Genomic DNA, 144,179 nt, shown 5'->3' on the forward strand with positions numbered 1-144,179 from the left:
TTCACCATGTTAGCCAGGATGGTCTCAATCTCCTGACCTCATGATCCGCCCACCTTGGCCTCCCAAAGTGCTGGGATTACAGGTGTGAGCCACCACGCCTGGCTGAGAATAGAATTTTTAATACCAGAAAAATACTTACTACTTTTCTTGTAATTATTGCTTCTAATAATTTTTAAATATGCACATATTTCACTTTACATTAATCATTAAAACAAAAACATTCCTCACATAAGAGACAAAAAATGGACAGTTAGAGGAAAATTACCCTACTCCATTTCTTCCATCTTCAGAACTTAACTCCCACATTCTGGATCATGTTTTTGCATTTAAAAGCAACTACTATTAACTACATAAATCATTCTGTTTAGGGTGTGGAATATAAAAACTTACCTGTACTCAATACTGAGATAAAGAAAAGGTTTGTGTTTCCTAAAAACATAATTTAATAACTTTTATTTAGGAGCAATGTAACCTGTTGCATTTTCATGTGTAACAATATGGACAGAAAACAGGAAAATACGGGGTAGAAGAGGGCGGTTCCCTGGCAAAGGCCCTACTCTCAAGCTTAGAAACCCACGGCCCTAACTGGGAACAGACATTCCTGTTTTCACACCCAAAAAGTTGCCTTTTGGCTCACCATACCCCCCTATCCTGTACCCATATAAACCTCAGGCCCCAGGCTCCAGCAGCAGATAAGCAGAAAAACAAAAATGGCAGAACGGCGCAGTAGAGTGGGAGAGAAGAGAAGGTGTGTCTGAATGTTGAGTTTGGCTGGAGGTGATGGGAGAGATCAGCTCGTGGATGGCTAAACTCCAGGGGAAGATCATCTTCCCACTCCATCCCCCTTCCAGTTTCCCACCCAGGCCACTGAAAGCCACATCCACCACTCAATAAAACCCCCACATTCACCCTTCAAGTGCATGTGTGACCTGATTCTTTCTGGACTCCAAACAAGAGCTTGTGTGGCAAGGGGGCACTGAGAGGCTCACTTAAGCCATCCTCGGACAGCAGAGCTAAAAGAGCACCATAACATTGGGACTTCAGGAGTCACAGGCACCCACCCCTAGATGCTGCCATGGGGCTGGAGCCCAAAAGTTCTCACCCCACTTCCTGCACCTGCCCATGTGTGTGCTCCCTGCCCAATAAGGGTTTTGAGCTTGCAGTGGCCTGAATACAGAGTCACACCCCTGTTGCATGTCCTGTGAGGGGTGTCAGGGAACATTGTTGTTTCAATAAGGTTTGTTCAAAACCTATAGCATTCCTTAGAGTTTTTAAATTATCTTAACACTTCTTTGGCCCTTCTTGCCCTGTTTCTAAAGGTGTGTCCTGTGTCCCATGTTTGTCTTTTATTGTAAATCACACCAAATCCTTTTTGGATACAGACACTGTCTGAGTAATAAATGAATGCAAAGGTATGTATTAACTTTTACATATCTATATTGTACTTTGTATTCTTTGTCTTAATCTACATTTAATCTTTTATTGTACAAAAGTAATTAATGATTCCAAAATTTAAAGATGTTTATTTTTTTAGAACCTTTTCTAATGAAGATTAAGCACGTAAAATTTCCTGTACAAAAATAAAACCACAGTCATGCCTACCTGCTGCAAGCTATGTTTTCACTTGACTCCACAGGTTAATACTTTTGATTTTAAAATGACTTACCTTCCTTGTAGTGCTATGAGAGACTTGCATTAGCTATTTATGTATGTATTAACTATTATAAAAGCTTGGAATAGAATGTCACTTATCAAGTAGCTAAACTTGGCAAGAGACTTTAAATTCTAGAAAGACTGCCTTCTAATGGAGGACAGAAGTCGGCTGAGGAAGAGTGTTTGTGTAACAAAAGGGAGTTCCAATTTCAAAAAAGGAAAAAACCATTTTGAAGTTATAGGAAAAAAAAGCAAGGTTGTATATGAAAAGGTACACGTTTAGGAACTACACCAATATTTGATTAATAGATGATAGGAAGGTTAAAGTTTTTAACATGACATGCTCCAAATCTTTAAAATACTGTGAACAAATAGATGAAATAAAAGAAACTTTCACACAAGTTGGAAATGCTTTCTTTGGTAGTTGTGGACTAGATTTTTAGGTAAATTCCAACATAGTACCCTGCAAAGCAAACACAAAGAAGAGAATAAAAGCAAGTATCTCTCTCTCTCTCTCTCTCTCTCTCTCTCACACACACACACACACACACACACAATGTGACTGTGACTTTGTGGCCTAGATTTCAAGGAAAAATACCAGAAATTCATTAAGATGTTGCTATCGTCAAAAAATAGCAGAGGAATCAATCTCTGCACTATCCATGTTTCACCAATTGGCCATGTGAGGGAGAGCTCCCATATACACTGATACATTATCTTTGTCCTTGTAATTGATGCCCAATAGTTTTCAACTCATCAAATGCAGTCCTGATGGAAGGGACATTTATTTATCTCCATGTAAGATGATCATCACTTAGAATCCCTAGCTGATCTCAAATTTCCTAACAGCTTAAATCACAATAGTGAAAAAACAAAACAAAAACAAAAACATAGCACTACTAATTAATTTCCCAACTGCCAAAAGAAGATAGCATCTCACATACCTGAGAGCACTTGTGAGTGCCTGCGCCCGCTTAGTGCGTTTAGATACTCTTTCCAAGTACCAGAGAAGACAGGTCATTATGCCCAGATTTTTACTAGCTGACTAGGTCCCTTTTTCCTGGAATGGGTAGGGTTGACACTATCCAGAGATTCTGAGGGGCCAAGAAAGGAAGATGTATTTATATTTCTCATACAATAATGTTCTAGAACTTTAATGCAACTCATTATAGCCTTCACAGAGTCTGCATTTCCTAATGAAAAGCATTACAGGAGGTGTTTTTTCTTACATTAACATTCGTTTCACAATAAATTCTTCAAAGCATGAAATAATAATTTAAAGCAACTATGTCATGGCAGAGTCCTAATCCTGTATTCGAAGTCTGTATAGGTCTCTAAAATTCTTATCACCTAAAAACCTCCAAAGGACATAGTGAAACTAGGTCTCTGAGCTTCCAGACGCATTTAAAGGGGAAATAACACCAGACAAAATACAAAGTAAAATAATAAGTAAAACACATTATCATGAATAACTATGTGGTAATAAAGCAGATAACAAGAATACATTTTTGTAAACATATAAAATCCCAAACTGGCACAATAAAAAATAGAATACTTACACAAAAAACCACAACAGAAATAGAAAGTAAAATTATCAGAGAATTACACATTGAAAGTTACTTATGCTGAGTAATTATAAGCAATAAGTTTCTCCCTGTATGTGTATCAACATGCAAAAATACAGTTCTCTATATGACAAAAGAAAGTTGCAGTACTATTTAACATGATGCTAACATATATGTGTGTGTATATATACACACACACATATGCATGCTCACATGTTCTTAGAAAGAACAATCTTAAAAATTATATACCATATTGTTAAAAGTGGTTTCTTCCTGGGTACTAATTGGAGCAGGAATTAGTTCAAGTTTATAGACCCTACATTTGTTTTAAATTCTTAATTTTATTAATAAAAAAAGTCTAGATAAAAACAAAACTTGATGAAATATAACATCAAATTTAAAACAACACTGAAAATAATCAAATGAGTTTAGCCTTTCCAGATCCCAAGGAAAGCTTCTAGAAAGTATAGAAGAAAACTGTCTGGATTCAGAGTCACACGTAGTGAAAAATTCATGCTTTATTATCTAAAATAGGACTGCATAGTCAGCTGGGAAGTGGGCAGGAAAAATATTTTCGCCCTTTTCTGTTACCTCCAAGTAGCTAAGGCACAGGATCTACACCAATTTGAAATCTGGGCAGCCAGTACCCTAACGGGTGAAGATGGCTTTTTTAAGTAGACAGAGTATACTATAGTCAGCTTCTTCTAGTCTATCAACATCCATCTTTCTATAATCATTTAGAAACAATTCCTGACTTAAAGCATGAGCAGGGGTAAAAAGAAATGAGGAATGATATATTGTACGTTGGCATGTATAGTTCCCTCAAATACAGCAGTATAATTGAAGGTCGCCACAGAAAAAGTCTCTAAGTAGTGTGTTTCTCATTGCTACATCTAGATAAAGAATAATGTACTGTCTCATATTTTTCTAAGATATGCATTCTAAGAACAATATAGGGACAGTATGAGTCAATCCAGTAGTGTCTTAAAAAATGGATGCTGCAGAAAGTGGAAATTGAGATTGAGTCTGTACACGAACCTCTTTCTTAAATTTGTGTAATTTAAAATCTGACGGGAAGATTCTATCAGTGTTTACAGAAAGGGGCAGGAATCAAATTGGGGCACAATGAACTACCATTTAGTTGTTGCTCCAGAAATAAAAATTCTCCTAACTCTGGGTTCCTGATTAGCACAGAGTGCATACATCACTCTAGATAAACACTAGGTGTTGATGGAATAATTCTTGCTAAAAACTGAAAAGTTTTTAAAAAAGACAAGGACAAAACCCCACAATAAACCAAAAGAAATCATGATAATGTGGATGTTTATTTAAAAAAAAAAATAAAAAGAGTCATGGCCTATCATCATGAAGATTCATAGGAAGAGTTTTCCTTTGTTAACGTGGAGATCTTGCAGGCTCACAGTGTGAACCTATGGCACCTTTGGACCTCTACTCTTCTAGACTGAGTGCTTTCTGAAGGCAGAAGAAATGTTTATCTCACCTTTGTATCCTGAGCACATCATCAACACAGAAACACACCTGTTCAACTGTAGGGTTTTAAAATATTTTTCCTGAAAATGTTTTGAACCGAGTCTATATTCCTGAAAATAAAATCAGTCTTTCTCATTGTATCAAACAAGCTGATTAGTCGATGATGGGGGACATTGGTAGTTAGGTATACAGATGTGTTAATATACTCAGGAACTAGAATTTAGAGTTATTATGAGCAAAGAAAATCAGTTATCCAATCCTTTTTTGACAATAAGATGTTAAAAGTATTTTGAAAGTATAGAAAAACACACTGATTCCTCTTATAATCTATTTCCAATGTTATTTCAGATATTTAAGTCAAAGACTCATTGCAGAAAACTGTTAGCTTCTGTTCCAGAATCCCTGAGTAAAGGTTAAGAGTACAGGCTCTGAATAGAGATTATGTGAATTAAGGCACAGACTCTAGCATTTAAAAACTGTGTGAACTTAGCTTATCAATCAAGCCTCAGATTTCTTATCAGAAAAATGGGTTGCTGTGAGGATCAAATACATGTTTAGTGCTTAGCACAGTACCTGGGATGTAGACAGCCCTAAACATCTGCTGTATTGTCACACCTGCTTTGATTCTTTGCCTCGTATCATTTTTTGGCTCAACTTAGGGCAAATAAATGAAACAGTTGAAATGTGTGCACTTATTTATTCTTCACTAATATTAAACCAGGTAATTTATTTCTGTCTTTGGCAAATAACAAATACAAATCTATACACATATTAAATGTTTGTATAAAATTGAATATTCATGATTTTAACTTTGACAAACACTGTCAGGTAAAAATCAAATTATTTTACTAAGTTAACATCTCATTCAATCAGTTGTAAGTTGTAATACTGGCATATTTTACAGGAGACTATTAGAAAAGGATCATATTAAGTCACTAACATTATAAATCTGACCACTTTATTAGGTTGAGGTGAAATAGAGAAATATCTACCATCCTGGAGAGAAACAAGCAATCAAATCATGTATTACATGTTTAAAGAACTGAATTTATCATAAAATCATCAGTATCGGCACCCTAACAAAGCAACTTTGCCATTTCTACTTAAAGTACACTGTAGCTTGATCAGACAAACACTTATCTCAACAGTACTTGTTAAAGCAGGTCTGTTTGTGCAAAAGCAAAACAGAAAGCAAAATAAAATCTATAGCCATTATTTACCTTGCACCCAGTAAAAGTCAAGAGATTTAAAGAAAGGACATTTTCTAATCCCATACCCATGCTAAAATCATCAACATTGCTGATACAAAACTCAGGGCAGGAAAAGAAGCTCAAACCGGGATGGTGAGTGGCAACATTTTATGTATGCTAAATTGGATGGCAATATTAGATTACATCTTCTGCAACTGTGGTGTCAAAAATCTGATAGCAAATTTGATTGTCCGTTCCATTTGTGACATTGTATGACTTGATGAAGCATTCCAACCACGGATATGCATCTACAAAAACAAAAACAAAAAAAGGTATTTAACCATTAAAACAAAATAAATAACTCTGAAATAGGTACCTAAGCTTACCACTGAGCTAGAAAAATTAACATTTATTTTGGCTTGAAAAGTAAGTAAATGTCCCTTCCAAATTTAACATTATTCTCTCTCCAAAATACATACTAGATTCATGTTGTTGTTTTGGAGCAATTGTGACTAATCTGAATTTTTTGTCACAAACAGGTAACAGTGATTACACCTTGGGTTTCAAAATGGTTAGTATATATTTTAAAAATCTAAAATAGTGGTTAAAATGGGTCTACCAGGCCCATGCTTTTGGATATAAAGATTTACTTCTAGAAATCTATCCAAAAGAATCCAAACAGCTAACACAAATTAAAACTGACAACAAATAAAGGTATTCAAGTTAAACTTTGTTACAGATCAACACAAATTTCTATCATTATGTAACTATTATAAGATGCAAAGATTGACCAGGAAGAGTAAAGCCTGATTTAAAATAATATATAAAAATTAAACCAGCTGCTAAATCTGCAGCTGGTAAAATTTCCCACAATAAAAAATTGTGAGAAAAATCAAATTGTCTTAATATAACTTAGATCTGCAAGTTTCAACATAAGCACAAATATGGTCACAGAAGGAAAATTCAGTAGCAGTAGGTATAAGCAGTACAATTTGAAATGAGGAGGATCTAGTTTATTAATCAAATGTTTATTCAGAAAACAAAGCTCATAAAAAAATTGGTAAAACAAAAGCTTGTAAAATGTGAAACTAGTTAACACTAAATAAAAAAATTCATCCATGAATTAAATTGGATAATTGGAGTTTGTTACAGAAAATGTTTACTGCCAACAATTTATCACTTTTGGTCTAATTTCAACTAAAATGCTTGTAGCATGACAATGTCAAATGTGCTTGTGATCAAAGCTACCCCCCTTTCCTATATTTTAAAATATTTTTAAAATCTTTTGACTGCAAGAATTTTGATTTATAACTATTTTATCCTTGCCACTCTCTTCATCAAAGGTTGATCATACAGTAATCAGTCACTACTTCGTAATTCATTTGAAGCAAAGCTTTCAGACTTCTAAAAGTCCACAGAGTACATATATGCTAGCGCTATCTCAAGTAAAAGACGTGTGGGACTGTTAAAATATTCTTGCCTACCAACTTTTATTCCTGGAGGACAAAACATATCCATGATCATATCCATACTTTTCTGAAGGTCATCATCCATTAGAACTTCTGATGCTGGGATCTGGAAGAATTTGTCCTTAAAAATGTTTCATGAGAGGAAAAAAAAAAGGAAATAATCATTTTAATGTTATTATTAACACGTATTTCAATATTGTCCAATTAAAAGATAATCTAGACAGCTTCCCTCTATCAAGACTGTAGAATTCATAAACTAGAATGCTGGTCTCAACTCCAAAATCTTATTTGCTACTTTAATCTTAAAATAGCTTTGAGATATACATAATCAAGTAAATTGCTCTGATTTAATAATGATGATGTTAATAATGATTTTAAAACAAAGAGGCTAACTATTCTCTTTATGTATAGAAAAAACATCTTGTGTTAAGCTTAAATGAATATAACATATAGTATATGTATTATATAGTTATTTAATTTTTCTCTCCCCTATCAGGTTATAAGTTTCAAGAAGGAAGGAATTTTGCTTACTTTGTTCACTGCTGTCTCTCCATCACATAGGATAGTACCTAGTACACAGCAGGAGCTCATTAAATATTTAATGAAAGGTTTAATGAACTGTGTAGGTGGGAGAAAAATTCTCCTCTCAACTATACCTCAGCTCTTTTCCAATCCATGTAGTAAACATTTTAACTTTACCCTAAGAGAGGTCTGGGCTTTGACCTTAGCTTGTGGAACATAATCTCTAAGCCCTTTCCATGTCACACTTGATAGAAGCATTTTTGCCTGGTAGCCTTGGGTCACTATGAAGAGTTTAATAGTATGATGTAGACTGGGAAGTTTGGAGCATGTGGTATCACGTTGATCTCGAGAGGGGCTGAAGACTGTGATCAGCCATATGGGCAGTCAACCATACCTACATGACAGAGTCCCACTAAAATCTTTTAGCAGAGCTTCCCTATCTGGCAATGTATTATGTATATTGCTACACACTGTTGCAGGTAAAGTAACAGTCCACAACTCTATGGGGAGAGGACAACCATGACAACCATAAGCTCCATGTCTGGAACTTTCCTGGACTCTGTCCTGTACATTTCTTTCATTATCTCATTTTAATGTACATCTGTTAGCTGTAATAATCTGTAACTGTCAGTATAATAGTTTTCAGTGAGTTCTAGGAGTCTTGTGAATTATCAAATCTAAGAGTGGCCTTGGGGACTTCCAATTGCAATTATTGTCAGAAATGAGGAAGATTTTTGTAGACTGCCTCAAAACTTTATACAGTAATATCTATCTTCCCTGTCAAAGTAACTTCATTTCCTCTAATATGAAATGTGGAGGTTTAAAAAGTATGATCAAGGCCGGGCGTGGAGGCTCACGCCTGTAATCCCAGCACTTTGGGAGGCCAAGGCGGGTGGATCGCAAGGTCAGGAGTTCAAGACCAGCCTGGCCAAGAGGGTGAAATCCTGTCTCTACTAAAAATACAAAAATTAGCCAGGCATGGTGGCGCATACCTGTAGTCCCAGCCATAGGAGGCTGAGGCAGAGAACTCCTTGAACCCGGGAGGCGGAGGTTGCAGTGAGCCGAGATCATGCCACTGCACTCCAGCCTGGGTGACAGAGCAAGACTCCATCTCAAAAAACAAACAAACAGAAGTACGACAAAATGTTGATTACAAATAATGCTTCCATAGTGTAGCCGTATCTCTGCATTTTGGCTGTGGTATAGGAAATGACTCTTTAAATCCCTGTTCCTTAATTTTCCACTATTCAACTGTTAAGATTTAGTGTCAAATAAAAAAAAGAGATACATACACAGATGATTCAAAATTTATGTGCTCATATTTTACTTATATTTTTAAGTTGCCTTAAGTCCTTTTAGGAATAAAGCAGGTATGAATACACGCATTCAATTTTTTAAATATTATGTTTTAATTAAAAATATCTTTACTACCTCTGATACTTACAGAATCCATGAGATAGGCTTCTAGTACTCCTGTTCCATCATCAAGTGTAAATGTCATAACAAACACATATTGGAGGGGTACAATACCCAGTACTAGTGAAGGAAAAAAAGATCAAACCATATGAGTCTGCTATTCCTTATTATCAAGGTAAAGTTAAAATTGTTTTATGATAGTATAGACCTGTAAATTTTATTTACTAAAATAACTCAAGATACAAAGAAAAACTTGGCATTATCTCCAGGTAGACAGTGTCAGAATTGAATTGGAGGACACCCAGCTGGCATGTGCTGAGGGACTGCCTGCTTGGTGTGTGGGTGAAAACCCCTATGCGTTTTGGTCACATAAGTCTCCTGTGCTGATTGCTGTGGTGTCAGAGCAGAGGACAAACAGTTTGTGTTTTTAACTCCACAGATACTCAACCTATAATTAAGCTCATTTAGCAGATTCATTTTGGAACATTTCACTATACCTACATAGGGAGAATATCTTATGATAAGCAATTTAATCTTTTTCGATTAAATATTAATGTATATTTAAAATGAGTTGACACCCTCACACCTGTACTCCCAGCACTTTGGGAGGCTGAGGTGGATGGATCACCTGACAGGAGTTCAAGATCAGCCTGGTCAACATGACGAAACCCTGTCTCTACATAGCGAGGCACAGTAACATACACCTGTAATCCCAGCTCCTCTGCAGGATGAGGCATGAGAAATGCTTGAACCTGGGAGGCGGAAGTTGCAGTGAGCGGAGATTGTACCACTGCATTCCAGCTTGGGCGACAGACTAAGACTGTGTCTCAAAATAAATAAATAAAATAAATAAATAAATAAAACAGTTGATAGCCTCCATAGAAACCACAAAAAGTGATTCATGAAATGTAACTCATTGCATGTTAGTTTTATGAAAGATAAAATTAAAATACAGAATGTTCTAAAAAATAGCATGCAGTTAAATACCGTTTTAGCATGCCTCTCTCCATTATAAGCTAGGGGAATAATCTGTAATTTTAAAAAAGAAAAAAGGGATATCATCTGGTTGAATGGACAAGAATGTCAGAATCTGAGATTTAATAATTTGGTAAGATGAGGAAGAAATAAGAAATTAGAGATACTGGGTAACATGAAAATTCACAGGTTAAGATAAACATCTTCTGGTTTGGAAATGAAGATACTCAATTTATAGAATGTTTTATTAGCTTCTATCTGTGGAACCCATATTTAAATAGTAGGACTAATTAAGAGGGCAAGTAAGAATAAATTAGGACATACAGACATGAACTAGGGCATACAAAAGACATTACTACAGGGGAACTGATTTTTAGGCTTCAAAAGGTCTCAACAGATTAAAACTGTGAACTAAAACTAAGAAAGATGAACTTAGTAACTACTCCCAGGAACCATAAAAACAAAAATATTACATTAAGAATAGAATGAAGAGACCAAGTTCAAGAAGCTCATGTGACAGGAAAAAAAAAATTACAATAAGAATAGAATGAGGAGACCAAGTTCAAGAAGTTAATATGACAAGAACCCAGGATTTCAACGTACCACAAATAAAACATGAGATAGCTGTATTAAAAAGGAAAGAAAACAAAACCAAGTGTACAAGTAAATAGCTATACAATGACATTTCAGGCTAGTAGAAGTGGAGTGTCCAATTTTAGGTAAAAAATAATTTCACTCTGTTCTGAACTGGTCAAATAACATCTGCAGCACAATGTCCAGCTCTGAATGCCAAATTCTGAGAAGAGCACTAGTAAAGTGGAATGCTTACTAAGGAGGAAAAACAAAATAGTAAGGCACGGGGGAAAGTACAAACAAATGTGATGGTGCCTGCTTGAATAAATACAGACTAAAGAAAGGCTTGGCAGATATCTTTAATTTTACAAAGTCTGTTTATCTTACAGAAGAAGGAATAGGTATATAAAGAAGGAATAGGTATACTTTCAGGTATACTGAAATATAAACAGGTGGAATAACCTTATATACAACCAGTTAAAATTGCAGGGCATGGAAATTTAGCTAACCTTCTGCCACAGAAGAAGGAATCCACGATGTTTTATCGACCAACGAATTTAGATTTTGTATGGATCTCAAACTAGAACACTGCTTACATCTGAAATTTATAAAAGAAAGAACCATAAATATTTAAAAACAATTTAGCTTGTTTAATTGTTATAACTTTTTACTGCTCAAACGTGTAGTTTTAAAATATAAATTATTAAACAGAAGAATACTGCATCCCCTATATTGTAATGTGCTTGCTTGTTTCACAAGAGTATTATGAAGGAGTAAGCTTGTTACATAAAGGCAATAAAAAAAGGCAGTATAAGATTCAGAATAAACAACTCTAAATTGAGAACAGGGTGCTGGGTTCCAGGTCCAAATCATTAATTAATTTTGCTCTCAATTTCCTTATTTGTTAAAATGAAAAGTTGAAGAAAATGATCATCTCTAAGAATTCTCTGATTCTATGAGCAATTTTTTTTTTTTTTTTTTAAGATAAGGTCTCAGTCTGTCACCCAGGCACTGCCACCTCTGCCTCCTGGGCTCAAGTGAGTCTCCCACCTCAGCCTTCCAAGTAGCTAGAACCACAGCTGCACACCACTATGACTGGGTAATTTTTGTAATTTTGTAGAGACATATCTTGCCACAATGCCTAGGCTGGTCTTGAACTTCTGAGCTCAAGCCATCTGCCTGCCTTGGCCTCCCAAAGTACTGGGATTACAGGCGTGAGCCACCATGCCCGGCCTCCGTCAGTAATATCTTAATAAATTCAAAGTGTTAATAAATATAGCAAATAGAGAAAAATTACTAAACAGTCAGAACATGCAAGATTCTAGATAATGAATATTTTCAGTAAGCACATATCCAGAGCTCTGTAGTTTATGATGCCTAATTCCATAGTTAACTTTTGAAATGTATGTAAGTCTAAGACTACACAATAAACTAAAGTTGTGCATTGTGTAGTACAGGTATTTTGCTTTACTTGAATACCAATGTATTTTAAATATGAGTAATTTATTTTTTATTATGCATCATCATAATATTTATGAGATGTTAAGAAAATATACTTGAAAAGATATACTTGAATAAAAATAAAAGTTTAAAAGGTACATGCACATTTGTTCTCATTTGCACTTTGAGGAAAACAAGAGGGTAATCATATTGCATCTTATCCCCTTCTACTCATGAAACAAATAGATGTTTCTTTTCTAACAAAAGATGTTAATTTAATGAAAGAATATTATTGCCTAAGAAAAAGACTATGATATTGATTAGCATTAGACATTATTAAAGTAAGTATAGTATAAAAATTAAAAATTAAGGATATTAAGTCAAAATTAAATACAGAACTACTTCCAAAGCAGCGAAAGGGGAAACAGAAAAAATTAGAAACATAAACTAAATATATCTATAACTTAAGAATATATTTAAACTCAACTATTAAAACTAAAATTTAGCCATAAGCTTTTATGTATGAGTGACATACAAAACAGAATGCCAGAAACTTGAAAGCAAAGGGATGATAGTAAGCTATAAAGCAATTACCAAACAAAAATTTTAAAAAACCTATAAAACACAAGAAACTGTAAAGTTAAAAAGGCATGGAATACATTCAAAGTATGGATGAAACTGACAAAAGATTAGTATCTCTAACATGGAAAGAAACCTTACAATCAATTACATGTATGTGTGCTCACACATGAACCAAAAAAGAAATCAGTAACCACACAGAAAAACAGGCAAAAGATGTGAACATGGAATTCACAGAGTAGGAAAGCTACGTAGTTGATAAACACGGGGGCTGCTTAAACACACTAGACATCTAGGAAATACAAACGAAAACATCATGGATACCATCTGATGCTCACTGGAAAGTTACAAGTTAGACTAATACCAAGTATCAGACAGAAATAGACTAATACCAAGTGTTGGAGTGAACTTGGTAGAAACTAAAATTTTATTAATCACTGATGGGACCATACATTGTTAAAACCATGGGAAGAACAACTTGGTATTTTTCCCATAAAGCAAAACTTACAATCCAGTAATTCTAATTCCAGGTAAACACCTTAGGAGTAACTTTCAAACATTTTTTTAAGGACTCACAGTAAGAAATTCATTTAATATCGTATCTTAGTAATACATACATACACATACAATTGAAATGAAAGTTTAGGGAACAACAATGACCCTTACTCTGTAAAATGTTCTCTATTATCCATTCCCTCTCATTCTATTTCTTACTACAACCACATCATATAATTAAAAAAAAAAAACTGGTTATGACCCACTGAACTCATTTTATGACAAGAGAAATACACAAGAAAACATATAATGTGACTTCAGCACAGTCTGTAAATGAAACAAAAAACACATATCCATTAATAGGAAAATAGGCTAATAAATTCTGATACTTCATAACATACTCCATAGACGTTAAATAATCTAAATCTACATGCGTCAATAGGGGTAAATCTTGAAAATAATAATGAATCAAAAAAAGCAAGCTTCAAAAGGCTTGGCATAGTATGAAACAGTTTATATAAATTTAAAAAATGAAAAATATACCACACTGCTTAAGAATTCACACATATAATGAAGGCATAAAAACACTGATGAGTAGGATTTCATACAATTTTGGAAAAGTAGCTACCTCTGAGAAAAAAAGAGTTAGCGAAGGGATTGATATGGGGTTATACTACTTCTCTGTAACATTTAATTTCTTAAAAATAAAAGTTTGGAGGCCAAGGCAGGTGGACTGCTTGAACTCCAGAGTTCAAGACCAGCCTGGGCAACATGGCAAAACCCCGTCTCTACAAAAAATACAAAAATTAGCCAGGTGTGGTGGTGTGCACCTGTAGCCCCAGCTACTTGGGAGGCTGAGGTGGGAGGGTTGCTTGGGTCCAGGATGTCAAGGTTACAATGAGCTGAAATCATGCCACTGCAGCCTGGGTGTCTGAGTGACACTCTGTCTCAAAAAAAAAAAAGAAAAGAAAAGAAAAAGGGTCTGAAATAATGTTAAAACGTTAAGATTTGTTAAATCTAAATGGTGGATACATAATTGTTGTGATGTTACTTTTTATATTTTTCTATAAGTTAAAATTATTTCATAACCCAAAAATAAAAATAAGAATCAATTAAAAGATATACTGGTTTTTTATGATGAAACTCAAGTAATAAAAAATGTAAAAATGTCTTAAAATCTGGAGTGTGAACAACATTTGCCTTAGTTTTGAAGCAACTAGTAAAAAAGTCGACAGCCTTGGTTGGGTGCAGTGGCTCACGCCTGTAATCCCAGCACTTTGGGAAGCCGAGGTGGGCGGATCACCTAAGGTCAGGAGGTCAAGACCAGCTTGGCCAACATGGTGAAACCTCGTTTCTAATAAAAATACAAAAAAATCAGCTGGGTGTTAGTGGTGCGTGCCTGTAGTCCCAGCTACTCGGGGGGCTGAGACACGAGAATCGCTTGAACCTGGGAGGCAGAGGTTGCAGTGAGTCGAGATCATGCCACTGCACTGCAGCCTGGGCAATAGAGCAAAACTCCATCTCAAAAGAAAGAAAAAAAAAAATGGAAGGGGCCTTAAGGTGTAGGGAGACCTCCTGAAACTATTGCTACGGAATAAAAGATGAAATGCTCCTGATTACTATAAATACAAAATTGCATGCAGGATTGTGTAAAGACAATGCCAGGGGTTGGACTGCCAGAATCAGCCAACAGCGCCTGATGTGCTTCCCCCTGCAGAGAGCCTATGAATGAACGTGCAGTCAGGGAGGTTTCACATCACCAAGATTCCTATCCCAGAAAAGCAGATATTCATAGCTCTGGGAGTGGAATGCGACCCTTGTGGGGAGCCTATAATCGGACGCATGGCGGGGGTGCCTGTCCATATGGATAAGATAGGGCTATAAATGCCCTCATCTTGCTGCGGCGCTTCTAGGCCTCTTTAGGGTTCATACTCCCTTCTGAGAATTTCTGGTCTAACCAGTTGTCTAACTTCACGTCCTGTTTCTATGACTTGTTTGTAACCACCTTTTGCTGCAACTGTTACCGCTGTTCCTGTTTTAAGGCTCTGTTAGAAATTACTGATGTACACACTATGTTGTAAATTCTTATCTCTATATACTGTACTTCTATTACAGATGTTAAAGAATTACTTCATCCCCATGTGACCATCTCACCTCATAATCAAACAACCCTAAATCCCTCACTAACCTACCCCTGCCCTCACTAAACTTAATAATAAATACTGGCATATTGCATTGTTGGCACCGTGGGACCAGAAGGTGGTGACCCCCCCTGGACCCAGCTTTCACTATCTCGTGTGCGTCTATTATTTCTCCACCTGCCGATCCGCCTGGGAACAAAGAGAGAGCCCCGTTGCATTGTGGGCTGCTGGCCAGATCCCGCAATATTAGGGTAATTTTGTTGAGACTTTTAGTGAAAGAAGAAGTAGTATTTCAGAGTTTAAAATGAATATTTCCTTTCCTGGTTTAGACTCGTCATGGTGCCCTGTACTAGGAAGGCAAAATAGAGAGAAAGGAGAAAGAACAAAAGCTAGTGAGTGAGGATCTGCATGCAAAAAGATAAAGCTCAGTGATTTATTATACAAGAAAAACAGAATTTTATGAGTTTTAATATTTTAATTAATTGGTTTAATTAAAAATCACTTTATTTTCAAAAAAGACAGACTCTCAGATCATAAGACTAATGAGAGAAGGAATTAGACACTGAGTATATCAGAGTAAAAACAGCAACAACACAGAAATTAAGTCAGTGGCATACAGTTTCGCTTTATGGCTAAAATTGTATGATATGTTGGAAGAACATAGGGCAATGCCTAATAGTGACTTTACCACACAATTAGGGAGGCATCATGCTTACAGTATAATATTTTTCAGCCAGTATATAATTTTTCAATCAAGATTTGCACATTATGACAATGACTAATGATTGCTACAAATTTAGAAGTCGGAAAGAAAAGAGGATGATAAAATATATGCTATAATCCAAGGTTTCTCAAATTAGAATATGTCCGGGGTCATTGTTTCATCAAGCAGTAGAGGAGATTTTATCCCTATCCCCTCCTTCTAAATGTAGAAATCTGTTTATAGCTCGAATGAATTCTTTTATATTCCAATTATCAGTGGCAGCAAATTTGTGATTTAGTGGCTCAGAAATTCTGAAATTCAATCACTTAATTTTTACCAGGTTTGCAGCTCTGAATTTTTCTCTGTAACTGGTATCTAAATCCTCACTGTTAAAGAAAACAAGTGAGTACCAGCCTCTGGCTGAGGAATTAAAAAGACGGCAGCCTTATGCCTCACACATTGTGTGTACGCTCACTATATATGCTTATCGAAACAACAGATACATGCCAGAAAAACCTATACATATAAGTTGATATACTGTAAGTTTCTGTTGAATAGTCACCAATGAAATAAAAGAATAAAAATTACTCTTAAACAGTTTTTAATTCCAAAAATTTTCTCAGTTGAAAACACTACCACACATCTACAACGATCTGATCTTTGACAAACCTGAAAAAAACAAGCAGTGGGGAAAGGATTCCCTATTTAATAAATGGTGTTTGGAAAACTGGCTAGCCATATGCAGAAAACTGAATCTGGACCCCTTCCTCACACCTTATACAAAAATCAATTCAAGATGGATTAAAGACTTAAATGTAAGATCTAAAACCATAAAATCCTAGAAGAAAACCTGGGCAATACCATTCAGGACATAGGCATGGGCAAAGACTTCATGTCTAAAACACCAAAAGCAATGGCAACAAAAGCCAAAATAGACAAATGGGACCTAATTAAACTAAAGAGCTCCTGAATGGCAAAAGAAACTATCATCAGAGTAAACAGGCAACCTATAGAATGCGAGGAAATTTTTGCAATCCATCTGACAAAGGGCTAATATCTAGAATCTACAAAGAACTTAGACAAATTTACAAGAAAAAAACAAATGACCCCATCAAAAAGTGGGCAAAGGATATGAATAGACACTTCTTAAAAGGAGACATTTACGCAGTCAACAAATATACGAAAAAAAGCTCATCATCACTGGTCATTAGAGAAATGCAAATGAAAACCACAATGAGATACCATCTCACGCCAGCTAGAATAGCAATCATTAAAAAGTCAGGAAACAACAGATGCTGGAGAAAATGTGGAGAAACAGGAATGCTTTTACACTGTTGGTGGGAGTGTAAATTAGTTCAATCATTGTGGAAAACAGTGTGGCGACTCCTCAAGGATCTAGAACTAGAAATACCATTTGATCCAGCAATCCCATTACTGGGTATATACCCAAAGGATTATAAATCATTCTACTATAAAGACACAAGCACACGTATGTTTACTGCAGCACTATTCACAATAGCAAACACTTGTAACTAACCCAAATGTCCATCAGTGATAGACTGGATTAAGAAAATGTGGCACATATACACCATGAAATACTATGCAGCCAAAAAAAGGATGAGTTCATGTCCTTGCCGGGCATATGGATGAAGCCGGAAACCATCATTCTCAGCAAACTAACACAAGAACAGAAAACCAAACACCGCATATTCTCACTCATAAGTGGGAGTTTAACAGTGAGAACACATGGAGACAGGGAGGGGAACATCACACATCAGGGCCTGTCACGGGGTGGGAGGCTAGGGGAAGGACAGCATTAGGAGAAATGCCTAATGTAGGTGACGGGTTGATGGGTGCAGCAAACTACCATGGCACGTATATATCTATGTAACAAATCTGCATGTTCTGTACATGACCCCAGAACTTAAAAGTATAATAAACAAAACAAAACAAAACAAAAAACATACCCATAGTGATGTATTGTTCCTTGTATAAGAAATGGTGCTGAAAGGTCCAAAAGTTCCAGGTCTTCGTGGCCAGATCTCACAGGAATTACACTATTAAACTTGTTCGAGAGTTTGCAAATTTCACTGAGTGTACCTCCTGTTAAGAGAATAAATAAATCCTTCAAGTAGTGCAAATAAAATGTAGACAAATGTACAGTCCTATTAAACAACATGTGAGGTATAATAAAAGACTAAAGGAATCGACAGAAAAAGACAATAAATGTATGTGAAAAATATTAATTTGTAAATGTACAATCCTATATATTGATTAAAAAAATCAATGCACAAAAATGCTGAGACTCGGGTAAAATATAAAGCTTGTGAAATTTTAACTAATTTCTTAAATTTAAACAAATTGCTCTTTATGCCAGGAACACGTTGGTTCAAATAACCAAAAGAGGGAATATAAGCTAAAAGCCAGGTTATGATCAGATTCTCACTAATTTGCTATATACTAATTAATATCTGGGCAAATTTAGAGTTTAAATCTCAATTTTCCGGTCAATATTTCATTTAAATATAGATATGAGTGGTTCATGTAATATGAATTCACATATAAAATTTGTTCATTTTTCCTGGGAATATTATCACACTTAATTCTATGACAAAGGAAGCATTCAAATGACCAAGCTGGCGGAGAAGTATTGCCTGGTGGCATGCCATTATTAGAAGGCAGTGTCCTTTTTACTTAGCTTATAATGCTTCCTCTCTCCAGGCAAAATGAATAGGATTTAAAAAAATACCTCTGTGTATTTCCTAAAATTTGGGTAGAATTTGTAATGTCAACATTCAATTATAAAGGAGAAGCACTTCTGGCATAGCACAGTGAGGACATCCAAAGACACCTGACTGTAACAGCAGTTAAGAATATCGGCAAAAACTGTAAAACCTTTTTTAGAACTCTGGAAATTACCAGAGGCCTTCAACAATCCAAGGAGTGTTTGCTCCAGAAAAAGGGCTGAATTTTGGCAAGAATGGTTGAGCTCTGTGGCATTTTAACTTGCCCTGTTCCCATCCTCCTTCCCCCAAGCTCTTTGTTACTGGAAGCCACAGTTCTGCTATGTCATATTGCAGTTAGATAGAAACCCTCATTATGCATGCTTAAAAACTCCAAACAATATTCCCTAAGCATGCTACTTAAAAGTTTCACAGTCCAAAAGTTAGTCTATCTTCTGGAGACGGATATCTAGCCCTGCTAAAGAAACTCCTGCCTACTGTTCAAAACTGCAATAGGTGACCATTCACCTATTCTCATAGTTCTTATAGAGAAAGAGAGCTCTTCTCTCTGAGTTCCTCCCCAAAAATACTATTTCAAAGAATCTGGTGAGAGCTCATCTAGTCATTCACACTGTCTATTCACACGAGTTTGGCTCTGGCAAATAAGCTGGACAACCTTGGTCAAGTTACTTAAACTCTAGTATAACGCTTTTCCCATTTGTAAAACTGAGAATAATGTTACTCTGTAAGATCATTATAAAGATTAAATGAGTTAATATTTGTAAAGCACTTAAAGCCATGAGTGACTATTATTATCAATATTTTAGTGATTTCCTCTTAATATAAAGTCCATGAAAGGAAATACTTTGTTGTGTTTGCTACATTACCACTAATGCCTAAATCAGTGTCTGGCACACAGTAGGCATTCAATAAACATGTGCTAAACAAATGAATGAGTTCAAAGAAAGACATTTGCATGTATATACGTGCATACTAGGTTTCTCAAGGTTTGTATCTGGAGACATCCTAACTGAGAGCAATTTATTTGCAATCAGTAGAAATATTTAACATGGACTATGGAGACAGAAAGGCCTAAGTGTGAATTTTTTTCTGACATTTACTAGGTCTTTAACTTTGAGTACTTCACCTTTTTCTCTTGGTCTCAGTTTCCTCACCTGTTTAAAAAGGGGATACATCTAGCTTACAGAAGATTGTTATGAGAGTTAAAGATAAAATACTAAAGTAGGCAGTACAGTGCCTGACACATAGTCTATTCAGTAAGTTATAGGTAATAATAAATATTATAATAAAATGATTTGGTGACATTAGAGTTCCATACAAATTATGTTTCAGAGTATGCAGTTTAAAATACAATGTTAATAATAAATATTGTAAACAATTCTATACCCACAAGTTTGACACCTTAGATAAAATGGTTCCATTTCTTGAAAGACATAATCTATCAAAATTCACACAAGGAGAAATATATCATCTGAATAGGTCTATGTCTATAGAGAAATTAAATCAATAATAATCATCTTGAAGAAAGTCACCAGGCTCAGATTGTTGCAATAGATAAGTCTCCCCAAACACGGAAATGATACCAATTCTCTACTATGTATTCTGGAAAATGGAAGTAGAGGGGATGTTTCCTAATTCTTATGAGGCCAGCAATATTCTAATACATAACCAAATACATTACAAGAACGAAAAGCTATAGATCAACTTCTCTTATGAAAATACATACAAAAATACTCAAAAAGTATTTAAAAATTGAATCAAAAAAGAAAATAATTATTCACCATGACCAAATGAAATTCATTTTAGGTATGCAAGGCTGGTTAAACACCTCAAATCAATTAATGTAATTTATCACATTAAAAGGTTAAAGAAGAAAAATTGTATGATCATATTAATAGATGCAATAGAAAAGCACTTGATAAAATTCAACATCATTAATAACAAAAATTCTCAACAAACTAGGAATATTGGGGAGCTTCTTCAACTTGACAAAGAACATTGATAAAACAGCTACAGCTAAAATCACATTTAATGGTGACACTTTCCACCTAAGACTGAGATAAAAGCAAGAACATTCCCTCTCATTGCTCCTATTCAATATTGCACTGGAAGCCCTATCTAATGCAGTGAGAAAAGGAAACAGAAGGTATACACACTAGGAAGGAAGAGATAAACTGTCTTTGTTTACAGGAAATCACAACAAAAAAATTCCTGAAATAATAAGCAATTATTAACGGTAGAGGATACAACGTTAATCTAAAAAAAAAATCAATTGCTTGACTATACATAAGCAATAAATAATCGGAGTTTGAATTTAACATTAAATAATTAGCACCAAAAAAGAAAATACTGAGGTATAAAGCTAACAAAATGTGATCTATATATTGTTGGATTTACAAGATTTATCTGAGTAAAACTATAAAGCCCTAGTTAAAGAGATCTAAGGAGATCTACATAGATAGTCCAGGTTCATTGTCAATAATATCAAGATGTTAGTTCTCCCTCTCCAGCTTGACTTATAGATTTATGGCAATCTTTTTTTTTTTGAGATGAAGTTTCGCTCTTGTTGCCCAGGCTGGAGTGCAACGGCGCGATCTCGGCTCACCGCAACCTCCGCCTCCCGGATTCAAGCTATTCTACTGCCTCAGCCTCCTGAGTACTTGGGATTACAGGTATGAGCCACCATGCTGGACTAATTTTGTATTTTTAGTAGAGATGGGGTTTCTCCATGTTGGTCAGGCTGGTCTCGAACTCCCAACCTCAGGTGATCTGCCTGCCTTGGCCTCCCAAAGTGCTAGGATTACTGGAGTGAGCCACCGCGCCCAGATGGCAATCTTAACAAAAATTCCAGCAAGTTATTTTTTGATATTGAAAAACTGCTTATAAAGTTTATATGGAAATGCAAAAGATTTACAATAGCCAACACAATACGGAAGACAAAGTTGCAGGACCAACACTACACAATTTCAAGAATTACTGTATAGCTTTAGAAATAACAATGGTGTGATACTGGGAAAATAACAGATAGCTAGATTAAAACAGAACAGAGAACACAGAAACAAATTCACAAAAATAAACTGGTTTGACAAAGAAGCAAAGGTAATTCAATGGCGAAGGAACAGTCTTTTTAACAAATGATACTGGAAAACTGGACATCTGCATGCAAAAAAAAATCTGGACACAGATCTTACATCTTTTACAGAAATTAACTGATACTGTTTTGTATGAGACTCTAATGGTGGGTACATGGTATTCTGCATTTGTCAAAGCATAAATAACTGTAAAGCAAAACGAGTGAACCCTAATGTAAACTAGGGTCACAATAAAATAGAGTCAACTGCATTAACTTGGCATGAATATCAGTGAATGCTACTGTAGGTGCTTAAAGTCTAAGAATGACTTTGTATTTATATCATTTTCTTTGGTTCATCTCTAAGTCCAAGTCAGTTTTTGATTTTGTTACTTCCTAATCAGAATAGTGCCATACTTCAGTAAGATCCTAGTCCTTGGCTCAGGTTATACTTAGAAACATAAAATAAAAATAGCTCACATTTCTTATATTCCTTTTACATTTCAAAGTGCTTCTACATACATCCTCATTTTTTTAAAAAAAAAAAAAAGCCTTTTTTAAAAAGAAGTTTTAGGTTCACAGCAAAATTAAGCAAAAGGTACAGAGTTTCCCTATGTCTCCTAGTCTCTTCCCCATTATCGACATCTTGCACCAGAGTGGTAAATTTAGTCAATCAAGAAACCTATTTTAACAAACCACTATCACTCAAAGTCCACACTTTACATTAGTAACAAACCATTATCACTCAAAGTCCACTCTTTACATTACTAACAAACCATTATCACTCAAAGGCCACAGTTTACATTAGTAACAAACCATTATCACTCAAAGTCCACAGTTTACATTCCTAACAAACCCATTATCACTCAAAGTCTAGTCTATATTAGGATTCACTCTCCATGTTGTACATTCTAGGTTTTGTTTTTAAGACTTCATTTTTTTTTTTAAGAAGCAGTTTCAGGTTCACAGCAAAATTAAGAGGAAGGTATAGAGATTTTCCATATCCCCTGCTACCATACACGCTAGCCTCCTCCAGTATCAACATCCTCCACCAGAGTGGTACATTTGTTAAAAATGAACCTATACTGACACATAATCACTCAAAGTCTATAATTTACACAGAATTCCCTCATTTATTAAAAACAAAGCTAAATATTACTCTAATGCAAATTAAAGAAGGTATTTTTCTTCTATTACAAAAGGTTACAAGGGAAGGAAAGCCTTAAGAAAAATAATGAAAAGGTTACAAGGGAAGAAAAGCCTTAAGAAAAACTCTAAACTTGCCATGAGAAAAAATTTACAGTACATATTTTAGATAAATATTAGATAAAAATTAGATGAAAATGAAAAAACAAACATGATAAATTTCATTTAAAACTTGTCAAGTTATCTTTACTTGTTTCAATGGTCTCTTCTTTGATTTTGATACAATAGATGACTTTCACCCTATTTCTATGAAACAACAGTGACATCCAGAGGCCAAGAAAACAGCGACGGTACATAAGCAATCAGCCTTTTATTATTACTTAACTAGACAGTCATGTTAGCATTGACAAAATAAAATGCAATCCAACAATATAGTTAAATGTTAACACTTGAGTCTGAAGTATAATTTCAAATGTAATTAAGATAAATTTATGTACGTGTGCATATATATATTTGAATCCAGTTAACATATATATTCAATTTTGTAAAATTTAAATACTATTTTTACTTTATATGTTCTGGGTTGTCTGTAAAATATATTAAACAATAATTAGGAAAAATATGGAAAAGGAGTATTCTAACAAAACAGTGACTTAAACATCTTACCTTCTATCAAAAGTAGACATTCATTTGAAAGTGGGAGAATACCATTATTTTTCACAAAATGAACTGCTACTTTTCGTCCTTTTTGATTTTTAGTGGTCCAGATTTTTGAATCGTATAATGCTGTATTTTGAAGCTTGACATCTGGGGTTTTAGTTGCACCATCCTGCAAAATTATATCCAAATCACCCTCACGTGGAACTTCTTGCCTAAAATTATTGACAATGAAATGACAAAAATCAATTTTGGTATAAGCTTGAAGATTTCAATTTAACAAGTAATCAAATTAAAAAGTATCATTCTTATATGCAGATGAGTCAGTTACTTTTTCTTAAATGATCTAAATTATGGAGACAATTCACTTTGCAGAACAAATAACTTTTTTCAATAGATAAATATTTGATATTTTGTGGGTAAGTATATCCCAATCATAATTACATTAATTACCAGTGATTTCCATGCCTGGTTTTGTGATACAAAGCCACTTATAATTATTTCTAGTATCAATTTTTTTCTTCTCCGTAAGGAATGCTAAATTTCCCAGTAGGAGAAAAAAAATACAGTGGCCCCCTGTCTTCACTCCAGTTAAATATCCACTTACCATACTTAGGGAAAAGGGCACTTCTAAACTAATAATATTTCCAATTCTATTTAATAATTAATAATTTTGAGAAGTCATATGGTTAAGTATCATGTAGCAGAAATGGCATCATTTGGAATCAAAAAGTGTATGGTTTTATTCTGGTTCTGTTGTCAATTAACTGTGTAACTTTAGATAGTTTTTGTTAATTTCTGAGATAATGTCCTTATTTGTTTAAAAAATGATCGCAGAGAGTGGTTTTATTTTACAAAGCTGTATGATTTTACAAAATTCAATAAACCAAAATTTGATAATACTTGAAGAATTATCTAAAATCCTTATATATACATTTTAATCCCAACCACCACTTCAAGCTCAAATGGGTAAAAACTGTTCCCTTACATTTTATTTAAAGAGATTTTAAAATAAAAAATTTCCTCAAACAGCATTATACTCAAATTTTTGAGGGGAAAATATATGTATATTAATGAACACTGATACTCACAATTTATAAGCACACAAATACATGGCGATGTACATATATATATACACATTGTAGCACATTTTAGTGAAAACTCAATTTATGGCATCCAAATGCATACAGCCATCAATTATCTACATTTTCCAAAACATCATCTTAGATAATCAGAGGAAAAATAAGCAAATTGCAAAAAGATGAGGAGCTTTTAAAAATGATTTTCAGAATATGTCTCAAGCTGATTACGTAGTAAAAGGATTACAAAACAGTTATATACATTTATTACATATTTATATAATCAGTGATGTTCAGAGTAAAGGCACTGAGAAATTCTCAATTACTACAGAAAATTTAAATTACATTTATTATATTCTAGTTATTAAGTAGGACAGAAGTTTACCAACAAGGCTCTCTGTATCACTTAATTAGATATTTCAAGTAATCACAACTCTTTCCAAAAATTTCAGTTAATAAAGGTTTATATTTAAGAAGATACTTTTGTGACAAATGAGTCTGCCCAAATATATTAATTATTTATTATTTCTCATTTGCCTTTATCAGAGTGACTAAGCTGAATTTTAGATCTGAAAATAGCAACCACTTTTATTACTATCAGAATAATTTATTCTCTAAGAATTTAGCATTTTACCTAAAAAATTTACCACTCTTGCAAAATATATTAACAATTTACTTATTCCTAAGACACAAAATTATACATATGTGCACATATATACACAAATAATATGAAAGCACATTTGTTTTATTATGGAAAATACTCACAGTAAATGACATTTAGGGCAATGAAGTTTAACAGACTGAAATAGTCTTCTGGGCTTATATGACCTCAATTTTGCTCGGATGCGATATTGTTGAGGAGCTTTTTGTTTCAAAATGGCACACAGTGGTGTCCGCTCCAAATATTGATGATCTGTAAGTACTGTAAAGAATTTTTATATATTAAAACAGAATAGCAAGAATCATATTTATGACATGCATCCTTCTGAACCAAATATATACTATAAAATTTAATTAATTTTAGATCTATTAAGTGTCACTCCATGAAAGCAAGGGTTATGTCTTTATTCCCTAATGTATATCCAGGGCCCACTAGCATACTGCCAGGCACACAGTAGGCACTCAACAAATGTGTACTAAATAAACGCTGGATAATTTGGGGGAAGAAATAACTTAATTGCCTAGTAAGCATTCAAAAAAGTATTTTTATATGGGACTAATGGAAATCTGGCTAACAGAAAAAAAGCAAGGTTTATTTAGCTAAGAAAATAACATGCTAGGCAACCGTTTAAGTTCTAATTGGTGTCTGCCACTAAAGAATGTAACAAAACACACTTGCTGAATATTATTTGCAGGCTCTTGGATGTTTCAAATTAGTTACGGAACTATCATTTATAAAATCAGATTAAGAATAGGAAAGGACATTAAGGGTGATATAACTGTCATGGGAGTGGTGTAGTAGTGGAGAAGAGAAGAGGAAGTTTGGGGAGTTGGAAGGAGAGAGTGGAGCAGGAGGGAGAGGAAAAGGAAGAGGAAGTTGAATCAAACTGGAAAAAAAAGTCAGACAAAAGCGTTAGGAGCAATTGCCTGGGAAATAGGTACAAGAGGTCTCCTCAGCTACTTGTGGAAAGATGGCCTGGGTGATCAGTTTCTACTGGAAAAAAGTATAAAATTGCTGGTGACCCTTAGCTTAAGGCAACAACAGCTTGCTATACATTCTAGCTGAATACTTTCATGTGTTATAGAAAATGAAAATGATGTACAAATCTTATTAACCTCAATGGCAAAGACAATTCCTTTCAGCTTTAATTCAGTGAAATTCTTGTTGAATTAGTTTTCCTTCAAGGATCAAACGGCCAAGAGTTTACAGTGGAACATTTTGTTGGGTGGAGATTTTTTTTTTTTTTTTTTTTTTTTTGGAGATGGAGTTTCGCTCTTGTTGCCCAGGCTGGAGTGCAATGGTGTGATCTCTGCTCACCACAACCTCTATCTCCCGGGTTCAAGTGAGTCTCCTGCCTCAGCCTCCTAAGAACTGGGATTACAGGCATGTGCCACCACACCCAGCTAATTTTTGCACTTCAAGTAGAGACAGGGTTTCTCCATGCTGGTCAGGTTGGCTTCGAACTCCCGTCCTCGGGTGATCTGCACGCCTCAGCCTCCCAAAGTGCTAGGATTACAGGCATGAGCCACCACGCCCGGCTGGCGATTGTTTTAAAAAGACCATTGGCAGACCTGATCAATTTAGTGTAAATTGCTACACAGTGATAAGAGCAATTGCTTCAAACTCATATTTTAACCTAAAGTTTTTAACTTTTCATTTTAAAATGCTTTCAAACTTAAGGAAAATTGTAAAAACAATACAAAGACCTTCTGTATAATCTTCACCAAGATTCACCAATTGTTAACATTTTTGCACATTTATCGTTGTCACCGTGTCTGTCTTTACCTGTCTCTCAACACGTAAATATTATTGAATCATTTGAGAATAACTACCAGACATTATGCCTCCTTTTCTCTAAATCCTCCAGTATGTATTTGAAAAGAAGACATTTTATTGACATAATTACAGGTAATTTTCAACATTAGAACATTTAACTGATTTATTACTATAATCAAATTAACAAACATTACTCAAATTTCTACAATTGTCCTCAAAATGTTCATCGTAGCATTTATTTTGTTTTCAAGTCTAAGATTCAATTCTGGACCATGTATTACATTTCATTCTCATGTCTCTTTAGACTTCTTTAATGTAAAATAAATCCTCAGTTTTTCTTTATCTTTCACGACACTGATATATTTGCACAGCTATTTACTCTGTAGAATAAACACCAAATTGTGTGTGTCTGGTTCTTCTTCAGGCTCAGGTTTAGCTTATGCATTTTTGGCTGGCATAATGCATACATGATACTGTGTGCTTCTCAGTGCATCACATCAAGGGGCATACAAAGTGAGTGTTTCTATTACTGTAGACCTAAACTTTATTCACCTGGTAAAGGTGGTGTCCAATCACTTCTCCACTAAAAACTTACCGCTTCCCCCTTGCATTTAACAAGAATATACAAGTAAATATCTTATTTTTCATCATATATCTTGATAGTTTAGAATCCACAGATTCATAACTAACTGAACAATGACTATCATGGTTACAAAATGGTGACTTTTTTTTTTTTAATTTCATCATTCCTTTCATATTTGTTATTTTACTTTAAGAAAGATATTTCCACTTAACCCCATATATTTTATTTTTCCTTTAGCATCATCAACATGGGCTCATGCATTCCTGCTTTACTCAATTAGTATTAATCTTATTTGTTTTGATGCTCAAATGTTCCCAGATTAGACATGTTCTATCCTAAGCCATTTGACGAGTTTCATCATTAACTGAGAACCTCCTTACTTTCTAGTACTACAAGGTTACTCCATACTAATTTTGTAATTCCCCTGTTCTAGTTCTGAAATCTGTTGTTTCACCAAGGAGCTCTGATTCCTTTAGAGAAAAATATTATTTATAAACCACGATCTGTGCACTAGGTTTGCTTATGGCAACTGGAGTGCTGCTGCCTCTATGACTTTTCATGGAGAGAGAGATAGGGTATATATGAACACACATTCATACTGACACACACACACACACACACACACCCCTATAATATAAATGAAAGTGTGTGTATGTATGTGAATATATATGTATCATACATACACACAGCTACATCTATTTCTGTATTTACCTAGGAAAACATGAGTACATGATGGCACCTCCAATTACAATACAACATTAAAAGCATTCATCAATCCTTTTCCCATTTGTATTTGTATCTTCTTCCTCCAATTTGAGAAATTAAAATTTAATAAATTTGTGCTTAAAACTATTTTTCTGAAAATTGTTAATTAGCTGATGTAACAAAAGGAGGGTACTTGATAGACACACTATCATTACTAACATTAAATTAAAATTTTGAGGCATATTGCAAGGAGCTCCTTTATGGTACACTGTTTAATGCATCATGTGACAGGATAACTCTTCGTGTAACAGTTTAAAGATACGTGTCTTTACATTGCATATTTTAAGTCATGTAACTCTAACAGAGATACATGACTTAAAATACATCAGGTATTTAATGCTTAAAATATATATCTGTTTTAAACGTTAAGTCTGTTAGAGATATATGACTTAAAATATGCAATGTAAAGACTCGTATCTTTATGGGTTCCGTTTTGTGCCAATGGCACATGGTAGAAGAAGAAAGTTAAATATGGACATATTTTAGCTTTAAAGGATATGTGTTCTACTATTAGAAAGAAATGGATTAGTTGGTAAGTGTAGAGGCAGACTTTATTACACTCATTACTGTGCCCATATCAAAAATGATACATGGTCTTACTTGTAGCAGATAGCTGTTGACATCTTTCTACCTCATACAATGATACTGATCCAGAGCCTATAAAAAGGAAAAGGCAAAAGAATTAAGCCCATTACAACTTCAACGTAGAACTGAAAACAGTGGAGCATTGCTGAGAGAAACTGAAGACAATACAAATGAATGGTGAGATATGTCACATTCATGATTTAAAAGGCTCAATATTAAGTTATCAATTCTCTCCAAATGAATCTGCAGATTCAGTATAATCCTTTCAAAACAGCAGAGACTGGGGTGGGCACAGTGGCTCACGCCTATAATCCCAACACTTCAGGAGACTGAGGTGGGTGGATCACTTGAGGTCAGGCATTAGAGACCAGCCTGGTCAACATGGTGAAATCCCTTCTCTACTATAAATACAGAAACTAGCCAAGTGTGGTGCAGATGCCTGTAATCCCAGCTACTCAGGAGGCTGAGGCACGAGAATCGCCTGAACCCAGGAGGCGAAGGATGCAGTGAGCTCAGATTGTGTCATTGCACTCCAGCCTGGGCAAGAGAACGAGACTCTGCCTCAAAACAACAACAACAAACAAACAAACAGCAGAGGCTTTACTGCAGAACTTGCAAAGCAGATGCTATCACTTATGTGGAAGTGCAGAAAATCTAGAATATTAAATAACATTTTATAAAGTAAGAATAAAGTTGGAGAACAATGTACATAACTTCAAGACTTACTATAAACTTACAGTAATTTAAGACAACATAGAACTGGCATGAGGATTGAAAAATAGATCAACTGAATTAAATTAAATAGAGAACCTGGAAATAAACCCACATTTACATTGTATTTTGATTTTTTACTAAAGCAGCAAAGCAATGCAAGGAGAATGCAAAAGGTGATGCAATAATTGAAAATTTAGTATGAGGAAAATGCATACTTCACACTATACTAGTAAGCATTGAATGGGAAGACTAGACATAAGCCCACATTTATACTCGCTTGACTTCTGACAAAGACATTGAAGTCATCTAACAGGAAAAAGGAAACAAATGATGCCATAACAACTAGAAATTCCTATCTAAAGAAAAAATGTCTACCACGTATCATGTGGCATTAAAAAGGAAACAAACTAGTGATATATGCAACAATGTGATTAAATCTCAAAAACATATAGTATGTAAAAAAGGATACATATGATTCAATTTTTTCAAAGTTCTAGAACTGCAAATCTAGAGGGATTTAGGTTACACGTTTATGTATTAGTCAAAACTCATGGAGTGGTTCATAAAATGGAAAGTTGTCCATTTCACTGCTAATTTTACCTCAAAAACAAAAAACTCTAAATAACTACTCAACTCTAGCTAATTATGTTCATGCCACGGTGTTTAGAAAATGTACTTATGTCTGCAACTTACTTTGAAATGTGTAAAAAATGTAAATTAATGAATGAAAAGGCATATAAGCCAGGAGCGGTGGCTCACACCTGTAATCCCAGCACTTTGGGAGGCTGAGGCGGGTGGATTACCTAAAGTCAGGAGTTCGAGACCAGCCTGGCCAACATGGTGAAACCTTGTCTCTACTAAAAATACAAAAATTAGCTGGGCATGGTGACAGGCACCTGTAATCCCAGCTACTTGGGAGGCTGAGGCAGGAGAAGCTTGAACTCAGGAGGCAGAGGCTGCAGTGAGCTGAGATCGTGCCACTGACCTCCAGCATGGAGGACGAAGCAAGATTCCACCTCAAAAGAAAAAAAAAAAAGAGGCATATAGAAATAAATGCACATGTGATGGAGCAAACAAAGTAAAATAGTTATTGGAGAGTCTAGCTGGTGGGTATTTGAGTATTCATTGTACAACTGTTTTAACTCTACCATGTACGAAAGTCTTTATTACGTTGAAAAAATACAGTGTAGAGGAAATAAAAGGGGAGATGGATAAAATAGTAAACTTATGAAATTTAATAGAATAACCAAATGAACATCAAAAATAGGACTTTAACAAGAAAGCAAAAGTAGTAGTCATAGCATTTAGGTTACAAAATGCTTTCTAAAAAGAAGAATTTAAGACTTTTAAAATCTGTATTTTGTAATCACTTTAGCTTACATTCTATTATACATAACAGTATATTATGTTTTTATAATTTATTTTATAAAGCATTACACACAAACATATCCTCAGTATTGCTAATAAGTGGTATAAAAATCCAAGTCAAGAGGACTTGAATGAACATCTCAAGCTGGCATTGGTGTAATTTCAATAAATCTAATTCAGTAATTAGTATTAGCCATTACAACACGAGATGGAAACAATGGCAGAAACCATAAAAGTAGTCAAATAAGAAAATGTGTAAAACATACATGGTTGCCCCACAAACTGACAAAAATATAATTCAACAGAAAATCAGATAAAGGGTAAGAGCAAATAATCTGAGGAAGAGGGAATTAAAAACGTTCGTAAACATATAATAAGATTTTCAAGTTTCCAAGTAGTCAGGAAAATTAAGTAAGAAAATGCGTTTCACCTGCTGAACTGTCAAAAATTACATATAATGTTAAATTCCAATACTGTGAAGGTGTGAGGAAAGTACATTCTTCTATACTGCTATTTGGATATAAATTCCTATGACCTTTGGTAAATAATCGGGCAGCATCTATTAAAAGACATGCATACCCTTAGATATATCAACCTCACTTTTAGGAGTTGATTGTGGAGAAGTGCAAACATGGAAGCACATATATTCAAGGATGTTTATTAAAGTATTATTTATAACAGCAAAAAACTGGTAAAGATCTCAACGTCTATTAAATGAAAAATGAAAAAAGTGTAACATTATTACTATGCAACTATAATGAATTTGAGTCATATGAATTAGCCCAGAAAAAAAGATCTATAATATATTGTTGAAGAAAGCAACTATTTATTATAGTGTGATTTCATTTTGGTAAAAATTTAAGAAAAAGAGAAGAGTCATATTGTTTATGTATAGGTATATATGTTTGTATAAAGATGAAGTGATTGAAGGAATCACACTAAACTGTTAAATCTTACCTCAGGGAGTAGGGAATAAAGGCATAGTGAAAGCTATTCAACTAGATATTACAACACCTATTACAGTGTACTTTAAAAATAATGAAAGAATAATTCTAAAAGGAAAAAGAGATTGTAAAAAGTATAATTACAAATTATATTGTCTCCAAGTGATTGTCATTTGAACTAAATCGGTTTCCTCATGGTAGTTCAAGTAATCATACACTAGGCCACAATGTTATCACGAAGGTGTTGGCATTTTAAAATAAGTAGAGTTTTAAAACAGAGAGAATGAAGAAAATAAATGCAAAGTACATACCAAAAAATCAAAAAGCCTGCATTTGAATTTGTCTTGCTTTATCATCAGTTAACAGCTAAGTAACCGTGGACAAATTATATGATATCCATCCATCGAAGCCTCAGTTTCCCATTGTTAAAAGGAGACAGAATAATTCATCTCATAGGAGTGCTGTTAGAATTAAATAATAATGCGGCCAGGTGCGGTGGCCCACGCCTGTAATCCCAGCACTTTGGGAGGCCAAGGCAGGTGGATCACGAGGTCGAGACCATCCTGTCTAACATGGTGAAACCCCGTCTCTACTAAAAATTAAAAAAAAAAATTTAGCTGGGTGCGGTGGTGGGTGCCTGTAGTCCCAGCTTCTACTCGGGAGGCTGAGGCAGGAGAAGGGCGTGAACCCAGGAGGCGGAGCTTGCAGTGAGCCGAGATTGCGCCACCTCACTCCAGCCTGGGTGACACAGCAAAACTCCATCTCAAAAAACACACAAATAAACAAACAAAAGAATTAAATAATAATGCCTGCAGGCACTTACATGCCTACCAAGAAATGCATGTTAATTTTCATGCTTATCATTATTGGGATGGAAAGAGAATAAATCTCATAAAACAATTTTTTGGATCACAGCAAGGTAGGAGTTAGGTAGAAAATAAAACAAAAACAACAACAAAAAAACAAAACAAAAACAAAGAAAAGTGACCTAGATTCCAGGTCCCAAAATGCAGATGTAGAAATTCAGACAGGCCAGGTGTGGTGGCTAACACCTGTAATTCCAGAATTTTGGTAGGCTAAGGCAGGAGGATTGCTTGAGACCAGGAGACCAGGAGGTTGAGACAAGCCTGGAACAATATATAGTGAGATCCTGTTTCTACGAAAAATAAAAAAATTAAAAGAGTAAAAAAAGCCAGGCGTGTTGGCATGTGCAGGACTACAAGTCCTTGCTACTCAGGAGGCTGAGGCAGGAGGATATCGCTTGAGCCCAGGAGTTTGAAGCTGCAGTGAGCTATGATCCTGCCACTGCATTCCAGCCTGGTCGCCAGAGCAAGACAATGTCTCTTAAACAAACAAAAACCCAGAAATTAAGACAAAGTGGTAAAAGAAAAAACAATGCACACTGAAAGCTTTCAAGTTCAGATTTGACTAGTCATCTATTCAAGTAGACAATATTAGAAGGACATATTCCACTGTTTGTTAATATTTTGTATTTAGATACCTGCTTAATTCAATAAAGACTAGAAACTATATATACATCTAACATATGTATGAGCAAAAAGTATTTGGGCCATGTGAAATAAGTGGCAAAAACAATCTTTGTTCCCTTTAAAAACTGACAAGCAAAATAGTTGTCTATGAAATCAATACAGATTTTCTTGTGAATACAAACACGTTATGTATATATCATAATCAAGTAATCACCACCACCCAATTTGAAAATGTAATTACATAATTTAGGAAGAAACCATGTTTACTTTTTGGCATAGGATACAGATAAAGATTTTAGTATGTTCCTTTACTACATGAAATTTTTAATAAGAGAGACAAAGAGAAGACATTAAAAATAATTATGTTGATAAAGCTATTTTATTTAGCAAGAACTAAACTGTCAATATTAAAGGTTGTCCTTACTTGGAAAGCTGTCATCAGGTTCTGATTGACAGATAACATCTGAATGTTGATTGGCTGTCAAATTTGCAGATTCTAAATCCCTATAATTGAAAGAATACAATTTCAAATTGCATAAAACAAAGTCAATATAGTAAATTTAGCTGTACCCATAAAATCCAGAAATTCATTGATATTGTATATAAAATTCTGTGTGTATAAACATTCTTCAGTAAAGGATCTGTTGCTTTCATCAAATTTTCTGAGGGTTCAAATTAAAAAGCTGAGTTTAGAAAGATACAAGTGAAACAGGGCAATGACGAAATAATACAAACAAAAATAAACTAGGAATTTAATGGATGGCATTCTGGGTCAGAACAATCTAACTCTAGATTCAAGAAGCTAAATACTATGTTGCTATATATGGCAATGATATTAAAATCAGTGAAACTGATATAAAAGTAATAAAACAGAAGCTAATTTAAAGTCACACTGATTTCAATGAATTAAAATTTAGACAAAATTTATTTAAATTTACTGAACAGTATGTTTTCTCTTTGAAGATATGAAGACTTTTTAAATTTCTAGAATATTGACCAAAATGCTTCTGCACACAGTACTCGCTAGGAATACCTTGGGAAAAAGAGATCTAAATATATAGCAGGTTTAAGATACTATTTACTTTCTGGCACATGTAAAAGTTTTAAAAATGTTTTTAAAAGGTTTAAAAGAGAGTGATACACCAAAACATGTGTTACCTATTTAATCAGTGGCACTTCAGAAATATATTTTTTTCATGAAAGAATTAAATATTTTTGGAATCTTAGATATGTATCAAATTTTCTAAACTTTAGCTAAGGTCTAGTTTCCACTGTATGTTGCTGTACTTGCAGAGTGTGGTAAATGATAGAAAAGAAGCAAGAGTGTAAAAGCCAGATTCTAACAGTTGGAAAACTTCAACTATAACCTTGGCTCTGCTACTACTTAGCTATATGAGCCTGTAATCATTTGATTTCTTTCATTCGGCTCATCTGTTTAAAAACATGGCGAATGGCACAAAAGGCTAGGGAACCTATCAGAAACCCCAGGAACAATATTATCTTAGAAATCGGCTTAATCAATACCTTATTTACATTTTCTAAAAATTAAAAGCTTACTTTTTCAGTTGATCCACATCAGAGTTAGTTTCTGGCAAGACCCTGATTCCCCGACCATAACTGGTACCTCCATGAAGATGAAACTCTAAACTTAACATTGTCTGATTCTCTGAATTCATTGATTGAAGTTTGGTATGAAGGCTATAGATTCTAAGAAAGCTTCCAACCTAAAAATAGATAATTTGTTATTTGGAAAGCGAGGAAAATAAAACTTTAATAACCAATATGGGGCAATGAGGGCACTGACCAATCAGGAAATATACTAAAGTATCTGCAAAGTATGCTATACGAGTATGGCTGAGTAACAGCTGCATGGAAACTGTATCAAAACTAAATATATGGACATGTGCATGCCTAAGCACGTATGCACACACATACATATACACACACATTCAACTGTAAGAGATATTTTCATTTCAGACATATTAAAATGTGAAAAAAAACTGTGTCTTAGCATCAATAAAATACAATGGTTAAGAAACCCATTACCTAAATGGAATTCAAGCCCTCTATTTGACTGAAGTTTCTGAAAATGCTTTGCTTTAACCAGTTTAAGGCTTAATTAAATATGATCCCTAAGATACTGTCATTATGAGAATACTAAGAAGAAATTTTAAATGTGGTACTATCAAAAAATAATAAACATCTTCCATCTTACAAGTTCTATGGAAAAAAACTTTTGCATTTGTGCCTGCACCACCACAGTGTGAAACAGTCTGTGAGTTCAAATATGAGTTATCAGAGTTTTGAAATAAATGTTCTATAGTTAATCTCAGATGTTTTGCTAAACTTAGTCTACAAATATCTTTAATTATAGACCACTGAGATTTTTCTTTTAATGGAGATGTCAAATGAGAGAGATGCAGAATGCTATTCAAATATATTGACACCTACCTAAAAGAAGCTATATAACCTAAATCACATTTATATTTATGAAGAAAGATTTAGAAGCAAAAGGAGTTACAAACAAGGAAATTTAATTCATTTGTATAAAAATAGCACTCCTGACTATTGGGTGACTACAGGGATACCACTTTTTTTGACCCCACAAGTTCAGGATTGAATAACAGACATCTTAAATAACAAAAAAAAAGCAATATAGGTTAAATATTCTTTATCTGAAATACTTGAGACCAGAAGTGTTTCAGATTTCAGATGTTTACAGATTTTGGAATATCTGCATATACATAATGAGATATCTTAGGGATGAGACCCAAGTCTAAATATGAAATTCATTTATGTTTCACATATATGTCATACACATAACCTGAAGGTAATTTTCGATAACATTTTCAATTATTTTGTGCATGACACAAAGTTTTTGTACACTGAATAACTGGAAAGCAAAGGTGTCACTATCTTATACTGGCACTCAAAAAGGTTTGCATTTAGAATTCTGGACTTTTAGATCATGGAGGCTCAATCCTATAAAGGGAAACATTTAAAAAAAAAAAAAAAGATGAGCAGCAAATCAGGTTTCCAATTCTGCTTATTGTAGCTTCTCTTAATTTTATTTCCCCTCTTTACTCTTTATTTCTGATGGAGGATATCAGCAAAGGAGGTAAGGAGAAAACCCACTCTCCCAGGTGCTACTCTTTCATTCCTAAGGATCTTTTTTCCCATCCAATCATGGGTTTTATGAGGAGCAGATAAGATACAAGCCTCTTCTTTGACCTCTTTCGCTGACATCTGTATCACAGCCAGGGAGTAGTATAAAGAAACTTAAAGAAGAAAAGCACAAAAAGAAAAAACTAATTTTCTTCATAGTCTTCAAAGTGAGATATTGGAAAAAACATAAAAATTTCTAGTTTTATCTCATTCTTTTTGACTTATTTTGTGATTCTTTTAAAATATGTGTGTGTATATATGTATATATAAATATATTAGTATAGCACATGTATGTATGATCTACAAAGGATTTGAAAGAAGGCCTAAACATATGGAGAAAGACATTCATATACAAAAAACTTTTGATACTACAAAAATGATAATTTCCTCCAAATTAAATATTAAATTCTATGCAATTCAATCTAAATTCCCAGAAGGTTTCGTGGAATCTGAAAAGCTAATCCAAAAACATATACAAAAGAGACTAGTCAAATCAATTTTAAAGAATATGAGAGGGGGGCTTTACCCTATCAAAAAATACATAAAGAAAAAGGATAATAAACATAGGTGTACATACAAACCTACATATGGAGACATAGAGAGGGAGCTGGGGAGCAAAAAAAAAAAAAACAAGAGCAGGCAGGGGCTCAAAGGTTTGATGCGTAGAGTTTTATTTCCTAAAACTTAAAAGTGTCTGAAATAAATGTGGCAAAACATTTAAAAATAAGGTGAACACATGGGTGTTTATTATACTATCTTGTCTACTAGAGTATTTTTTAATATAACAAAATTTTGAGGCCAAGATACAAGTTACTCACATAAAGATAAGTTGTTATTATCAAAAATTCCTTATGGAGGCAGCATTGTATTTTTTTAAAAGCTTGACTAAAAATACTACGAAATGTGCCAGATGCTCTATTATAAAAAACAAGTATTGGTTAATCTCGTCAGTATTAAGATTCCAAAAATACAAATGAAACATCAACCAAAAAATTATAAAAATATAGTTTAAAAAATGATGATAGATGTCTATTTAAATACAGAAACACTTAAAAAAAAAAAAAAAAAGCAAAGTAAATATGGCTAGTAAGAAAAGACTATCCCTTTAGAAATAATCAACCGATTCCTCACAAACTGTCAAGAATTTCTCTTCAGGTTTATTATTTTTAATTCCCTGAATGTCTCAAAATAGCCAATCAAATCACAGTTGTTGAACTACTGAAGGCCAAAACATAATTATGACCACGTATATTTTATAATTAACAATTGTCTCTGGTTAAGAGTAGGGATTTAGAAAGTAAAGCTTTAGTTTCTAGACAAAATATTTGAAATCTCAGTTTACGTGACTGGATCTGTGTAAAATGTTTAAGGGAATGACATAACAAAAAGTGAGATTCAGAAAATAGTTAAGGGCAATTCAGGCTCTAAAATGTATTGCTTGTAGATGTTGACTGTATTATATCCTATAATTGCATTATACTGTCCTCTTTATTAAAATAAAAACACATTTTTTCCTCCTCCTATACAACAAAAGTCTTTCGCACTGGTTCCAGGTATTTTTATATAAAAATGTAATTTTAAACAGTTGTCTTGAAAGTACCAAGAAGAATTCATTTATATCAATGTCAAGTGAGTGAAGAGTTCCTAAATCAAGAAGAAATGTTACAGAGGTTGTCAGAAAACAAATAAATGTGATGTCAATGTGTATTAAATAAAAATCTAAAGTTATATTATGTACACAGAGAAAAATCATTTTCATTTTTATACTGCATTGCAGACAAGTAATATAATGCCATGATATCTTTACAGAAAACACAGTGCCATATATTTTCTTAATTATGTGTGCTCATATCACCCTCTAGTGGGTAAAATAAAGCAGACCATAAAAAAGGAAAAAAGAATCTGGAAAAAAAATCCACAGCATTCACAGATACATTCATTCAGCAGCAGCTCTTACTTACTTCATCCTCACTACGGGGAAAGCACTGTGATAGGTGCTGCTCAGGACTAAAACAAGAAAAGCAGGAAAAGCAGAAACAGAAAGACCTATGTTGGAAGACCTATGTCTGGAAGCGGTATAGGGAAAGAGAAGAGAATTAAATGGCAAAGGAAGGTATGTAGAGTGTGGAACTAAGGTGAATCTAAAATGTAAATTCATTTTGTTTATGAAAGAACTATATGAAAAAACCTCCAGAACTGAACTTATCATTATATTTAATTTTGAAATAAACTAATCAATGTAGATAATATCTTTCAGGGAAATAACGTCAAAAATATATCCTCAACAGTCAGTGTTTTCTGATATGTCACAGAGGTATGTGCATGCATATATACACACTTACAGATGATAAAATACAGTCACTATTTTCCTGGATCCTAGATTTAATCTAATTTATTGATTTGAGTTGGGTAAACTTGTTTTGTTGTTGTTGTTGTTGTTGTTTATTTTTTCTGTAACCTAGAACAGTGTTGATGGTGAACTTATTTGTAATACAATGTAGAATGGATATATTTGCTACTCCATGGCCACTCATTTATAAAGGAAATTGGGAACTGAAATTCAGATCTTCACTCTTCTTTTAACTTCTTATTAGTAGACTAGAAGATATTTGTGATGTAGATCCCTTCCATTTAATGCTTTAAAGGATTAGCTCTGCAAAGAGACATTGTGGATTCAAACGCTGGCTTCATCCAGATAGGGACAGGAGGCAGGGAAATTTTAGGTAGAAGAGGGCAGATCCCCAGCAAGGACCCTGCTCTCAAGCTGAAAAGCCTGATACCATGGCCCAAAGTGAGAACTTACATCCCTATTTTCCTGCTCAAATGTTGTCTTTTCCAAAACTACCCATGGCCCACCCCACCTGCCATCCTGTGCCCATAAAAACCCCAGGCTCAGCCAGCAGAGGGAAGAGAGGCAGCTGGCCATCAGAGACTATGGCGGGATGTCAGAGAGAAGCAGCCTGACTTCAGAGGGACAGCCTGATGGTGTAACCTGGGAGAAGAATCTGGCCCTAGAGGGCTAGACTTCAGGGTAAGACTACCTTCCTGCTCCATCCCCTTTTCACCTCCCCTTTCCACTGAGCCACTTTCATCAGTAATAAAATCCCCTGCATTTACCATCTTCAATTTATTCTTGAGACCTCATTCCTCCCGTATGCTAGACAAGAGCTCAGGTGCCGCAAGTGTGGTGCGAAAGGCAGTCACAGTTACCCTCCACTGAGTCATTAACACGTAAGCTGTCCATGGACAGCAGAGCTAAAACAGTACTGTAACACTTCCTCTGCGGCTTCAGGGGTCACCAGCACCCTCTCAGATGCTGCTGTAGGGCCAGTACAGAGTTTGCCTCTGCTCGTGCCCAAAAGCCCTTGCCCTGGCTCCTGCACCTGCTCACCTGCATGCTCCCATTCCTGTGGTCTCAGTGAGTGGAGCTCTCCCCTGCCAGCACTGAAGTGGCTGACTAGTTCCAACACCCATGCACTCCAGTTCCCGCCCATGAAGGGGTAAGGGAAATACCCTGCTTCAATCCAACTAGCTGTGGAATCTTGAACCACTGATTCAACCTTTGAGTGCCTCTTTTCACATTTGTAGAATGAGATGACTATCATCACCTATCTTATCAGAGAGTACCAAATGCATACGAAATGCCTAGCAAAGGTTACTCTTATTACTGTATTATTATTTATCATACCATTCTTTACTACAAAAAGTACTTTCAAATAAAAGATATAATAGAGAAAAAAAATTTCCTACAATTTTTAATAGTTAAGTACTGCCATATCTAAACTGTGCACCTTAATGTATTTCAAAAGAAAGCATGCAAATTCTATACATTACACACTATACACACATACCCAATTTATAATATACATTAGAGGTAATTGAACAATTTGTTAAACTAATGAACAAAAAGTTATCAGCTACATTCTATCAAACCAGTTTATCAAGCTTAGTCTTTAAGTTAGCAACATTTTATATAGCATTTGTCATTCTAAAGCAGTATTATCTCACATGACAAAATTTTTCTGTACTATTTTCACAGTAAAATTATGTATACCTTTAAGATATTTAAGAAAGATTATTTTAAAAATTCCTCTAACGCATTAAATTTATCTTTTAATAATTTATTGTAACATATATTTTACAACTTAAAAATCAAAGAAATAAATATAATTTCTAGACTGTACCACCTATACATGTAACCATATATAAAAAATTTACATAAGCAAAAATCACTATGATTTATAAAAACATAAAATATTTTCCTACTCAACATCACCTTCAGAGATCTTGCCACATGAACATGGTTATCGTAGACTAAAATGTCTATTGTCAGATTTTGTAGCCGATGGATGTGACTTAAATCACCTTCAAGAACAAGGTCTTGTATTAAGACTCTCCAAGATGGAAATGGTGTCCTGGTGCCATCCCATACCTGCCATAAGAGAGTAGTTTTATGATCCTTTAGAAAAAATGCTTGTGCTAAAAAGTTTTTTCCTGGTAATAGTACTTAAAAGTAATTAAACATATGCCTCTGAATATTGGCACTATTTTAAATATGACATTATTTTCTGATTGTAAAAGAACTACATATGAAATATGGGTAATGTGGAAAATGTAGAAGAATGTAAAGAAGAAAAAGAGTCACACTGCCATAAGCCCAGACTAAATATTCCTGAGTCAAGTGTTTTTATACAATAAAAACAAACCAAAATGGTCTTGAAAAACACTCATATGTATTAAAACATTTTTGCAAATACAACTAGTAAAATTACGAATGTTCTAAAAATTATAAAAATAATACATTTCTTTGACATTAATCAAATTATTTCTATGAGATTCAGTCTCATTCTTAAATTAGTTGTAAAGCATTATTCTGATGTTTCCATACAAAGAAGTAAATGTTGTAAATTTGAATAATTTCCTTTATATGATGATTTTCTGGTTCACATTATGCTTTTTGTTCTCCAAACCATATTACAGATGAGACATACAAACTACCTACCAGCTCTGGCTATAAATGATGCCTGGTTATTTATTTAAAAAAAAAATAAAAATAAAAAAAAATAAAACAAAACACAAAAGATAAGGCTGCACCAATACTGTAGATATTAAAACAAATAGAATATATACACTTAGAGAAAATTCAATTTGAGAATACTGCTCAGAAAAATAATTTATATAATATTAACAGAATAGAGAAAAATGTGGAATGATGCCAGATGAACAAATTTATTGAATTATATTTAATGCAAATGATTGGTGAACCATGGCTACTGAAAAATTAAAATGAATGCACTGTGGTTAGTAAAAAAGCTACCAACATTAATATTGTGCCCAGGTTGAGATGGAAAATGATTATACTATTTCATATGTAACCAGACGTTATTTAGAGTAATGTCTAGCTCCTCTGTTTTTAAAAAATAAAATTTAAAAATTATTTCTGATACGTAAGAAAATCAATGTATGGAAAAAAAATCACTCATAATTCTATTTCCCAGAGACGAAAACAGTAAAATGTTGCTTTATAGGCCTCCCAATATATTTTTCTATGTACATATACATTTTTAGTGTGTAAATGAAACTACAGTATCACTAAATAGACTATCACGAAATTCTATCTCAACAAGTACATGTCTATAATATCATTTTATGGTTACAAAGTATTTTATGGTGACATTTACAATGTTATTTTATGGTCATCCTACATAAATAGTGTACACAATTTTCTATTGTTAGTATTGGGGCTTTTTCTAATTTTTCTACTGTATTCTCATTTTTTATACTGTAAGAAAGATAAATATATCCTTTTAAGTGTACCTTTATAAATATTTTAAATTATTTCCTTAAGATAATGAAAATAAAATTGCTGAGTTGAACGGTACAAAAAGACTTTTGAGGTTTACTTTTAAATTGTCATAAGAAAGGCTTTTACTAATTCTTTTCTTTTTTTAAATTATACTTTAAGTTTTGGGATACATGTGCAGAATGTGCAGGTTTGTTACATAGGTATACACGTGCCATAAGGGCTTGCTGCACCCATCAACCCATCATCTACATTAGGTATTTCTCCTAATGCTATCTCTCCCCTAGCCCCCTAACCCCCAACAGGCCCTGGTGTGTGATGTTCCCCTCCCTATCTCCATGTGTTCTCATTGTTCAACTCCCAGTTATGAGTGAGAACATGCAGTGTTTGGTTTTCCATTTTTGTGTTAGTTGGCTGAGAATGATGGTTTCTAGCTTCACCCATGTCCTTGCAAAGGATGCGAACTGATTCTTTTTTTGGCTGCATAGTATTTCATGGTGTATATGTGACACATTTTCTTAATCCAGTCTATCATTCATGGGCATTTGGGTTGGTTCCAAGTCTTTGCTACTGTGAATAGTGCTGCAATAAACATACAATGTGCATGTGTCTTTATAGCAGAATGATTTATAATCATTTGGGTATATACCCAGTAATGGGATTGCACTGTCAAATGGTATTTCTGGTTCTAGATCCTTGAGGAACTGCCACACTATCTTCCACAATGGTTGAACTAATTTACACTCCCACCAACAGTGTAAAAGTGTTCCCATTTCTCCACATCCTCTCCAGCACCTGTTGTTTCCTGACTTTTTTAATGATTGCCATTCTAACTGGTGTGAGGTAGTATCTCATTGTGATTCTGATTTGCATTTCTGTAATGACCAGTGATTATGAACTTTTTTTCATATGTCTGTTAGCCGCACAAAGGTCTTCTTTTGAGGAGTGTCTGTTCGTATTCTTCGCCCACATTTTAATGGAGTTGTTTTTTTCTTGTAAATTAGTTTAAGTTCCTTGTAGATTCTGGATATTAGCCCTTTGAAAGATGGACAGATTGCAAAAATGTTCTCCCATTCTGTAGGTTGCCTGTTCACTCTGATGATAGTTTCTTTTGCTGTGCAGAAGCTCTTTAACTTAACTAGATCCATTTGTCAATTTTGGCTTTTGTTGTCATTGCTTTTGGTGTTTTAGTCATGAAGTCTTTGCCCATGCCTATGTCTTGAATGTATTGCCTAGGTTTTCTTCTAGGGTTTTTATGGTTTTAGGGCTTATGTTTAAGTCTTTAACCCATCGTGAGTTAATTTTTGTATAAGGTGTAAGGAAGGGGTCCAGTTTCAGTTTTCTGCATATGGCTAACCAGTTTTCCCAACACCACTTTATTAAATAGGGAATCCTTTCCCCATTGCTTGTTTTTGTCAGGTTTGTCAAAGATCAGATGATTGCAGATGTGTGGCGTTATTTCTGAGGCCTCTGTTGTGTTCCATTGGTCTATATATCTGTTTTGGTAGTAGTACAATGCTTTTTCGGTTACTGTAGCCTTGTAGTATAGGTTGAAGCCAGGCAGCGTGATGCCTCTAGCTTTATTCTTTTTGCTTAGGATTGTCTTGGGTATATGGGCTCTTGGGCTCTTTATTAACTTTTCAGTGTTATATTTTAAACTAACACTTACATGACAGTTGTTTTCACTTGTCCAAAAAAGTTATCTATTACAATGGGATGCAGGTATATGTTTTGTTTCTGTAGAGAGAAAATGTAGACTCAACTATTTCAGCTAAAATTTGGCACATTTTATCTTAGAATTTAAGAATTTTCTAAAAACATAGTCAAAAGATAGAATATTCCTCACTGCATAGTAGTAGATTCCTTGTCATAGTAAGTGTTCAGTTGTTAGCAAATGCTCATTTGTTAAGAACGTCACATTTGCCAGAGAGTATGACTGGCTGACCTAAGATTCATTCTAACTTTGTTTGATTTTTATATTACTTTTGTTTCAGCTTTATCATATTTGACTTATTTAACTTTCTGTATGGCATATATTTACAACTTTCTCATAGTATTCCATGTGTATATGAATGTGCTATTTTCAACTGCTAGAACTTTATATTTTATTCAATGATTGCTAACTTCTCTGTTCTTTAATATGGGCAAGGTATAAATGATAATGCTAAACCCCAAGACTTGTCCAAGTGCCACTGCACTCCATTTCCTGCCCTATTATTCCAAAGAGAGTATCGAGAAATAACCATAGGAGCAGGCCTGAAGAGGCATTTGTTTAAATGTATCCTCCATAGGATGTCCAGGCAAGAAAAACAGACATTCACCTTCTCCAGAAGTTATTCTCTAAACTGGGATAGGTGTAAACAGAGATTTGATGGGTCTTAAGTTATTTTTTTATCTTGCTGATTTAAAAGCAAAACACAGTAATATAAAATGCTTCAAAACTATCCACGGTGTGACTATGAAGTAGGCAGTGAAAGATATAAGAAGAGAACCCAACATCAAGGGGACAAAAAAGTAAATAAATGAGAGGGAAGGTGACCTTGAGAGGGAAACAGAAATATTCATGTATGGGACTACAAACTATGAAATAATAGAAAACAAGTCTACATATTATTACTACTAAAATAAAAAAATGCATAAGTCATACTATATTTAACATGTAGATTTGATAACACTAGAAGGAAAGTGTAAAACAGGAAGGAAAGAAAAATTTTAGAGAGGTACAAGAGTAGAGCTGCATGAATATCAAAGCTCATCAAAAATAGTTAAAATCTAAGTTCCTAATATAATACACTGTATGCATATTTGTCTCATCAGAAAGCTGAAACATAAGCTCTTTACAGACATTTAAGTGTTGCTAACTTATAATTTCCAGTATTAAAAAATATGTACCTTTAGAAGAAATGATGCTCCGTCCACTTCTGCTTTGCCCAAGAGCTGACAAGTCAGGTCAAAATACTGCATTGGCTGCACATCACACAATTTTAGTAATGTCCAAGACGGTGACATATGAGTAGATGCCCAAACACGTAAAGTTTCTACCATTTTGTGGTCCTCAGTAGTGAAGTTAAAATACTTGCTTGAAGTGCGAGGTATGATAGGGGCTCCCAAAGTTCCCTCAAACGTCAAAGATGCAAAGCCAGAGCTGGTGATACCCTGAGTCTCCTTTTTATATACTTGAATCTAAGAAAGTAGGGCAAAGTAGAAAAGAGATACAAATAAAATAGCTTACTGATGCAGAATCTATGAACTGAAGAAATTGGAAAGATTATCAATTTTGCCAGCAGAATTAAGAGAGGGCATTTTTTAAAAACTATTTTTATTTAATTAGCATATGAAATTCTACTCTCACGTGCTGGTGCTACACTAAGATACATAAGTATCATGGACACTGTGAACCTCCATGCAAAATTCACTTACATTTTTGAAAGAGCTAGGTGGTGGTCTCCCTAATCCTATCAAGCTTGCAGTTTTACATTTTATTAGTTTTTTTTTTTATTAAGGTGTAATTTATACAAGGAAAAAGGATCATAAATGACAGTGACTTATGAATATTACAGAAAAGACTACAACACTTGAAATATGAGAATATAAAGTGAATAAAATGAAGCTCAGGCTAGGGTTTAATCAGAGTGACTGAGAGCACTGAGATATGCCATAAGCTCTTTTGCTTTCTGAATTTGGGGGCTGTTATCAGAAGCACATACATTTATATTGCTATATCTTCATGAAGAGACCCCTTTGTCTTTATGAAAAGCTCCTTCCAAAACTCTCTCATAGTAATATAGTTATTTCATTTCCCTTATGTTTACTTAGTACATTTTTTTTTTTTAGAGCTTTAGTTCTAACTTGTTTAGGTCTTCATATTTAAAGTGCACTTCTTGTAGGTAGCATATATTTGGTTCCTGATTTTTTTTGTTCAGTCAATCTTTCCCTTGCAAATGGAAATTAGTCCATTCACAGAAAGGCAGTTATTAACATGGCCATATTTGAGTCTACTATCTTGTTTTCCTTTTTTTCCACGCTTCTTGCTTTTTAGCTTCTTTGTTTTTTTAAAACTTTTTTTTTCTATTGTTCCTTTCTTGTTTTCCTTTTGGAATTCTTATTAGTGCTCCACTTCCTTCTTCTTGGCTATGAATAAATCTTTAACTTTTCAATGTCTACTTGGAAATCAATATTGTTCTACTATGTACTTTCTACTTTCCATTTCATACTTGCTACTCCTATTTCATGCATTCTACTTCACAAATATAACTTTTCACTGGTAGAATTCCATTCACTCATCCCACCCATCCTTTGTGTTACTGTTGTAGTATTTTTTCTACACATTTTATAAACTCCACCATGTAATATTACCGGTTTTGCTTTAAATAGGCATTTATCTTGTAATTAAATTCTGGAAAGAAATAAAAACAGTCTGTTTACATATTTACTATTTTTTTCCATCATTTCTTGTATTTTTGTCACTTCTTAACTATGCAGCTTCTAGTTGCTAGCATTCCTCTTTGGCCTGAATATCATTCTTTTGCATTAATGCTATGCAGATATGCTGGCCATGGACTATCTCATTTTTCCTTTATATAAAATGTTTATTTCACTCTCATTCCTGAAGAATGTATTTGCTGGATATAAAATTCTGTGTGAACAAATTTTTTTCTATCACCATGTACAAATTATTTCTTTGTTCTCTGGGTGTCATTGTCTCTGGTAAAAAGTGAAAGATGACTGGTATCATTGTTCTCCAACAATGTATCATTTATTCTCCAGTTGATTTCAAGATTTTTCTCTTTTTCAATGGTATCACTATCTTTTGTTTGGATGTGCTTTTCTTTGTGCACACCCTGCATAAAGTACATTTAAGTCTTTGTTTTTCCTCAAATTTGGGGAAATTCTGGTCCTTATTTCTATAAATATTTTATTTCCCTTCACCCACTCTCCTCTTGCATCCTAAATTACATGTAACATTTGATATTGTTCCATAGGTCCTTACAGTCTATTAATTTTTATTTAATCCTTGTTCTTCAGATTAGGTAGTTTCTAATGATTTGTCATCAATTTAACTTATATCTGATCTTAGCCCATCCAGTAGATTTTTCTTTTCATTTGTTCTTTTCAGTTCCTGAATTTCTATTTTTTTAAGTTTCCACTTCTCTGCTGAAATTTATCTTTTCACATTCATTTAACATCTCCCTCTAATTCACTGAATGTATTTTTGCTTAATTTCTTTTTTAAAATTTATTTATTTATTTATTTATTTATTTATTTATTTTTGAGAAGGGTCTCGTTCTGTCACTCAGGTTGGAATGCAGTGGTGTAATAATATTTCACTGCAGCCACGACCTCCCGGGCTCAAGGGATCTTCCCACCTCCACTTAATTCTTTGAAAGTCTGTATAATCTGTGCTTTAAAGTTTTTGTTTAATAAAGACAACATTTGGGCTACCATGGAGTTGATTTGGAATGTCTATGCTTTCTTTTTTCTTGACTAGGGGTAACACTTTCTTGTTTTCATGTCTAGTATATCTTTTTTCTTTACTAGACATCATAGATGCTATACTGTAAAGACTCTGAATTATGTTGGCTTCTTCTGACAAACACTGATTTTTGTTCTCGCTGGCCACTGAGTTGTTGTCTAGTCATCTTAAACTCATGAATGCTTGTTTTTATGCTTTGTTAGGGTGATCTGTGGAAAGCCCATGATGTTTCCCAAAGTCTTCTACATTGATGGGACTCATCCTGCAAACTCTCTGCGAAGTCTTCTCCGTAGAACTCGTTTTAGGCTTTGACAAAACATGTGTATAACAGGCCTTACTCTAAGATGTGATCCTTTGTGAGGTGAGCTACTTTAGGGGGGAGAAACCTTTATATTGCCTCAGCTGAATTTCCAAGGTGTTAAATAGTTATTAATTATTTGTCCCTATCTTGGACTTCCAGCACCCCATTACTAGACCTCTAGTATCTGCTTCATGTTCAACCACAATGTTCAACCACAGTTCAAACACACAGCAGCTTTTGTAATCCTTAAGTGGTTCTACCCCACCCTGTGCAGCCTGGTTTTCAACCAAGTATTCAAGTCCACCCCAACCCCGATGAACTTTCAGACATCCCCTTCTGTATAGCTCTTTCCTCTCTGGTTTCTTGTTGTGAAAATTCCAGTTTTCAGTTGCCTTGAACTTTGAATTCAGCTATATCAGGACCACAGCTTGAACTTCAGCTTACTGTGCAGTGGTTGAGAAAATGTCTGTAGGCAGGGATGTGGTCATCATGGGGCTCACTTTAAAAGTTTCTCTTCACTCTCTGATCATAGCTACCCATTGTCCGATGCCTAAAAAACAGTCGCCTCATACGTTTTATGGGTCTTCGTGGCAGCAGGGTTAGTCCAGTACCAGTTAATTTCTCACAATGCGGAAGTTCACTCTGCAGATTCTAACTATACTTGCCTACAACTGATCTATTACCTAACTTTACACTTTTAAATGGATTCTACTTGATGTATATGCTGCTTCTCTTTTATACTCCAATGTCTGATTGATGCTTGGTTCTGTGATCATCATTGTTATTACCAATTCCATGCTCACTAGTGTATACTGTTTACCAAAGCTTGCCTCTGCTGATTATCATAGTAAAACAGAACCAACTTCCAGCTTAGGTGTGTTGGTAGCTTTCACATATCATTTATGAGCAGATCCTCTTTGCTTGAGATTCAAAATATACCTTAATTAGTCTACTTCTATTTCCACCACCACTGTAGTCTAAGGCATCCTCATTTCATGTCTGTAAACTGAAATAGTCTTCTAAAGAATATCTTTGCCTTCATGCTTGTTCTTCAACAACCCATCTGTTATCCACGTGTTACTGAGTGATTTTTTTTCAAAATTTTAACCAATCATTTCATGTGCACATTTAAAACCCTCTAATGACTTCTCATTATACCTAGAGTAAAATCTAAATAACTTACCTACCACAATTTCATCTCGTAACACCTCCCCCATAGCTGACTAGGATCCATGCTAGTCTTCTTTCTGTTTCTCCAATACCACACTCATTCCTATTATAGGGCCTTGGCACCTATAGTGTCATCTGGTGGAAAACGTTTTCCCTCAAATCTCAGTAGGACTTCTCATTATCATCATTTGGGTCTCAATTCTTATGTCTCCTCATTAGAAAGGCCTTTCGTGATTTTGCCTTATTTTATTTATTTATTTATTTATTATTTTTGAGATGGAGTCTCGCTCTGTCGGCCAGGCTGGAGTGTAGTGGTGCGATCTCAGCTCACTGCAACCTCCACCTCCCGGGTTCAAGCAATTCTCCTACCTCAGCCTCCCGAGTAGCTGTGACTACAAGCACCCACCACCACACCCGGCTAATATTTGTATTTTTAGTAGAGACATCGTTTCACCATACTGGCCAGGCTGGTCTCGAACTCCTGATCTTGCAATCCTCCTGCCTAGACCTCCCAAAGTGCTGGGATTACAGGTGTGAGCCACTGTGCCCGGTTGCTTTATTTTCTTTATAGCAACTATCACTAATTGAAATTACTTTGATTTATATGCTTTACTTTTATATTGTCTGCTTCTTTGCATTAAAACAGAAGCCTATACAAAAAAAAAAAAAAAAACAATTTTTGCTGGAAAAAAGAAGAGTAGATCTTGACTCTTGTTTTATGTATATTTTTGCTATGAACTATCATCTTCAAATTGCGATAAGAAAAACAAGAAAAAATACATTCTGGCTGTTTTATGTATATTTTCGCTATGAATTATGATCCTCAAACCGCAATAAGAAAAACAAGAAAAAATAAATTCTGATATCTAAAACAGATGTCTGTACTTAGAATGACCTTGCTCAACTAAAGAAAACAGGGCTATTCAAACAAAGCTAGCGAACTGTCAACATAAAGAGTGTAAGGAAGTGCTAGTAGCCCTAAATATGAACATTTCCTGAAAACAGAGAAACAACTTTATAGAAAAATATAGTAACCTTAAATCTATACAGCAGCCTCAAAATATATAAAACATAAAATTAAATAAGAAGGCTTAAACCCCATTAACATTGCTTTAAATTATTAAGCAAAATCGGTAGAACTAAAAGAAATAGGCAAATCCTCTATCACAGTAGTCTTTAAAACACAGTTTTCAATAGCTGATAAAATAAGTAGATAAGAAATAAAAAATGATATTGACCATATGGTAGAACATAAAGTAAGCATTCACAAATTTCAAAATACTAAACATTTCAGAGTATGTTTCCTGACCACAATAAACAATAGTAAAAGAAGGTAACTATTAAATGATTTAAATAAATATAAAAAACAAACAATAATCCTATGGAATTGGATTGAATATAACTCTCTATATATATTATTTGGATTATTTGAATATAATTCAAATATAAATTCAATATATAAATATATGTTCAATATAATTCAATATATACTCGATGAGTCAACATTTATTTGAATTTTTATATTGATTTCCTCTCTGACTTATGGAGTATTTACAAATTATTTATAAACCCATAGATCAGAGATGAAATCAATGATCAATATAAAAATTCAATTATATATTCAACTGAATGGTAATGAAGTTATGACAAATTAAAACCTGCTGGATACAACTAAGGCAGTACTTAAAAAATTTAGTCATAAATGAATATATTACAAAAGAGATGGCTAAATTATTATAGTAGTAAAGTTAATTTTCTACAGTGATAATACTGCATCTTTATATTCATTCACATTTCTCTAGACTGTGAATGGAGCCATGTATGGTCTGTAAGTGTTTGTGTATATAAATCGTTGAAAATCTCCAAAAAATTTTCCAAAATACTTGGTGAAAAAAGTCTGCATGTAAGTGTGCCCATGTAGTTCAAACCTGTGTTGTTCAAGGGGTAACTACATGCTGTTAGAGGTCATGAGATTCTTTACTCCTGTAGCAGGAGACACAATAATGACCTCTCTGGATGGGGATATGAGGGAAGTTTCTAGAGTGTTAGCTATATGAGTATAGTTATATTGTGAATGATGAAATGTTTATCTATTTGCTATTAAATAGTAACTTCCATAAACAATAACAACTAAATATGTTTATGAAGGAAGCATGCATTCTTTGAATACAGTATATAGGAAACAATACTTTGAAAAGTAAGCAATTTTTTGACGTTTAAATAGTATGTATTGCATGGCTATGATAATATTTCTTTTTTTCTTTTTCTTTTTGAGTCGGAGTTTTGCTCTTGTTCCCCAGGCTGGAATGCAATAGCACAATCTTGGCTTGCCACAACCTCCGCCCTCCGGGTTCAAGTGATTCTCCTGCCTCAGCCTCCTGAATAGCTGGGATTACAAGCATGTAGCACCATGCCCGGCTAATTTTGCATTTTAAGTATTCTCTATGTTGGTCAGGCTGGTCTCGAACTCCTGACCTCAGGTGATCCGCCAGTGTCAACCTCCCAAAGTGCTGGGATTACAGGCATGAGCCACCACGCCCAGCGATGATAATATTTCTATTTCTTTTTATCTTTACACAAATATTCTCCATTATCCTCCTATTCTCAAGGAAACAGCATTAATAGGTCATAAGAAGTGCCTACAAGTAGAACACAGCTGAACACTGTCCTCATTTGTGAGCATCAGACTGACCATGAAGGACAGAATTAAACTGAAGCCTTAGAAGAAAAAGACAACCAAGATGATGAAGAGGTTACATGGAAACCCATGTAACAAAGGAAAACATGAAGAAACTGAAATATTTAAAATCTAAGGGACTGAAAATATACAAAGTATTTAAAAGCTGTCCAAAGCATCATGCAGTAATTTCCAAAGAAAAATTCCAAAAGTTCATTGAACAAAAAAGCTCAATTAAATAAATATTATAGCAATAAGGAAAATAATTTTGAGAAAATAATAATCCTTTGCATTTGTAAGTTCTAAATTTTTTATTTCTTAAAAATTGTGCTATTTAATAACTCTACCCTTATATTAAAGGCTTTCTTACATTTAGTTATTTAACTATAGGCATACTTTTAAAAGTACCTGTTCATATCTTATTTCTTATAAATGAAAACCAACTTAATTTGATTTTATACTTAGTATCTCAATGTTTTCATTGAACATGAATTAATACAAGAAACAGGAAAGAATAATATAATCTCCTAATCTTTGTATACTTTTTTTCTTGTTGACCTAAAGTTGTTTTTTAAAACATTAAAACACAAATGTTCTTTATCAAACTCTACAGATAAAACTTCTACAGCATTAGTCTATATTTAGAAACAGAAGACAGAATGGAACTAGTCTTAATCAGGGCATGTAATACATTTTTGGGGAACGAAGGCAAGTGGTTTGTTCAAATGAAGATGTTTCTTACTGTAAATTATTTGAAGTCTGATAATATTTACACTACTTCTTATCTCGTAAAAAGCTTGCTGTCATGTTCTAACAAAGCAACCACATAATTAGTGCTAACTAGTTTCAGTGAACAATACAGAGTTCTCTTCAAATAAAGTTCTAGACAGTATGAATTATACCTTCAGCCTGTGAAAGCGAACAATATCTCCATTTTTATAAATTATTGGAAGAGCTTCATAGTTTCCACTAAAGAGCAGGCAAGTTAATTTTACATTTGTCTGGTCCACAATTGTTACAACTGAGCAATAATCTGGAAAACACAAAAATATTTTACCTGACTTTCAATATTTTAAAGCATTAGATAAAATAAGAGTATGCTTACTTCAAAACACCAAACTTTATTCTTCTTTTTAATTAAGCCTTCTAAGAGTTAAAAAACAGACATTTTCTTAGCTTTCAATACACACTGCAAAATTATTTTGCAGAAGTGTTCTATAAATATTACTTTTAGAAAGTTTAGTAAAACAAAAATAAAAATCTAATTCAGTATAAATTGTCTGGAGAGAAAATAACCTTTTTTATTGCTTCAAGGTTTACAAATCATGAAACATAAACGTAGTCAAATAAGAAAAAAGCAATTTATAAAATAAACATAACTAAATTTAGAATGAAAACAAAGGCTAAGCTATTTATAGCAGATATGAAGGTTGTACCCATACTGCATAAAGAACTTATAAAAATCAGGATGATACAGTATATATGTCATACAAATGAATAAACAATTCATAGAAAATGTCATAACAAAAAATTCAAAAGAGAAAATGGCAATTCTTGCTGGTCACCTATAAAATATTACACATTATAACAAAAGAGAGGTATTTTATAAAATTTAAACTGGCAGAAAAATTTAATATTCGGGTTGCTGTAAAATGGTAACTTTAAACATTGGTGGTAGTAAAAATTGTCTGCTGGTGGTAGTAAAAACTGCCTTTAATATTTTTTTTTAATTAACACATAAAAGATTGTATGTATTTATGGTGTGCTATACATGGTTTTGAAGTACACATACATTGTGAAATCATCAAATCTAGCTAATGAAAATACACATTACCTCACATAGTTATTTTTGCAGTGAGAACACTTTACATCCATTTTCTTAGCATTTTTCAAGGGTACAACATATTTTTCACTACAGTCACTGTTATACAATAGAACCCCTGAACTTATTCTTGCTAACCAAAATAGTGTATCCTTTGACCAACATCTCCCCAAAACCTTCCCATAGCCACACAGGGCCCTGGCAACAACCATTCTACTCTCTACTTCTATGAGATCAATTTTTTAAGATTCTGTACCTGGCTTATTTTACTTAAGAATGTCCTCCAGGTTCATCCATGTTGTTGTAAATGACAGAATTTCCTTCTTATGTCTAAATAGTATTCCACTGTGTATATAGACCATATTTTCTTTATTCATCCATTAATGGACGCTTAGGTTTATTCTATGCCTAATGTGAATAAGCCTGCAATAAACATGGGAGTGCGGATGTCTCTTCAACATATTGATTATTTCCTTTTGATATACATAGTAGTGATCCCTATCTGAAGTGTCACCTTCCACAGTTTCAGTTACCTGCAGTCAACCATGATCTACAAATATTTAATGGAAAATTCCAGAAATAAACAACATGAATCATCCCTTCATGCAGGGTATCCACACTGTGCATGCTCCCTGCCTGTTAGTCACTTAGTAGCTGTCTCTGCTATCATATCAACTGTTGAGGTATCACAGTGCTTGTGCTCATGCAACCCTTATTTTACTTAATAATGGCCCCAAAGTGCTAAGACAAAGTGGTAAGTGCTTAGTTAAACTTTATTATAGGTATGTATATTTAAGAAAAAACAGTGTATACAGAGTTCAGTACCATCCATGGTTTTGGGCAGCTGCTAGGGGTCTTGGAGCATATCCCCTTTGGACAAAGGAAAAGTACTGTACCCAGTAGTGAGATTGTGGGATCATATGGCAGTTCTAATTTTTGGAAGAATATTTATATGTTTTCCACAATACTTCTGCTAATTTACATTGCTACCTACAATGCGCAAAGGTTATCTCTTCTTCACACCCTTGCGATACTAGTCTTCTTTTTGATAACAGCTATTGTAATAGGTGAGAAGTGATATCTTGCTGTGGTTTTATTTTAATGATTAGTGATGTTGAACATCTTTTCGCATACTTGTCTGCCATTTGTATGTTATTTTTAAAGAAATGTCTATTCAGGTCCTTTGCCCATGTTTAAATTGGGTTGTTTTCTAATCATCTAGTTGAGTTCCTCATACAATTTAGATATTAACCCATTATCAGATACACAGTTTGCAAATATTTTCTCCCATTCTTTACTCTGTTAATGCTGGTTGTGCAGAAGGTTTTTAAGCTTGATACAATCCCATTTATCTATTCTTGCTTTCATTGCCTGAGCTTTTGAGGTCCTTTCCAAAGAATTTTTGGTGAGCTCAATCTCATGGAGCTTTTCCCCTATGGTTTCTTCTAGTAGGTTCATAGTACTACATTGAACAGAAGTGGCAAGAGTGGGCATCTTTGTCTTGTTACAGATCTTAGAGGAAAAGATTTCAACTTTTTCTGCATTAAAATGATCACATAATTTTTGTGCTCCATTCTGCTAATAAACATTTTGATTTGCGTGTGTGGAACCACCCTTGCATACCTGGAATAAATCCTACTTGATCATGGCAAATAGTCTCTTTAATGTGCTATTGAATTTGGTTTGCTAGTATTCTGTTGAGGATTTTTGCATCTATATTGACCTGCAGTTTTTTTGCTGTTAGTTTTTATTGTCTTTGTGTCTTCAGTATCAGAGTAACGCTGGCCTCGTGAAATGAGTTTGGAAAATATTTCCTTCTCTTCCATTTTTGGAAGAGGCTGAGAAGAGTTAGTGTTAGTTCTCCATGGAATGTTTGATAGAATTTGATGCTACCTATACACATGATTCAGAAAATGCATTGACTTTCTGTCCTTCCTAGTCCCCTAGTAATGAAGGTATAGAGATTGAAAGGAACAAACCACAAAACAGTGAAGGAAAGGAGAGTGGGAAAAAACAACGTATTTCAGGAAAATGGAAAGTAAGTGGTTAAGAGATAAAATAAACAGAAGAGGCCAAAATCCAGAAGATACTACAAGGTGGCTACAGTAAAGATGGGAGCCACTTGGATTAAGCGTGAGAGTAAAAAGTAGGGATGAAATCAGGGGATCAATTAGAAGTTTACACACAGAGCAAGTGTTTCAATTCAATCACTAACCATCCTTATTCTCCACTTCCCTGAAAATGACTTCAGGCAACATCTTTGTATTTAACAACCTTTCCATTTTGAAAACTTCTAGGAACACAGGTTCTTTTCCAAGGAAGCTAAACTCATTAACTGGGAAGTGGTAAGACTTCTCACGTTGGTGTTAACAACCAGAATAAATTCCTCCTCACCATCACATTAGGGAACCTACAGCTTGATTGGCAGTTCTCATCCCACCCACCCTACGCTGAAAATTTCAATCAACATGCCCTAACAAGTACTATTAGTCACTATCCAGTTTCCCACTCAAGGAGAGGGAGTATTACAGAAATGAACTACTTACAAACAAAGCAAATGAGAAAGGTATATGAAACCTAAAATAAACTATATCTACATTCTTAAATACAAAAATACAGCAGAAAATTACCAGGCATTAGAATAAAAATGGAAGACGCTGTAATCCTAGCACTTTGGGAGGCCAAGGTGGGTGGATCATTTGAGGTCAGGAGTTCAAGACCAGCCTGGCCAACATGGTGAAACCCCACCTCTACTAAAAATTACAAAAGTTAGCTGGGTGGTAGTGGTGCTCTCATGGGAAGTGGAGGTTGCAGTGAGTCGAGATCATGCCACTGCACTCCAGCCTAGATGACAGAGTGAGATCTGTCTCACAAAAAAAAAAAAGGGAGACAGAAAGAAAATGGGGTTAAGAAGAAAAACGAGAGGAGTGAGGGGGAGGGAAAAAAAGGAGAGAGAGAGCAAAGGGGAAAAAGAAGGGAGGAAAGAGAGAGAGGAATGGGAAGGGAAAGGGAGGGTAGAAAAAGAGAAATCTGAATTTGTGAGAAGGGTGAAATAACCTGGAACAACAACAACAAAAAAAAAAAACTCTAAAAATGAAAAAACTTTAATAAGCATTTTCAGAAAGAGTAAAAATATATTATATTCTCATCCCTTGAGGACCCACTGGCTCCAATTTTAGGTTTTAAGTTTCCTTTGTCACTATTTCTTACTATCAGTAAGAAGCGACACTTCATGCCATTTTTTCTTTGTTAGCAGTCTTCCAATGACCAAAGATAAATTTTATTTATTTTTCGAAACACAGAACACATTCTTACTTGCAATCACCATATGGCTCTATCGTACCGTTTTATACATCTGAGATACATTATGGAATCTTTTTTCCTATATCTTGAAATATATTGATATTCATTATCTGAGTAATTATTTCATCACTATGCATTAATTATTTCTATGCACGCTTAAAAAGACTAATTTTTAAAATGTGAAATGAGGCAATTGTCTAAAGGATGATACAAGAATCAAATAATCACTATTGTATCATTCTTCAGTTTTCATACTCAAGATATAAAAGAAGTTTGGAGACATCATCTTTTGAGTTTCTTCTTTAGCTTTATTTAAACATAGTTAAAAATTCAAAATTTTAAAATTTGTGCCCACGGTCAGTGAGAAGAACATTGATGGAGGAAGTCATTTAACCATTATTAGATGAATCAGAAGCTAAATGCAAAAACAGCAGCGCGTTAGCCAATGATGATAAAATTGATCACATAAGTAAAATCTCAGGCTATTTATCTCCAGATGATATCCTATATAAAGTTTCTCAAGCTCAAGAATTGATGCATGAAAATATGTTTCTAAAAATAGGGAGAAAACACAAAATATTTCTAAAAATGGAGATATATGGTATTCTTATCCAGTAAGTCATTCAACAAAAATGATTTCACCATACGATATTCTGGGACATGACTAAGGACCATTCCATTTTGCTAAAATGACTTGTGATGGCATTCTTTCATCTTAAATGATATTTGCATACCAAAATTCACATAAAATGGCATGTAAATGGATATGCAGAAGGCAAGTGTATACATAAAGGTAGTGGAAAGAATAGGTGAGCTCAAAATGAAAGATCCATCTTTAATCATTTGAATTGATATTTACAAATCTAAAATAGAAACTGTTTTGTAATTATGGAGCAAAAACAGCTGCTCTCTCAAAAAAATTTTTGAGTCAACAAAGTTTTCAAAAGTATTTTGATGATGCAAGTGCAAGAAGAAAAACCAAAAGCAGTAATAAGCTAGAACCATTTGTTTGTGTATCTTTAAAACTAGGAAAATATGGGATTATGAAAGAAAAATGACTCTGCTATGTTTATGTCCTTTTTATAATTTTTAATGACTTTATTTTCTCCTTATTCTCACTGCTGCATAATATTTGAAAAATGACTTAAAAATTCAAAAACTTTAAAAGGTATTGGAATCATATAGTAAAAGATAATGATTGTTTTTCCTATTATGCTTAGGTGCCACAAAACTGATGATACCTCTTAGAACTTAAAGCAAAAGGAAAAAGAATGACAAAAGGACAGAAAATGGAGAAAACAATGAGTGAGAGAGAAAACTCAAAGAATTCGGCTTTCTGAACTCTGCTTTCTGAGAAAGAGATCCTCTTTATGGATATTTGGATATGGTACAACAGCCTGCTTCCCCACAATAAGGTTATATCCTCACTTATGCAATTTGGTTCAAAACTCAAGGGTGCTGAACATTTGAAGCATTACTTAAATATACAGACTGTTTCTGTAAATTTTTCTGGAACATACACATTAAAGGAAATTCATGTGGCAAGAATGGGCTATCGTTCTCAACTCCAGCACTTGTACACTTTTGTGGAACATTCCATAGCAAATACATACTCTGTAAAAAATTCAGGAGCAAAAGAAAAGCCATGCAAAAATATTCTATTAACTGTTCTACTCTACATAGACTTTGTTTCTGTTAAATTCTGTACCCCAGGCAAAAAAGTCAGAACCAAAGAACAGCTGACAATCTCATTCCATAAAATCAACTTTAGCAGTACAACATCTAACCAAGAGAAGCCCCAAAAGTAGTGTTCAAGAATAGAGGAAGAACATTTACTAGAAGTGAATGATGCAGTCTTCCAATTAAAAGGGCCCACTGAAGGCAAACAGGATAAATGATCACACCAAGTCACATAATTGTGAAATTTGGGAACACCGAATATTTTTTAAAATTCTAAAAACTTCTGTAGAGAATAAAACAAGTCACCAATGTAAGACTGAGAAGTAGATTAACATCAGACTTTTCTATCAACACGACTGGGGTTACTAAAAAGACAACAAATCAATGTCTTCAAAGTCTAAGGAAAAATGTTGATACTTCAACTTTATAAAACCTGACAAAACTATCAATCAAGCATAAAGACAGATGAAGAACATTTCCAGATTTTGGCCAATCAAATATTTTACCTCCACAGTATCTTTCTTAGGTAATTCTCCAGCAATACAATGGGAAAAAACATAAAATAGGAAAATGCAGAGTACGGACAATAGTAATGGATCTCCCAGATTGATAGTTAGAGAGCAGACCTAGCAAACTACTACTCTAGATTGGAGCGGAAGGGAGCTGATAAGAAAGGAGAGGTTCATTAAAAAAAATAAAAGAGTAATCACTTAGCATAATGTTCTCCAGATTCCTTCATGTTGCTTCAAGTGACGGGATTTCCTTCTTTTTTTCCACATGATTTCATTTACACATGGAATCTAAAATAGTCAAACTTACAGAAGTAGAAAGTGATTATCAATGCCAGGGAGCGGGGGTGGTGAGAAATGGGGAGATGCTGGCCCGGCATGGTGGCTCATGCCTGTAATCCCAGCACTTTGGGAGGACAAGGTGGGTGAATCACTTGAGACCAGGAGTTCGAGACTAGCCTGGCCAATATGGTGAAACCTCGTCTCTACTAAAAATACAAAAAATTAACCAGGTATGGTGGTGCCTGTCTGTAACCCCAGCTATTTAAGAGGCTGAGGCATGAGAATCCCTTGAACACAGGAGGCAGAGATTGCAGTAAGCTGAGATCATGCCACTGAACTCCAGTCTGGGTGACAGAACAACTCTGTCTCAAAAAAAGGGGCAGGGAGAAATGCTCACCAAAGGATAGACAAACTTTCAGTTCAACAGGAGGAATGAATTTTCAAGATTTGCACAGTATGGTGACCATGGTTAATAATAATGTATTGCATATTTCAAAATTGCTGAGAGATTTTAAATGTTCTCACTACAAAAAACTAAGTATGTGATGTAATGGGTATGTTAATTAGCTTTATGTAATCATTCCACAATGTATACACATATCTAAACATCACATTGTCCCCCACAATATATATCTGTTTGCCAATTTAAAATCAAAATTTAAATTAAAACAATAAATAATCCCATAGACAACTACATATTTATATAAACTTGAGGGCATAGTGAAGGCACAGTTTTATCATTAATAACAATAGCAACAAAAAAGAAAAGGCATTAGAAATCCCACAAAATATAAAAGACTATACAGGAATAGCTCATCCAAATACGAAGAAAACTAAAATGTAGCATAGAGATAGCCAAAGAATGGAAGAAATATGTATGGTACAGAAGAGAATATAAATGCTCATAATTATGACAAAAGATGAGTAAAGGTATACCTGACAGAAGACTAAAGAAGTAAACAATAACACTGAATAAAGTTGACGAATAAGAAATGAAAGACAAATACATTATTTAAAGTTAAAGACAATCAATAAGAAAAAAATGAATAAAAATTTAAAAGGAATGATATTTTCCATAGTATAAAACATTTACATAATCTAAACTCTTCTTCTGAAAATACTAATTGTTTGTTAAATTACAACCACATGGTAACACTTTAAAAAAATTATTTCTCAAATCAAAAGTTAATCCCAGCATAAAAACAAATAATCCAGGAGGTGAACCAAGGTGGGAGGCAAATTCAAAAGCTAAAACACATCTGAAAGGGCTCTTACTAGAAATCTAGAGTTTTGGAAATTATACACCAAGTCTGAAAAAAGAAACTACATCTTGGTCTATTGCAAGGTAGAAGCTGAAAGTAAGCTATCAGCATAAATCATTTATCTTAAAAAATGGAAGCTACAGGAAAAAAATCCACCTGCTAGTATAGAGAATCACGAAGAAAATCTGCCTGTCTGTGCCATGGTTTGGAAACGAGGGAAAAATAATAATAGGCCAGTTTGTGGAGTAACTGGCATTAATACATTCAATGAAATTTGTGTAGATATCCTCTTAGTTTGGTTTTCTTTAGTTTTTGTTTTGTTTTGGTTTTTGTTAATGGCAAATGGCATGTTGACTCTAAAGTTAAAACGGACGAGTAGGGGCTACTGTTATTTAAGACATACTTAAAAAAGAAGAATGCAATGGGATATTTTTCTGTTGAACAGCAACATTAAAAAGTAAAGAAATTGGGATAATGTAGTGTGTTCTGAGAGGGAAAATTCATTCTTTAGCAATATAGGATTTTAGTGATAAAGATAAAAAAATCACTATCACTTCTCTCCTATATTTGTACTTCACCTATGTAATAGTTAATTCCTACTATGTACATTAAAGGTTTCATCTAAATACAAATCCCACAATTCACAATACAACAACTGTTCCTCCACACAGCACATCATTTATGTTATGTGACATCCAACTAACACCCTCTCACAGCGGATTTTTTGGTAATAGCTTATAGGGTTTCCCCAAGCACTATACTGGCTATTAACTTTACAGCTGGATTCATAAGGATATTCTCAATATTGTCACTTGAACCTGTTTCCGCTATAAGTAGAACTGTGAATGCCTGTATAGTTTTGATCCCCCTTTTCCCCACAAATGTGACACAAGCAATTTCACAGTGAAACAAATGATTGGTTTGCCAATTAAAAAAAAAAAAAAAAACACAATGTACTTTGCACAAAACACAAATACTCTGAATGTTTGAAGTTTCTTAAAATTTCATGACAAACACAAAGGGAAAGAGATCACTAGTCTGACAAAATCCAATTCAGATTTTAAGCTGCTGTAATTCTGTATTACTCCTCTCACTTAATGCTCCAAATTGATCTACTTTTGTAAATTGTGAATACAAAACCAATACAAGAAAAAAACTGAATTTAACTAGGCATAAAAAATGGTAAATAGTTTAATTTAATGTTAATGTTAGTTTAACTTAATGTTTAATTTGCATAGTTTAATGTTAGCGAAAATGAACTGACAAAGCTCAGTTCCTGTAACACTTACGTAATACTGAAGAATGTAATAACTACAAAAAACTGTTGAGATTTTTGTAAAAATTTAGGTTTAATCTAAATTTTAAAATACTGAAAATTGTTTCACATTTTGATATTTCTATGAAAACGTCAACTTTCCAAAAGACCACCTAACAGACTGCAAAAGACTCTACGTAACACTTTGATAAACATTATTGCAGACTCACTATCGAGACCTTTACAAGGCCACCTCTTGCTTTTTCAGAATCTTTGTGAAAGTTAGAAAAAGACTCTCCTTTCTCAAATAAAAGTACTGCAAAAACCTAAACAATTTTACAGAGGACCTTGACTGAGTCCAAAAGAGCAGCAGCCTTAGCTACACACACACAATTCTATTAAATTACTGAATTGTAGGCTCAGATACACTTACAGTAGCAATACTTTCAAAATTTCATCTACTTGCTACAATGCAAGCTCTCTGGAATGACATAACTACACGTTAGTATGATCTTAGAATCTCCTAAGGTTATCTATAAAACAATGAGCAGTTGCAAAATAAAATACTGTTTCAATATACAGTCATGTATTGCTTAATGATGGGGATATGTTCTGAGAGATGTGTGGTTAGGCGATTTCATTGTTGTGCGATCAGAATGTACTTACACAAGCCCAGATGATGTTTATTTTTAAATTTATATATATTTTTTCATATGAAAAAACACAATGTCCCAACATCGCTACTAAACATCCATCATTTCCCCTAACTGATCTGTTATGCCAATATCCAGTGCCATGTATCAGGTTTCTATATAAGCTCCATTATAATCTTATGAGACCGCTGTCATATATGCAGTCCATTGTTGATCAAAATGTTATGTGGCACATGACTGTACTTTATGTTTAATTTAAACATGTACATATTTGTAAAAGGAAACAAAATTCAGGTTAAGGAAACAAGTGGCATTTAAAAAATCCATTCAATAATCTCTCAAGAACAATAAGGAAAAAAACAGCAAGCTAAAAGAAATGTTAAATAGCTTTCAGGTTCCCTCAATTAGCATTAGATTCATGGCATGAAGGGAACCACACTACTTGTTTTAACAAATAATAACAATGCAAACTGCTAAAATATGTCTTATTTAACTGCTCCAAGGAAGTGTTTTACCAAACACACACACAAAAATGTCCTTCAATAATGACTTCACAAAGTAATAAAACTATTTTCCCCGTACCTTATTTTTCACTCTTTCCCAAATGAAGGTACAAAGCTAAAGGTAATTTAAAAGTCTATCTTCTTGTTAGTCAACATTACCAGGGAGAGAGGAAAGAGTAGAAAATCCTTTAATAAATCAGCATTCGTACTTTAAATAAATAGTACACAGTCCCTATAATGTATATTTTCAAACCACTGATAAAAGTATTGACTTTAATGCTTTAGTAATACTTCATATTTAAACTGTTGACAAAGTAACTAGTTTAACACTCTGGTAATACTTCACATAGCTTGATATAAATCTGGAAAAGATAACAAATGATAAATTAAGTTCTCTATTTTGCAATCTTGAGTAATTCACCTAATTTACTCAGTATGATTAAGTGTAAATTGCCTTAGAGTTTTATTATAAGGGAGAGCTGGTAGTTCATCTAAACAAGGTTTTTAATCAAAGAAGCATGCATGCATAAATTATACAATCCACAAAAAGTTCCTCCATGAAAGTTGCTTCATCTTTTTTATCTACTAAAACACTGCTGTTTTTAAACCAATCAGTATTTGAGCAACACTATTCCATTGGTAGAAAAGCATATCATTAAAACATTCAAGTAATACCTATGAAGGCAAATTACTGAATCGAGCTACATTATGTGCTGTCATCTTCCTTCTTTTACAAGGAAACTTACTGTACAATACAAAAATAAGAGCGCTCTCTTTATTTCTCTGGTGTGAGCTTACATAATTTCCCCTTGTGCTTTTATTCTATTGCAAGAGCATGACAGCATGGAAGATGAAAAAAAAGAAGAAAGAATATATGTTATGATATAATAAATATTATGATATATACAGTGACACAGACTAGATAGATGTTAGACATTGCAAGCATTCATAAACGTTATTCTGGTGGAGTTTTACTTCTATGTTTTACACTATACATAAGACTAGGGAAAAAGTCTTTTAATTGAATGAATAAAAGACTGTACCACAAGTTTTAAGAATTAAAAAAAGTACTAAATTTTATGATTCGTTAAAACAATTCAAATTGTAAACTAATGAAGACAGGGATAATTCTCTAAATTAGTATGCTAATAATTTGAGGAAAAGGTCATGAAAGACAAAAGGCTAGTGGTAGTCTCATAAAAGTCAGATGGAAGCCTGAAGCTTCATCAAAAAAGTCATTCCTGTAAATGAGAAAGAGCAAAAAAATAAATACAAAGTGAAGTGATAGGGAGAGGAAAGTGTCTTTTCTCCATCTCCATTCTTTAGATGAAAATTGATAGAATAGCTGGAAAATAGTATGAGTAAGCTGAAGAGGAGAGGCTTGTCTCAACTACCAAAATCTTTGAAGAGGTAAGAGATGACACGCCATGACCTGCATGAGTCCATTTCTGAAAGGCAGTTAAGCACCTGGGAAGAGACTCCCCTCGCTCACCTAGACATACTTTCTAGACATTCTTTTTTGGCTCCTTTTTTTTTTTGGCTCCTTTCTTTTTTGGCTCCTTTTTTTTTTCTCATCTAGACATACTTTCTTTTTTGGCTCCTGAGAAATGGAAAACTCATTGTCTGTCTGATCCACCAACTCCATTCATTATAATAGATAAGTCATCATTCAATTTGAAAATATATATTCAAAAAGCATGGTATCCTTCACAAATGAAGATTCTATCTCACATAGCCAAAAAATGGAAAAGTAGAGTTTTACCAATTGGGGAAAGACTGAAACAAAGTTTATATAATAGTTATAATTATATTGTAATTATTATTCATTAATCTGTCTTCACAAAATTTAATCCCTTGTCAGAAACAATGACATACACACCTCTGAATTTCCCATGTCATATTATCTGGCATATAGAAAATAAATAATCAGTTTGTTGAACAAACAAATGAGTGAACCAAAATATAAAACTACATATTTATTTATTTTATGTGCCATACATTAAATGAAGAGGACAACCTTATGGTTTTAATATTATCTAAATATTCAGATAAGTGAATATGAACATATCACAGGTCATGAGTTCACAACATGGAGTTCAAAGTGGGAGAAGCATGAACCATAGATATATGCATAAGTCTGTATACGTGTATGGGTTGTATATTTTTCTAGGATAGGTTCTGTAACTTTTCTTCACATGTGTATGACTGCAAAAGCCTTTTTTGTTCTAAAACACCAAAGGTGCCTTTTCAATTTAAAACAATTTAAAAATATATTAAATAATTATCACACAAAATTTTACATCATACTAGATTCTTTAATCTCTCTTTGATAAATCAGAAGGCTCCTGGGTCTTCTGAAGTAACAATGAGTCATTAATTACTCAGTAATTAATATATTAACATCAATATGCATATCAATAATACATAGTTGACATTTTCAACTATATCAGTTCCAGATATGTGGAAGTACATTGCTATACTTTAAAAAATTAAAAGGCAAAATATATATTCATTTAATATGCAACCAATATTGTGAATACAAAACCAAAATATTAAAACAATTATGCTACATGACACTACGTGTAAATGACATGTCCTTCTCAGATGTGAAAATAATCAATATTACATAACAAAAAACAGCATTCTAGAGTTAGCTGGGATGTTTTTATAGAATAGGAAAAGAAAAAAATGTTAGGGCTCTATATCCTAGCATCCTATCCCAAAAACTAAAAGCAAACAAAACTGACAGTGGCTCTCAGAATCTAATGTTTTGGACGCTACTCTGAGAAATGTGATTATACTGCTCAGTAAGTAGCTAAAACAGAAGGTGTCCTTGTAAGACAGTGAACAGGAAGAGAGAAAGATCTGCTTCTAGTAACACTATAACATCCAAGATTGCTAATCAAACTACTTTTCTAAAATGAGTTTTAATGGGAGGTAGGGTAAGAAAAACAATAAATAATTTTGGACACAGACCATTCCTGAGGTAAGGTAGTGAGCCCACAGGTGATGTACCGCATTATGTGGCACAAAAAGGCTGAGAGATCTCTAGCGAATAAAAGAAAGGACTCAAAATTTGAGGAAAGAACAAAAAGGAGAGGCGAACAATAAATATTTTGTCTCTCCCTTCCTCTAAATTCAAATATTAGGAAATTAAGCACAAACAAATTTCCTTCTATTTTTCCTATTTGCTCACATTGTGAGTAGGAATTATGGTATATTGATCAAGCAAGGATGAGCCATATACTATTAACAAGCCTGGAAATGTTTTATGGTCTGAATAAATTTATTTATTTTGTAAGAGCAGATAATAAAAACGGAGTAAATGTGTCTCAAGCTTAAGAAATAGTTAGCTATTTCTAAAAATCTGAAATACAACTAAAATTTAATTCCCTTACATGTGTTATCTAAGAAAATATGATTAATGGTATGTGTCCATGGCAAAAACTGCATACCTAATACTATCTAGCTAGCTCCCAAAGCAAAAGAATATGTAAGGCTTTCAGAGAAAATTATTGCTATAAAATCTCTAGTCTTAAAGAAGGCAGTGACTTTGTTTTCCTGTATGAAAGAAGCATAGTATGTATCACTGATGAGTCATTATCAAAATCAATTTTGGGCTTGGTGTGGCGTCTCACACTTGTAATCCCAGCACTTTGGGAGGCTGAGGCAGAAAGATTGCTTGAGGCCAGGAATTTTAGGCCAGCCTGGACAACAATGCGAGACCTCCATCTCTACCAAAAAAAAAAAAAAAAAAAATGTTTTTTAATTAGTTGGGCACAGTGGCATATGCTGCTAGTTACAGCTACTAGGGAGGCTGAAGTGGGAGGATTGCTTGAGCCCAGGAGTTGAGACTGAGGTGAGCTATGATCTCGGCAGTGCACTGCAGCCTAGTCAACAGAGCAAGACCCTGTCTTAAAAAATAAAATAATATAAAATAAATTTTGATGATAAAAGGACATTTCAATATACGTTGATTATGTAATACTTGAGGAATTCTTTCTCAGTTTTCATCATTAATCTTATCAAAACTGAATAGGAATGTTAGTATCCATAGCATTATATGTTCTTTTAACAACAGGACTGATAAGACTATGTAAAAATAAAAACTTTACTCCAAGAGTGAATATAAAGCTTAGGAATAGAAGCATTTCTACCAGAATAAGATTTCTACCAGAAATAAGACAGCATGCTACAGGTCATATGTAATCTTTATTCAGGATAAGAACAAAGTTTTCAAGAAAAATTTCTGTCAAGGAGTAAAGATGCCAAATTGCTAATTGCTTCTATCGCACTGAATTTAACATTTATAAGATGAATTTTAATGAAAAATTCTAGCTAATGATATATAACAGAATACATTTTTTCCATCTACCTAAATTTGAATTGCATAAAGGTAATTTTCCACCACATAACTAGTTATGTACATCTGGATGTTATTTAGATTGTAGCCCTGTATTTGTGAAAAAATACTGCTTTAGGTAATATCTTTTAAGGCACAGCTGTGGACTGTTCCTATACATCTATTCTTGTACTTCTCTGTGGTAATACTAATGAAGGCGATCCTTTCTTGAACACAAATATCAGTGCTATTGTCTAACATAACTAACTAAAGTTATGAGAGAGTTTTAAAACTTTATTGTCTGGCTAGTAGTCAAGACATCTTGCTATGTCTTAAGATTGATTTAAAAGCTTCAATGACTAGGTTCGGATAAAATTGATGACATTCATTTTAATTTAGTATCTTAGAAGAAATAAACATATTATCTCTGTAATAACAGATGGCTCATTACTGGTCATGAATTTTTTACTAAGAGATTGCAGTGATTGAAGTAAACATATCTGATAGAGATATAAGATACATATGCAAATATAATACATATTCTTGTTCCCCATGGCTTTCATTTTATATGCAAGATTTAATAACATCATGACAATACATGATTTTTGTAATAACAACTGAAAATTAATGTTGTCATCAATGTTTTAAGACAGCTATCATTTTAGTCTATATTATCATATTTTAAGTTGTTTTTAAAATGATGTATTTGCAGATCAATGTGTTAAAAAAACTTTTTAAATTATTTCTATCAAGTTAGATAGACATTATTAGCAACAATGTAGCTTATTCCTAAGTTTGATGGGCCAATTAACTTCAATTAGGTAAAACTTTAAATTCAAAGAGGATCATAGTGATTACATCTTTACAGCTAACTCCCAGAAAGGGCAGCACACGTAGGATTTGAAGAAAACTGATGGGGAGAGGAAACTACTAAGGGAAAAGTATGTGAGTTTATGTTGAACAGTATGATGGGGTGGGGAAACGAAGACTTTGGGAATAAACTGAAATGAGAATATTTGAGAAATATGTATTTAAGCACAAATTTCTCTACTTCACCTTTAATGTTCCCCTTTCCTCTAAAACAACAGATATTAAAATGATTTTCCACAAAACATTCTTTGCAGTCTTCAGGCTTATTATGAGGTCTATTTAAAACTTATCTTTGTATTTAATAGTCTTCACAACGTTCATTTACACACAGACTAGTTTTTTTTTTTATATATTATACATTAATAAAATATGCTGACCACAAGAAAAAGATTTTCCCCCATTTACCTGACCAAAGAGTAGATTCCTAGTTTATTTCTCAACAATAAAATCTGTATATATGTATCTTTATTTAAAAATGGTTTTCTAATATGAAGTCAATGAGAACATCTTTGTGTTTTCAACATGCAACTCCTGGCATGCAGCAGATAAAGTCAACATTTCATTAACATCCCTGTTTCACCATTTACCATCTCTGAAATATGGCTATATCTTAATATTGACAGTTAAGCATAGTTTAATTAGCAGCATTTTCCCTTCTTTTTTTTCTTTTTTTTTTTTGAGACGGAATCTTGCTCTGTCCCCCTGGCTGGAGTGCAGTGGCGTGATCTCGGCTCACTGCAAGCTCCGCCTCCCGGGATCACGCCATTCTCCCGCCTCAGCCTCCTGAGTAGCTGGGGCTACAGGCGCCCGCCACCGCGCCCGGCTAATTTTTTGTATTTTTAGTAGAGACGGGCTTTCACCGTGGTCTCGATCTCCTGATCTTGTGATCCGCCCGCCTCGGCCTCCCAAAGTGCTGGGATTACAGGCGTGAGCCACCGCGTCCAGCCCTCCCTTCTTAATGATATATAAAATGACAAAGTCTTTTACAGATAATGGTGTTTTAGAATAGATGAAATACAAAAATCAATGTTAAATTTAGTAAAACTAAATTAAACACAGGTGAAGTGTGTGTTTCTGTTCATTTTATTACCTCATGATAAACTGAAATTCATGGCTTTTGATGTTTTCATTTACATGTTAAAACCTTACATTATCATAAAGCAATTAACAGGTTATATATTTTTACTTTACTTCTAAAACTATCCAAATATATACATATCTCTGTATCAGTTCATATATATGTATATATTTACATAAAATCATGGCCAGGGCCAATGCCAAGAAACCTTTCCCCTATATCTTATTGTAGAACATTCAGTTTCAGGTCATACTCTTAAGTCTTTAATCCACGTTGAGTTGATTTTTTTGTGTATGATCTAAGGATCCAATTTCATTCTTTGCATATGGATATACAGTTTCCCCAACCTCATTTCGTGAAGAGACTGCACTTTCCCCATTATATATTCGTGCACCCTTGTCGAAAATCAGTTGACCATAATAAATGTGTGGGCTTATTTCTAGGCTCTCCATTCAATTCCATTTATCAGTATGTCTGGCTTCATGGCAGTACCATATTGTCTCAATACTGTTACTTTTTAACATATTTTGAAATTAGAAAGAGAGAAGCCTCCAGGTTTGATCTTTCTCAGGTTTCTTTTGGCTATTCAGGATCCTCTGTGTTTCCATATGAATTTTAAGATTGATTTTTGTTTTTCTATAAAAAATGCTACTTGGATTTTGATAGGGAATACACTGAATCTCAGATGACTGAGTAGTGTGGCCACATTAATAAAGGCATACCTCATGTAATTGTACTTAATTTTATTGTACTTTGTAATACTGCAATTTTACAAATTAAAGGTTTGTGGCAACTCCGCACTGAGCAAGTCTATTGTCACCATTTTTGCAACAGTATGTGCATCTATGTTATATTTTGGTAATTCTCACAATACTTCAAACTTTCCCATTTTCATTGTATCTGTTATGGTGAACTGTGATCAGTGATCTTTGGCATTACTACTGTAATTGTTTTGGGGTACCACAAATCACAACCATATAATACAGTGTACTTAACCAATAAACATGTGTATTCTAACTCCCCCATCAATCTGTCATTCCCCTCTCTCCCTCTCCTGAGGCCTCCTTATTCTCTGAAACACAACAATATTGAAATTAGATGATGTGATAACCCTATAATGGCCTATAAGTGTTCAAGTGAGTGTCACATATCTCTCACTTTAAATCGAAAGTTACAAATGATGAAGCTTAGGAAGGCATATATCTAAAGCTGAGATACACTGAAAGTAGGACTCTTGTGCCCAAACAGTTAGCCAAGTTGTGAATACAAAGAAAAAGTTTCTGAAGGAAATTAAAGGTGCTACTTTAGTGAACACATGAATGAGAAGAAAGTCAAAGAGCCTTATAGCTGATACAGAGAAAATTTTAGTCATCTGCATAGATGATCAAACCAGTACAACATTCCCTTAAGCCAAAGCCTAAAGTAGAATGAGGTCCTAACTCTCTTTAGTTCTTTAAAGGGCAACAGAGGTGGGGAGGCTAGAGAAGATATATCTGAAGCTATCACATTGGTTCATGGCATTTCAGAAAAGAAGACATCTTCATAACATAAAGTACAAGGTGAAGCAGCAAGTAGCAAGTGCTGATGAAGAAGCTGGAGCAAGTTATCCAGAAGACCTAACTAAGATCATCAACGAAGGCGGCTACACAAACCAGTACATTTTCAATGTAAACAAAATAGTCTTCTCTTGGAACAAGGTGCCATCTAGGACCTTCATAGCTATGGAGAAGTCAATGTGCCTGCCTTCAAACCATCGAAAAACAGGTTCACTCTCTTGTGAGGGTCTAATGCAGTTGGTGACTTTTAGTTGAAGCCAATATTCACTTATTCTCAAAATCCTAGGGCCTTTCAAAATTAGGCAAAACCAACTGTGCCTGTGCTCTTTAATGAAACAACAAAGCCTGCATGGCATTGCTTACCGCATGGCTTCCTGAATATTTTAAGCCCAATGTTGAGACGTACTGCTCAGCAAAAAAGATTATTTTCAAAATATGACTGCTCATTGACAGTGCACCTAGTCAAACAAGAGCTCTGATGGAGATGTTCAAGATTAATGTTATTTTCATGCCTGCTAATACAATATCCATTATGCAGCCCACAAACCAAGGAATAATTTTTACTTTTAAGTGTCATTATTTAAAAGAAATACCTTTCATAAGGCTATACCCACCATAGACAGAGATCCTTCTGATGGACTAGGGCAAAGTAAAATAAAAACCTGGAAAATATTTATTCTAGATGACATCAAGAACATTCCTGATTCGTGTGAGGTCAAAATCCAACATCAACAGGGGTTTGGAAAAAGTTAATTCCAACCCTCACAGATGACTTTGATGGGTTCAAGACTTTGGTGGAGTTAAGTCACTGCAGATGTGGTGGAAACAGTAAGAAAACTATAATGAGAAATGGAGCCTGAAAGTGTAACTGAACTGATGCAATCTCATAATAAAACTTCAACAGATGAAGAGTTGCTTCTTATGGATGAGGGAAGAAAGTAGTTTCTTAAGAAGTAATCTATTCCTGGTAAAGATTTTATGAATATTTTTGAAATGACAATAAAAGATTTAGAATATTCCATAAACTTAGTTGAAGAGAACTCTCAGGGTTCAAGAGAACTGACTGAAATTTTGAAAGAAGTTCTACTGTGAATAAAATGCTATCAAACAGCATCTCATGTTACAAAGAAATCTTTTATAAAAGGAAGAGTCAATTGAGATGAGAAAATTCAGTACTGTCTTATTTTAATAAACTGTTACAGCCACACTAGTCTTCAGAAAACACCATCCTGACCAATCAGTCTATCATCTCCACCAGCAAAACGATGATAACTCACTGAAGGCTCAACTTATCCTTAGCATTTTTTAGCAATACTGTATTTTTCATCAAGGGGCATACATTTTTTAATGTACAGTAGTAAAACCACTATAAAAAACAGCATGGAGCCTCCTTAAAGAACTAAAACTAGAACTACCATTCAATCCAGTAATCCCACTACTGGGTATTTACTCAAAGAAAAAGAAGTCATTATATGAAGACACATGCACATGCATGTTTATAGCAGCACGTTCACAACTGCAAAAACATGGAACCAACCTAAGTGCCCATCAGTCAACGAGTGGATAAAGAAAATGTAGTATATATACACCATGGAATACTACTCAGCCATAAAAAGGAACGAAATAATATCTTTTGCAGCAACTTGGATGGAGCCAGAAGACATTATTCTAAGTGAAGTAACTCAGGATTGGAAAAACAAAATATCATCTGTCCTCAATTGTAAGTGAAAGCTATGCTATGAGGATGCAAAGAGATAAGAAAGATGTGATGGACTTTGGGGACTCAGTGTGGGGGCAAGGTTCGGAGGAGGGTGAGGGATAAAAGGCTATATATTTGGTACAGCATATACTACTTGGTTGACAGGTGTACTGAAATCTTTGAGGTGGAGCTAAAGCATATTAACAGGAAAGTTTATAACACTAAATGCCTTCATCAAGAAGTTAGAAAGTGCAACATCCCTTCATGATAAAAATCCTCAACAGACTAAGCATCAGAGGAATTTACTTCCAAATATAATAGCAAGAACCATCTATGACAAACCCACAGGCAGCATTACGCTGAACAACCAAAAGCTGGAAGTATTATTCTTGAGAACAGAACAAGACAAGGATGCCTACTTTCACCACTCCTATTCAACATAGTACTGAACTCCTAGCCAGACCAATCAGGCAAGAGAAAGAAAAAAAAAAAAGGCATCCAAATAGGAAGAGAGGAAGTCAAACTATCTTTTTGCAGATGATATGATCCTATAGCTAGAAAACCCCATAGTCTTTGCCCAAAGGCTCTCAGAACTTACAAACAACTTTAATAAAGTTTCAAGTTACCAAGTCAATGTACAAAAATTAGTAACATTTCTATACACCAATAATGTCCAAGTTGACAGCCATATCAAGAATACAACTATATTAACAATAGCCACAAAATATATAAAATACCTAGGAATAAAGCTAAGCAAGGGGATGAAAGACGTCTACAATGGAAATTACAAAACACTACTGAAAGAAATTACAGATGACACAAACAAATGGAAAAAACATTTCATACTCATGGATAAGAAGAATCAATATTGTTAAAATACTGTCCAAAGCACTTTACAGATTGAACACTATTCCTATCAAACTACCAATGTCATTCTTCACACAATTAGAAAAAAAAACTCTGAAATTCATATGGAATCAAAAAAGAGCCCAAATAGCCAAAGCAACCTGAAGCAACAAGAAAAAAGCTGGAAGCATCACAGTAGCTGACTTCAAACTATACTGGAAAGCTGCAATAACCAAAACAGCCTGGTACTGGTGGTACAGAAACAGACACATAGACAGGTGGAACAGAATAGAAAACTCAGAAAGAAAGCCATACACCTACAACTGATACAGTTTTGATATTTGTTCCTGACCAAATCTCATGTTGAATTGTAATCCCCAATGCTGGAGGTGGGGCATGGTGGGAGGTGTTTTGATCATGGGGTCTAACACAACAACCATCAGATCTTCAATAAAGTTGTCAAATGCAGTGGGAAAAGGACTCCCTATTAAATAAAGTGTGCCGGGACAACCGACTAGCCATGTGCAGAAGAATGAAACTGGAGCCCTACCTTTCACCATATACAAACATTAACTCAAGATGGATTAAGGATTTAAATATAAGACCTAAAATTGTAAAAATCCTAGAAGAAAACCTAGGAAATACCCTTCTCAACATTGGCCTTGGCAAATAATTTTTGGCTACGTCCCCAAAAGCAATTGTAACAAAAACAAAAATTGACAAATGAGAACAAACTAAACTAATGAGCTGCATGCAAAAGATACTATCAACGGAGTAACTATGCAGCCTACAGAATGTGAGAAAATATTTAGAAACTGTGCATCTGACAAACGTCTGCTATCCAGAATCTATAAGGGAGTTAAATCAACAAGCAAAAGGCAAATAACATTAAAAAGTGGGCAAAGCACATGAACAGACACTTCTCGAAAGAAGACAAACATGAAAAAATGTTTATCATCACTATCATCAGAGAAATTCAAAAGGAAACCACAACGAGACACCATCTCATATCAGTCAGAATGGCTGTAAAAAAAGTAAAAAAAATAACAAATGCTGGTGAGGGAGGCTATGGAGCAAAGGAAATGCTTATATACACTGTTGGGAGTTTGAAAATTTCTCAAAGAACTTAAAACAGAGCTACCATTAGACTCAGTAATTTCATTACTGGATATATACTCAAAGGAAAATAAATTGTTCTATCAAAAAAAACCCACATTCATATTTCATCACAGCACTAATTCACAATAGCAAAGACATGGAATCAACCCAGGCGCCATCAATGGTGGGTTAAAGAATATGATGTACATACACACCATCTAACACCACGCAGTCATAAAAAGGAATAAAATCATGTCCTTTGCAACAGCAGGGGTGCAGATGGAAGCTATTATCTTAGGAGAATTAACACAGAAACAGAAAGCCAAATAACTCACATGCTCACTTACAAGTAGGAACTAAACCTTGAGTACTCATAGACATAAAGACGGGAACAACAGACATGGGACTATTAGAGCATACGGAAAGCACTCAGATTCATAAAACAAGTTCTTCTTGTTTAATTTTAATTAATTTCAAAGTTTCTGTTTTCTGCCTTAATTTCGTTGTTCACCTGAGAGTTATGCAGGATTAAGTTTTTAAATTCCCATGTTTTTGTGTAGTTTTGCGAGCTCTCCTTGATATTGATTTCTACTTTTATTGCACTATGGTCCAAGAGTGTGCTTGGTATGATTGACTTTTCTGAATTTATCATTTATCCAGACTTACTTCATAACCAAGCAGGCAGCTGATCTTATATGTTCCAAGTGCAGATGGAAAGAATGTGTATTCTGTGGTTGTTGGGTGGAGTATTTTATAGATGTCCACTAGGTCCAAATGATCTAGTGTCGAGTTTACTTCCAGAATTTGTTAGTTTTCTGCCTAGATATCTAACACTGTCAGTAGGGTGCTGAAGTCTCTCTCCCATTGTCATTGTGTTGCTGTCTATGTCTTTTCTTAGGTAAAGAAGAACTTGTTTTATGAATCTGAGTGCTCCAACGTTGGGTGCATATACATTAGGATAGCTACGTCTTCTTAAATTGAACACTTTTATCATTTTGTAGTGGCCATCTTTGTCCCTCTTAAATTGTTGCTTGTTTAAAGTCTGTTATATCTGACATAAGAGACTCCTGTCTTTTTGTTTCTGTTGCATGGTACGTATTTATCCAATCTTTTTCACTGAACCTGTGGGTGATGTTACATGTGAGATGGGTCTCCTGAGGGCAGGAGACAGTTGGGTCTTGTATTTTTATCCAGCTTGCCCCTGAGTGCCTTTTAAGTAGGGGCATTCAGACTGTTTAAATTCAAGATTAGTACTAATACATGAGATTTTGAATCTGTCATCATGCTGTTAGATGGCCGTTTTGTAGACTTGAGTGTGCATTTGCATTATAGTGTCTCTGTGCTACGTGCTTCAGTGTGTTTTTATGATAGCAGGTATACTTTTGTTTCCATGTTTAGCACTCCCTTAAGGATCTCTGGTAAGACTGGTCTGGCTGTAACAAATTCCCATTTGCTTGTCTGATAGAGGAATTTCATTTCTCCTTCACTTATGAAGCTTAATTTAGTGGAATACGAAATTCCTAACTGAAATTTCTTTTAAGGATACTGAAAATAGACCCCAAACCTCTTCCAGCCGCTAAGGTTTCTGCTCAGAGTTCCCCTGCCATCTTGATGGGATTCTCTTTGTAAATGACCTGACCCTTCTAACTGCCTGTAAGATTTTTTTCTTTCACATTGACCTTGGGGATGATTGTCTTACATAGTATCACCAGGGTTGTTCTGTATTTCTTGAATTTTCATGTCAGCCTCTTTAGTGAGATTGGGAAATTTTCAGACTATATCCTCAAATATGTTTTCCAAGTTGTTTACTATCTCTCCTTCTCTTTCAGGAATGCCAGTAAGTTGTAGGTTTGGTCTCTTCAAATACACATCTATTTCTCAGAGGCTTTATTCACTTAAAACAAAAATCCTGTTTTATTTATTTTTGCCTGGTTGAGTTGTTTGGAAGAACTAGTCCTTGAGATCTGAGATTCTTTCCATATCTTGGTCTAATATACTGTCAATGCTTCTGACTATATCACGAAATTCTTGTAAATGTTTCAATGTCAGGAAGTTCAGTTTGGTTCTTTCTTAAAATGACTGTTTCGTCTTTCAGGTCTTATATCATTATACTGAATCCCTTAGATTTCTTGGGTTGGGTTTCAACTTTGAGTCTTGATGAGCTTCCTTGCCATCCAGATTTTGAATTTTATGCCTGTCATTTCAGCCATTTCAATCTGGCTACAAACTATTGCTGGGGAGCTAGTAGGCTCCCTGGAGGTATGAAGACACTCTGGCTTTTTGATTGTCAGAGTTCTTGTACTGGTTCTTAACTGAAAGAGCTTGTGTATCTGTAACTGTGGCTTGAGTAGAGTATATCCAACTGGCTTCGTTTCTGGATTATTTTAGAGGACCAAGACTCTGTATAGGATCTTTATTTGATTCTTGTCCTGGATTTCATAGGCAACATATGCTGGAAAAATATTTTTGGTCTTGCAATTTGGGATGGAACCCAATACAGGTGCTTAAAAGTAACAGCATACAGCCTCTTATTCAGCTACGCTGCCTTTGTAGTTCAGTGAGTTCACAGTACTGGTCTATGTTGGGAAGGAAGAGGGATGACCCCTTCACCAAGTCTGCTCTTGGGCCTGAGGGGAGCCCCCACCAGTCCTGGGCCTGAGGAGAGCCCCCACCAACCACTAGCACTGTGCCTATATCTCCTTTGTTAGGTATTCTGGGTCATGGGTCTTTCTTCCTTGGGCATAGGGCACAGCTGGGAGACAGGCCACTCCCTTCCCAGACCACCTGTTTTGGAAGGGATGCTCCACTTCTGTACTGGCCCCATGAACTCATCACCTTTCTCAGTGTTTTGAGAGTAAGGGCTCCTCCCTTACTCACATACCAGCTACAGATATCAGGTTAGCACTGCCAAGCTGCACGTTGCAGCCCTGGGGCATTGGGACCAGTCTGCAGCTCCATCCTCTGGCCCTTCAGGATCAGGTACCATCTGTGCTGGGGGATCCAAAGTGCTCCCAGACCACCAGTAAAGTATTCAGGCTGGGTCACCAGCAAATCACCCAGGCTGTGTAATGGGGGCTGTGCTGCATACATGATCCTGCAGGAGCAGCCAGGCAGGGACCTTGGGAAGGGCTGGCAGACCTAAAGAACAGACATGTTCCAGTCCCATGGGGAGGTCAACCCTGCTCTCTCTTGGCCCAGCAGTCAGCTTGGGTTAGAGCTACTTGGAAAAAGATGAAGAGCCTTTGGGCATGGACACCGATGGTGACATTCTACTGTAGCTGTCCTATATGCAAAAGCTCCTGAGCTACATATACACAGGCTGCAGCTCTATCTCTGCCTACTTTCCAGGTAGATTCCCCTGCCCTCTGAGTTCAAATGTCCATGGAGATGGTGAGATTTCTTGTAGCTAGGATCCCAGAGGTCAATGGCAAGAGTGGGCTGCCCTGCCATCCCTTCACTCTGCCCTTTTCTAAGAGCCGTTCAAAGCCGGAAACTAGCCCTGGCACATGGTAACCACGCACAGAATTCCCAGCTTCCTTCCTCTTCAGTCTTGGTGTCTGCATTGCCTCTCTATGCAATAAGAGAAACTCTTGTTTTCTCTTCAAAAATCTGGTTTACTGAATATTTTGGTTTCCCTCCGCAGGAAGATACCTTCCTAGCTACCTCTAATTGGCCATCTTGTCTAATCATGTGATTTTTATCCTGCATTTCTTAAGGTATCACATTGACTAGCTTTCTATGTGGAAATATCCTTGCAACACAGTGATATATTTAACTTGGTCATAGTGTATGATCCTTTTAATGTGCTGTTAAATGTGGTTACCTAGTATATTACTGAGGATTTCTGCATCTATTTTTGTAGTCTTTGGTTTTCTTATTATGGTAAAGTCAGTCTTATAAAATGGGTTTGGAGGTATTTCATTCTCTTCAATTTTTCTGGAAGAGTTTTAAAGGATTGGCATTAATTCTTCTTTAAATGTTTGGTAGGATTCCTTAGTAAAGCTATCTGGTCCTCAACTTTTCTCTATTTTGGGAGGTGTTTGGATTACTGATTTAATCTCATTACTAGGTACAGGTCTGTTCATTTTTTTTTTATTTTTTCATGACTCAATTTTGGCAGATTTTATGTTTCTAGAAAATCATCTATTTCTTCTAGGTTATCCAATTTGTTGGCATATAAATTTTCATAGTAGTCCCTTATGATTTCTATTTCTGTGGCATCAGCTATAAAGTACTCTCATTTCTGATTTAAGTCTTCTCATTTTCTTCTTAGTCTAAGTACAAGTCTGCCAGTTCTATGTATCTTTTCAAAAAAAATTAACTGAGTTTCACTGATTATTTTCTCTATTGTTACTATTCTCTATTCCATTTACTTCTGTTTTGATCGTTATTATTTTCGCCCTACTTCTCATTTTGGGTTCAGTTTGTTCTTCTTTTTCCAGTTCCTTGAGGTATAAACTTGTTTGGGATCTTTCTGCTTCTTAAATATATATACTTTTTGCTATAAATCTCCCTGTTAAAACTGCTTTTGCCACACCACATACGTTTGGTATGCTGTATTTTCTAATTTCCTTTTTGACTTCCGCTTTGGCTGATTGTTTAAGAGTTTACTGTTTAATATCCACACATTTCGAAATTTTACTATTTTCCTCCTGCTATTGACTTCTAGTTTGATTTTACTGAAGTCAGAAAAGATACTAGCTATCTTAAATTTATTCACTTGTTTTGTGACCTAACAAGCTATCTATGCTGGAGAATGTTCCATGTGCACTTGAGAAAAATGTATACTCTGCTCTAGCTGGGTAGAATATTCTGTTAGGTTCATTTGGTCTACAGTGTTGTTCAAGTTTTCCGTTTCCGTACTGATCTCTCTCTGTACCGTCTCCCCCATTACCGGAAGTGGTGAAATGAAATCTCCTACTATAACTGTGTTACTATTTCTCCCTTCACTTCTGAAATGTCTGCTTCATGGATTAAGCGCTCTGATGTTAGCAGCATACATAATTGTTATATTTTCTTGGTGAATTAACCCTTTCATCATTATATGATATCCCAAAACTGCCTGTTGTGACAGTTTTTGACTTAAAGTCTCTTTTGTCTGATGTAAGTATGGCCACTTCTCTTCTTTCGGTTACCATTTGCAAGAAATATCTTTCTTCATTCCTTCACTTTGACTTAGCCTATGTGTGTCCTTAAATCTAAAGTGAGTTTTTGTAGAAAGCATATAGTTGTATCTTGTTTTTTTTAATGCACTCAACTACTCTATGATTTTTTTAGTAGGGAATTTAGTTCATTTATAATAACACTAGTTATTGATTAGAAAGGTCTTACGATTGCCATTTAATTCATTGTTTTCTATCTGTCTTGTGACACTTAATTCCCTATTTTCTTCTCTTGCTACTTTGTGTTTCATTTTTTTGTAATGACCTGCTTTGATTCCCTTCTCATTTTCTTTTTTTTTTTTTTTGAGACGGAGTCTTGGTCTGTCACCCAGGCTGGAGTGCAGTGGCGCGATCTTGGCTCACTATAAGCTCCGCCTCCTGGGTTCACGCCATTCTCCTGCCTCAGCCTCCTGAGTAGCTGGGACTACAGGCGCCCGCTACCACGCCCGGCTAATTTTTTTGTATTTTTAGTAGAGACGGGGTTTCACCGTGTTAGCCAGGATGGTCTTGATCTCCTGACCTTGTGATCCGCCCATCTCTGCCTCCCAACGTGCTGGGATTACACGCTTGAGCCACCACGCCCGGCCTCATTTTCTTTTGTGTATCTTTTATAGGTTATTTTCTTTGTGGTTACCATGGGGTTTACATAAAGTACCTAATATTTATAGCAATCTATTTTAACCTGACAATTTAACTTTAATTACATACAAAAACTCTACACTTTTACTTCTACCCCACACACTTTATGTTACTGATTTCATACTTTTCATCTTTTTATACTATGTATCCATTAACATATTTCTAGAGTCATAGCTCCTTTTATATATTTGCCTTTCAACTTCTATACCAGAATTAAAAGTGATTTATGCATCAGTGTTACAGAATTGCAGTATTCTGCATTTGTTTATATATTTACCTTTACCAGTGAATTTTATACTTTCATATGGTTTCACGTTGCTGTTTGGCATCCTTTGCTTCATTCTTTTTCCTTACTGTTTTTAACTAGACTCTAGAATCTAAAGATCATGTTTATTTTACAAATTAAACTAGCCAAAGAATATGCATCAGTGTTGTTTGGCAATTATAGGTCCAAACTGAGCTTCTATTCTAGGACTTAGGGTACTGATGGAACTGTGTTCCTAAATCAATAATGCATTTCTACTCTATAAAAATTCCACCAGTTTTAATACCTACCAGTTCCTTTGCTTAGATATGGGGGCTTAAAGAACTTCACAACACCGTAGACATTGACAATTGTACCACCCTTAAGTTGATTCAGGGGTGTATATATATAATTTGTTGCTGGAACCTAAAGAAGGAGAAGACAGTGAATACATTTATAGTAAGTATTTACATTGTAGAATCATGTTATAATCATATTAGCAGCAAATCCATATAACTGTATCCTTTTAAGTGTCTAAAAGAAGCTGTAACCTGAAAAAAAGGCAATGAACACAGCTTAGCTTATCCAACTAGTTTCCCTTAAAACTTTGTTTATAAATGGTACAATTTGCACACTAGCTCATAAAGGCACAACCTATAATCTAATTAAAACATTATACTTCTCCAATACAAAAGTAGCAAACAGTATATACATACAGTCCCTGACTTATGATGGTTCAACTTATAATCTTCTGACTTTAGAATGGGTCTAGTAGGCTGTTTAATGCATTTTGTATTTATAACATTTATGACTTATGATGGGTTTACTGGATGTAACCTCACTGTAAATCAAGGAGCATCTGTAGTGAAACACCAGAAATACATATCACAACTGAAGCAATAACAGAAAACAAGAAATACTTTTTTAAAATATGTACATCTTCAATGTAAAAGGTCTAAGAAAAGAGAGTTTTATTAAAGGTAAATGACTAGGCATGAGATATTTTTAGAAGCCCTGAAAAGGTAACCAGAATACTAGTCTTAACAATACAAGTTACATCTCTTGTAAGTTTAGAAAACTCTTTTTTTAAGGACACTCTCAAGGAATCTTTAAGTAATTAAACCATCCTAGCTGTCTTTAAGTTAGTACATCCCCAGCTTATTTGGTCAAGAAACTGTAGCTGGGGGACAAGAAATCAAATTGTTAACAGAGAGCAAATTCTAAAAAATGCAATTTAAGAGATTTTGGTTCTATTTTTTAACTAATATCACTTCAGAACTTGTGGTACAATTTCTCTCTTCCCTTTACCCCCATGCTATTATAGAGATTTTCCACAGGCCTAGATTTTGACTCATAATTCAAGCCAGGTTTTGAGTCATAAATGGTATAAAAAGATTTAAAATGATAATAATGAAACTGTACCCCAAAGAATTAAAACTAATAATGCCTAAATTCTCGGGCTTACAGTATAGTAGATAAGAAATGAAAACTTACTGAAAAGTTGAAATCAGCAACTAACAAAAATTCTTGAGTTTGCAGAGTACCAGATAAGAAAAGAAACAACTCGCTGAGATACTACTGAAACTCCTACTGATTGTTGAGAGCAAGAACAAACTATCTGGAATCAGTTGAAACCAAGATGGCTGACTGGAATTTGAGAACGAGCTTGCTGACATCACAGTATGAATTTCCATCACATTCATCATACTAACTCCACCTGAATTTGCGCATGCAACCCATGCGTGAAGAATGTGAAGAAATAACTGTGCATGCCCAAGGACTTTCTAAACCTCCCCTTTCGTCCTACGAATGACTTACTAATCCGAGTATCTACTCTCTAAAACTCTTCTAATAAAATCACTGACTTAAAGACAGCACAGGGAGACATATTTGAGCTCAGATCGTGTCTCCTTAGGTGCTGACTGACTTTCAGCTTTTCTTTTCTCAAAAATTCGATTTCACGGTATTGGCTTATAGCACATCAGGTAGTGAGCTCCTTTTGCTCTATAATAATGAGAGTGAAAGATTATTTTTTGAAGTAACTGTGAATAAGTTGGGAAAGAAAAGGGAAAGTGGTTTACAAGGATACGTTTGCATATTAACAGTGATACTAAAAAAAGCCTTAAAGGGCTTTAGATAGGTGGCCCCAACATCAAATGGAAAAAAGGACACCTATCACTCTAAGAGTTAAAATTTTTAAACTCAAATTAATTAGTTTTTCCAAGGAGGCTTCTCAGTTCAAACAAAAGAGTAGAATTTGCTAATCTAATCAAACTTCAATAATAAAAGCTAGCTAGCTCATCAATGATTAAAAAAAGAATGACAGAATAATGGAATGGAAAGAGAAATAATGGAAGAGAAGCATACTGAACAGTAGGGAGAAAACATGTGCTTAGCGTACACTCAATACTCTATCTTAACATCTCATGGAGAGATGAGTGGGAAAGGCCAGCAAAACTCAATGACACTAACCATTATAATCAACTAAGTAACTGCCATTTGTTAATTCATTACCAATAAACAACTTCTTGTTTGGCTTTCCATGTAAATCAGCAAGTATTTATGTGTACAACAGCTAAGATATAATCCTCATTATAAATTCATAAATTGATATTTTTGCTTAATAATTCTCTAATGAGTTAGGTTAATATTCTTACAAGTTTGGTTAACGTACCCTTGAGTAAGCTCACACTTGAACAAGGTAATTAAATTTACATGATTCCCAAAAAGCCCTATCTTAGTAGGGAACTGGTCTCCCTTGCTGACACAATAAATTATTGTATTCCATAAAAAAGGACTGTAGAGGGACATCCAAATCAGTTTGAACAAATGTGTTAGCTAGAGAAATAGTGGAGTTAGCTTAGGAAAATGGTAAGCAAAGGCTTTCTGAAGGTGGCAACAAAATCTAAATTTTGAAGGACAAGTAACAAGGAGAAGTGATAGCACATACTAGCATCATGTAATCAGAGGTCTGAAAATAGTTTCACACTGCTGGTGCAAAAGGCACAGGGCTAATATCTAAAACAACAGGCATATAATATTTATGGCATCCTAACAACTCCTAGGTTAATAAAACTATTTAGTACTTACGAAAATACTTGTTGAGGTTTTTTTATTGCTCAGTAAATAATCTAGAACAGCACTATCCAAGAGAATCTTCTGTGATAATGAAAATATTCTATATCAATATTGTGGCTATTCAGGAATTTAAATGACTAGTGCAAATCATGAACTGAATTTTTAATAGCCACACACAGCTAATTGCTCAGTATTGCACAGCACAGGCACATGTCCATGAGAAAACCATCGGCTCATGACATACTAAAGATAACCTGATGGCATTATGATTAAGTACATCACTTGATCCACAGTTCACACAGACATGAACAATTTTTTTTTTTTTTTGATAGCTTAAGTGGCAGCCCATTATGGAATCAACAGTCAAGAAAATATGAGCACTGGGTTAAATGAGATGCAATTCACAGCATAGGCAGAAAGTTAGCTAGTGGACAAAAATCAAGCACAGCAGAAAATAAAAGCCTAAAGAGAGAAAGACACCTAGCAGCATAATTCAACTCATTCATTCCTTTATATTCTGTCCTTCTTTCATTCATTCATTGATGGGCCATTTATTATACAGGGCAATAAAAATAAGTGTGAACGAAACACAAATAGCCCCTGCACCAATGGAAGAACAAACCATAAAAGCAGAGAGATGTCTTAGAGTTGTCTTAGAAGGTCTCTTTGAAAAGATATTTAAAGAAAGAACTAATTAAATGAAGTACAGAAGTTGGGAATGAGATAAGCAACAGTGTTCCAAGCAGAGAAAACACATTCAGTATGTTTGAAAATCCAGGAGGTTTGGATGGCTGGAGTGTACTGGTCAAAGGTAATGACAAGACTAGGTTGAATAAAAATATACGGGATAGTTTATGTTGGGCCTTCAGATTCCACATAAGTGGGCTAATAAAGCTTTTAAATCCTGAAGACAGTACAAGATCAAATGATTACCCTGAGTCACTTGAAAAGCAAACTTTCTACCACTGAAAAACAAAATACTTTATTTTCTAAATTCTAAAAACACCCTGGCCCTCACAGACTACACATTTAATACTATATCCTCGAAAAAATACACTTTTTTAGGAAAACAAGAAACTCAAAAACAGTAACTGTCAGTTTTCTCGATATCAACTGCAAGATCCATGTTCAGTTTTAAAATGTGGAAATGTGCCAAATGAGCATCTTTTGATGAGTCAGGAAAATATAGTCAAATAGATCTTGCCTGATTTAACTTATTGTTCAGAGGCTTTTACTATTCCTGCCTTATTTACAGGTTCACAAATATATCAAATATTTTAAATTAAACAATCTATAACAATTTTGGGAAATACTAATACCAGAGCTAATTCACATTTTTAAAAAAGTATATCAGTTCTTTTACTGGTAACAGTCCCCCCCTAAAAATATTAATTATACTAATACTTAGAATTTAGTATCTGTATTCTATAGTCATTGTCAACTAGAAACAGTTCCTGAATTCTGTCCATTTGAAACTAAAAGTTCAAAAACATAAGTAGAACATAAACATTATATTAAACTATACTAATAAATTATTAATATCCTCTTTCCAGTTTCACTCAGCTACAAGTAGACTATCTGTAAAAATGGGAATGGGAATCTTCCTATTGCTATGAGGAAGCTCTAGCTATACCTATGCTTTAAAATAACGGGAAAAATGGGTAAAAAAAGAGAAATGTATCGTAAGAAAATAACTTAAAATTATATAATTTGTTCAATTATATAAGTCAGCACAAAATTGTCTGGTTAAATACAAGCTAATGTAAAAAGAAATGAATTTGCCTATGGTTTAAAACAAAAATTTAAGGATCCTCATACAGTAAAAACTTACTTTATTTTTCTTGTGTATGTATAGCTTAAACAAAATATCAGCAGATATTATTCCAGACAACAGAATATTCAGATATTGATTACTAGGTAAAATATATCACTCCGATAAAACATTATCAGCTATAAAAAAGTAAAGATTATGTTTTTCCAGTGTACTGATACTATATCAAAATCAGACCACAAAGTGGACTGAATATACATATACATGTATCTATATATGTGTGGTATATACGGGTATAGGTGTAATATTCTAAATTAAACTGAATATCATCTTACCAAAGACATTGATTCTGTAGAAAAATCTCTTACAGATTTGACATAAACCTGAAGGGAAAAAAGAAAGAACTTATATACAAAGAATACACAGATAACCTCCAATGTGATTACAGGCTTTTAGTTTTAGTAAAAGCACACACTTACTTGTAAAATATTCAAATTCACTAGGATGACATAAAGTTATGGCTTACAAATTAAGAGTGAAATGTGCAAAGTTGTCTAAGCTACAGAAACTTAAAAAAAAGGCAAAGATGTAAGGTCAAATGAAAATGTACTTTATTAAAATATTAGTGTTCTTACAGATTAAATTTGAAGCACAGCAATATTCAGTTCTCAGGATAGAATGTAAAATAATGCAAACTTCTGTCAGTCCAATAGAAGTGGAAAATCAGAGCTGATATTCAAAATTTTTCCTGCATAGAACCCTAGATATTTTCAGAAAGAAAACAAAAAAAATAAGGAAGTGCTTCAGTGATCACTCTAACTGCAAATTTTACCCATCTCCAGCCTCATTCATTAACTTTAATATCAAGCACAGCCACCGCCAGCACTTATAGCACCTTAGTGCGTACTAGAAAAAAAGAGGCAGATGTTGGCCTGCAGGCACTTGGCTTAGCCCAATTCTACCTAGTAATTGTTTAGCCCAATTCTACCTAGAAAATTTTTCTTCTTACTGAAGATTTTATATCTCTCTAAAATGTTTTTACTAAAAAGGCAGTTTTCAAAGTGTGTGTGTGGAAAGTAGGGTGTTAAAGGAGGAAAGGAGAGGAAGGCCTTCTTCACAATGAATAAAATAGAAGGAAAAAATCAGTTTTACCTAAAGAGGGATAGGTGATTAATTTAAAGGGAAATCAGGTAGAGCAAAGTGCCTGATAGTATAATTACAAAGAATAATATCCAGTCTAGAATGTCTGTGCAGTTTTGTAAGTTTCATTATTAAGTATTTATTATTTCACTAAGTATTAATTAATAAGTATTAATAAGTACTTATTTATTAATAAGTAATTATGGAAGTATTATAAAGGAATTCCCTATCTAGTCATTCTAAACATAAAACCAAGAAAAAACTTCTATTTTTTAAACTTAAAATATTCAATTAAAATAATTTAGTCAGACCAAGTAGTTTATCTGCAGATTAACAGAAATACTTTCAGTTCCATCACTGTAGCTCATGAAATCTGCAATATAATTAGAGAATTAAAAACTACATACTTACATAAACAGTTGATTTGAGGTCTTCAAATGCTTTCAAAAATATGCAAGGTTTATCATCTTTGCCTATAGATGAAGAAGCTAGAAAAACAATAAATCTAGCCACTGCAATGGTGTCCTACACAGGAAAAAGAAAGTTTTTGAATCAATCACCAAAATATCTACAATTTGGAATGTCATATAAATCCTTATTTATACTATTATCTTTAGAACAAAAATTACTTCTATAAAGTAGAAAACTGGTTAACCCAAACTTGTGTAACACTTACTGAATACGTGATTTAGACTATCACTTCCTCTAAAACATCTTCAACATCTACAGCTACAATATAGCCACAGATGGCTATAATGTCCCACTTCATGGGACCAGGAAAATGCTAAATTACTAAGAAAGTTTTATGTAGTGAAACTTAGATGTTCCAATAGTATCAAGGATGGAATTTAAATGAAACTAAATCTCAAAGTTGAGAAACCACATTGAGAAAGGCATAACAGTGCAAAAACTCCACATATTACAAAACTAATACATGTGCATACAAACACAGGGCATAGATATAATAAGAAACCTCCATTTATAGACTAATAAGAACAAAGATAGCTTCTTACTACTTAGGTTTGTAACAGCAGTAAGAAGCCATTCTCCATTTATCCCTTCCTCTCTCATTCTTCAAATTTCCTTTTCTTATTTTCCAAATACTAAAACAGAAATACTCAAAGAGTTTTGCCTTGCTGCATATATATTTTTTATTGTCTTACTCCCTTAATTTTAACACCAATACCTTAAGATACACCAAAATGCCTGGGCTTTTGCTCATCTTCCTTCAATAATTTTAAACTCTATCAAGTGGAAGTCTTCTGCATTATCACAGTTTGCTTTGCATATACAAGGGCCTAGTGTCAATTCCCACAATCCTCTATTCAGACTTAGTAATTGGACTGAGGGCATATTGAAGATAGCGGTCATTTCTAATTCTGCTCTGTATTTACAGGAGTTGGCACAAAGCAGGCCCTCCCAAAACAAACTGTCTATGAACCAAAGGAAAGACCTTATGTTGCCTTTGCTAAAAATCTCTTGCCCTAACCAGGTATTGTAGCTCTGCAAACTCCTGCCTTTTTTTCTTCACATGAGATTGCAAACATAACTGTATGTATGCTGATAATGCCAAATTACCACAACTCTTCATAGTTAAGTGGGAGAAAATTTTTCTTTTTACTGAAGATTTTATATCTCTCTAAAACGTTTTATGTAGTTTAAAAAATAAAATGAACACGCTTCTGGAATAAAAATAACAAATGAGTTACCTTTTTTCAGTTTTACAAACTGAAAAATACACTCCACTTTCAAGTGACCTCAAACCAATACATTCTGATTAAATGAAAACCTAAGATTTTAGTCAAAGATTTAAAATTGTTTATCAAACTAACACAGAAGATAAATAGAAGTAGGGAAGCCAACAGTTTATCAGTTCTAAATTATCCAAGCAGAAAAAAACCTACCTCTTGTTATTCTGTGTTCCACTTAAAAATGTTTTCAAAAGTAAATACTATACACCAAATGCAAATGTTGGAGTACAGATGACCATTTTCTTTCTATTTTCCTGCAGAATCTAAACTTTTTAAAAAGACTGAGTACGTATTTCTTTTATCATGAAGAAAAAGTTTAAAAAGAATAAATGACTAAAAGCTGGACATCAGCATTCATAAGAAAAATGTTTCTGAAGTTAACAGTAGCCACACACAATTCAGTAAAAAGTTACAGCCCTTCCTCTGGCATACATTCAACAGCATAGAAATAACAATCACAGCTTTTTTAAAAAAATTAAAATGTGTTTATTATATTCGTAAATGTGGATTTATATTTGAATATACATATAAAAACTGCACTGAAGGCCCTCAGTGATCTCATTCCAACCAACTCTTCCTGTTTTATTTCTACATACTTCCCATTCAATATTAGACAAACTGGATCCTCTTAAAGGTATAGTGCTTTTCCATATATATTCTTTACATACTTTGAGCCACTGCTACAAATAAAAAACATGTTTCCCATTTGTACATATCTAACCTTATCCATATTTCAAAGTTTAGCCTTCTTCCTGGTAGAATCTATGATGGATTCTCTCTCAAAAACAAGTAATTCTACCTTCCTCTAAACTCTCCTACATAGCATTTTAGCATTTTTCTCTTTGTGTGTTATTTACAAACTTTTCTTAACGCCTTTAAAGTCCTTAAAGTCCTGTAAGTTCCTTGGACTAAAAATAATGGAGATCATTCCAAGATGGCCCAATAGGAACAGCTCCAGTCTACAGCTCCCAGCGTGAGTCACGCAGAAGACAGGTGATTTCTGCATTTCCAACTGAGGCACTGAGTTCATCTCACTAGGACTTGTTGGACAGTGGTTGCGGCCCACAGAGTGTGAGGCGAAGCAGGCATCGCCTCACTGGGGAAGCACAGGGGTGGGGGAATTCCCTTTCCTGGCCAAGGAAAGCCATGAAACGTGGTACCTGGAAAATCGGGACACTCCTGCCATAATACTGTGCTTTTCCAATGGTCTTAGCAAACGGCACACCAGGGGATTATATCCCATGCCTGGCTCATCAGGTCCTACGCCCACAGAGTCTTGCTCATTGCTAGCACAGCAGATCGAACTGCGAGACTGCAGCGAGGCTCGGGGAGGGGCGTCCACCATTGCTGAGGCTTGACTAGGTAAACAAAGCGGCTGGGAAGCTCGAAATGGGTGGAGCCCACTGCAGTTCAACCAGGCCTGCCTGCCTCTGTAGATTCCACCTGATGGCAGGGCATAGCTGAATAAAAGGCAGCAGGAACTTCTGCAGACTTAAACGTCCCTGTCTGACAGCTTTGAAGAGAGCAGCGATTCTCCCAGTATGGAGTTTGAGATCTGAGAACGGACAGATTGCCTCCTCAGGTGGGTCCCTAATCCCCGAGTAGCCTAACTGGGAGATACTTCGAAGTAGGGGCTGACTGACACCTCATACAGGTGGGTGCCCCTCTGAGACGAAGCTTCCAGAGGAAGGCTCAGGCGGCAACATTTGCTTTTCTGAAATATTTGCTGTTCTGCAGCCTCTGCTGGTGATACCTAGGCAAACAGGGTCTGAGGTAGATCTCCAGCCAACTCCAATAGACCTGCAGTTGAGGGTCCTGACTGTAAGAAGGAAAACTAACAAACAGAAAGGAATAGCATGAACATCAACAAAAAGGACCTTCACGCCAAAACCCCATCTGAAGGTCACCATTATCAAAGACCAAAGGTAGATAAAACCTCAAAGATGGGGAGAAACCAGAGCAGAAAAGCTGAAAAGTCTAAAAATCAGAGCACCTCTTCTCCTCCAAAGGATCGCAGCTTCTCGCCAGTGATGGAACAAAGCTGGAGAGATAATGACTTTGACAAGTTGGCAGAAGTAGGCTTCAGAAGATCAGTAATAAAAAAAAACTTCTCCAAGTTACAGGCGGATATTTGAACCCACGCAAATAAGCTAAAAGCCTTGAAAAGATTAGACAAATGGCTAACTAGAATTAACAGTGTAGAGAAGAACTTAAATGACCTGATGGAGTTGAAAACAATGGCACAAGAACTACGTGATGCATGCATAAGCTTCAGTAGTCGATTGGATCAAGTGGAAAAAAGGGTATCAGTGACTGACGATCAAATGAATGAAATTAAGTAAGAAGAGAAGTTTAGAGAAAAAAGAGTAAAAAAAAAAAAATGAACAAAGTCTCCAAGAAATATGGGACTATGTGAAAAGACCAAATCTACATTTGACTGGTGTACCTAAAAGTGATATGGGGATAATAGAACCAAACTGGAAAACACTCTCCAGGATATTATCCAGGAGAACTTCCCCAACGTAGCAAGGCAGGCCAACATTCAAATTCAGGAAATACAAAGAATGCCACAAAGATACTCTTTGAGAAGAGCAACCTCAACACACATAATTGTCAGATTCACCAAGATTGAAATGAAGGAAAAAATGTTAACGGCAGCCAGAAAAAAAGGTCGGGTTACCCACAAAGGGAAGCCGATCAGACTAACAGCAGATCTCTCAGCAGAAACTCTACAAGCCAGAAGAGAGTGGGGTTCAATATTCAACATTCTTCAAGAAAAGCATTTTCAACCCAGAATTTCATATCCAGCCAAACTAAGCTTCTTAAGTGAAAGAGAAATAAAATTCTTTACAGACAAGCAAATGCTGAGAGATTTCGATACCACCAGGCCTGCCTTACAAGAGGTCCTGAAGGAAACACTAAACATGGAAAGGAACAACTGGTACCAGCCACAGCAAAAACATGCCAAATTGTAAAGTCCATTGATGCAAGGAAGAAACTGCATCAACTAACGAGCAAAATAACCAGCTAACATCATAATGGCAGGATCAAATTCACACATAACAATATTAACCTTAAATGTAAATGGGATAAGTGCCTCAATTAAAAGACACAGACTGGCAAATTGGATAAACAGTCAAGACCCCTCAGTGTGCTGTGTTCAGGAGATCCATCTCATGTGCAGAGACACACATAGGCTCAAAATAAAGGGATGGAAGGAGATCTACCAAGCAAATAGAAAATAAAAAAAAAAGCAGGTGTTGCAATCCTAGTCTCTGACAAAACAGGCTTTAAACCAACAAAGATCAAGAGAGACAAAGAAGGCCATTACATAATGGTAAAGGGATCAATTCAACAAAAGAAGAGCTAACTATCCTAAATATATATGCACCCAATACAGGAGCACCCAGATTCATAAAGCAAGTCCTTAGAGACCTATAAAGGGACTTAGACTCCCACACAATAATAATGGGAGACTTTAACACCCCACTGTCAACATCAGACAGATCAAGGAGACAGAAAGTTAACAAGGATATCCAGGACTTGAACTCAGCTCTGCACCAAGTGGACTTAATAGACATCTATGGAATTCTCCTCCCCAAATCAACAGAATATACATTCAATATCCCTGATGAACATCAGTGCAAAAATCCTCAATAAAATACTGGCAAACCGAATCCAGCAGCACATCAAAAAGCTTATCCAACACAATCAAGTTGGCTTCATCCCTGAGATGCAAGGCTGATTCAAAATACACAAATCAATAAACATAATCCATCATATAAACAGAACCAAAGACAACAATCCCATGAGTATCTCAATAAATGCAGAAAAGGCCTTCAACAAAATTCAACACCCCTTCATGCTAAAAACTCTCGACAAACTAGGTAGGTATCAATGGGGCGTATCTCAAAATAATAAGAGCTATTTATGACAAACCCACAGGCAATATCATACTGAATGGGCAAAAACTGGAAGCATTCTTTTTGAAAACTGGCACAAGACAGAGATGCCCTCTCTCACCACTCCTATTCAATAACTGGCAGTTCTGGCCAGGGCAATCAGACAAGAAATAAAGGGTATTCAATCAGGAAAAGAAGAAGTTAAATTGTCCCTGTTTGCAGATGATGTGATTGCATGTTTAAAAACTCCATTGTCTCAGCCACAAATCTCCTTAAGCTGATAAGCAACTTCAGCAAAGTCTCAGGATACAAAATCAATGTGCAAAAATCACAAGCATTCCTATATACCAATAATAGACAAACAGAGCCAAATCATGAGTGAACTCCCATTCACAATTGCTACAAAGAGAATAAAATACCTAGGAATCCAACTTACAAGGGATGTAAAGGACCTCTTCAAGGAGAACTACAAACCACGGCTCAACGAAATAAAAGAGGACACAAATGGAAGAACATTCCATGCTCATGAATAGGAAGAATCAGTATAGTGAAAATGGCCATACTGCCCAACGTAATTTATAGATTCAATGCCATCCCCATCAAGCTAACCAATGACTTTCTTCACATAATTGGAAAAAAAATACTTTAAATTTCATATGGAATCAAAAAAGAGCCCTCATTGCCAAGACAATCCTAAGCAAAAAGAACAAAACTGGAGGCATCACGCTACCTGACTTCAAGCTATACTACAAGGCTACAGTAACCAAAACAGCATGGTACTGGTACCAAAACAGAGATATAGGCCAATGGAACAGAACAGAACCCTCAGAAATAATACCACACATCTACAACCATTTGATCTTTGACAAACCTGACAATAACAACAAATGAGGAAAGTATTCCCTATTTAATAAATGGTGCTAGGAAAACTGACTAGCTCTATGTAGAAAGCTGAAACTGGATCCCTTCCTTACACCTTATACAAAAATTAATTCAAGACGGATTAGAGACTTAAATCCTAGACCTAAAACCATAAAAACCCTAGAAGAAAACCTAGACAATACCATTCAGGACATAGGCATGGGCAAAGACTTCATGTCTAAAAACATCAAAAGCAATGGCAACAAAAGCCAAAATTGACAAATGGGATCTAATTAAACTAAGGAGCTTCTGCACAGCAAAAGAAACTACCATCAGAGTGAACAGGCAACCTACAGAATAGGAGAAAATTTTTGCAATCTACTCATCTGACAAAGGACTAATATCCAGAATCTACAAGGAACTTAAACAAATTTACAACAAAAAATCAAACCACCCCATCAAAAAGTGGGCAAAGGATATGAACAGACACTTCTCAAAAGAAGACATTTATGCAGCCAATAGACACGTGAAAAAATGCTCATCATCACTCACCATCAGAGAAATGCAAATCAAAACCACAATGAGATACCATCTCACACCAGTTAGAATGGTGATCATTAAAAAGTCAGGAAACAACAGATGCTGGAGAGGATGTGGAAATAGGAACACTTTTATACTGTTGGTGGGACTGTAAACTAGTTCAACCATTGTGGAAGACCGTGTGGCAATTCCTCAAAGATCTAGAACTAGAAACACCACTTCACCCAGTGATCCCATTACTGGGTATACACCCAAAGGATTATAAATCATGCTACTATAAAGACACATGCACACATGCGTTTATTGTGGCACTGTTCACCACAGCAAAGACTCGGAAACAACCCAAATATCCATCAGTGACAGACTGGATTAAGAAAATATGGCACATATACACCATGGAATACTATGCAGCCATAAAAAAGGATGAGTTCATGTCCTTTGTAGGGACATGGATGAAGCGGGAAACCATCATTCTGAGGAAACTATTGCAAGGACAGAAAACCAAACACCGCATGTTCTCATTCACAGGTGGGAATTGAACAATAAGAACACTTGGACACAAGAAGGGGAACATCACACACACGGGCCTGTCATAGGGTGGGGGTAAGGGGGAGGGACAGCATTAGGAGATACAACTAATGTAAATGACAAGTTAATGAGTGTAGCACACCAACATGGCACATATATACATATGTAACGAATCTGTATGTTGTGCACGTGTACCCTAGAACTCAAAAGTATAATAAAAAATAAAAATAAAATAATGTCTTATTCATGTGTATATTTCATATAAATGGCTGCCAGAGGCTTCTGTTCATAGTGCTCAACAAATATCTGGTGAATGAATGAATTAACACAACAAAGACTGAAGCACAGAACTAAACAAAGAGGGAAAAAATAAATGGCTCTTAGGATCCCGTTTCCATGAATTTATAAATCATAATGGCTTTTAAACTAAGTCAAGTACACCGAGTATAAGAAAGATAAATAAATAACAGGTAATATTAGTTTGTATAAACACTCATTAGATCGAATTAAAAATGAGATTTTATATGGGGTGTTCTAAGCTTCTGAGAAGAGTATACTGAAGCCATTCAAACAAGAATTGGCATTACATAGTTCTGTAGTTCTATGCCAAGAGTATATTCTGACATACCACAGTAGATGTTTAACTCAATTGGGTGAAAAAAGTTAAGAGATACCCTGGAGAAAAAAATACTACACTACAAAAAGTAAGAAGCATATACATGCATATACATGTTATAAAACTAAAAACACATCTGGAATCACTGAAATCTTTAAACTAATTTATGATACTTAAATATTAGCAAGGGGTAATTTCCCTTTTGTGTCTGTACTACTCTGTCATCCTTGTCACACTGCCTTACAAAGAGTGAGTCCCCTTGTCATTAAACAATTCCCTGTTTAGTATAGCCAAATAGAATATTTACTGCAAACCAGTCTCAGAGAAGAAAAATGAAGTCAGTAAAGGGTCTTCTTAACAATAAGAAGTGTTCTTCAGAAAATCAACAATTAACTTAACTGCTCCCCCGCCCCCCGCAAAATTAAGGTCACATACTGTATGATTCTACCTAAAAGATCAGAGGTTGCCAGAAGTTAGGGAAAGGGAGGGATGAATAGGCAGAGCACGGAGGATTTATAGGGCAGTGGAAAATACTCTATAAGGTACTATAACAGTAGATATATGTCGAAATACATTTTTCAAAATTCATAGAAGGTACAACACCAAGAGTAAACCCTAATGTAAACCATGGACTCTGAGTGATAATGATGTCATTGCAGGTTCACCAACTGTGATACCACTCTGGTGAGGGAACGTTGATAGCAGAAGTGGCTATGCATAACTGCAGGTAGAGAATGTGAGGGAAATCTCTCTACTTTTCTCTCAATTGTGCTGTGAACCTACAACTTATTTTGTAAAGTATTTTTTAAAAAAACCAAAGCTTTAAAAATGTATTTTAAAAATTATATCAGATTATTTATTTGCATATCAACAAATATGGTTTTTATATGTTAGTACCTCCTAATAAACAGTCAGTGGTGAAATAAGCAAATTAACCAGCAAATAATAGCATAAATTACAAGACTCGTGTATTAGTTTGCTAATTTTTAACAAATAATACATCAGAAATTCTCAAGTCATTACACTTAGTGGGCAGGAAAAGGGCACTGAAAATATAAAATGACTGAAAATTCAAAGTGAAAAACACTTACTTGACTTTAACAAGCATTAAATAATTTTTCTACATTGACCTTACAAATCTTATTAGGTTATCATATTTTAAAACACTGTTGAAGAATAAGGGTACAGGCAGAAACCAGGGACCTGAAGGCATTGATAGTATAGTGATTAACAGAAAATGTTTCTCTATAAAAACATATTTCCTGAGTAATTGCATGTATTGGGTTGAGTAATACCAAGGTCATAATTGGAAGTAATGTAGGTGAATAATATTAGCATTAAAAACTAAACTTCTTAAATTGCCTACAAATCACTGTATGATTTGACCCCTACCCACCTCAGCAGCCACATATTGTGTGATTCACCCTGTATTCTGTCTTCTCAAAATTCATTAAATATTCCAGGATGCTTGCTCAAGGCCTCTGTATATGCTATTCTCTCCTTGCAATCTACAACCCAAGTACCCTGTGACTATTTTTCCATTACTCTTCTCGTTCTACTATTCAATATTCATAGTTACATATCATATCTGGATAAAATAATTACGTAATAATTGTTTAATTCTTCTCCATGGGACACTATGCTCTATGAGGGCAAGGTCCATGACTGTCTTATTCACTGCTATATCTCTAACATCTATCATAGAATACAAAAGCATTTAACAAATGTTTGGACAACTAAATAATCAAAGATATTAATATTCATACATATGTAGACAGTATACCTTCACGAATCTTAAAATAAAATAAACTGTACAACTACTACAAAAGTTACTTCATAGACTCTTAGCATTTTAGAACTTAAAATGATCTTAGACATCATGTAATCAAACATCTTCATTTTTCAGATAAGAAAATAAGAGCCAGAGAGAATAAATAAATGGTCTAAGGTCACATACAGTTAATTACCTATGAACCAAGATGAGAATCCAAATCTCCTGACTTTCAAGACAGGCACCACTCTAACTCCTCTTTCAGAACTAACTATAACAGGGATACAGGGAGAAAAAAGGTATTAATAAATGTCTTTATTTTTGACAGTTTTGTGGTATTTTTTTTTAAGTTTCAGAATACTTTGGAAAAGTCTTTCCTCATATTTTAAGTCCACATATTAAATGTTAAAACTGACTTTAAAATATGAAAACTAAAACAAAAACTGTCTCATACAGAGGAAGGCTTAATTACAGCATGAGTATTTCTGCAAAATATATCACATTAGTCTACCAAAGCAAGGATTAAAATCTTGTTAAAATTCATTTTAGTGTTTTAGGATTACTGTATTCAAATACAACGCTACCCTTAAGGGAACAAGCAAATGGCAAAGAAGAAGGTTTAAGAATCAAATTGGAGAAAACTCATTCCTTTAAGCAAAAAGTTTTACCTTTGGGTTGGAACAACCTTCAATCTTGGTATTATAATAAATGGGTATATTAGACCCTCAAATAATCAGCATTTCTGGGTTTAAAATCCAGAAATAATTTAAAGTAAATGTGACCTCAGTCTTTACATCATTTTAAAAGCAAGAAACCTTGACTTACCATTATTAACAACCTGTCATCTGACAGGTACTAATTAACTAGTGTAGTTCTATTCTATTTTAATGAATACCTATTTAAAATGTATTTCAATAGCAGAAAACACTTTACATGTCAGGCAAAATACTAATACCTAATGTAATGTACATATTCTGTAGGTGTACTATACATGTTTTGTTAATTCATATCATAACCCTTTTATACTGTTTCTCAAATAAACATTTAATAAATGTAAAAATCTTAAAGGATAAAAGTGAAATATATTTAAAATATAAACAAATTGATCTCTGATATTCAATAGCATGTATTTATTTTTAAAACACAGCTCTAAAATATCCAAGATATATTAGGTAAAAATGAAGCAACTTGCAAAACAGTTACTTGGTGAAAAATATGCACATACAGGCTTTATCCATGCCCATAGACACACACAAAGGCAAGTGCACATATATATACACACATACATAAAACCTGGAAGAGTACCAAAAAAAGCATAGCAGTGATTTTTACCTGAAGAATGGAACTGGGAAATGGCAGGGGATTCAGTGGGAATGAGGGAACTTTTGCTTTTCAGTTTATAGCCTGCCATACTGTCTGAATGTTTTAAAATCATGACTACACAAAAACAACAAAATCTTCTCAGACAAATATTTGTAAGATTGTCAAGTCCGGCCGGGCGCGGTGGCTCAAGCCTGTAATCCCAGCACTTTGGGAGGCCGAGACGGGTGGATCACGAGGTCAGGAGATCGAGACCATCCTGGCTAACACGGTGAAACCCCGTCTCTACTAAAAAATACAAAAAAAAGAAAAAAAAAAAAAAGATTGTCAAGTCCATAATACCACCATGAGGTAAGAAAAAAAGGTGTGGAGATAGAGTGGTTTCTCTACTTATTCTAAGCCCTATAACAAATGTTAGCTTTAGAGGGTTATCTTCATAATAAAAGTGCCAATCACCATCATCACAGAGGGTTAACATTTAAATGAAAAACTTATACGAAGACACTTTGCAATCTGTAAGATTTCATACAAATATAATATTATTAGTAAAATTTTAATTCTGAAAAAAACTGGTTAAATGTTAAAAATTGGCTGTAATAAATGTTTGAAAAAGAAACAATGGTTTTTATTACCTAACGGCTCTTTATATATAGACCTTATTTGCTACTGAACTATGTAAAATAAACAAAGGATAGGAAAAGAAACAGAAAAATAAGTTCTTTAATCTCCTTACCTCACAAGAAATTAGAATTTGCATCTCTTTACATCATTATACCCCAAAACATCTAAAATGTTAACTAGAAAAACCCTTTAAGTTATGAATTCCCAAACATAAACACACATAGGTGTGTTAACACAGACAGGTACACAGACACACTCTAAGAGTAATGAGAAAAAGTATAACAGATTTATACACTCAGAAAAATGTTTAAATATATTCATACAAATATAATGTACACACACCTCTCTCAGAGCAACTCTACCTACATTTACCCCAACACTATTTTCTGTATTGTGTTAAAACAAATGTTTCAAAAATTCTTTAGTGAATGAGATTTTGTATTCATACTAGCACCTGACATTTATTTAATGTTCATAAATGCAAAATTTTATAACATACCAACACTGAATTCTTAATAATTTAGAACTGTCATCTCAAATATTAATTATTTTAACTAAGCTGAAATAAAGTCTTGCCTTCAAGGGAAAGAATAATACAAATAACAGTAATGATAGCAGACCTTTACTAGGGCCACCAACTAAAAAAAGCACCTTATCAAAATAGATATTTACACAGGGATTCCTTTGGAGCAATTAATGCCTATCTGAAATCGCCTCAAGCAGGCACGATTGTGTGTATATGCATGCATGCTTTTTTCTATTTTATTTCCTAGTGTCCTTCCCTGATGACTGTCAGAAACTTCTTCGTAGTATATTTGTCTCTAGAATTTTTGTGCCATATCAACTAGATTAGAACTATATTGCAATCAAGATTTTAAAAATTTTATCAGCGATCAATCTCAGAGAAATGGTCTGATGATTTGTACTACGAGCTTTAGGACATGAACTGTATGGCAAATGCATTACTTCCCTAAATTCTAAAGCAAGATTTTAAGATATATCACTGATTAGTAACAGCACTGCACATGGAAAACTAACACAACACTGATTTTCCTTTTCTTTGTTCAAAGTAGAAGTGAGAAAAAAATTAACTGATATAACAGTTCTTCACAGCAACTTGAGCAAAAAAGATAAAATCTGAGTTTGACAGTGTATCACAAAATTCTTGTAACAAGAAAATAAAAGCAGATGTTCTAACAGTTTGCTTGAAATGGATCTTTATTCCAGACCCCACAGGTTTTACAAAAATGGTACCATTTCTCAAAGGCACTGAATTATTTATAAATCACCACAATTTCTGCAACTACTGTATGTCAAAACTATTCAGAATTCTCAGCTAATCCAAAACCCTTACTTTATATTTGATTAAATTTGAAACTGGCAACATTCAATGTTATTCAAGGGCTAATAATTAACTGAAGAAAAGCAGGGATTAGAAGCTAAACTACTGGGTTCAGGGTTCAGATGTCCTCCCTCTACTGTCTTCTTCATTGAAGCTGTATCTAATTACAATAGTAGTAATGATGATAATAATAGTTGCTATGTACTGAGTTACTACTATGTGCTAGTAGTGGCTATATTCTGTCTCCAGTCCTTTCAACAATCCAGAAAGGCAGGTATCATTACCTCTATCTTTAAAATTGGAGGGAAAAAAAAAAAAAGCTCAATGGAATTAAGAGTTTTACTCCAAGTCACACCTGCTGGGTTTTAGATACCCTGAGTCTCCCCTTGCCATATATGAAACATGCACTCACACTGCAGAGTTTTTGTAATTGCTAAGTTCTGTTCTAGAACACTCTTATTTCAAATACCTGAAGGATCTTCACATCTCTTCTTTGAAGTCTCTTATCAAATGTTACTTGTCAGTCTTTTCTTCACCACCAAATAAATACATACCTTCCTTCCCCTTCTCACGTTTACAGTTCACATCTCATCTTTCGTCCATTGCCTTATGTTCTCCATAGCACTGTTTCCAACTAGAAAAGGTATATATTTACTTATTGTCTTTCTTCCCTAGAACGTATGCTGCATAAAGACAACTTTGTTTGGCTCATCGGTGCCTAGGAATAGGGCCCGGCTCTTCATAGGTATTCAATATATTGTTTAATAAATGTGTGAATGGCTTAACGAATACATGCAAATTCTCCTATTTCCTTTAAGAAGCACAGATGTATTCAGAGTAATATTTCAAATACAAAAAACTAGCAAGGTATACTGCAGAGAGAGGCTCCAGCTCCAGAAGGCTAACAGATGGCCACAGCTTCAGAAGATAAGATACTCCCCAAAACGCCAGGACCACTGTATTAGTCCGTTTTCAAGCTGCTAAGACATACCCGAGACTGGGCAATTTACAAAACAAAGAGGTTTATTGAACTTACAGTTCCACATAGCTGGGGAGGCCTCACAATCATGGCGGAAGGCAAGGAAGAGCAAGTCACATCTCATGTGGATGGCAGTAGGCAAAGAGAGAGCTTGCGCAGAAAAACTCTGGTTTTTAAAATCATCTGATCCCGTGACACTCATTCACTATCACGAGAACAGTCCAGGAAAGATCCGCCTCCATAATTCAATCACCTCCCACCAGGTTCCTCCCATGACACATGGGAATTGTGGGAGTTACAATTCAAGATGAGATTTGGGTGGGGACACAGCCAAACCGTATCAACCACCATCAGTACTGTATTTCTTCTTTGAGGAAATACTTAACTCTAACCACCTATTTTTTTAATTGAATTGTTTATCTTTTTGTTGTTGAATTTAAGAAGTCCGTTATATATCCTAGATAGCAAATCCTCATTAGATATATGATTTGCAAATATTTTCTACCACTCTATACACTGTCTTTTCATGTTCGTGATAACGTCCTTTGATGCGTAACATTTTAAAATTTTTATGAAGCTTAACTTATCAATTTTTCCTCATTGCTCATCCCTTTTGTATCATATCTAACAATCCACTGCCAAATCCAAGCGCATGAAGATTTGCCTCTGTATTTCTCAATGACTTTATCAGTTTAGCTCTCACATATAGACGTTTAACCCATTTTGAGTTAAATTTTGTATATAATATAAGGTAAGAATCTAATTTCATTCTTTTGCATGTGGAAATCCAGTTGTCTCATTATTATTTGTTGAAAAGACAAATGGTCATTTTTAAAGAGATAGTTTTACTCCTTCCCTTATAATTTGAATGCCTTTTATTTCTTTTTCTTATCTAACTGTTTTCACCGTTGACTGAACATGTCATTCTTGTCAAAAAACTACTTAGCCATAGCAGTATGGGTTTACTGTAATCCCAGCACTTTGGGAGGCCGAGGTGGGCGGATCATGAGGTCAGGAGATCAAGACCATCCTGGCTAACACAGTGAAACCCCATCTCTACTAAAAATACAAAAAATTAGCCAGATGTGGTGGCACATGCCTGTAGTCCCAGCTACTCGGGAAGCTGAGGCAGCAGAACTGCTTGAACCCAGGAGGCAGAGGTTGCAGGGAGTCGAGGTCATGCCACCGCACTCCAGCCTGGGCGACAGACGAGACTCCAACTCAGAAAGAAAGAAAAAAAAAAAAAAGAGTATGGGTTTATTTCTGGACTCAATTGTACTCCATTGATCTCTGTCTATCCTTATGCCAGTACCACTGTTTTGATTACTGCAGCTCTGTGATAAGTTTTGAAACTGGGAAGCCTGAGTATTAAGACTTTGTTGTTCTTTTTTAAGGTTGTTGCGGCAATTTGAAGCCCCTTGAAATTTCATACAAATCTCGGGATTAGTCCTTACATTTCTGCAGCAAATTTTATAATTCTCATGGGGATTATCTTGAATCTATAGATCATTTTGGGTAGTATTGACAGTTTAACATATCAAGTCTTTCTACACAAGTTTCTGCTATGTAGAGGGCACTAACCACGGAAAGTACCAAAAAAATAAAAAAGAAAAAAAGCACTTCTTCTGACATATAGTTGGCCCTGTATCTGCAAATTTTGCATCTGTAAATTCAACCAACTCAGACTGAAAAATATTCAGGAAAAAAGTTTTTTAAAAAAATTATACAACAATAAAAAATAATACAAATTTTAAAATATACAGTATAGCTATTTAGATAGCATGTACATTGCATTAGGTATTATAAATAATCTAGAGATGATTTAATGTAAATGGTGGAGAGAATACACATGGGTGATAAGCAAATATTTTGCCATTTTATATAAGATTTGAGCATCCACAGATTTTTATATCCATAGGGGGCTCCTGGAACTAATCTCACGCCAATACAGAGAAACAACTGTAACTCAATTTTCTACAAGTGTCTGTTACTTAATAAATGTATTTATATTTAACTTCTTCAGAAAATTAATTTATTTCTCATACCTCCCTTTAAGCTCTACCACCTTAACTTGCTTTTTCTCCAGACCACATTTCTACCTAATATTACTTTATGTAATTATTCCTTGCATTTCTTCATTCCCCTAAAATGTAAATTCCATGAAGGTAAGAACTAAGTTTTATTCACAGCTATAACCCCAGGACCTAGAACAGTATCTGATATATACTTAGTTGTCAGCAGTTGTAGAATTTTGTAGTTTGTTTCCCATTTACTGCTCCAGACTGTTCTAACCAACCACAGGCTTCAGATGAGATCTACTTTTGTCCCTAAGTGTTACAAAGTAGCCCTTCCAAGCTTACCCTGATTATTTGAGGGCTACATGGAGAAAGAATTCCCCCTGTGTAAGAACAACACCTAGTTAACAAGTACATCTATGTAACAAGTAACATGTTGAAAGCCAAGTTTTAAGACAGTTAAGCTGCTAAGATGTTTAAATCACATAAGTGAAACTAGAAGCAGGAAGACCAGTTAGCTACTGCAATGGCCTAGGTATGCGAGTAAAGGGCCATGAAGTAGAATAGAAGAAATGGGAGGGAAAGGGAAGGGATATTTGGGAAACACTTTGCTAGAGGAAAGACTAACTTTTCATTCTATAAATTTTCATACTACTACTAATGTACTACCTGTCAGAAATCATTTATATGTATGTGTGTACATACACACACATATATATGAAGTCACATATTTGCATATTACAGGGAAAAAGTAGAAATAGCTTGCTTATACTATATACCTTGTAGTCCAATCTGCAAAACAGCTGTTTTATGTCCACGATAAGTTAAAGAAGAGATAAGTGAAAGTTTTCCCTGAAATGAGAAAAAAAAAAATAGTTACAAAGAAAAGTCAAATGAGTTTATAATAAAACCAAGATATAAATAAAAATTAGAATTTTTATAGCAACAGTTTTATCTTTCAAGAAGTCAAAGTACTGTGTTCAGGTAACTATTTTAAGACAAGGAACAGTGCTGAATTCGTTTTTCTAGAGGAAAATCAGGTCTACAAATACTTCAAGGTTTATAATATAATTTCTTAAGTAATCCTATTAGGTAGGTACTATGAGTTCCTTATTTTGCCAATAACTAGATCAACTTTCCCTGGCTTTGTTTTAATCTGTAATATTGTTCTCTAAAAAATAATAAAATGATGTTTGCTCCTAGAAAGAAATGAAAATTTAATAAAGATTTAGAAATGCAAAACAGAAATATCATAAATATAGTGTGGACAAATCTACAGATTAAGACGTAAGTACAGTTTAGTCTTTGTTCAGCTTCTGAAACTAACCAGCTCTGTCAGTTTAAAAAAAGTTATTTGAGTCTCAGATAAAATGAAGTGTTTAATCTGGTTTCTGTAAATAAAATTTAAAAATAGATCCTATTAGCCTCCCAGGTTAATATTCCAGACTTTGATACAGCTAACAAAAAACACATCAATTTTACTTATAAAATAGAACTCAATTTTACTTATAGGAACATAAATAAAAATATGGTTATCAACAATGCATAATGATTTACAGTCAAAAGCAAAAGTAGTTACATTTAGAAGATAGAAAGCTGAAAAAAGTAACAACAACAAAAAATTAAACAATCTGTAAATCTCAAAACTTTTCTTGACCCAGCAGTGTTGAGGTGACAGGGCAACCAACTAAGCAGAAATCTGAGAAAAGCAAGGTACTTCTAATGAGAATAAAACAACTGTTTTATTTCTGTCATAAGTTAAAGAAGAGGTAAGTGAAAGATTTCCCTGAAATGAAAAAAAAAAAAAATAGTTACAAAGAAAAGCCAAAGTTTATAATCACACCAAGATATAAATAAAATTTTTATAGCAACTTGCTTACCTAAATGACAAATGTTCCCAGACATCTGTAAGAAAAATTCATCTAACACTTTTAATGAATTGCTAGAGGCCAAGTATGGGGCAATGAAAACACATGGAGCCCCGGAGCTGCAAACACAGGGGAATTCATATTCATTTACATGCGCTTCTCCACAGACCTGACAAGGTTCAGGACAGAAGTAGGGCAAAGGCAGCAGCAGTTATTGCACGAAAGGCAGGAAACTCTGCTTGGATCTTTCTCCTCTTTCTTTCAGAACAAAGGCCTTAAAATGCTGGGAGAAGGGCAAAAAAACATGTCAATCCACGACTATTGGTGGAAATCCACTGCAGCTGAAAGGCAAGAACAGGAAAAAAAAACTTTCTATCCCTGTTAGGGTGGGCAGGAACAGGTACATAGGTGAAAGGCCCAGACCTATACAGCTAGAGGCAAAGCAGGATCATTGAGAAGGCCCCACTCACAAGACCCGGGACCTACTGCTACCAAGACAGTCTTCATCAGAACAGAGAACATCTACCAATTAAAGGCTAACCAGTACCTAGTAAAAAGTAACATAGTCTACTACTGGAAGAGAAGACCTTGAGCAGGGAGAGAGACCTTATTTGAGGCAAAGCACAAAGGAAAGATCTAAAACTAAGGATGGGGAAGACAAAAGAAAAATCCTCTAGTCAACCAGCTCTGATCCTACATACAAAGTAACTTTAGAGGAATATGAAGCCTCTAGTGCATTGAAGAACCAACAACAACAACAAATCCCAAACCTAACTCTACCCCTGACTAGATGAACTCAATGCACCACACTAAAGGCCTAGCACAAAGAAAGACCTACACATGCCCAGAAATAAAAACTACCTCAATTTCCACTGTCCTACACAAGACGTATAGCTTTGAACAATAACAACATATGAGACATACAAAAAAGGCAAGAAAAAACACAAAGCAATCAAGAGAACCACAATCAATCAGATTAAATGACAACTTAATCAGGAGGGGTAAAGTTGAATAGCTGCCCTATATAAACTCCTAGATGCATCATTTCAACCTTCCTCACTGAGAGTACAAGAAATCCCCTTCACATAGCAGGAAGACATCTGGCCCTCACTGCATTGCTCTGAATGGGGAGGACAGGCAGGGGGTTATTGCTGAGATATGCTGAAATGGAGCAGTTGCTGAGAATAATATAATTATGTGGTGCTTAACAACAGGGATACATTCTGAAACATGTGTTGTCAGGCAATTTCGTCTTTGTGTGAACATCAGAGTATGCCTAAACCAACCTACATGGTATAGCCTACTATACACCGAGGCTATACAATATAGCCTATTGCTTTTAAGCTATAAACCTGCACAACATATACTGTATTAAATACTGTAGGCAATTATAAGACAATTGTATGTATGTATCTAAACATATACAAACCTAGAAAAGGTAGAGTAAAAACACAGTACTATAATCTTATGGGACGGAGCACCATCATATATGCAGTGCATTGTAGACTGAGATATCGTATACACTGCATAACTGTGATAAGAGTCTGACTCTACTCTACAAATTCTGTTTGCTTTTAGGACAAAAATGAATTAGTATAGATATAAAAAACATAACACATCCTGTTATGGACTGAATTGTGTTCTCCCAAATTTCAGGTTGAAGCTCTAACCCCCAACAACTCTGAATTTGACTGTATTTGGAGACAGGGCCATTAAAGAGGTAGTTTGGTTAAAAAGAGGCCATTAGAATGTGCCCTAATCCAGTCTGACTGGTGACCTCAAAAGAGAATGGGACATACAGAAAGATACCAGAGTCTCGGGCAAGCACAGAGAAAAAGCCAGGTGAAGACACAGCAAGAAGGTGAGCATCTGTAAGCCAAGGAGAAAGACCTCAGAAGAAACCAATCCTGCGGCCACTCTGATACTGATCTTCTAGCCTTCAGAACTATGAGAAAAATAAACGTTTAAGCCACCCAATCTGTGGTACTTTGTTATGGCTGACCTGACAAACAAATACACACTTCTTAAAAACTGGGGATTTTCTAAGCTCAGTGACCCTCAGATGTGCTACAAACTCCATGTGCACATTATGTACCTGGCCCTGCCCCCATGGGACTTGGGGAGGAAAGAAGAACCAGTGCAAACATGAAGTTCATGTTCCCTGCTGTGCCAATAAGTAATATACTACCTAAATCTATTGGGTGCCTTGCCTCCTTAACAGCTGAATCTAGAGAAGTATAGCATGTCAACCTACGAGCTATATCATATACTGTTGCTTAGGAACTATTTGGACACTTGACATTTACTCAAATGAAATAAAAACCTATGTTCAGATAAAACTCTGTACATATATATTTACAGTTGTATTATTCACCACCACAAAAACTGGAAAGAATCCAAATATTCCTACACTGGGCAATGGATGAATAGGCTGCAACAAAATTCTAATCACCAACAGAAAGAAATACTACTGAAAAAAAACAACCTGAAAGAATGTCAGATGCATCATACTAAGTGAAAGAAGCCAGATGCAAAAGGCTACATGCTGTATAATGCCATTTATATGACATTCTTGAAAAACAAAAATACAGTGCCAGGAAATTGGTAAGCGGTCATGAGTGGTTAGAGTTGGCAAAGTAGCTAACTATAAAATTCTAGAAGAACTACTTGATTGTGATTGTGGTTACATACACATTTGCACATATTTGTCAAAACTCATAGAAGTCTACACAAAAAAACAGAATGTAGCACTAAAATCCATTTAATAAAATTCAAAAAACATTGACATCTGCAGATTAGAAAAGGGTATGTAAGTACACAATAGAGAGCTGAAAAATGATTCCAATATGTAAAAGAACACAAATACCTCAATCTTTTTTTTAAAAAAATGAGCATTCTACATAGCAATCTGTTAACCATAAGAAATACATAAAAGGTATTTCCTAGTTTTAGCCCTACTAGATACTAACATGTTCACTTATAGCTAAAAGAATTCGTTAATAAAAATGTTAAAATTGGACAGGGGTGATAGCTCATGCCTGTAATCCCAGCACTTTGACAGGTCAAGGTGGGAGGATTGCTTGAGGGTGCAGAGTTTGAGACCAGCCTGGGGAACATAGAAAGACCCTGCCTCTATAAAAAAAAAAAAAATTTTTAATTAGCTGGCTGTGGTGGCATGTGCCTGTAATCTCGGCTACACGGGAGGCTGAGGTGGGAGGATTCCTTGAGCCAAGGAGTTTGAGGTTACAATGAGCTATGATCACACCACAGCACTCCAGCGTGGGTGACAGAGCAACATCCAACTCTTAAGCAAACAATTAAGAAAATGTTGAAATTAAAAAAATATTTCATTAATATAAGTAGGAACAAAAATAAAATAAGAACTTAGTAAACTGTCATAGTATTTAACATCTCTATATCAAGCATACAAAACAATTAGATGTATGTCAAAATTAGATGCAGCTTGGAAATAATCATTATCAATGATATGTCAAAAAGGAATCAAATCATGGCACTTTATTAATAAATACAAGTATACAAGAAATATCACACTAATTGACCAGATGTAAAATAAGTTGAGAATGCTAACAAGCATTTGATAATAATTTAAATGCAATTAAGTAGAAAAGACCAACTGTAATTCATAACACTTCATTTAATAAGAAAGAAAATTCCAGGAAAATAAATAGAAATAAAAATTAAAAAGAAATAGGTGAGTAAAATGTGTTACAAACAAATGTCTACATGAAAAATATAGACAAGCAAAACTGAAATGTAGATTTCTTTTTATTATCAGATATATTTTATCCCTCACTCCCTCAACTAAAATTAAAACACTCACTAAAAATGCATCCAGAATATTGGATATGGCAGACAAAAGGTTCAGTGAACTCAAAGAGAGAGCAACAGAAATTACTCAACTGAAAATCCTCTCTGCCACACAAATAAAACACAGTAAAAGAGAAAGGAACAGAATCTCAGAGATCTGTGTTACAGTATCAAACAGCCTAATACAACATACACATGTAATTGGCATCCCAAAAACAGAAAAGGGTAATAATGTGGCAGAAAAAAAATATTTCAAGAAATATTATCCAATAATTTCCCAAATTTGATGAAAAACACTGAATAAATCCAAGAAGCTCACTTACCCACAGAGAAGAAATTCAAAGAAAAAGCATACTTAAGCACATGTCAGTCCAACTGCTTAAACTAAAAGATAAAATAGAAAGGGAACAGTAAAAAAAAAAGCAAATCGCATACAAAACAATAGAAGCCAGAAAGCAGTGGACTGGTATCTCTACAGTCCTAAAAGAAAAAAAAAGTCAACACAGAATTCTATATCCAATAAATACATCCCTCAAAACAAACATGAAATAAAGGCATTTTCAAATGAATGAAAGCTAAGAGAAGTTATCTCCAGCTGAAATATATGAAATGGCAGATGTTTTTCAAGATGAAGGGAAATAATGCCCAGATAAAAATGGATCTACAGGTAAAAATGAAGAACACCAGAAATGGTAAATATGTCAGTAAATATAAAGACCATATTTTTTCCTTCTTTTAATTTCCTTTAGACTCATTGTTTAAAGCAAAAGTAGTAATGTAAGGTAGAGTTTATAATACACGTACATGTAAAAAATATAACAGCTCAATGAACAGGGGAGTGAGTAAATGGAATTTCACTATTATAAGATTCTTATATTTGTCAAGGGAAGAAAAAAGCAGGACATGAGAAATAACAACTGTACCATGGGGAATGGTACAATAGTAGCTGTAAGTATACCTTAGTAAGGATGCATATTGTTAGCACTATCATAACCACTAAAGGAACAAAACAGGTGTTGTTCAAAGCCAATGGAGAAAATAAAATAGAATAAAAAATATTTAACCCAAAAGAACTCAGGAAGGAAAACAAAAAACAGGAAAAACAAAGGGAACTCAAATCGTTTCATAGACAAACAAAACCATATCAATAATTATTTTAAATAAGTTGATTATGCTGATTAAATAGTAGGACTGTCAGACTGGATTAAAAAAACATGATCTTATTATATGCTAAGAGATAATTAAAATACTAAACCATAAATAAGTTGAAAAAGAAAGGAAATGTTGATACATTCTTAATATAAGGCCACACTACCAAAGGCACCAAAAATCAAAGCCAAAGTATCTTAACCAACAACATATACACATCTTCAGAAAACATTTCTTCCCTACAAATGCAATTTCAAAAAAAAAAAAGGACCAAGTAATTACTACACCAGATGCGCAGATATCAAAGGAAGGGCACAGAAAACATGAAAAAGCAGAGAAATACGACATCGCTAAAAGACCACAACAATTATCTAGCAATAGATATCAATTTTAAAAAATTCCTCAAAATGCCAGATAAAGAATCCAAACTAGTGATTTTAAAGAAGTTTAATGAGATGCAAGAGAAATCTGAAAACCAATACAAAGAAATCAGAAAATCAATTCAGGTTATGAATGAGAGATTTACCAATGAAACAGAGATCTTTAAAAAACAAGAAAGAAAGAAAATGGAAACCATGAATTAAAAAATTGAAGAAAATACAAAATATATTCAAAAGATTCAATAACAGATTAGACCAAGCAAACGAAAGAATCTCAGAACCTGAAGACAGAACAAAATTTTGAAATAATGCAGTCAGGCAAAAATAGGAAAAAGTATAAAAAGGAATGAGCAAAGCCTTTTGAGATGTCCAGGACTACATAAAGCAAACAAACGTATGAATTATCAGTATTCCTAAGGAGAAAGAGAGATTAGAAAGTTTAAAAAACCTATTTAAGGAAATAATCAATGGAAACTTCTAAAGTCTAGGAAGAGAGTTAGACATCCAGATACAGGAAGCCCAGCTATCCTGAGGAAAATATACTGCAAAAAGGACTTCACCATAGCATATTATATTCATAACGTGTAAAGTCAAAGTTTATTTTTTTTTTTTTTTTTTTTTTTTTTTTTTGAGACGGAGTCTCGCTCTGTCGCCCAGGCTGGAGTGCAGTGGCCGGATCTCAGCTCACTGCAAGCTCCGCCTCCCGGGTTCCCGCCATTCTCCTGCCTCAGCCTCCCGAGTAGCTGGGACTACAGGCGCCCACAACCGCGCCCGGCTAATTTTTTTTTGTATTTTTAGTAGAGACGAGGTTTCACCGTGGTCTCGATCTCCTGACCTTGTGATCCGCCCGCCTCGGCCTCCCAAAGTGCTGGGATTACAGGCGTGAGCCACCGCGCCCGGCCAAAGTCAAAGTTTAAAAAAAATAATTTTAAAATTACCAAGAGAAAAGCATCTATCTAGTCACCTATAAAGAAAACACTATAAAACTAACTGGACTTTTCAACAAAAATCTTACAGGCCAAAAGGGAATGGATGGCATTTTCAAAGTGCTCGAAAAAAAGGAAAAAAAAAAGTAAGCCAAAATTTTATATACTGCCAGAAGAAGCTTAATAAAAGAGATATAAAAAATTTCCTAGACAAGCAAACAATGTGGGATTCAGTAGAGAAAAAAGTAGAAAGATCACAAATTAACACACTAGCATCACACCTCAATGAAACTAGAAAAAAAAAGAACAAATTAAACTCAGAGTTAGCAGAAGCAAAGAAATAACAAAGATCAGAGCAAAACTAAATGAACAAGAACCAAAAACAACAACAAAAAAACCCAAAGGATCAATGAGACAAAAAGTTGGTTATTTAAAGAGAGAAACAAAATTGATGAACTATCAGCTAGACTAACCAAGAAAAGGAGAGAAGAGATCCAAATAAAATTAGAGAGGAAAAAGGAGACATTACAACTGATACCACAGAAATTCTAAAGGTAATCAGAGACTATTATGTATAACTATATGCCCATAAACTAGAAAACATAAAAAAATGGATAAATTGTTGGTGCTATGCCCAGACCGTTTGTTCCCCAAAGAACACCACCAGAGTTCAGAGTCGAAGCCAAGCGGCAAGGATCTTTTACTGCAAGTTCGAACTTGGTCCCTCCCTTCCATAGCATACAAGAGGGCCTTGAACAATGCGAGTGCTTGCTTTTTATAGCCCGATGTAAACAGGATATGTAAAGTTACAGGGGAACAAGGGAATTCTTTTGGTTACAACATTACAATTGGTTAACATTATACATTTAGCATTTTTTATTGGTTCCCGCTGTGCCCTTATCGGAGATTTCCCAGGTGGTGTTTTTCTAAAGTTGAGAGAGATATGGAGGAATGTGTTTGTGCTGGGCTCAGGAAGTTGGGAGATATATGGAGGAATGTGCCTGGTTTCTTTTCACTGGAAACATATGACCTCCCAAGATTGACCCAGGAAGAAACAGAATTCCTGAACAGATCAATGATGATAGCAAGACTGCATAGTAATACAAAAAAAAATCCCAATAAAACAAAGTCCAGGACCAGATGGATTCACAGCCTAGATGTACAAAACACAAAAAGAGCTAACACCAATCCACCTGAAACTATTCCAAAACTACTGAGGAGGGAATTCTCCCTAACTCATTCTACAAGGTCAGAATCACCCTGATACCAAAACCAGACAAAGACACACAAAACAAAAACTACAGACTAGTGTCATGCGCATCCGTGTGAAGAGACCACCAAACAGGCTTTGTGTGAGCAACATGGCTGTTTATTTCACCTGGGTGCAGGTGTGCTGAGTCTGAAAAGAGTCAGCGAAGGGAGATAAGGGTGGGGCCATTTTATAGGATTTGGGTAGGTAAAGGAAAATTATAGTCAAAGGGGGGTTGTTCTCTGGCAGGCAGGAGTGGGGGGTCACAAGGTGCTCAGTGGGGGAGCTTTTCGAGCCAGGATGAGCCAGGATGAGCCAGGAAAAGGAATTTCACAAGATAATATCATCCCTTAAGGCAAGGACTGGCCATTTTCACTTCTTTTGTGGTGAAATGTCATCAGTTAAGGCAGGGCATTTGCACTTCTTTTGTGATTCTTCAGTTACTTCAAGCCATCTGGGCGTATACGTGCAAGTCACAGGGGATGCGATGGCTTGGCTTGGGCTCAGAGGTCTGACAACTAGTATCTCTGATGACAGACACGCAAAATTATCAACCAAATAATAGCAAATTGAATCCAACAGCATGCCAAAAAGATCACACACCACGATCAAGTGAGACTTATCTCAGGGATGCAAGGATAGTTCAACATACACAAATCAATAAGTGTCATACACCACATAAACAGAATTAAGGACAAAAACCAGATGATCATCCCAACCGATGAAGAAAAAGCATTTGACAAAATTCATCTTCCATTCATGACAAAACTCCTCAACAAACCAGACACAGAAGGAACATCCCTCAACATAATAAACGCCACGTATGACAAATCCACAGCCAACATAATACTGAATTGGGGAAAGGTTGAAAAGATTCCCTCTAAGAACTGGAACAAGATAAGGATACCCACTTTCACCACTCTTATTCAATATAGTACTGCAAGTCCTAGCCAGAAAAATCAGGCAAGAGAAAAAAAGAAAAGGCATCCAAATTGGAAAAGAAGTAGTCAAATTATCATGGTTGGCTAATGATATGATCTTGTATACAGAAAACCCTCAAGACTCCAACAAAAATCTCTTAGATTGATAAATTAAGTAAAGCTTCAGGATACAATATCAATGTACAAAAATCAGTAGTGTTTCTATACACCAATAAAAAGCTAGCTGAGGATCAAGAATGTAATCCCATTCACAATAGCTACAAAAATAAAATAAAATACCTAGGAATATACTTAACTAACAAGGTGAAAGATCTCTGCAAGGAAAACTACAAAGGACGGATGAAAGAAATTGCAAACAACATTAAAAAAATGGAAAAACATCTCATGCTGGTGGATCAGAAGAATTAATATTATTAAAATGAACACACCGCCCAAAGCTACAGGTTCGATGCAAACCTTATCAAATTACTGATGTCATTCTTCACAGAATTAGAAGAAAACAATGATAAAGTTCATATGGAACCAAAAAAGAGGCCAAATTGCCGAAGCAATTCTAATCAAAAAGAACAATGGTGGAGGTACACATTGCCTCACTTCAAAACATATTACAAGGCAACCAAAATAGTATGGTAGTAGTATAAAAATGGAGACACAGATAAATGGAACAAAACAGAGAAACGAGAAATAAAGTCACATACTTACAGCCAACTGATCTATGACAAAGATGGCAAGAACACTACACTGGGGAAAAGACAAACTTTTCAATTAATGGTGCTGGGAAAACTGGATTGCCACATGCAGAAGAGTGAAACTGGACTCGTATATGTCACCATATATGAAAATAAACTTGATGGATTAAACATTTAAATGCAAGACCCAAAACTATAAAAATACTAGAAGAAAACCTAGGAAAAACTCTTTTAGATAGATATTGGTTTAGGCAAACAATTCATGACTGTAGGGGTGGCCTGCCCCTCCACACCTGTGGGCGTTTCTCGTTAGGTGGAATGAGAGACGTGAGAAAAGAAATAAGACACAAAGTATAGAGAAAGAAAAAGTGGGCCCAGGGGACCGGCGCTCAGCATGCAGAGGACCCATGCCGGCACCGGTCTCTGAGTTCCCTCAGTATTTACTGATCATTATCTTTACCATCTTAGAAAAAGGGAAGTGACAGGATAATAGGATCAATCGTAGGGAGGTCAGCAGTAAGACAGGTGACTAAAGATCTCTGACAGAAGTTTAAGGAAAAATGCTGTGCCTTGATATGCCTATGTAAACATCTCCATAAACCTTTTTAGTGCATAAAGAGCAGCATGACGCTAGCAAGTCCCGCCTTTCGCCCTAAGGCAGTTTTCTCCTTTCTCAGTAAACGGAACAGACAATCGGGTTTCACACCGAGATGTTGTTCCATTGCCCAGGGATGGGCAGGAGACAGATGCTTTTCTCTATCTCAATTGCCAAGAGGCTTCTTTCCTCTTACACTAGTCCTCCTCAGCACAGACCCTTCACGGGTGTCAGGCTGGGGGACGATCAGATCTTTCCCTTCCCACGAGGCCATATTTCAGACTATCACATGGGGAGAAACCTTGGACAATACTTAGCTTTCCTAGGCAGAGGTACCTGCGACCTTTGGCAGTGTACGCGTCCGAGTACTTGAGATTAAGAGAATGGTGATGACTTTTAACCAGCAAGCTGCCTTCAGGCACTTGTTTAACAAAGCACACCCTGCACAGCCCAAAATCCGTTAAACCTTGAGTCACCACAGCACATGTCTCTTGCAAGGACAAGGTTGGGGGTAGGGTCACAGATTAACAGCATCTCAAATACAGAACAAAATGGAGTCTCTTATGTCTACTTCTTTCTATATAGACACAGTAACAGTTTGATCTTTCTTTTCTTTTCCCCACAATGACTAAGACCTCAAAAGTGCAGGCAATAAAAACACAAATAGACAAATGGAACTTAATTAAATTAAAAAGCTTCTGTGCTACAAAAGAAATACTCAGAATGAACAATCTCTGGAATGAGAGAAAATATTTGCAAACTATGCATTCAACAGGGGACTAATATCCAGATTTTACAAGAGACTCAACCAAAAAACCCCAAATAATCCCATTAAAAAGTAGGCTAAGGACATGAATAGACATTTTTCAAAAGAAGATAAACAGCCAGCGAGCACATGAGAAAATTTTCAATATAACTAATCATCAGTAAAATGCAGATTAAACCACAATGAAATACCACCTTACACCAATCAAAATGGGTACTAAAAAGACAAAAACATGACACTGGGGTGCAAAGAAAAAGGAACTGTTATACGCTGTTGGCGAGAACACACATTACTACAACCTCTATGGAAAACAGTACAGTGAGTTCTCAAAGAACTAAAAGTAGAACTACCATTTGATCCAGCAATCCCACTACTGGGTATCTACCCAAAGGAAAAGAAATCATTAAATAAAAAAGAGACCTGCACTCATATGTATACCACAGTGGTATTCAAAATCACAAAGATATGGAATCAACCAAAGTGTACATCAATGGAGGACTGGATTTAAAAAGTCATATATATACACAATACTATTTAGACATTAAAAAGAATGAAATTGTCTTTCACAGCAACATGGATAGAAATGGAGACCTTTATCTTAAATGAAACAACTGAGACACAAAGAGAAATACTGCATGTTCTCACTCAAAAATGTAAGCTAAATAATGAGTACACATGGAAGCAGAGTGTAGAGAGATGGACAATGGAAACTTGGAGGGGTAGGGGATTAGCAGTGGAGTGGATGATGGGAGGTTGCTTGGTGGGTACAAGCTGCATTGCTCCAGGGACAGATGCACTGAAGGCACTTACTTCACCACAATGCTATACATCAATGTAGCAAAACTGCACTTGTTTCCCATACATATTTACAAAACAAATTTTTAAAAAATTGCTTGAATTATCAAAAGTATCACAACTCATTTCTTGAAAGACATTTTCTGCTTTCATTTTTCACCTGACATTCAATCCTCACACTACCGAAAAATGAATTTGCTTCTTAGTGTTTAAACAAAACTAACCTTTCCAAGTGATCAATAATTTCTTGGTTATTAGAATGAACAGATACTTTCCAGACCTTTGAGCATCTAATAGCAACATAATGCTCTGGTTAATGGCAAAGACAATGGGCATGTAAATCACTGCTCAGCCACTTACTGGCTATTAGACCTTGAATAAATTACTGAACCTGTGTTTGTTTTCCAGCTATAAAATGAGAATAATACTTAGGGTTCTCAGGATTAAGAGATTACATATACAAAGCATTTAGGAGAGTGCCTACTAAACAGCAATCTATACAAGTGTTACTGAAACTTGCTTTCTTATGTATCAAAGACACCACTCTCTCCTGAGTTTCTTCCTCCTTCTCTAGACCATCTCTGCTTCCTATTCATGCTACTTTCTTTCACTGACTCCTTCAACATGGTTCTCTTCTCTTCTATGCTTTGGCTCAAACCCATCTAAATTAGAGACCCTCTGGGCTTCAAACTCCCCAATCCATTTGCCTACTGGACACTACTATTTATACATCTCTGAAGACCTTTCAAATTTGTCCAAATTGAACTCCCTAAATGTTTCTCCCTAAATGTGTACCCTCTATTTTCTTCTCCTGGCTGGCTAGAAATTAGAAACAGAAGTTTCCTGAATTTCTCTTTGCCACTCTAGTCTAATTGTTTTCTAAGACCTACTGATTCTGCTTCTTTATCCTGTCAAGTCTAAAGCAAATCATCTATATTCAAATTCCTGCTCTACTACATTTTATCAATACAATCTCAAGCAAATTGCTTAACCTTTCTGAAACACGGCATCTTTAATAACAGTACCTACCGTCATAGGTCTTTGTGATGATTAAATAATACATGTAAAGCACTTAAAACACTACCTAATGTACGGAAAAAAATGCAACGAATGTTAACTTTAGGTATTATTATTACTATCTTTTTTCAATCTCCTTCCCAGCATCCCCCCTGCCACTGGCCCAGATCATCATCAACTCTCATCTAAATTACTGTAATTGCCTCTTAACATCTTTCCACTAACCTTGCCTTCTCCAATATACTCTCTACCTAGAAGCAAAGTTTTTTGAACTCAAAGTAAATCATGTTTTTCTCCTGCTAAAACCTACCAAAGACTTCCCATAGTTTTTAGAGTAACATCCAAATTCCTCAATATGCACATAAGAACTGTTTTTTACACCAAAGGAAGGTACAGCACAGTCTGTTATCCCGTAAGTTGCAGCTCAACTTTCCTGATCTGTCAGAACCAAAAGCTCTCATGCTTACATATCACAATGCTAATAACACACCTACTAATTTTAACTGGAGATCAGGTGATTGTCAGACCCCACAGAAATGTGATTACCTTTAGTTCAGGGCCTATACTTCTTCATCTTTGTACCTCAGAAACTTACTCCAATGTTTCATGAATTTGCTAATTGTTTGCTAAATACTGAAAAACGTATTGAAATATTCAATCTCAAATGTTACGACAAAGACAAAAACCATACCTAAACCAGTTCTCATGAATAAACTCCACATTAAAAAACTGCATTCCTTTTAATAGGAAAAAGCATTCTGAGTTACAGAAATTCTTACCTGAATATATTTCTTGCTATAATTGTAACCTGGCTGTAGGGATCCGAAATCTACTTTAAGTAATTTACTCAGCGGCTGAACTTCAGGCACCCCATTGACTTCCTTTATTAATTCAAGTGGCATATCAGTTCTTCTTCACACTGATGTCCAAAGCAAATTCAACTAGGGAATTTGACAACTTGCTGCTGAAGATACAAAACCAGTGTTTTATCCAAAATGCAGTCAATAATTTGCTCTAAGTCTGTTTGACTTAGTTATGCTTTTCCTTATTATGGTTAACACGGTTCAGGGTTCGGGGTGACAGGAGGATGGATTATTTTACAATTTTATTGCAAAGATCAATACAGGACATTCTTCCACGGAACTGAAACTTAACCATTTTCTACTAAGCTGCGTATTTAAAGTACCTCTAAAAAGCAAGTTTTAAAATCTGTAACAATGTCACTAACAAACGCCTTTAACATTGTGCTTTAAAATGTAAAAGTTATTGGGGAAGAGGGAGGCTGAAAAATCCTGGGTTTTTTTTTAATCCCCACGGGAGCTGTAATATTGTATAGGCAAATTGTGCACCAAAAGCTTCGTACTCCAAGATGTTTCTGTGGCCTCCTCCCTTCACCCCCTAAATAAACTAAAAAACAAAAATTACTGAACTGAGATTAACTTGTGCATCGTAGGCTCCACCTTATTCACAGATCTCTTGACTGGGACACTCACTAGTGTCGATATCCAATTTTAACGTTTGCGTACCAACCTTCCCCCAAGCCACCTGAGCTCTGTGAGGGCGGGGACTTGGACTTAACTCTGCTCCTCCCAAAACACCAAGAAAGATGCTGAACACAGTAGGATCGAGATAAACACTCGTAAGAAAAAGTGTTTCTCTGCGATAATTACATCAAATTTGGATCTAAACTAATTCAATCTCGGGCCCCTTCCGTCTGGTACCCACTCAACGAACACACCAAACCTTACAAATTTTACTCACCGGCAGTTTAGAAACAACCCTAGGAAGAAGTTAGACGGGCGCGCACGTGACGTCACTCGCACGCTGACCGTCCAGCTACACGCATGCGTGCAAGATCCCAGGGCATAGCTGCTAGTTCTCCGCCCGCGGCGGCAAGCTGGGTAAATATTCACACACTGACGGCGCCTGGAGGTTTGGCGAAATATTGACAGGATGCGGCGCCAACGGGAGCGTAGGGCCAAGGTACAGGCCCCGCCCAATCCGGTCACATTTCCGGAATTCTCGCCGCTCCCCTTAGCTCCGCCCCCAGTCGTTTTCCAGCTTACGTGACGGGAGGCACGTTCAGGGCAAGCGGGCGGGTCCGCTGGGCAGGGTTTCAGCTTCCGTTTGGTAGATTGGAAGCTTATGCGGGCAGAGCCTTTCTTTTAATGTCCAGTTCTCTTCCCGGAGGAAGTAGGCACCTACTGCAGTCTTTATAAAGAAGCATTTACAAGGATAACAGTGTTATTTGAGAGTTTCTATAGTAATTTCGGGCATTGGCATTAATGCCACCATTGAGTCTTGCTATTTACAGATTTGTAACCTTGTCATTGTTTTATAGAGCTATGATTTTGTGATATAATTAATAGTTATAAATTATAGGTTTATTATAGTTTCTTATGTAATATTTATTATAACTTATAATTGGTATTATAATTTATCATTTATAATGATAAATTGTTAAACATGAATCCTCTGCTAATTTCAGATACATGCCTTCAATCATTTAAGTGAAACCATCCTAGTGTGAAACTAAATGTAATAAAGAATTTACATGAATATTTCCAAGACTAATTTGAACTAAAATATCTTCTTTATATACATATTTGTAGGAGGATATAGCTAACTTTTTTTTCTTCGATACGGAATCTTGCTCTGTCGCCAGGCTGGAGTGCAATGGCGTGATCTCAGCTAACTGCAACCTCTGCCTCCCGGGTTCAAACAATTCTCCTGCCTCAGCTTCCCGAGTAGCTGGGATTACAGGCGCAGGCCACCATGCCCGGCTAATTTTTGTATTTTTTTAGTAGAGATGGGTTTCAACATTTTGGCCAGACTGGTCTCGAACTCCTGACCTTGTGATCCGCCCACCTTGGCCTCCCAAAGTGCTGGGATTACAGACGTGAGCCAGCGGGACCAGCCAGCTGACTATGTTTAAAGTGCCTTTTTTATCAACAGGAAGCATTCAGTGTTAGCCCATCTCCCATTTCCCCTCCCCATCCCTGTGGTTATGTCTCATGCAGAAGCCAGGGGTGACAAGTGCATGAACTCAGGAGTTGTCCATTTGAGGAAAACTGTAGGGAAAGTTTAGATGCTATCCTTCCATCTCTGGCTGCATCCAGCTGTGAAATACTGTTCTTTCTTTCTATGTGAAGCCCTCCACATGGGCTTTGGACCCTGACCACTTTCATCTCCCTTCCATCATCATCAATATATTTTCTCTCAATGTATTTTAAGCTTTCCTTCTTTATTCATGCTTTCCTGTCACCATTTAAACACATTCTCCCAGGCTTTTGCTCTGTCACCCAGGCTGGAGTGCAGTGGCAAGATCATAGCTCACTGCAGCCTGGAACTCCTGGGCTCAAGCGATCCTCTGGCCTCAGCCTTCTAAGTAGCTGGGACCACAGGCACAGGCCACCATACCCGGCCAATTTAAAAAAAAAAAAAAATTGTGGAGACGAGTTCTCACTATGTTGCCCAGTTGGTCTCACACTCCTCTGTGGGTGTTAAATATTTGTTGAGTGAACAAATGCTGAGAAAAACTGTTTATCTTACTTCTGACTTCCACCCCTCCACCCACCCCTACCCAGCACCACCCCATTACACTTAAACTGCCCTTAGAAAAACCACTGAAGAACTCTTTGTTGCTAACCCAAAAGGACATTTTTAGTCTCAAATTTTTGAAAACATTCTTTGTGCTACAACATGGTCCTAGTTTTCCTCTTACTTTCTACCAACTGAATCTTTTAAAATTTATCATAATCTGTTTAGCCCATAAGTATCCCTGTTCTATAGAATGTGATGAAGATATCTAATAGAGGTATACGTAAGTCCTTTTATTTTGTTAAAGTAGTTGTTCTTAGTTCCTGTGGGACACAACACTTCCTACACGTCCAAGTAACTTCCAATCTTACTTCTTCTGCATAATCTCCCAATTCGTGGCAGAGGCTCCAGAGCCTGTAATGCTTTACCTCACGTTAGTAATTAGTTTCCACAAATGAAGAAAATTGCTCATGAATATACAGTACAATTTAAGATAATAAGAGAGGAAAAAAAAGAGATTGAATCAACTGAATAAGGCAATGAAGACATATTAATGCCAAAACAATCCATTACTGTTATTCTATGCCTGTTGAAGCAGCATAAAAAAGCTACTCTAAGGCTAACAATTAATGTAATTGTTATTAGAAGTTATGACCTTTAAAGGTGCAATGAAAAAAGTTTTTATATAAAATCTGCAATGTGAAAATATTCAATTTTAAGAAAAGTTAAAATTAAATTTTTGTTAATAAATAATGAAGACCAAAAGCGGAATGAGTAATTTTTTAAGTGATGTATAAATATAAGGATTCGGTACAGTTATTATAAATCAAAATGAAAGAAATTAATCTGCAAATTTCTGACACATCTTCCCTGTCGTAGCATTTTCATATTATCCTTTACTATTTACTTGTTAATGTCTAAATGTAAAACTGAATTCCTAAGATGTCCGGCGCTTCAAATTCATTTCCTTTGCATTAATTGTGGGGTGATTAACCCATTCCTATTTGCAGTTCATCTGTCCTGCAAGCCGTTGTCGTCAGGTTGCATTTCTAGAGCCTGACAGTATCATCTTCTTACTCCTGAGATTTTTCTAGCAATAATAGCTAGGCTACATTAGTTGGAGTTCATTTCCTTGTATCGAATAGTCTTTCTGCCCAATCCTAATGAACATCTAAATGGATTTGTAAAGTCCTATTTCAATAAAGCATCAAATTTTTATATTGTTATGTAGCTGAACCAGGAGATAAATCAAACATGAATTTTTCTCAAATGTATGTTTAAGTTCTAAATTTAAATGGTAAACATATAATCATTCATTGCATATTAGGAAGAAAATAAAGATATTTTTAAAACATAATATTAGGTACTACAAATTGAGAAAACATTAGTGTCCATTGAAGAGGTCTCCCAAAAGCTTTTGTACTTTAATAATAAATCTTTTTAATTTATTATTTTAAAATATCCTAGGCCAGGCACCGTGGCTCACACCTGTAATCCCAGCACTTTGGGAGGCCAAGCCAAGCAGATCACGAGGTCAGGAGTTCGAGACCAGCCTGGCCAACATAGTGAAAACCTGTCTCTACTAAAAATACAAAAAATTAGCCGGGTGTGGTAGTAGGCACCTGTAATCCCAGCTACTCAGGAGGCTGAGGCGGGACAATTGCTTGAACCTGGGAGGTGGGGTTGCGGTGAGCTGAGATCACGCCATTGCACTCCAGCCGCAGCAACAGTGCGAGACTCCATCTCAAGAAAAAAAGAAAAAAATATCCTCATCAGTTACAAAATTGTCTTTCCTTCAATTGCTACTCATTTTAAGAATTGTCCAAGAAAAGAATAAAATAACCTAGATTCAAATTTTAATTATAAACTATAAGTAGGTCAATATATTATAGTGTATTGAGTTGTATAAATGAATTACAAATATGAACTTTCTCTTGTTCAAAGACTATTAGAAATGTATGACTTCCCCAGAAATATACATGTTTCCTCATATACCTCATGTATAACATTTTCTCTTTCTATATATATATATATTTTTTTTTTTTTTATTTTGAGACAGGGTCTCACTCTGTTGCCCTGGCTGGCATACAGTGGGAAGATCATACCTCTCACCGTATCCTCAATCTCCCAGACTCAAGTGATCCTCCCACTTCAGCCTCTTGAGTAGCTGGGATTTTAGGCAGGCAACATTGTGCCCCACTAATTATTTTTAGCAGACGTGAAGTCTCACTATGCTGCCCAGGCTGGTCACAAACTCCGGGTTCAAGTGACCCTCCCACCTTGGCCTCCCAAAATGCTGGGAGTACAGACGTGAGCCACCATTTCTGATAACATTTTTTTAATATGTTAGAAAAAAGGTATTATGTAAACTTAATGAATATTCAGAGAACACTTACCAAGTACCTGAAATTGAGCAGGGCCATGTAGCAATAAGTTAAACACAGCCAGGCGTGGCCCTAGCTGATTTGGATCTTGCGGTGGAGACAGAATCTCTTTTCAAAATTCAGATAAACCGATGCAAAATTTTTATTATGATGTGAGATACAAAGAATAGTCATGGTACTAGGAAAGTATGTAATGGAAGAAACTGACTTAGATAGAAAGGTCATATTAGACCTTCCTGAGAAGTAAGAATTAAGCAGAGATGAAAATACAGCAATAAAATAAAGGCAAATTTTAGTTCTCTGTAGTACATTTCAGTCCATAAAAACATATGGCTTCAAGCATACAAAACTGTGGGCTAATCAATATATACATATTTTTTATTATTATTAAATACTCTCTAAACCCTGTTGCAGCCTTAATTTTGGTCTTCAGATCAAATTCATCACTTCTTTTGTTATCCCTAGGCTGTAGACTGCCACAGATATAGCCCTCATATAGGCAATGATTTTATGTGATCATGCTCAGATATTAGACACAAAAAAATACTCAGAGTGTGACTCTGGTGAAACTGGCTCATGTTAAACAAACTCACATTGATATTTTTAAAAACCTGGTAATACAAATGTATTAAATTCCAACCAAATGTTTTAAATTATTAGCTATATATCTGGAATATGGCATTATCTTCATATCAGTACTTATGAGGAACCGAATTATAAACACTTGGCTGTTGGGAAAGCATGGAATTTCGACACACAAAATGTTTTGTATGATCCTACAACCTAACATAATCAAGTCATGTGAGTTTGGTGTCATAGTCTACTGAAGAAATACATGTGGATGTTCACATTTGTGGTCAGGGCACCATCTCCCCTGAATGTTTACCTCTCAAATGGTCTCTTTTCTAGGCATGTAATTAACCTTCTTCAGATGCGTCCTGTTTTCTTTTTTATTTTCTTTCTGTGCCTTGATTTGGATTAGAAATAAATTACAGCTATGGCTCCGGTAATATTTACAAGTGTTTGGCTATGCCATGTTCTTTCCCTTAGTTTTCTAACAACTTGTAAAATTCAAGACTCTGTATAATAACTGTAATCTCTCTAGTGATTCTGAAAAGACAGGGATCCCTTTCTTTAAATTTTCTCATCTATGGCATATAATTTTATTTTTATAGATGTATATTCACCTATTTCTAAGCACAAAGTAAGCCTTCAAGGTTTGTCAGTGAATTAGATGTTCTGCTGCTAAAAGTCAGCCTGAGCACCCTCAAGACTCAGAGTTGGCTGTTTCCTGAGAATAAGTAAAAGGCCCTGGCTCATCTCAATGCTGTGACAAGAATGGGCACTTTCTTCTTCCAGCTCGCTTTCTTCCGGATCAGAGGATTCTTATAAGAATTTATGTGTTTTGTTGGGGGAAAAATCATTAATCCAAAGTTTAATCATCCCTTCAGTTTTACTTAAACTGTTTTCTCTTTTGTTTAATTGAAATAAAATTTAAATTAATACTTTTAATTTAAAATATCATTTATGATTATTTTATTTTAAATTAACTCTGTCTTCCTGGCCAGTAGCTTACGTCTAATTCTATGTATGATACAGAGATATCTGAAATGATATTGATAAAATGTTCACACTGGTTATTGTTGAATGAAGAATTTAGATGACTAGCTGCTTTATCTTTTTCAATCAAAAGTTTTTTCACTGCTTTTATCGCTTAGCCACATGACTAAAAATAACTAAACCAAAAGAAGTTTTTTGAAAGACTCATATTTAAGCAACCTCTAGTGATAAAATTATCTGATAACCATATATACAACATTTTGGATGTTTATGCAGCTCACACGCCACTAAGAGCTGCCTTCCACACACAGAAGTCTGTGTATGTAGCCATGTTGGTATTATGCATTTGATCCTGTTCCATCCTGACTACAGGCTGGACCAAGATAATCACCTGATCACTTGCTCAGGAGGCAGCCAATCTATTGCCTGGATGGAGCCGGTTAGAATCTGTTTCTTAAGAACCCAGTAAATTGGGCCACACGCAATGGCTCATGCCTATAATCCCAGCACTCTGGGAGGCCGAGGTGGGAGGATCATGAGGTCAAGACATCAAGACCATCCTGGCCAACATGGTGAAACCCCTATCTCTACTAAAAATACAAAACTTAGCTGGGTGTGGTGGTGCATGCCTGTAGTCCCAGTTACTCAGGAGGCTGAGGCAGAATCGCTTAAAGCTGGGAGGTGGAGGTTGCAGTGAGCCAAGATGGCGCCACTTGCAATCCAGCCTGGCGGCAGAGCGAGACTCCATCTCAAAAAATAAAGATAAAATAAAAAAGAACCCAGTAAACGACTTTGGTCGTTTGTGTACAAGTGAGTTGGCCTTGGCACTTGATTTGCAAGGGCAAATAGGAGGCTAGGGTGGCCATTGTCCATAACAGCGTGAAGAGGCAGAAAAAAACAAACTGCAAAGAAGGATGAATCAGATACATACAGAGAAGCAATCAGACACCATGCAATCCCAGAGAAAAAGACAGAGTAGTTTGCTGGGTTCTTAGTATCTTCAGTATCTTTGATATAGTTCTTCAAAAGGAGTTAAATGTCCTTCAAAAGGAGTTAAAACTCTAGGTTCCATGTGACACTTTTGAATTCCACCAGTACTTACTGGTTTTTGTTAAGTTTCTGTTACTTGCAACCAGTAGCATTGTGACATAACACTCAGGAATTTCTACTGGCTTTCATCTTAAAATGTGTACAGAATCAGACCAATGCATATCACCTCCACCACCACCACTGCGATCCAAATCAACATACCCTCTGGACTGGATTGCTGCAATAGCATCCTAGAGGGTCCCCCCGATTCTTTACTCTTCACTTCCTGCCCATGCACAATTATTTGTCCATTCTCATCAAGAACAGCAGGTCAGATCATTTGCTCCTCTGCTCAGAACACTACAAGGGTTCTGCAATACTGTCAGGGTCAAAGTCAAAGTCCTTTAAGTGATCGAATCCTTCTGCTATCCTTCTGAGTTTACCCCTTATGTTCACTCACTTGAGATAGACTGGCTTCCTTGCTGTTTATCTGGAGGCTTAGAGTGGAATGCTAGAATACTCTTCCCTTACTAATTCCCTCAATTACTTCAAGAATTTTCCTCAAATATAGCCTTGTCAAAGAAGTCAAACTGACTACTGTATTTAAATTTGCACACACATCCCTCTGGAGTTTTGCTACCCTTTTCTTTTTCCCCAGAGCACTAGTCACCTTCTAACATACTGTAAAACCGACCCTTTTAATTGTGTTTCACACTGAAAGGTAAGCTCCACAGTAGTAGGAATTTCAGCCTGTTTTGTTCATTTGGTAGTCAATAAATACTTGATTAATGAATGGTTAAGACACCATCCCTAATGATTCACTAACCAGTTCTCTCTCCAGTGGTCCACAGGCCAATGGACAACACATTTCATTAACTTCAATATAGCAATGCTTGGAAACCATCAGTAGGATGGACATGAAGAAAGACCGATTTTGGATAGACACCAGTGAGGTTATCTATGATGATGAAAAACACGCAAATTTCTTATTTATGCCAGAAAAGTAGAGAAGCTATATTATAAACATGACCATTATATATATTTATTCCATGAATAACATGGAGAATCTGTATGGCCTATCAGTGATTCAAAGACCGTATTTTGTAAATCACAAGTGAAATGAAAAAACTTTTGAGTGTAATGTAATGTCATACGTTAGTCAAGATTCAAATTTTGTAAGTTTACATAGGCTAATAAAGACAAGTGATTTTTGAATTAGATAGTTTCTAATTAGAATGTTTAAACAAGAGGTCTATCTCCAGCACTCTTTGGAGATTAAGATCCCTCATGCCATCTTTTCTCTCAGCAACAGAGTATATTTTTTAATCAGGTTGGGTTACTTTTAAGCTCCCTTCTCACTATATCTGATGGGGTAATGGCTTAGAGTGAATGAAAACAAATACAATGAAAAGCCCTGTCTGAGAAATGCTGAGACAAGCCATGCACTAAGGGAAAAATGAATAACTGGAAACAAAATAAAAGCCTCAAAGTCGAATTAGCATAACAGAGGATCCAAGTATATGCAACAAGGCACAGACTAAGCAAGGACAGCCAAAATTTTCATAGTGGAGAGAAATGGGTCGTTTTCTAATTTTGAGCCATGCCATGTGGCACCTAGGTGACTCAGTGTGTAAAAGGTACAAGGTTAAGATAGACTATCTCAACAGAGATAAGTTTTGGTTAAATTGCACCAAATATATTTACTGATTTTCTTTTTAAACCTGCATTTAGGAAAATTATTTCGAGTGATAATTCTGAGTGTTTATTCAGAAACACATTCTTTGACAAATCTGCTTATACTAACAGCCAAGATCCTCCAGGTGCCTATGTGTGAGAAAAACTATGTTGCCTAAGAAAATGATTGGTTCTTCAGGTTTCTCTGTAAAGATGGGGAAGCAAGAGAAGAAGAAAAGAAACTGAACCAGAGAAACCAAGAGAGTATGCATGTTTCCCAGAGGAGATGCCACTCTTTGATGCCTATGCTGTGCCTGCATTCAACCCACTCAAAGCACACCAACATGGCACATGCATACATATGTAACAAACCTGCACATTGTGCACATGTACCCTAGAACATAAAGTATAATTAAAAAATAAAATAAAAAATCTTTAGAAAAGTTATCGAGCTCACAGAATGCTTAAGAATGAGTGAAATTTTTGAGAAAACCAGTGAGGAGCTTGATTTATGTCAGATTGCTGCATTTCTAGTTGAGGCAGCACACACAAAAGGCACATGAAGAAAAAGAAAGAGAAAAAAAAATGCTGGAAATTAATAGACAGAAGTAGACTAGTCAAAGAGGATCTTTCAATTTCTTTACACTGTGGAAGTAGGGGTTTATATCTTGCGTTCAATGTTCCCTTCATCTACATGTCTTACATTTTATATCATGAAGATATGTCCTGGGAAAATCTGTAATAATGCCCACATCTACAGCCTCTTTTCTATGTAATCTTAGATGTTTAAAAAAGAGTTGATAGTTAATTTGTTTTGAAAAGTAAAGAACCAGCTTTAAGCTGGAGAGCACAGAAGCAGACAGCAATTTGTTAGCCTGACATTTTTCTTTGTCTTCCTCCTGTTTTTTGAATGATCAACAATTGGCACAAATTTAGAAACTTTATAATGAATAGCTTTAAATAATGGAAAGATAATTAAGAGTTTGCATGATTTTTAAGTTCATTATGCTTATTTGGAGTAATTAGGAACCATTTGTTTCAGGGTGAAAACACACTTTTAACACAGAAAGACATTTTGTAACTTTGTCAGAACCTTCTTATTAATTTAAATTAAATTTGCCTGTATTCATTACATTCATACACTTCTATGGGAAATGGGAAAGTCAATATATAGTCTCCTTGATGAAAACTGTGGGTAGCTTATTTATTTTTCACTTGTGTGCAATAATATTGAGACTTTCTATGGCTAAATATGAGTTTACCTTTCCTCCCCACAATTTGCCCATGAAAGACTATGTATTGTTAGAAGGATAAGTTTACAGCTACTGTATTAATTAGATAATAAAATCTCATTTGTGTTGTCCCTTTTACCTAATTCTCAATAGTAAAAAATTACTCTAAGATATATTTTCTATGATTAGAGCAGAATAGAAGTGATTACTATATAATCGCATTTGAAAAACTTCAGTTTAATTAGGATATATTCAACCCAGAACTTGGCGTCAGAGTCTGGCACAGCCAAAGGAACAGAAGAGATGAAGAAAAAGAAATACTTTTGTACTCTTACTTATTTTCACATGAGGATGGTGTAAACCAGTCCTAAGTATACAGGCATGTTTGTTTAATAAACTCTTGTAAGTCTATTACACTGAAAGGAAATGTTAAAAAAGAAATGTATTCCTTTTGTCTTGTTGTTTATATCTGACCATCAATAATTTTCTACCTCTTCTAGATAATCTGCTAATTCTATCCATATTATATATCCAAATACTAATGATACTAATCTTGATCAATCTCCTCCTTCATTTTCCTCATAGTAAAAATGCTTCTTTTCTTTCCATTTCGACCAGATACCCTTTATATCAAACCATGTATCCTGGAGCAGAAAAATCCTGTCTTCATTGCTATAGCTGCAGATTTCAGAAATGAGCATGTAACCAAATGCAGGCCAAAGAGATGTAAGGAAATACTTTCTGGAATTTCTAGAACATTTTTTTTTCTTTCTCTCTGGGGAAATATCATGGGAAATCAACCTCTCCTCTTCCTGATGCTGTGTGAGGAAATGTGTAATCCGATTATTCCTGGCAGCCATTCCATGACCAAAAGGGAGCCCAACTTAAGATGAAGCCGGCCGGGCGCGGTGGCTCAAGCCTGTAATCCCAGCACTTTGGGAGGCCGAGACAGGCGGATCACGAGGTCAGGAGATCGAGACCATCCTGGCGAACACGGTGAAACCCCGTCTCTACTAAAAAATACAAAAAACTAGCCGGGCGAGATGGCGGGCGCCTGTGGTCCCAGCTACTCGGGAGGCTGAGGCAGGAGAATGGCGTAAGCCCGGGAGGCGGAGCTTGCAGTGAGCCGAGATCGCCCCACTGCACTCCAGCCTGGGCGACAGAGCCAGACTCCGTCTCAAAAAAAAAAAAAAAAAAAAAAAAAAGATGAAGCCACTCCTGTGGTTGACTGAACAGAATGCCACGTAAATTAAAAAAATAAATAAAATCTGCAACTTTCATGGTAGTGTTAAGCCCTTACATGAACTAACCCTGAAATCTCATTTGTCTCTTAATTTCTACTTACAGGAACTAGAACATTGCCTTGTTATTTAAGTCAGTTTGAGTTTTTGGTTTTCTGTTACTGGCAGTAAAATAACAATCTCCTTTCAGTCAAACATCAGGAAATTCACAGTCTCATGACATCTAAAATCACTAATAATCTTTGCACTTAGTAAAAACTGGTACCAGATGGGAGAATACAGTAAATAAATGTATAGCACCTAAGTGTTCTGTACCTAACTTCTCATCCTTCCACTATCCAACAACAGCTTGACATTCCTTTGATAAATCACTCCCTTTCCACTCTTAGTGCAGTTTATATGCTTATGACTTTCCAATTTTATATCTTCAGTTCTAGATATATACATCCCAAATTTGTATTTTTCATAAATTCCAGACTTGTATTTTCAACTGTGTATTAATTATTTCCACTTGCTCTCTAGAAGATATCTCCAACTCTCAAACTTCCTACAGACTTGTTGAGTGGCTTTGACCAAAATGCTGATAGTGATATGGACAATAAAGTCTAGGCTGAGATGGTCACAGATGGAGATGAGGAACTGGAGTAAAGGTCACTCGCTATGCAAAGAGACTGGTAGCATTTTGTCCCTGCACTAGAGATCTGTGGAACTTTGAACTTGAGAGATGATTTAGGGTATCTGGCAAAAGAAATTGTAATCGCCCAAGGGGTTCATTGCCCACTGCCTAGACAGAGCCGCTTCATCAAGACAGGGGAACTGCAATAGAGAACGAGTAATTCACGCAGAGCCGGCTGTGTGTGAGACCGGAGTTTTACTATTACTCAAATCAGTCCCTCTGAGCATTCAAAAAGCACAGTTTTTAAGGATAGCTTGGTGGGTGGCGAGGAAGCCAATGAGTCAGGAGTGTTCTTTCGTCAGAGATGTAATCATAGGAGTAGAAGCTGTCTTCTTGCACTGAGTCAGTTCCTGGGTGGGGGCCACAAGATCAAAGGAGCCAGTTTATCTATCTGGGTGGTGCCAGCAGATCCATCAAGTACAGGGTCTGCAAAATATCTCAAGCACTGATCTTAGGAGCAGTGTAGGGAGGATCAGAATGTTGTAGCCTCCAGCTGCGTGACTCCTTTTTTTTCTTTTTTGAAATGGAGTCTCGCTCTGTTGCCCAGGCTGGAGTGCAGTGGTGTGATCTCAGCTCACTGCAATCTCCACCTCCCGGGTTCAAGCGATTATCCTGCCTCAGCCTCTGGCGCAGCTGGGACTACAAGAGTGTACCATGACGCCCAGTGAAAGAAAACAGGCACATTCCTCAACCCCGGACTCAACACAAACAGGCCCAGTACAAACACATCCCACCATATATCTCTCAACTTCCTGAGCCCAGTACAAACACATTTCTCAACTCAGAGACTACTATATATCTCAACTTTAGAAAAACACCACCTGGAAAGTCTCCGATAAGGACACAGCCGTTAGTGGTTTTACTGAAAGCACGGGAACCAATAGAAAACTGCTAAATGTATAACTTGAAATGTTAACCAATTGTAGTGCTGTAACCAAAAGAATTCCCTTGTTCCTCTGTAACTTTACGTATCCTATTTACATCGGGCTATAAAAGGCAAGCACTCGCATTGTTCGGGGCCCTCTTGTATGCTGTGGAATGGAGGGACCAAGTTCGAACTTGCAGTAAAAGATCCTTGCTGCTTGGCTTTGACTCTGGACTCTGGTGGTCTTCTTTGGGGAACAAACGGTCTGGGCATTACGCCAGCTAATACTATTTTTGTATTTTTAGTAGAGACGGGTTTCACCATATTGGCCAGGCTAGTCTCGAACTCCTGACCTCGTGATCCACCCACCTCAGCCTCCCAAACTGCTGGGATTACAGGCGTGAGCCACTTCGCTCGTCCAACTCCTAAACCATAATTTCTAATCCTGTGGCTAATGTTAGTCTAGTCTTCAGGCAAGAAGGAGGTCTGCTTTCGGAAAGAGCTATTACCATCTTTGTTTAAACTGTAAACTACAAACTAAGCTTCTCCCAAAGTTAGTTCAGCCTATGCCCAGAAATGAACAAAGACAGCCTGGAGGTTAGAACAAGATGGAATCGGTTAAGTTAGATCTCTTTCACTGTTTCAGTCATAGTTTTACAAAGGTGGTTTCAAAATTCCTAAGCATCAAACACTCAAGAGGTGACAGAGCATAAAAGTTTGGAAAATTTGCAGCCTGAATATGCAGTAGAAAAGAAAATCCTATTTTCTGGGAATATAATCAAGTGGGCTGCAGAAATTTGCATAAGTAATAAGGAGCCAAATGCTAATTACCAAGACAATAGGGAAAATGTCTCCAGGCCATGTCAGAGACTTTCCTGGCAGACCCTCCCATCACAGACCCAAAGGCCTAGAAGGGAAAAATAGTTTCCTGGGCTTGGCCCATGGCCCCCCTGCTGTATGCAGCCTGGGGACTTGGCATCCTGCTTCCCATCCACTCCAGCCATGGCTAAAAGGAGCCAACGTACAGCTTAGGCTGTTGCTTCAGAGGGTGCAAGCCCCAAACCTCGGCAGCTCCCATGTGGTTTTGGACCTGCAGGTTCACAGAAGTCAAGAATTGAAGTTTGGGAACCTCCACCTAGATTTCAGAGGATGTATGGAAACGACTGGAGGTCCAGGCAGAAATTTGCTACAGGGGCAGAATCCTCATGGGTAACCTCCACCAGGGCAGTGTGGAAGGGAAATGTGGGGTCAGAGCAGAGTCTCCACCGGGGTACTGCCTAGTAGAGGTGTGAGAAAAGGGCCACCATCCTCCAGACCCCAGAATGGTAGATCCACCAACAGCTTGCACCGTGCTATAGCCACTCAATGCCATAGGTACTTGCACAGCCATATGCACTCAATGCCAACCTGTGAAAGCAGCCTGCAGGGGGGTTGTACTCTGCAAAGCGACAGGGGCAGAGCTGCCGAAGGCCATGGGAGCCCACCTCTTGCATCAGCGTGACCTGGATGTGAGACATGGAGTCAAAGGAGTTAATTTTAGAGCTTTAAGATTTGACTGCCTCACTGGATTTTGGACTTGCATGGTGCCTGTAGACCCTTTGCTTTGGCCAATTTTTCCCATTTGGAATGGGTGTATTTACCTGATGCCTATACCATCATTATATTTAAGAAGTAACTAATTCGCTTTTGATGTTACAGGCTTATAGGTGGAAGGGACTTGTCTTGTCTCAGATGAGACTTTGGAATGTGGGCTTTTGAGTTAATGCTGGAATAAGTTAAGATTTGGGGGGACTATTGGGAAGGCATGATTGGTTTTGAAAACTTGTCTTACCTCAGATGAGACTTTAGACTGTTGACTTTTGGGTTAATGCTGGAATGAGTTAAGACTTCGGGGGACTGTTGGGAAGGCATGATTGTGTTTTGAAGTGTGAGGACATGAGATTTGGGAGGGGCCGGGGTGGAATGTTATGGTTTGGCTATGTTCCCACCCAAATCTCATCTGGAATTGTAATCCTATAATTCCCACCTGCCATGGGAGGAACCCAGTGGGAGGTAACTGAATCATGAGGGCAGGTCCCCCATGGTGTTCTCATGATAGTGAGTAATTTCTCACAAGATCTGATGGTTTTATAAGCATCTGACATTTCCCCCACTGGCACTCATTCTCTCTCCTGCTGCCCCGTGAAGAGGTGTCTTCCGCCATGATTGTAAGTTTCCTGAGGCCTCCCTAGCCAGGCAGAACTGAGTCAATTAAACCTCTTTTCCTTATAAATTACTCAGTCTCAGGTATTTCTTTATCGCATCATGAGGACAGACTAATACACTATATATTTCCAGTTTATTTATTTTTACCATTTATAATTGTGACCAGAAAAGTTTCATTATGACAGACATTTTATTACAGACTATATCCCTATCACTTAGGAAAGTGCCACAGGATATAGACAGTCTGTAATATTAATTGATTGATTGAATAAATATTTTGGTGGGTAACCCCACTCCCCATCCTCACAATCCTAGGCACTCATTTGCTGCAAACCTGGTCAGTTAACAAATCCTATTACCCCAGCCACACTAATTGATGTTTAGAAACAATCACACAGCCAATTACTTTGGTAACTATAGGGAATTTTGCTGTAATAACTGGAAAAACAGAAGCTCTCCTTACATTGGGCTTTCCAGACACCAAGATATTGTAAGATTGTAAGTAAGTTCAACTTTGATAAACATAGAGCTTGCTGAGAATAAAATCCCTTAAAACAAAAATAGAGCTAAGAAATAGTAAAGGGAGAAAAGAAGCTGAGGAATATAAGAATGAAGAGATGTGCGCAGGTGTCCAAAGGCAATGTTACAACCACCCAGGCATCTGTTGTAATCTGGTTATCTACTTTTAGACTTTCCAGTTATAAGAGTTAATATAATTTTACTTATGAAAATTTGATGAGTTTCTTTCACTTAAAATAATTAATGCAAGTTCTTTTTATCCATGAGCCAAAAATAGATCTTATCTACATTATGTATTGAAATTATTGCCATCTCTTTTTCTTTACTAGTGATATTAATCTTTCCATTTTGAGACTTGACATCATCTGTGTCAACATGTGAAGCTGTAGGACCACTTATATCAACAGCAAGGAGAGCTAACAGATTATAGATCTCAGAAGGAGAAAGTCATATAGAGAGCACAGCTTTGAGCAGGTGTGTGGCCTTCAATATACTGATATAGCCAGCCTCAGGAAAACCTACACATCTGTATTCCCTCAGTAACACTGTCAAGGTTCCCCACTGGCCAAGGCCAATCAAAAGTCAGAGGGCATCTTTTCTTCCCTGCCCCACCAGTGCATGTGTATGCTTGAAAGCTGGCCTCCCACTGCTGCCAGCAAAGCATACTCTGCCAGCCCCAACATCTTACTGTCATTGTAGTTGGAGCCTTGGTGGGCCCTATGCCCACCAGCTCTGCTGCCACCAGTGCTCTGCCACTGTGCCAACACTACCACTGCAGTGAAATTACGTATGGAAAACAGCAAACCCTCCCTACCATCAGTGGCCACCTCCACCTGTGTGAATGCGCAGAGGGTACACACAGTCCTGTGCCCACCAACACCCCATCCCACAGGCTAAAACTATCACCAGTGTGACTGCTCACAGACACCAGCAGGGCACCCACCTTCTTCAAGCTGTGCTGCCTCTGCTGCTGCTGCAAACACCTGCAGGAAGGCTGGCGCCCTGGCACTTGCTGGCACTCTACTGCAGTGGATGATCATGCATCCTGCCACAGTGCCACTGTTGCTTCTATGGGCACATGCAAATGAGGATGGATCCTACTCCCATCACCCTGTGAAACACTTTGGCTGGCACCACCTATTGAAGTGCTATGAACAGTGGTTTGAGAGCAACTCAGCCTCCATAGTGCAGTGAGTTCCTAACCTCAAGGAGCCAGAGAACAGAGTCAGGGCCCAATACCAGTCCCCCAGAGTTAGAGCACACAATCCAGGAATTGTGAGTGGGGCATTGGCCCCCTAAAATCTTCCAGCAATAATGCCAGTTGACTGAATCTACCTTATACCACAATCAAACCCTCAAGGTCATCAAATAGGATAAAAGAAAAAAAAATCCAAAGGACAGCAACTTTAAAGACTGAAGGGACATCAGCCCACACAGATGAGAATGAACCAGTGCAAAAACTCTGACAATTTATAAAGCTAGAATGCCTTCTTTCCTTCAAACAATGGCACTAGCTCTGTAGCAAGGGTTTTGAACTAGGCTGAAATGGCTAGAATGACAGAAATAGAATTCAGAAAATGGATAGGAACACAGATCATGGAAATGCAGGAGTGTATTGAAACCCAATCCAAAGAAGCTAAGAATCACAATAAAATGATACAGAAGCTGACAAACAAAATAGCCAGTATAAAAAAAAAATGTAACCAATCAGAGCTGAAAAACATACTAGAAGAATTTCATAATGCAATCACAGTAATAATGGCAGAATAGACCAAATGGAGGAAAGACTTTCAGAGCTTTAGGACTGGCTTTCTAAAATAAGACAATCAGAAAAGAATGGACAAACAAAATGAAAAAGAATGAATAAAACCTCTGGAAAATATGGGATTATGCAAACAGACTAAATCTATGACTCATTGGTGTCCTTGAAAGAGATGGAACGAGATGGGGAGAATAGAAGCAATTTGGAAAACACATTTCAGGAAATTATCCATGAGACCTTTCCCAACCTAGCTAAAGAGGCTAACATTCAAATTCAGGATATGCAGAGATCATCAGTGAAATACTTCACAAGAAAATCATCTCTCAGCCACATAGTCATCAGATTCTCCAAGGTTGAAATGAAAGAAAAAAATGTTATAGGCAGCTAGAGAGAACGGTCAAGCCACCTACAATGGGAAGCCCATCAGACTAGCAGTAGACTTCTCAGCAGAAACCCTACAAGCCAGAAGAGATTGAGGGCCAATATTCAACATTCTTAAAGGAAAGAAAATTTCAGTGAAGAAGTTCATATCCACCCAAAATAAGCTTCTTAGGCAAATGAGAAATAAGATATTTTTCAGACAAGCAAATACTGAGGGAATTTATTACCACTAGACTGGCCTTACAAGAGTTCCTGAAGAAACCACTAAATATGGAAAGAAAAGACCATTACCATGCACTACAAAAATACATTTAAGTATGCAGACTAATGACACTGTAAAGCAACCACACAAACAAGTCTGCACAACAATAAGCTAACCCATGATGACAGGATCAAATTCACACATATCAATACTAACCTTGAACGTACATGGTCTAAATGCTCCCAGTTAAAAAGTAGAGTAGCAAACTGGACAGAGAACCAAGACCCAGTGGTTTTCTGTCTTGAAGAGACCCATTTTACATGCAATGGAACCCAGAGACTCATAAGGACTGTGGAAAAATCTACCAAGCAAATGGAAAACAGAAAAAAGCAGGAGTTACAATCCTAATTTCAAAAACAAAGTGAAACAAAAAAAAAAAAACCCTTAAATCATCAAAGACCAAAAGAGACATAGAAGGAGATTACATAATGGTAAAGCATTCAATTCAACAAGAAGACCAAACTGTCTCTAATATATATGCACCCAGCACAGGAGCAGCTAGATTTATAGAGCAAGTTCTTGGAGACCTACAAAGAGACTTAGATTCCAACACAATAATAGTGGGAGATTCAACACCCCACTGACAGTATTAGACAGATCACTGAGGCAGAAAATTAACAGAGGTAGTCAAGACATGAACTCAACACTGGATCAAATGGATCTGACAGACATCTACAGAACTCTTCATCCAAACACAACAGGATATATATTCTTCTCATTGCCACGTGTCATATACTCTAACACCAACCACAATTAAGACATGAACCAATGCTTAGCAAATGCAAAAGGACTGAAATCATGACAACCACTCTCTCAGAACATGGCACAATAAAATTAGAAATCTAGACCAAGAAAATTACTCAAAACCAAACAATTACATGGAAATTAAATAACTGCTCCTGAATGGCTTTTGTGTAAATAATGAAATAAAGGCAGAAATCAAGAAGTTATTTAAAACTAATGAGTACAAGGATACGACATACCAGAATCTCTGGAACACAGCTAAGGCAATGTTAAGAGGAAAATTTATAGCACTAAACACCCACATCAACAAGTTAGAAAGATTTTAATTTAACAACCTAACAGAACTACTAAGAAAACTAGAGAACAAAGAGCAAATCAACCACAAAACTAGCAGAAGACAACAAATAACCAAAATCAGAGCTGAACTGAAGGAGACTGAAACATGAAAAACCATTCAAAAGATCAATGAATTCAGGAGTTGTGTATTTGAAATAGTTAATAAGATAGATAGACTGCTAGCTAGAATAATGAAGAGAAAAAGAGAGAAGATCCAAATAAACACAATTAGAAATGACAAAGGGTATATTACAACCTATGCCACACAAATACAAATATCTATCAGAAAATATTATGAATAATTTTATGCACACAAACTGGAAAATCTAGAAGAAAGGAGTAAATTCCTAGAGACACACACTGTCCCAGGACAGAACAAGGAAGAAATTGAATCTTTATACAGACCAATAACAAGTTCTGAAATTGAATCAGTAATAAATAGCCTACAAACCAAAAAAAGCCCAGGATTCAGAGCTGAATTCTACCAGATATACAAGGGAGAGCTGGTACCATTCCTACAGAAACTATTCCAAAACATTGTGGAGGACGAACTCCTCCCTAACTCATTATCTGAGGCCAGCATCATCCTGATACCAAACCAGGCAGAGATACAACAACAAAACAAGGAAACTTCAGGCCAATATCCTGGATGAATATCAATGCAAAAATCTTCACAAAAATACTGGCAAACTGTATCCAGCAGTGCATCAAAAAGCTTATTCACCATGGTCAAGTAAGCTTTACCCCTGGGATATAAGTTTGGTTTGACATATGCATATCAATAAAAGTGATTCATCACATAAACAGAGCTAGAGACAAAAATCACATAATTCTCTCAAGAGATGCAAAAAACTGCTTTTGACAAATTTTAACACCCTTTATGTTAAAAACTCTCAATAAACTAGATATTGAAGGAGCATACCTCAAAGTAATAAGAATCATCTATTCTATACAAACTCACAGATAACATCATACTGAATGGCAAAAGCCGGAAGCATTCCTCTTGAAAACCAGCACAAGACAAGGATCTCTCTCACCACTCCTGTTCACCATGGTAATGGAAGTCCTGGCCAGAGAAATCCAGCAAGAGAAAGAAATAAAGGACATTGAAATAGAAATAGAGGAAATCAGACTATCTTTGTTTGCAGACAACATGATTCTATATATAGAAAACCCAAGAGTCTTGGCCCAAAAGCGCCTTAAACTGATTAACAACTTCAGCAACATCTCAGGATACAAAACCAACGTACAAAAATCCCTAGAATTCCTATACATCAACAACAGCCAAGCTGAGAGCCAAATCAGGATTTCAATCCCATTCACAATTGCCACAAAAAGAATAAAATACCTAGGAATACAGCTAACCAGGGAGGTGAAAGATCTTTACAATGAGAACTAGAAAACATTGTTCAAAGAAATCAGAGATGACACACATTAATGGAAAAATATTCCTTGCTCATACATAAGAAGAATCAATATCATTAAAATGGCCATACTGCCCAAAACAATTGACAGATTCAATGCTATGCCCATCAAACTACCAATGACATTCTTTACAGAACTAGAAAAAGCTATTTTAAAATTCCAGTGGAACCAAAAAGCACCTGAATGTCTAAGGCAATCCTAAGCAAAAAGAATAAAGTTGGAGGCATCAAACTGACACACTTCAAATTATACTATGGGGCTACAATATCCAAATCAGCATAGTACCAGTACAAAAACAGACACATAAAACAAAGGAACAGAATAGAAAGCCCGGAAATAAAACTGCACACCTAAAACTATCTGATCTTTGACAAGGCTGACAAAAACAAGTAATGAAGAAAGGACTCTTCTATTCAATAAATGGTGCTGGGATAACCGGCTGGCCATATGCAGAAGATTGGAACCGGACCCCTTGCTTACACCATATACAAAAATCAACTCAAGACGAATCAAAGACTTAAATGTAAAACTCAAAACTATAAAAATCCTGGGAGACAACCTAGGCGATACCATTCTGGACATAGGAACAGGCAAAGATTTCATGATGAAGACACCAAAAGCAACTGCAACAAAAGCAAAAATTGACAAATGGAATCTAAACTAAAGAGGTTCTGCACAGCAAAATAAACTATTAACAGAGTAAACAGACAACCTACAGAATGGGAGAAAATTTTTGCAAACGGTGCATCTGACAAAGGTCTAATATCCAGCATCTATAAGGAACTTAAACAGATTTACAAGAATAAAACAAGGCCGGGCGCGGTGGCTCAAGCCTGTAATCCCAGCACTTTGGGAGGCCGAGACGGGCGGATCACAAGGTCAGGAGATCGAGACCATCCTGGCTAACCCGGTGAAACCCCGTCTCTACTAAAAAATACAAAAAACTAGCCGGGCGAAGTGGCGGGCGCCTGTAGTCCCAGCTACTCGGGAGGCTGAGGCAGGAGAATGGCGTGAACCCAGGAGGCGGAGCTTGCAGTGAGCTGAGATCCGGCCACTGCACTCCAGCCTGGGTGACAGAGCAAGACCCCGTCTCAAAAAAAAAAAAAAAAAAAAAAAAAAGAATAAAACAAACAACTCAATTAAAATGTGGGCGAAGAACATAAACAGATACTTTTCAAAAGAAGATATATATGCAGCCAATAAGCATATGAAAGAAAGCTCAATATCACTAATCATTAGAGAAATGCAAATCAAAACCACAATGAGTTACCATCTCACACTAGTCAGAATGGTTATTATTGAAAAGTAAAAAAATAATGGATGCTGGCTAAGTTGTGGAGAAAAAGGAATGCTCATACACTGTTGGTGGGTGTGTAAAGTATTTCAATCATTGTGTAAAGCACTGTGGCGATTTCTCAAAGACCTAAAAGCAGAACTACAATTTGACCCAGTGAAGGAATATAAATCATTCTATCATAAAGACACATGCAGGTGTATGTTCATTGCTGCACTATTCACAATAGCAAAGTAATGGAATCAGCCTAAATGCCCATCAGTGGTAGACTGGATAATGAAAATATGATACATATACACAGTGGAAAACTATGCAGCCATAAAAAATGTGATCGTGTGCTTTGTAGCAATATGGATGGAGCTGGAGGCCATTATCCTTAGCAAATTAACACAGGAACAGAAAATCAAATACTGCATATTCCCACTTATAAATGGAGGCTAAATGATCAGAATACATGGACACATAGAAGGGAATAGACACCAAGGGCTACCTGTGGATGGAGGGTGTGAGGAGAAAGAGGATCAGAAAAAAACAACTAATGGATTGTAGGCTTAATACCTGTGTAACAAAGTAATCTGTATAACAGACCCCTGTGACATGAGTTTACCTACATAACAAATCTGCACATGTACCCCTGAACTTAAAATAAAAGTTAAAAGAAAAAAAGCCAGAGGGTATGGGGTAGCAGTGAGGAGATCTATACATATCAGCCTCTTCTGATAGAAAGTAGGTCAAAGGAGGCTGTTGAGAAGGCATAGAGGGCCAAGGAAAGGATATATGGCATATCCTTACAGGAATTTTATTCCACTTTTTTTTTTTTTTTTTTTTTTTTGAGATGGAGTCTCTCTCTGTCACCAGGCTGGAGTGCAGTGGCGTGATCTCGGCTCACAGCAACCTCTGCCTCCCGTGTTCAAGTGATTCTCCTGCCTCATCCTCCCAGGTAGCTGGGACTACAGGCGTGTGCCACCACGTCCAGCTAATTTTTTGTGTTTTCAGTAGAGACAGGGTTTCACCATGTTGGCCGGGCTGAGCCTTGATCTCTTGACGTCGTGATCCGCCCGCCTCAGCCTCCCAAAGTGCTGGGATTACAGGCGTGAGCCACTGCGCTTGGCCTTATTTCACTTTTTGAAGACTAGTTTATAACTATTTTTCAGGACACTGAATTAGGAGGTAAAGCACTTATCTCTTAGAAGTTACTGAATTAAAAGGAAAGTACACACAGTGAGTGCCTCAAGGCAATGCTAATCTCTTTCAAAATGTTTATTTTTGAAGATAAAAAGAAATTCTGGAGAAAACAGTGACAAAGACCCTTTTCAGGACAAACAATCTATGATAAATTGTTAATCTAAATCCTGTTTCTCAGAGGCCCTTTGGTAAATACAGCTATCTACTACCCTAGTTTAACACTTTTGTAAATCCCAGAAAGCCTGAGAAAAGTCATCAAAAATTAATACGAAGATGAAATATTAACACCATAAGACTCTTCCCAGAAATGTTATATGTGGCAATTTCTATATGCCTATATAAAATTTACAATTTTCTTGCTTTCTCCAGACTCAAATAACAAAATACATACTCGAGCTAAAGTCATTTTTGTAAAATGATGGTTTTTGGCATATTTTAATTATAATTGCAGGTTTAATTACATTCATATAGCTCCAAGTTTTAATATGAGTTTTCATGTTATCGTCAACAGATCCCCCCGATATTTCAAGAAAAACAGACACAAAACACAGAATGTTAGAGTCATTTAACTGAGCGCAAATACTTACATTTTTGCATAGATTCATTTGTGCTCTGTCTGTACCCCATTATTTCCATTTTATGGTGATGACTGCCACAAAGATGAAAAACATAGGTTTTAAAAATATAAGTATTTAACCTCCACATAACCTAATCCACAAGTTTTTTTTTAAACTAATTTCAGTTAGTATCATTAGATAATAAAATATGTACTGATATTATTCTGATCTTCGTATCACGGATTATTGTATTTTAATGTGTCAACTATATCTAAACCACTTTTTTCTACTATTACAACCTTTAGAATCTGTTTCCTGCCTTAAGCACATATGGAAAAAACATTCTGCAAGTGAAAGTTTCCCTTGCAAAAATGCCTCTTAAACAAATAAACCCTCACATTTCTAGAAAAGAGAAATCTACTCAGATAATACAGGTCAGAGTAAAAAACAGGCTTCAAATCAGACATCATAGAAAGTACCAAATGTGGATACTGGATAAAGTCTGACTGAAAACATGGTCGTCCTCTCCAGTGCAAATTCTCTTTGAAATGGCCATATATATTTTACAAAATAATAAATCTCAAGTGGTACTGAAAACCTGGAATATCTATTTTTTCTATTAACCTTGTAATTTGAGAAATTCACTAAATACAGAAAACAGAGAAAACAGTTTCCTCTAAACCACGACCCAAAAGACATACTGAAGAGGACACTGTGACAGATGTTGAATGGTACCAAAGGATGCTTTGAGCCCAGAGTCAACACCGACAAACAGTTGGGGAGACCCCCAGAGAAAGGACTTTTTTGCGTAAGTGCCTGTGGAATAGGTGAAAAGAGTTCTTTCCTTCCCTGTGCATCAGCTTCATTTGCGCTCAGAACAGCATTGCGTGGGAGAGTGCCTAGATCACTGAAGCCAGACATAATCAGAAATTTCTGGCACAGTCTACCAGCAGTTTTTTTTTTTCCCACTGTCTCCTGAGGCCAGCTCTGATGTCAGAATATGCATCCACATCCAGGCAAGCAGAAATAATAAAAAATATGAGAAGGCAGCAAAATAAAATCACCAAAATTGTAAGAAAATATGGTTTATTAACATAAATTATCAATTTGACAAGAAGCTAATCCCAATATTTTAGAAAGTAAACAGAAGACTCTTAGATGAATAAAATTAGTATCTTCAGAGTGAGCCAAAATATTACAAAAATATTAGAAATAAAGGGACTTATTACAGATATAGAATATTAAACAAGTATAAACTAATGCTGTGTAAAAATTTATGTCAATAAAATCAAAGACTAAATGAAATAGATAATTTTCTAGGAAAATATAAATTACCTGTATTGGCTCTAGAGTAATAGAAAATAGGAATTAATGAATAACTATAGACACAATGGAAAAGACAGAAAAGACCTACTCTTAAAAAAATGGAAGCATGCAGACATGCAGTTTTAAGCTGGAGGAAGAGCAAAATCTGCCTACTCCTGACAAAGAAAATGAGAAATAGAAATGGTAATTTTATCTTAGATGATATTAGCAGCAATAATTTCAGACTTTATAAAGGATGCCAAGTCCATTAAATATGGGACCATTTTGACAGAGAAGACTGAAAGAGATCATCATCCACTACAGATAATGAGCGGACCTGTCATTGTAGTAGATTTCCAAAGTGATTAGTACCATCCAG

General features: G+C 35.5%; 1 protein-coding gene across 3 annotated transcripts; it reads right to left on the reverse strand.

The window, feature by feature from the left end:
• Window positions 1-4,524: 4,524 nt before the first annotated feature.
• Window positions 4,525-119,574, reverse strand: POT1 (protection of telomeres 1). Of its 3 annotated transcripts, XM_025380604.1 has the most exons (19): window positions 119,386-119,574; window positions 118,404-118,588; window positions 104,201-104,273; window positions 87,587-87,700; window positions 86,371-86,418; window positions 81,498-81,612; window positions 53,286-53,416; window positions 45,655-45,945; window positions 41,236-41,391; window positions 35,352-35,518; window positions 34,219-34,298; window positions 29,294-29,350; window positions 25,674-25,830; window positions 23,839-24,044; window positions 18,180-18,315; window positions 11,364-11,452; window positions 9,335-9,426; window positions 7,384-7,489; window positions 5,390-6,207 (listed from the first exon to the last, which is right to left on the reverse strand). In XM_025380604.1, the coding sequence occupies exons 5-19, from the start codon at window positions 86,377-86,379 to the stop codon at window positions 6,095-6,097; spliced, it is 1,905 nt and encodes a 634-aa protein (XP_025236389.1). In that variant the 5' UTR covers window positions 86,380-86,418; window positions 87,587-87,700; window positions 104,201-104,273; window positions 118,404-118,588; window positions 119,386-119,574; the 3' UTR covers window positions 5,390-6,094. The 3 variants fall into 3 exon arrangements, with proteins under 3 accessions (XP_025236390.1, XP_025236389.1, XP_025236388.1); XM_025380605.1 differs by lacking the exon at window positions 53,286-53,416 and having other exon boundaries at window positions 4,525-6,207; XM_025380603.1 differs by lacking the exon at window positions 104,201-104,273 and having other exon boundaries at window positions 119,386-119,434.
• Between the last annotated feature and the right edge of the window lie 24,605 nt (window positions 119,575-144,179).

This window comes from Theropithecus gelada, chromosome 3, assembly GCF_003255815.1.
Source record: "Theropithecus gelada isolate Dixy chromosome 3, Tgel_1.0, whole genome shotgun sequence".
NCBI classification, from domain to species: domain Eukaryota; kingdom Metazoa; phylum Chordata; class Mammalia; order Primates; family Cercopithecidae; genus Theropithecus; species Theropithecus gelada.

What these genes read in the sequence shown, in the direction of transcription:
- POT1 (XM_025380603.1), bottom strand. Translation starts at nt 118,526, where the DNA reads ATGCCACTTGAATTAATAAAGGAAGTCAATGGGGTGCCTGAAGTTCAG. An exon ending in ACCTGATGACAGCTTTCCAA is followed by an intron (nt 29,351 to 34,218) that starts GTAAGGACAACC and finishes TCCTTTTTATAG; the next exon opens with GCTCTGGATCAGTATCATTG. An exon ending in TCCTTCTTCTGTGGCAGAAG is followed by an intron (nt 9,427 to 11,363) that starts GTTAGCTAAATT and finishes TTCCTTCACTAG; the next exon opens with TACTGGGTATTGTACCCCTC.